This window comes from Trachemys scripta, chromosome 1 (genome assembly GCF_013100865.1).
Source record: "Trachemys scripta elegans isolate TJP31775 chromosome 1, CAS_Tse_1.0, whole genome shotgun sequence".
NCBI classification, from domain to species: Eukaryota; Metazoa; Chordata; order Testudines; family Emydidae; genus Trachemys; species Trachemys scripta.
Window position 1 is genome coordinate 23,242,606 of NC_048298.1, and position 144,179 is coordinate 23,386,784.

The following is a 144,179-nucleotide window of genomic DNA, read 5'->3' on the forward strand; positions in this document are numbered from 1 at the left end:
TACTGATAAAAATCTAATTCTTCTAAACCTATTTAGAATACATTCCACCTTCGGGAATGAGGAAAGAAGGAATGACCGTTGCTTTCCAGCGACCCCTGCCAGCCAGTACAGGAGCCAAACAATGCTATTCCAAGAGCTGCTCAACCCTGCTGGCTGTGTAGGAATAAACTCTCTTGCTCCATCAAAATGAAAGAGGTATCTTAATTCAACAACACTATATATCCATGCCCAATATCATTAGTATTTCCTTGTTTCCCCATGCATTTATGAATTTATTAAAACACTTCAACTATTCTAGCACTGGGCCTTTTTCTAAAGTAGAAATAGCTTATAATGTTACATTACTGGAATAACTTTTTTAAAAGTTATGTACAGTATAATTCATTTTTCCTACAAACCCACATTGAGTAAGTCTTTCATGAATGCAAAGTTGTTACTCAGATGACTCAAACTCACATTTTATTAGTAGTAACGTTTATATTTAGAGTAATAAATATATTGGTACCAAAAATACACTGCAACAAAAACCCTAATTACATGGAAATTCCATTTCAAATATGAATCAGGATCTTAAAATGTATCATTTCCAAACAGTATCCTTTGTTTTCCCTTTTAGCACTGAAAATAGTTTGCAAAGACTGTATAGGAGATATAAAAATAAACCAAAACTTAAAATTAAAATAAATGTTTTATATTTTACACACATCGGTTCCTGAACACTTTACAGAAACAAAAATAAAAAGTGTTGAGAAAAGGATAATCCTTTCCAGGGAGCTACAAATTAAGAAGCAAAACAAGGCAGATCACTAGAGCCCACCAAAGCTGCAGAAAAAGTCAAATGCATACAACTCCTCACAAAGAGAAACATACATATACTGGAAACCAAAAACAGCAAATAAAGAGCATTAATGAATTCTAATACATAATGAGAATATAACCTGCCATTTAGTAATTGCACTAAATGTAGCTAAAAATGGTGGCCTTTCACATACTGGGATTAACAGATTATATCAATAGGAGATACCCTAGTTGAAACAAAAGATGCAGCCATCTGGTTTCTTGAATCAATATAAAGTAGTAAATTGGGGAGATTACTGAGGACACATTCCAAACCATGTAGTTGTATCACTCTTAGGAGAGTGGAGACCCAAAAAAGCTATGCCATGTCAAAATAAAAACACTAATACTTAACATAATCTTCAACCAGTTTTTAATCAAAAGGACCTCAGAACACTTTACAAACATTACTTAAACCTCACAATGCTCTTCGGAGATAAATCATATTACAAATGGGTATCTAACAATCAGAGAGATTAAGCGACTTACTCAAGGTCACATAGCAAGATGCTGGCAGAGCTTGGAATAAAAACCAGAATTCTCAACTCCCCATTATTTTTCAAGCACCCAAAAGTATACTAGGCACCTGATAAAACAAGTGAAAAGAGAGTCTTTAGTCTAAAGAGCATACAGACTAAAATGTACAAAATGTAGTCAGTGAGGGTCATAGACAAAGGGGGAAGAGGGACAACAAAAGTAAGGTAGGTACACAACTTGACAGTTTTATTATTCTGCTCGTTTTAGCTGCTAGCTATTTCCCCTCCACTTCTCACAGAAGAAAGGTCAGAAGGCGTTTTAGAGAGAACTTCTAATTTGGGAAGGAGGTGGCCTGGCAAACAAACAGTTTCTGAGAGGAAGATCCAAGCATAAGGGCAGCTTGGAATAGAGGAGCTGTCAGTGTTGGGGTGAGGAAGATACAGAAGTGGGGATGCAAAAAAAAAAAAAACACAACAGGCAAATGAGTGGAAGGGATGCAATGTATGAAGGAGAGAATATGAAAGGAGACGAGATCAGAGATGAAAGCAGAGATTGCATGATACAGGGCCTTGAAGGCAAGAAAAAGAGTCAATGTGATTCCCATCATCTGCTCCACCTACTGAACCAAACTCATCCTCTCCCAAGAAAATGAGGGTTATTCACAGCAGCCCCAAAATTAGGCTTTTCACATAGCACCCCATGAAGAAGGAACCAGTAGTTCAGGGCTTGAAAAATTAAGAGTACGTCTATTAGCCTGAAGACTAAACCAACTATTATAGCCCAATAAAAAGGACCAGTGAAGTCCAATGACAACAGCTCCAGCCCCTCAGTCCCCCCCCCCCCCCCCGGGCCGCCCGCCCCCCTTCCCCTCCCTCCCCCCGGCTGCCAGCCCCTCAGTCCCGCTCCCTCGCTCCCTCCCCCCGGCTGCCAGCCCCTCAGTCCCCCCTTTCCTCACCCACTCCTTCCTCGTGTGTGGAAGCTGCTCTACACCCGCCGCTCATCCTCGTCCCTTCCCCTTCCCCATAGAGCCTAAGCCCCCCTCCCCACTCACTATCACCTTATCCCTTCCCCAGTATGCGGAGGAGCCAGAGCCAGCCTGGCTCCCCCCACCCGGGTGCGTAGGCTCCTCTGCCCCCTCTCCTCCCGTGTGTAAGGAGATTTTTCCTCTGCTCCCGACCCCGGTAACCGTTGGGGTTCGAATCTTACCGGTAACCCGGCGCCGCGATGAGGCGGCAGCGGGGAGAGCGCGCGCCGCAGACAACAGCAGCTGTGCGGGGGTAACGAAAGGCAACAGCTGTGGGGAAGCGCGAGCTCGAGAAGGAGGCAGAGCCGCGGCGGCAGCAACAGCGCGCGGCCGGGATAGAGAGAAGGGAACAATGCGCGGCCAGGATAGAAGAGAGGAAAAAGGGGCCGGGCTTTAAACGACGCTCCGCCCTTGCCCGAGAAAAGACATACGGAGCTTCGTCATCACATGAGTTACCATCTTCCGTGAGATTTAAGGGGGCGCCCCCTCACTAGACTACATGAAGAGGGGCGGGCACTACATTTGATGGATGGGTATTTTATCCAATGGGAAAGGAGGTGAGGCGGGATTACGTTAGATGGACAAGTCTCTACCACAATAGGAGCTGCTGACTTTATGCTGTCCTGTTTGATTGACGTCCCTGTCCCTGAATTGGAAGAAGGGAAAACGTGGGCGGGCTGAGTGTGAATTGAGCTTCTTTTATACCCAATGGCTATGGTGCGAAGGCTGGGCTCAGTTTGATGGGCATCTGGCCTACCTAATAGTTGTGGCACATAGACGGCATCAACTTGATCGGCTCCTCTGCTGCCCAATGGGCATGTGGCAGAGTCTGTTGATCGCGTGATGGGCTGGCCAATGGGCGCGCTGTAGAGACGGTCTAAGCGTCTCTCGTGCTCTGTCTTTTCCCGAATGAGGGGGCCCCTCCTCTCCACCTGAGACCCGCTTGCTGGCTGGGCCCCTCGCAACGCGTGTGGGGGCCGGGGGCTGTAACGTGATGAGCCGAGACCCTGCGAAGGGAGAGGGAAGGCTCTGGCCTCGGTCGCGGGGTGAGGCGGCAGCGGCTACTGCGCAGGGCGGCCCGGGCCTGCCTGGTAGGTACAGGGAGAAGCGGGGCCTCTCGTCTCCTGGGGCCGGGGACGGGTTCCCAACCGGGGCTAGCTGCTGTAGCGGGGGCTGAACCCTCTGGCCGTGCCGAGTGCGGGCCGCAGAGGGGGCGGGCCGGACTCAGCCCTGCGGCCGCGGGAGGGAGGGAGGGCGGGAGCTGGGGCACGGAGAGGACCCCGCCCCCGGGCCTGTCGGAGCTGCCGGTTGGCTGAGGCGTCCCGCTGCACCAGGGACCAGAGCAGAGGGGCGAGTGAGGCGCAGAGGGCAGCGCCAAGCCTCCCCTTCGACCCACGGGAGCTGCGAGTCCGGCCAGGGCGGAGATGAACGGCCAGGGCAGGGGCGCCAGTTCGGGGGTGGGCAACTTTTACCATGTTTCCTGGAGCTACTTAAGTACTTGAAAAAACTCGGTTTTTTTGACAGGAGCCCTGTCTCTACTTCCTTTATGAAAGAAATGTAAATAAATATTAGACCCACTCAGCTCTAATAACATTTCTGACATCTTGTGGCAAGTCACTTAAGGGACACTGATTAGGTTTGAAATTTTAATATTCTTATTTTATTACTAACTCTGTGGAGAGAGAGAGAGACCCTATCAGGCCCCCTCACCTCTGGATGGGGAGGGGGGAAACACATACATCTGGGTTCTATATAAGAACATCAGCGGCTATACTGGGTCAGACCAATGGTCCATCTAGCCCAGTATCCTGTCTTCCAACAGTGGCCAATGCCAGGTGCCACAGGGGGAATGAACAGCACAGGCACCAAGCAATCATCGAGTTACCCTGTTACCCACTCCCAGCTTCTGGCAAACAGCGAGGAACATGCAGAACATGGTGTTGGATCCCTGCCCATCCTGGCTAATAGCCATTGCTGGACCTATCCTCCATGAACTTAACTAGTTCTTATTGGAACCATTCTAGTTTTGGCCTTCACAACATCCCCTAGCAAAGAGTTCCACGTGTTGACTGTGAAGAAATATTTTTGTTTGTTTTAAATCTACTGCCTACTAATTTCATTTGGTGACTCCTAGTTCTTGTGTTATGAGGAGTAAATAACAATTCCTTATTATTCTGTTAGCTTTTTTAATTGCCATTGTACATTGAGCAGGTGTTTTCAGAGAACTATCCGCAATGACTCCAAGATTTCTTTATTGACAGGTTCAGCTAATTTAGATCCCATCATTTTATATGTATAGTTGGAATTGTATTTTGCCAAGTGCATTTCTTTGCATTTATCAACATTGAATTTCTTCTGGCATTGTTGCCCACTTTTGAGAGATCCCTTTGTAACTCTTCGCAGTCTGCTTTGGACTTAACTATCTTGAATAATTTTGTACTAACTATCTACACATTTTACCACCTCACTGCTTACCCCTTTTTCCAGATCATTTATGAATATGTTGAATAGGACTGGTCCCAGTACAGACCCTTGAGGGACACCACTATTTACCTCTCTCCATTTTCACCTTTTAGTTCTACCCTTTTGTTTCCTATCTTTTAACTGAAGTGTCTGGCAGTGCTTTTAGGATCATCTAATGATCCTTAATTTACTTTAATGATAAGCCTTTTGTTATCGTAATCACCCTGCCTCTGTTTATAAACAAACTCCCTGCCACAAAGGTTATGCTGCTTCCAGCTTCAGAACTTACACATATCACGCTCAAGTTGTTGCAGTTAGGAGCTCTGTCTGGGGATACAGTGAGTAGACCTCCCCTAGGAAACTCAGGGGTGGAGGGGCTAGAGCTCTCTCCTCCCTCCCCCCCCCCAATGGCGCCCCTGGGCCAGGGGTGGAGACTCACGCACTTCAGGGAACATCAGTGACTCACAAGCACCTTCTGCCTTGGCGGAACCCTGCTGACACAGAGGACAGGAATACAGCTGCTGCCTGCTCCAAGTAATTGCTCTGGGTGGGGAACAGACCTCAGCAGTGCAGGGAGAGCCCTGAGGCATTCATGATATCAGAAGTCAGCTATGAATTCCAGAACCCTGCTCCTCCTAATTGGCCGGGCCTAACCGCAGGAAATGCTCCTCTAGATTCAGGCTTGGTTGGCCTACACGTGATGCTTATAGCGGCATAGCTTGTCACAGGGGTGTGGGGGGAAAAAAACACTGACATAACCCTCACTTTTGATGTATCCATCAGCAGATGTATTTGTCCATCAACGTAGCCAACATCATTCAGGGAGTGAATGTTCCTACCTTGACAGAAGAAAACACTCCTATCAGTGTAGGCCAGTGGTTTTCAAACTTTTTTTTCTGGTGACCCAGTTGATGAAAATTGTTGATGCCCATGACCCCAATGGAGCTGGGGATGAGCGGTTTGGGGTATGGGAGGGGCTCTAGGCTGGGGCAGAGGGTTGGAGTGTGGGGGTGGGGCTGGGAATGAGGGATTCAGGGTGCGGGAGGGGGCTCTGGGGTGAGGCCAGGGTTGGGGGGGGGTCAGGGCTGTAGCAGGGGATTGGGGTGCGGGAGGGGCTTTGGGCTGGGGGTGCAGGCTCTGGGGTGGGGCTGGGGATGAGAAGTTTGGGGTACAGGAGGAGGCTCAGGGCTGTGGCAGGGGATTGCGGTGTGGGAGGGGGTCTGGGCTGGGGGGTGGGGATGAGGGGGTTGGGCGCAGGAAGCGGCTCCAGGTTTGGGGGTCTCAGGGCTGGGGCATGGGCTTACCTCTGGCAGCTCCCGGTCAGCAGCACAGCCAGGGTGCAGAGGCAGGCTTCCTGCCTGTCCTGGTACTGCGGACCGCGCCTCACGCCAGAAGTGGCCAGCAGCAGGTCTGGCTCCTAGGCGGCAGTGTGCAAGCAGCTCTGCATGGCCTTCGCCCGTAGGCACACACACCCCCAGCTCCCATTGGCCGGTCCTGCTACTGGCCACTTCTGGGGCATAGCGCGGTGTCGGAACAGGTAGGGACTAGCCTGCCTTAGCCGGGCAACACCGCTGATGGGACTTTTAACGGCCTGGTTGGCGGTGCTGACCAGAGGCGCCGCAACCCAGTCCCTTCTATTCTGTGACCCAATTCTGGGTTACGACCCATGGTTTGAAAACCACTGGTGTAGGCTATGTCTACTCTCCAGCGTATAGCCATAGAGTAAGGGTTTATTGACTTAGGGAGTTATTCTGGATTAAACAAATTTGGAATATGCCATTTATGAGGGAGTAAGAGCATCCACTAAAACAGTTAATCTACTTTAAATTAACACCCTATTTTATTCCCGATCAGTTTTCAGGGACAGACAAGTCCTAATATCCCAAAATAAAAGGGATGTCCATGATTCTTGCTGTTGGTGCCTTTAAGCCAGCAAAAGGAGGCTATGAATATGAAATGTCCCAAATAACGAGGCAACTGACAATAACTTGTTCCCCAAGAGCAGAGAATAACAACTGTACACTATATGCCAGAAACACAACAGAAGATGGCATTTCTTTCCATCTGGATAATTAGTTGGAGCTAGTGAATGTCAGTAGTTTTCTTTCCCTAAAAAATGTAAATATTCATTTTTAACGCAAGAGAAATAAAATGCTTTAGCCTAGTAAGATAGATTTGTGATTAAAGCCATTCAATAAGGTAAAATGACCATGGATTAGTTGAAGAAAATTGGTCAGGACAATCACTCTTAACAGTCAGTGCTACATGAATTAGGTTGTTCCTTAAACTGGAACATTGTTTTAGGATATCCTTATCCTTTTAAAGGTGAGTATAACAGTTTTTAAAAAAACTGTTTGAGTCCAAATCATTAATATACTATTACCAAAACATTAACCTTTTCTTACCTGCCGAGCTCTACGGTCAGGTTCTCCTCTTGTTCCGTGCATCAATATTTCCACTTTAATAAATGTGAGTTGCGCACGCACACATCCTCCAAGAGCAAAATTTTGACTTCAAGAAACCTAAAAGAGCAGACAAGATTTCTGCATTCCTTGGACCATATCATGCTCCCTACATCCCTGTGTGGAGAGGAGCCTCCATGCTTAGTTTTCAACTCCTCATTCAGAGTGTGTTGCCTTTTTCTGTGGTGCATTCTCTGCAAGAGGATATTTCCTCATAGCACAGTTCCATTGGTGCCATCCTGCCTGAGTGCTGGGGGCCAGTGGTGGTGCAGTGATGGAGGCTTCTACAAGATCTCCTGGGATCTGACAAATTTGTCTCACTTAGGTAAAGGATCGACCCCAAACTGCCCTTTACAGGATACAATGAGGAAACCTCTAAGGAATTCTAGGTGAGATTTCTATACAAAAGCCCCTCTTCCATAATTTAACATGTTTTGGAGGAGGGGGAAAGGAGAGGAGATGGATGATCTAATCCCTTGTTATTGGGTCACTATTTTTATGGAAGGAAGCTGTCCGTTTGGTATATGTAAGTGTTTTGGCTATACATCTCTTGTTAAGTATTCCTTCTTTGAAGAACATATTTAAACTGCTGGTTTTTATTCACCTTTTTACATCTAATTTTTCTTTCCAATACGTTTCTCTCATAATTTTTCTCAACTGGGGGAAATTTAGCCCCTTTGAAGCACCAAATATATACATTATTAGTTGGGACTGTTATTGTCTATATTGAATATAATCAGGTCAAGATCATTGGTCAATGGGCAACTTCCAGTCCAATGATTAACTCATCTTTATCCATCATAATGTGGTCCAAAACAGTTCTTGTGTTGGGTGCAGTATCTTTTTGTGTTAGAAAATAGTCATTTATAAGTTTATAAACTCCATTGTTTTACTACCAGCTTCACAAAACCTCCATTTCATGCCTCTCAAATCAAAGTCCTCCATAACAACCATTTTTTCCCCCCATACATTAAACAGGTACAAAAGGAGTAACTTAGGGTACATCTACACTACAGGGGGGAGTCGATTTAAGATACGCAAATTCAGCTACGTGAATAGCGTAGCTGAATTCGACGTATCGCAGCCGACTTACCCCGCTGTGAGGACGGCGGCAAAATCGACTTCTGCGGCTTTCTGTCGGCGGCGCTTACTCCCACCTCCGCTGGTGGAGTAAGAGCGCCGATTCGGGGATCGATTGTCACGTCCCGACGGGACGTGATAAATCGATCCCCGAGAGGTCGATTTCTACCCGCCGATTCAGGCGGGTAGTGTAGACCTAGCCTTAGAGGACAGTTTAAGAACAGCCTATTTCGATTTGGTGGTCTATAACAGATCTCCCCAGTAATTAGCACAGTCATCTATATGCAGTCAAGATCCTATAGTTTTGCATTAATCAGAACTCTAAAACAGGTAATGGTGTCACTATCCTTCCTAAACAGGTTATAACTAATGATATTTGACATTCCAGACTGTCCCACCTGTTTCATTAAGGTCACTATCCATTTTCTATTCATTTCTATTCATTGAGAATTTTCAGTTCCTCTTGCTTGTTACCCATACTTCTAGCATTGTTAAACAATTTCTTCTCTTCGCATACTTTCCCACATCTGTTCAATGTGTTCGGAACATGTTGAATTTGAGTTCTTACCACATTTGCCTTCTCCACTCTCACCTTTCTTTGTTAGGTTAATGCTTTCCAGGCTGCTTCTGCTAGTCTCCAGCTGAGAAATTTAGCCTCCGTTACCCCCAGTCTGTGAGATGCAGGCCATCTCGTTCATAGTGCTCCCTCTCCCACTGGAATGTGGCCTACTGTTCCACAAAACATCCACTAGTAGTGCAGCCAGCAATTCATCTCCTTCAACTTTCTATTCATGGGACCAGAAGGATCTATGAGAATATCACTTGGTCTTTTATCTTCTTCAGCTCCTTTTCAAAATCTAAGTCTCTTGTAATTTGTATAGTTCCATGTGATGCCAAGTCATTGGTTCTAATGTTTCATCAGCAGTGGAGATTTGCCAAATTACTTCATAATCCTGTCCAATCATGCAATTACATGTCAAATATTTGCTCCTGGGAGACAACGCACCATCCTGTTATCCTTCTGTCCCTTGCTGAGTTCTCTCTCCGCTCTTCTTAATATGGAATCACTAATGACAATTGTTTGCATTTTCAGGATGATTGAATAACCTGTCACAAGGCAAACAGCTACCAAACTGCAAGGATGCCCATCAGCTATGTCCCTTATAGCTTTCTGTTCCATTCCTCCAGAAAGAGAGTTCCTCGATAGTTGACTTACTGGTTATCTGATTGATAACTATTTGATCATTCTAGCCAGGCTGAATGCTCCTAGCTCTGTGTCACAAGTGGTTAGTTTGTTTCTTGGGTTTCTACTCTTTCTAGTTCCCTTATTTCCAATCCTTCCCCTTGTGGTGTCTGTGGCAACAGTTGCTGAATCTGGTTATCCAAGAAGTAGTCACCTTTTTGGATGATGTGTGTTTATGAAACTATCATTTCCAGACCACATTTCCTTGATAGTACCCCCACCAGCCAGGCAGTATTCTTGTTTTATCTTGTTTGACAGCAGCTTGTGGTGTTTATCCCTTTCTATGAGAATTCGGAATCAGACCATGTGGGAGAAGTACATTCAGAAAACAATGGGTCTCTGCACTCGAATAGATAGGAATAGCTTTTTCTGTTTCCTGGGCAAAGCTTCTTGCCTCTTAAAGATTAAATCAGAAGAAAGTTGTACCAATCTGAATATGTGCTGTTAGGCAGCTGAGGTCCTCTTTGGAAAAATGTCTATAGGGTTTGACTTCCTGAAATCACCACCTGATAGAGAGTGAGAGAGAAATAGTGGAAGCAGAAAAATCTGTGTAACCATGGATCTAAAATACATTTCTGAGGATGTGGGTAGGAGGGGTTTGGTATTTGTGAAATCACTTGTCTGTCTTTTCTGCTTTGAAATTTGCTCTCTAATATTGTAGAAGCAGGTCATATATAGGGCTGTATGCAGGAGCCCTCAGAACTCCAGCTCTTGTGACACCAAGCTAAAATCATGAGCAACTGGAGCTGTGAATAGGGAACAAAATAAACTTAGATTGTAATTGGAGTCTGTGCATACACACCATATGCAGTTCAGTGGGGCATTGATCCCTGACTGCCCTCTAAGCATTACTGTAATACAACTGATGTCAGAGCCAACACTAACTGTGCAAAGGGCTGGGTGCCTATTGGCTAAGTTATCACAAAAATTGTCCTTAACCTTTATTAAGTTTCCCTTAGATCATTCCGTCAGAGCAGCAGTTTGCAGGACATTTCAATGAGTGTCTGCTATCTACAAGAGCAGCATCCATTTTAGAGAAATTTGCACACTATTTGTGCTTTGGCAGCAACTAAGTAACATAACACCTCTGTGTATGTCATAGTACTGGAGAAAGTGTTGATAATGTGTTCAGCCTTGTACAAACCAACAAATACAGTTTCTGCTTTGGAGACCACAGTCTAGAGAGATTCACAAAGATGACAGACAGGCTGCACAGAGAAGTCCAAAGTTAAGGATAATTTAGGATTAAGGCTTCTATAGTTTAACTGTAAATAGCTGTATTTGCTCTGCAGAATATGTTTTGTTAGGGACATGAGTGGTTGGGGGCTTGGCTAATTGGCTTACAAAAGCATTCAGGTTTGAGTGGCGAATTCGTTTGGGAAGAGGACCAGGATTAAAATGCTCAGTGTTAAGACTTGTATCATTGGAAGAACAGAGTCATAAACAGGAAGTGAGAAATATGGTCTACTATCTAGGTAAGGTGGGATTGTGGTGGGTTCTGAAAGCAAGAACAAAAAGTGAAACTTTTGCATGTGAAACTTCAAGATATATTCCATATGTTCTTGATGTGCCATTTGACTGTTTTTTTTTTTTTTTTCCCCCCCTTGTCTTAGGTTGTTGCTGGCAGTTGGGGGAAAAAGACTCCCTATCAAAGCTGTTTAAATGAGAATGTCCCTGGCGCAGAGAGTGCTGCTCACATGGCTTTTCACATTACTCTTCCTGATCATGTTGGTGTTAAAATTGGATGATAAAGCACCATGGAACTGGTTTCTTATCTTTATTCCAGTTTGGATATTTGATACTATCCTACTCGTTATGCTAATTGTAAAAATGGCTGGGCGATGTAAATCTGGCTATGACCCTCGCAATGGTTCTCAAAATGTAAAGAAAAAGGCCTGGTACCTCATCGCAATGCTGCTTAAATTAGCTTTCTGCCTTGCCCTCTGTGCTAAACTGCAACAATTTACTGAAATGAAACTAGTGTATGTCTTTATCCCCTTATGGGCCTTACTCATGGGGGGAATGATTGAGCTTGGATATAACATCTTCTACGTACGAAGAGACTAAGTTGTAACAAAACTTTTTCAAGTTGACCAGTATCAAATTACTGGATCATCCTATCTTGGTACAAGCTTAAACTTCACACAGCAACTACAAATGTCAGTCTGAAAATTTTATTTAAGACAGGCTGGTATTAAAGTGGATTTGTTCAGTTCTTATTTTAGAACGGTCACAAATATCGTCATGTAAATAAAGTATGTTTGACTTCAGCTGTGTTTCTAAACATGACTTAATTTGTTAAAACAGAATTCATGTATTTTTGTGACACACAGCTTCACCGCCTCATAAAACTACTAGACCTTCCATTCTAAAGAGTGCAACCTGTTTAAATTCTGGGAGGAGGATTTAGTTTTCCACTACATATTGAACTATAAGTTCCAGGGAGCTACTTACAATAGTTCTAATACAATTTTCTATAATGTACTAAATTTCCTTTTGAGCATTGATAACACCTGAAAGTAATTAAAATGGGGCTAATAGCCCTGCCTATTACAATTGCCTGACACTTCACATAAGATGCTGTTTTTCTGTAATTTACAACTATGCCAGACTAACAGTTCAGGCTGAAATCTTCCAGGGGGTTTCTGCCTCAGAATGATTTTTTTTAGTTAATTATTTTGGGCTAATATGGTTCAGTCATTTCTGAAACAGGTTCTCTTTCAAAAACTCTAGCACTCCTGGATTTTGGATCAAGGAATTTGAAATGGGGGAGGGAGTCACTTTGTGTCAGGGATGTGCGTTTTTCATTCTTCGTGACCATCTGCACAAATTTGGACAAGTTATAAGCCTTTGGGCAAAAAATGTTTGCACATGTTTAGTAGAGGCTTGAGATAAAAATCTCAGAAGATTCAGTTCTCACTCAGACCTCTCACAGCTCCTAGTGCTGACCAGAGTGTTCGTGTAGCATCCCCACAAAGCCCAGGGCAACAAGGGTGAAGTCAAACTCCAAGTAATAGGTGCTCTGGGGCTAACGACTGAAAATAATACCTGGGAGCTTCTCTCTTCTGTGCTGACAGTGACCTCCTTGCTGACATCAAAGCAGCCTAGTGGAAGCTATGTGATGCAAGTGGAGAAAGGACAAGACCCAGACCTAGAAAATTGTGGAGTAGATTAGTAGAAAGAGTCTGGGGGTGGGAAGTGGGCCTGTCCAGCTAAGGAGACTAGGTCTGTAACCTAGCAGGCGCCTGGGGGAAGGAGAGACATCAGGCAAGCTAGGGGAGATGAGGATGCTGAAATTAGATGAGACAGCCAGGGAGGGAGACTGACTGGGAGCCAGTGGGGATGGGAACGTGTGTGTCCAGGGGTTAAGGGAGTGTGTAGCTGGAGGCTATGAGAAGGAAGAAAGAGATAAGGGAGTGGGAGAGAGAACTGGGAATGGGCAAGGAGATGGATAAGAATTCTGAACAGTGGAGAAGACTGACTAGGTTAGAAAACTGGGACAAAAGGCCAGTGGTGTGGTAGACACCGGACAAGTTAGGGGAGAGAGGCAAAAAAAAAATCAAGCTTAGGGGGAAATGGGTAGTATATTTTATGCCTAGTAGACACACTGCTCCAGTGCCTGGAATGGAACCCAAGATCCAAATTTCACTATTCTTTGTCAGCAAACATTTGAGACCACCACTGGTAAAATATCCATCCTCTTTTAGATGTAATCCACCTATATAATGATTTCCTACTACTGCTATCAGTTACTTAGTTCTACTAGTAGAGGTTTGTATGGTGGATGTAAAGATCTCAGTCCCTGATGCTGAGCCCTGTAGTTTTCACTATTATGCCTCGAGGGGATTTGTTTTCTCAGTTTACTTTAACTATTTAGAAAATTACTTGCAAAGGTACAAAGTCAAGCAGTCAAAAATTAGGAAGGGCTGGACTTAAGATTGCCTGTGAAACCTTATTTCAGCCCCTTTTTGCATGAGTGTCAGGTCCAGTTGAGAAGATAAAGCCACTAGGTTCCATGTGTTTTAAGCCTCTGGCATCTGAACCAGTGACTTTAGGCACAGCCCTGTCTTAGGACCACGCAACACACTCAGGTTTCTGATCTATCCGAAGAGCTGCAACCACGCAGCCTGCTGCACCCTCCCAGGAAACAGGTCTAAGGCCCCAAACTCCCCTTGACAGAACTCTACCTGAAGGTGTGAGCTTTTTCGTTTACCTCTTCAAAGGGCAGATGACAGCTGTAGCATATAAGAGCATTTCTGTACTACAAACTTTGGTTAAGGCAAGTTACACTGGCATATAGCCAGTGAAATGTATATCATTTGGGCATATTTGGTTGCTTGTAGCATCATTGTGCTTACCAGGAGCACTTCTGTTGATGTAAAGGGTGGTGCACCATGGGTAGGTATTCTAGTGTGCCATGTATTGCTGTCCAGTAAATGCCTTTTGAGTTATATTTGCAATGTTTATGGGATAGTAATGACTCATCCAGGTATCTCCAGGAGCTAGCGTTCAGGTTCCCAGCATGCAACTGTCTCCATCCCATAATGTCATTCATATCCCATAATATTTTCAGCTTTTTTAAAAAAATCTCTCAAACGCATGCAGAACTTTTCAGTTTCTGCCACTCGGAAAGAAGTATGGAGCACCCAGAGCTTTGCACTATTCTCATCAATGTTGCAAATACATGCCATGATTCTCCTGTATCTGCAGATTCTAGGAAGTACCACAACAATCAGGGACGTGACAATTTCTTTGAGGGCAATTTGCTGAGGGACATAACAGAAAACATTTCAAGGTTGTTTGGTGGCATTCGTGGACCAGCTGCAGACAGTGGAGTGCTGCGTCTGGGCCTGGCAATAAGCACTCTTTAAAGTTACTTTAGTTCAGGCACAAGAACATCTTTGGAATCTCACATATCATCTTTGGCAGTTCCAGAGGGTAAATCTTACCAAGTTTTTCCTCTGTATGGGTACTTTAGGATTTTGAACCTAGATCTGACAGGTTCTTTGTCTTCAACTCTCTCTCTTAATAGATGTACATGGCTCCAGAATTCAGGTATTTCTATAAAATAGAGTCAATAGATGAACTTACAAAGGTAGGTGATCTTTAGTTTTAAAACTGTTGAGCTCTTGGAGAAACTAAAGGCCACCAGATCTCCAGTTGAGTCAATCAGTTCCTCACAAAATTCTCTTTCAGAAGTCAGCAGGTGTGATTTCAGTAGAAATCTTCTGTATGTCTATGTAGAGAGACCCAGACAGTCTAGGAAATATTTTTGCCATATCAAAAAAGGTAAAGTTTGTTCTTCCCTCGCCTCTGCTCCCTCAGCAGCAGATGCTACAACATCCAGCATTCTCAGACTTGCTACCTAGAGGATCCCAAACCAATTGTAAGATTTAAATCCTCACTTTCTTTTCCTCCTCCTTTTTGGAGACAATTTGTCCCCAATTGTTTCAGGTATGACAAGCTATCTAGTCAAACTGCTCTGTACTAGAAATCAGACAGAACAGACACTTCAAGATCATACCAAAATCCAGTCCTTCCTCACTCCCAGGGGTCTTTTCATGAAAAACTGATGCAAAAAGTGGTCTTGAGCTTACTGAAAATTGAAATCTGGAGACAGAAGTAGTACAAGAGCCTTGGAGGGGAGAAAGAATTATTTTATTCCTAGCAATGTCTTATTTCTAATAAAAAACTGTCTTACACATTCTACTGCATCTCTGCAAATTGAAAAAATGCCTATGCAAAAATTCTGCTCATTGGAGAAACCATGCACAATATCTCTTTTCGGCTTTTAGGACTGGTTTGCCCCAGATTCTTGAGAGGACTACTTCCATAGTGTTGTAAGGACAAGACAAAGTTCCTCCAGTTCATAGTAGACAAACACCCTTGCAAACCTCATAATATTCATTAAGTGCTCAAATGTTCTCTGACTCATCTGCATTACCCGAATCTGCAGGTGTAACCAGATCTGGATGAATGGCTCGCAACAGATTCCCACCATGGAGAGGTCTTATCCACCTGGTGCCAAGGCAGGAAAGACTGGTCAGGAGAAAAATCTTACATGAAGTCTGATGGATTCCAACAGGTTGTAGTTAGAGTTCATATTCCTGGGGGAATTCTGCGCCACCGCGCAATCTAGAATTTTGCAGAAAGTAATGCTGTGCACGCAGAATTTCCTTTCCTCCACAAAAATTGGCTGGGGGGCTGCTGGACCCAGCAGAGCCCAGCTCACACATAGAAGACACTGTTGGGGGGGGAGGTAAGGGGGACCTAGAGGGTTCCTGGCAGCTGCAGTTCCCTGCATGCCCTGAGGGAAAGAAACAGCAGTGTGCAGGAAACTCCACACAAGTCTGGAACCCAGCATCAGGCTGTTTCTTCCTCTGGATCCCTGGGCTCTGAGGGGTAGGGGGTGTGTGGGTTGGGGGGGGCAAAGCTGGGCTCTGGGGGAGCCTATGGCTGGGCTTTTGTGGGGAAGAGGTGTGGGTATCTGGGCAAGGAGGTGCATGGCTGCCCTCTGGAGGGTGTATGTGTGGGTATCTGGCCAGGGGCCTCCATGGCTAGGCTCTGTGGGGAGAGGTTGTGGTTATTTGGGCTGGGGGCCCTGCAGCTAGGCTCCAGGAGGGGGAGTGTGCAGGTATCTGGGCTTGCAGGGGCCCTGCAGCTGGGCTCAGGAGTGGGAGGGGACAGAGAAACAGGAACTGGGTTGTCATAGGGGTTTCTTTAACTCTCTACTCCCAGGAAAATTATTTTTGTGTGTCTGCATTGTCAGAGACATACTTGTGACAGGTATTTTGAAATAAACTACCAAAATAATTGAAACTGGTCTGATTATGTAGTGTTATTATGATAAATAATATTTGCAGAATTTTAAAATATTGCACACAGAATTTTTAATTTTGTGGTGCAGAATTCCCCCAGGATTAAGTTCAGCGCAACAGATGACAGTTCTTTGTCCTCCAATGTCTCTTCCACCAGAGCCTTTCAAGGCTCCTGGTGCTTTGGGCAAGATGGACTATGTGGGCACCTCACTGCAGATAACCAGTGTAACCATCCCAGATCTGAGGAAGCTCTTTCTGGGATCCTAGGAAACTAGGTACAGTGGTGATACTCTTGTCAGAGGTCTATTACCATGCAGTTTCTTGGAACCACTAGCACTTAAGAGGTACTTTCCTTGTTTTCATCTAAAGTTTTGCAGAGTCCTGGTCCTTGTGCTTCCTTAGGATACAAGGATACCATTCCCCAAGACAGAGACATGAAAAGTGGTTTTTATTTGAAGCACAAAACTTTGCAGGGAATGGGAAATACCTCAAACCATTTTTAGATGAATCCATATCTTGAGAGACTTGAAACTACCACATATTCAATTAAAGTAAAAAACTAAATAAAACCAAAACCTTTCAGCCTAAACTCGAAATTCCAACTCTTCTTTCTTCTCCTCTACGCTGCTGTCATCTACTGTCTGCCCAACTCCTCCCTGTCAGCTGTTCTCTCTGATTTTGACTCCTGACTTCTTCTGTTCCTCTCCTCACTGTGACATTCTATACCTTGGGGGGACACCCTGTAACCCCCATACTCATTTATATACAATTGTGATCTTGCATATAAAGCATGCCATGTAAGGTATCAGGAAAGTTTATGATCTGGTGAAAGTAACGGTTCTCTCTAAATATGTATATTATTAATGCATATGAAGTTATAAGACTGTGTTGTATGGTTGTCACTAAAATATGCTGTGGGTTTGGGAACCGCCCAGATAGTAGCTCTCCAGAGACAATGACAAGGGAGGTAATCAGTGCCTGGGTGGGTGCTGAACAGCAGACTTCACCAGTCATTGTCCAGCAGAGGAGTTACAATTCAATGACTCACCTGCATAAGGCCACACCAGGGGAATTGCTCAACCTTGCCTGGGGACACAGCAATGTCCCGGCCCATGCCCCTTCCCGCAGCCCCCATTGGCCTGGAACAGTGGGAGCTGCGATCGGTCAAACCTGTGGACACTGCAGGTAAACAAACCGTCCCAGCCTGCCAGCGGATTTCCCTGACGGGCCACAGGTTGCCAATCCCTGCTCTAGAACCTCACATCCAAACTTTGTCTGGAGTTTTGCAGATTATTTCTGTGTAACATCTCTAAAATGTGACCTTTTCTGTCCACCCACACAGCTAAAACTCTCATCCAAGCTCTCATCTCACTTTGATTAGTTTTCTCTCTGGCCTTGCCCATATCCATTCAGATTGCAGAGATCATTTTCCTAGCTCATCACTTTGACTATGTCACCCTCCTCTCTTTGAATCCCTTCACTGACTTCCCATTCTCTATCTGATCAAACATAAGCCGCTTTCATTTTCAAGGTTCTGCAGTCAGTTCCTACCCTACCTATCATCTTATTCTCTATCAAGACCTTGGTGCTTGCCTCTGATCAGCCTTCCCTGCCCACTTACTACATTTTCAAACACCTTCATGCTTTCTCCCATGCTGCCCCACATGCTTAGGAGGTGCTCCCCATAAACATCCATAAAGCTATCTCATCCACCTTCAGATCCCTCCTCAAAACTCTCCTCTGCCATGCCTCACAGTGGTTAGGCTGCTGCTGTGCAGAGACCACTGCCTACACCATGCTTACCAATATTATCTGATTACTTGCATTCCCCCATTTGCCTGTATCCATCATTTGCCTCTTGTTTTACTTAGATTTTTTGTTCTTTGTCTGTACCATACCGAGCACAATGAGGTACCCCGTGGCTAGGGCTCCAAGGCACCATGGTAATACAAATAATAATAATAAGCTAACAATGTAAACCACTTTTACAATTATTTACAAGTATATTTGATTATCATAGAAGAGGAGAGGTTAGTTCCATGACGGCTCAAACTGGTGGAAAGAGAGAGAGGGGAGAACAGAAGTCAGTCTGTAGAAAGTGGTGTTTAAGGGAATTGTATGCACTGCCTTACTCCCAACTAAGGCTCAGCAAGATTATGTGGCTTAAACTTTCATCTACAGAATTGTTTTCTAAATGTAACTCTGAACCTGTTTGGAAAATGGAAAGAAATTAGCCCCAGAATTTTCAAATGGAGGAGTTGTTGTTTTTTAAAGTGTATGGAATAAACATCTTAATTTTTAGTGCAACTTTTTTTTACACTCATCTCTCAAGTGGTCATACATATGTTTCTCAACATTTCCAAAAATTATCATTTTTGGGTTCAAAACTTGCGAAACTTCAGTTCAAAGTTAGAATGAGCATATGAAAGTAAGGATTTATGATTATATTCCCATAAATTTAACTGCAACCCTTTTAATAATCACTGCACTCGAGTCCAAGGAAAAGCAATAATTTTCCAGTTAGAAAACAGTTTTAGAGTTGCTGAAAATAAGCTAACAGTTACATTATGAAAACATTTTACCTTCTGAGATAATCTCAGACTGGAGCCCCCTCATTCCCAAGTACCATCATAATAGACTGGAGGAAATCAAATCATCCAAATGGCTGCTGCACATCTTGTCACATCATGGCCATCAGCTTGGTTGTCTTGAGACTAAGGGTACAGCTATGCAGAAAAAAAAAACCAAAAAAACCCCCAAACACTGCAGCAAGGCTCAGAGCCCAGGTCAACTGACTTGAGATCATGGGGCTTGTGCTACAGGGCTAAAAATAGCAGTGTATATGCTTGGGCTGGAGCCTGGACTCTGAGACCCTTCCTCCTTGCCAGGATTCAGAGCCTAGGTTCCAGCCTGAGCCCAAATGTCTACACTACTAGTTTTAGCCTCATAGCGCAAGCCCGAGTCTGCTGGCCCAGGCTCTAAGATTCGCTATCAGGGGAGTTTTTTTGCTGTGTAGATGTATCCAGAGGTGGAAATCACGCAGCTAAGTTTTACAGTTGAACTACACACAAAATGTGTGTTCTCTTCATGGCATCTTTGTGATGTAGGACTTTTTTAAAAACTAAGCCCATCTTACGTTTGACCACTTTAGGGTTATCCAGACCTGAACTTCCAATTTTGCTGAAGAAGAAGAATAGTGACAATATCAGAAACCTGAGCTACATCTTTCCAAGTCTCAGGCAGTCTGAGCAGGTACCACTACGTGACCATTAGAATAATCACAACACAAATTATCTAAGTCAACACCCTGCTTAGTTCATGTCTGAGAAAGCTGCAGCTCAGTGTTCAGACTATTTTGATGTCACTGTCCACCTCCAGCAAAAACAGAAGTCAAGTGCAGATCATCTTACATTTAAAGAAGTATGTTGTGTAGGGTGGGGCAATTGAGACAGTGTCATAAAAGAGCAAGAAACACATTTTTAAAAGCAGGAAGGAAATGAGTGCTACAGCATAACTAAATATAAAAATAAACAATGCATTTTATAAAGAAACCATTACTACAGGATGTATATCCTATCCCCTAGATCTGGAAGGGACCTTGAAAGGTCATTGAGTCCAGCCCCCTGCCTTCACTAGCAGCACTAGTACTGATTTTTGCCCCAGATTCCTAAATTGCCCCCTCAAGGATTGAACTCACAACCCCTGGGTTTAGCAGGCCAATGCTCAAACCACTGAGCTATCCTTCCTCCCCAGTCTAATATAACATTTCTTAGGTGATGGAAGCACTCGACTGCAACTTATTACAACAGAGGCATGTCTTTTGTAAGCATTATTGCTTAAGGACATGACTTTAGGAATCTTGACCCAAATTTTCTTGTCAGTGTCTAATGCCCAAGTCTAAAGCTAATCTATTTTGTTTCTTAGGATTTACCACATAATTTCAGGGCAGCTTCCTCAGCTAGTAAAAGTCACTCCACTTTGTCATAATGCTACCTGAGAAAAGCAATACTTTCCTTAAAACGTATGGCCTTTAGAACACAGACAGACCTGCCCCGCCCCCCCATACACACACACACACAATTCCAGACACTGGCATTTTCATCCACATGGATTGTAATCCATCAAACAATTAAGTACTTAAATCACTTCCTTCAAAATCCCTAAAAAGTGTTAGAACAAATTAGGATACTTGCATTTAAAATGAGAGGTGATATTATCCGATTGATTAAAACCTAATGCTGTCCTGGGCAACACAGTATGGGAAGAGGTGAGCAGCCCTCAGTGGTGAAAGAATAGGTTAAGGACTATTTAGAAAAGTTGGACATGCACAAGTCCATGGGTCCAGATCTAATGCATCCAAAGGTGCTGAGGGAATTAGCTGGTGTGATTGCAGAGCCATTGGACATTATCTTTGAAAACTTGTGGCAATTGGGGAAGGTCCCAGACAATTGGAAAAAGGCAAATATAGTGCCCATCTTTAAAAAGGGGAAGAAGGAGAACCCGGGGGACTACAGACCGGTCAGCCTCAGCCCTGGAAAAAACATGGAGCAGGTCTTCAAGGAAACCATTTTGAAGCACTTGGAGAGGAAGATGACCAGGAACAGTCAACACAGATTCACCAAGGGCAAGTCATGCCTGACCAACCTGATTGCCTTCTATCATGAGATAACTGGCTCTGTGGATATGGGGAAAGCAGTGGACGTGATATATCTTGACTTTAGCAAAGCTTTTGATACCATCTCCCACAGTATTTTTACCAGCAAGTTTCAAAAGTATGGATTGGATGAATGGACTGTAAGGTGGATAGAAAGCTGGCTAGATTGTCGGGCTCAACGGGTAACAATCAACGGCTTGATGTCTAGTTGGCAGCATGGATCAAGCAGAGTGCCCCAGGGGTCAGTCCTGGGGCCGGTTTTGTTCAACATCTTCATTAATGATCTGGATGATGGGATGAATTGCACCCTCAGCAAGTTCACAGATGACACTAAACTTGAGGGAGAGGTAGATATGCTGGAGGGTAGGGATAGGGTCCAGAGTGACCTAGACAAATTGGAGGATTGGGCCAAAAGAAATCTGATGAGATTGAACAAGGACAAGTGCAGAGTCCTGCACTTAGGACAGAAGAATCCCATGCACCGCTACAGGCTGGGGACCGACTGGCTAAGCAGCAGTTCTGCAGAAAAGGACCTGGGGATTACAGTGGACGAGAAGCTGGATATGAGTCAGCAGTGTGCCCTTGTTGCCAAGAAGGCTAACGGCATATTGGGCTGCATTAGTAGGAGCATTGCGAGCAGATTGATGGAAGTGATTATTCCCCTCTATTTGGCACTGGTGAGGTCACATCTGGAGTATTCCCCCACTACAGAAAGGATGTGGACAAATTGGAGAGAGTCCAGTGGAGGGCAACGAAAATCATCAGGGCGCTGGGGCACATGACTTACGAGGAGAGGCTGAGGGAACTGGGCTTGTTTAGTCTGCAGAAGAGAAGAGTGAGGGGGAATTTGATAGCAGCCTTCAACTACCTGAAGGGGGGGTTCCAAAGAGGATGGAGCTCAGCTGTTCCTAGTGGCGGCAGATGACAGAACAAGGAGCAATGGTCTCAAGTTGCAGTGGGGGAGGTCTAGGATGGATATTAGGAAACACTGTTTCACTAGGAGGGTGGTGAAACACTGGAATGGGTTATCTAGGGAGGTGGTGGAATCTCCATCCTTAGAGGTTCTTAAGGCTCAGCTTGACAACACCCTGGCTGAGATGATTTAGTTGGTGTTGGTCCTGCTGTGAGCAGAGGATTGGATTAGATGACCTCCTGTGGTCTCTTCCAACCCTAATCTTTTTGATTCTATGACAGAATTAGGCTGATTAATTAATCGGCTAATTTTAATGACAATAAAATAACTAGCAAGGGTCTTACACCACCATCAAAAGAGTTCAGAATATTAAAACTGAACTCTTCCCATGTTCAGCAAGTAGGACACACTACTCAATTTTAGATCTTTAAAGCTAATTAAATTGTATATTTTTGTTTTCCAATCTCAAATATTTTGTGGAACATGCATGTACAGTCCTTTGTTTTCATAAATGCTTGTCTTTTTAGGCTAGATGTGCATACCTAGCAAATGTTTAAATTAATCTGTTTGGACTAATGAGCTCATCAGTGGATTCCTGTAATTTTGTGACCAGAATGTGAGAACGTCATTGTTTAACTGACATTCAAGTACAATACACTCCAAAGCAAAGCAGGGCAGAGCAAAGAGGAGTAGAGCAAAAGCTAGATTACGCGGTTTTGAAATCCAGATCCCAGATATATCTCAAGCATGTTAAACAGAAGCTACTAGAACTGAGACATTTTAAAATCAGCAGATCCAGATAACTTGCATACAAGAGTTTTAAAACAGTTGGCTGAGGTGCTCGGTGTTCTATTAATGTTGATTTTCAATAGGTCTTGGAGCACTGGGGAAGTTTCATAAAACTGAAAGAAAGCTAATGTGCCAAATTTTAAAAAAGGTAAATGGAATGACCTGAGTAATTATAGGCTTGTCAGACTGACATCGATCCTGGGCAAGATAATGGAGCAGCTGATATAGGACTTGATTAATAACTAAAAGAAGATAATGTAATTAAATGCAAATCAACAGGTGTTTATGGAAAATAGATCCTGTCAATATAACTTGACTTTTTTTTAACGAACTTACAAGTTTGGTCAATAAAGGTAATAGTGTTGATGTAATATATTTAGATTTCTGCAAGTGTTTTACTTGGTACTGCATGGCATTTTGATTAAAAAACTAGAATATTAAATTAACCTGGCACACATTAAAGAAAAACTGGCTAACTGATAGGTCTCAATGTATCTGCAAATGGTGAATTGTCATTGAGTGGGTCTGTTTCCAGTGGGATCCTGCAGGGATTGGTTCTTGGCCCTATCATATTTAACATTTTTATCCATGGCCTGGAAGGGGATAGGTCACTGATTCAGAGCAATTTAGATTGCTTGGTAAATTGGACACGTGTTTTAACTGTAAATGTATACATCTGGGAACAAAGAATGTAGGCCATAGAATCATAGAACTATAAGGTTAGAAGGGACTAGAAGGGTCATCTAGTCTAACCCCCTGCCAAGATGCAGGATTTGTTGCATCTACTTGAAATAAGTGGCGGACCGGCTTTGAGAACCACTGCTCTAAACCATCCAAGACAGGTTGCTATCCAGCCTCTTTTTGGAAACCTCCAGCAAAGGAGATTCCATGACTTTCCTAGGCAACCTGTTCCATTGTCCTACTGTTCTTACAGGAAGTTTGTTTTTTTTTTTGGAAGTTTTTCTTGATATTTAATCTAAATCTGCTATAGATTTATAAATCTAAACATGCTGTAATTTGAACCCACTGCCTCTTGTGCTATTCTCTGTGGCAAGAAAGACCATTTCCCCCTATCTTTCTGATGGAAGCATTTCAAGTATCCAAAGACCACTATTGTGTCCCCCCTTAATCTCCTTTTTTCCAAACTAAACATAACCAGTTCCTTCAGCCTTTGCTCATATGGCTTGCATTCTACCCCTTTGATCATTTTTGTCACTCACATCTGGATCTTTTCCAGTTTATCTACATCCTTTCTATACAGTTGTGACCAAAACTGGACACATTACTCCAGCTGAGGCCTAACCAGTGCTGAGTAGAGTGCTACTACTGCTTCCTGTGACTTACATGCTATACCTCTGTTAATGGCATTTGCTCTTTTGGGGGGGTGGGGGCAGTATTGTATTGTTGACTCATGTTGAGGTTGTGATCCGCCACAACTCCCAGATCCTGCTCAGAAGTGCTGATATCAAGTCCATTATCCCCCATTCTCTATTTGTGCATTTGGTTTTTCTTTCCCAAGTGTAGCACCTTACATTTGTTTTGTTGTTATTTTTGTATAGCCCAATTCTCCAATTTATTAAGATTCCTTTGAATTTTAGTTCTATTCTCCAAAGTGTGCAATCCCTCCTCTCCTCCTCTGTGTGTCATATACAAATTTGAGCAATATGCTCTCTATTCCTACATCCGGGTAATTAATAAAAATGTTAAATAACATTGGACCCAGAACAGGGGACCCAGAACTGTGGAATCCCACTTGAGACCTCCCTCTAATCTGACATTCCATTAATAGTTACCCTTTGTTTGTGGCTGTTTAACCAAATATGTATCCACTTAATGGTAGTTCTGTCAAGCCCACATCTCTCCAGTTTACTTATGAGAATGTCATGTGGGACTGTGTCAAAAACCTTGCTAAAGTCCAAGTATCTTATGGCCACTGCATTCCCCATATCCACCAAACCAGTTACCTTGGTTTGGCATGATTTGTTCTTGGTAAATCCATCCTAGCTGCTAGTGATCATCCCTTCCCCTTGTCTTCATTACTTAAGCCTAGATGCGCAGTGTCCGGATTTTTGTCACCATCTGCCCCATAAGACTAGTTTCAAGCTCTCCTTATCAGGTTAGCCAGACAATGACCAAACATGTTTTTCCCAATATTTGATTGATAAAGCCAATCCCAGCACAGTAATCTTCCTTCCTGGAACATCATCTCATTGTCAAAGAAGCCAAAGCCTTCTACTCGACACCAACTGCATAGCCAGGCATTTACTCCCATGATTCAATGCGCCTTGCCTAAGCCTTTTCCTTCAACAGGGAGGATGGACGAGACCACCACTTACGTCCCAAACTCTTTTACCCTTCTTCCCAGAATCACATAGTCTGCACTGGTCATTCTTGGCACTATCCTTGGTGCCCACATAGAAAAGTATTAAGGCTTGATGAGTCTCAGTAGACTCTATGTCACATTCTGAATTTGGGCTCCAGGCAAGCAGCACATTGCTCCGGATTCACGGTTCAGATGGCAGATGAAGGTCTTCCTTCCCCTTAGGAAGGAGTCCCCGACCACATTTCTCCTCCTGGGAGTGGTGTTCGTGGAACCCCCATCCCTAGGACAATGCATTCCATGCTTTCCAGTCAACAGGGTCTCCTTCTGATCCCTTCCCTCAGATGACTCCTCCAAGGCATTCTCAGAAGTAGTATCTGTGCTGAGAGCCTGAACACTGTTGCTTACCTCTATCTGTGTTGGGGGATCCCGTTTCTCCTCCTCCTCTTGGAGGTCACACACTGCCAATTTTCTTCCTTGTTCTTTAGTGCCCCCTGCACCGCCCTCTCAGATTCTTCAGCATGCTGTGCCTGCAGTACCAAATCCTGACGTCTCTCCAGAAACTCTTCATTTTCTCTGATACAATGATACTTTGGGCTCCACTCCTTTAATCTTTTCTTCCAGTACGGAGACCAGCTTGCTCTTCATTCAGACAAAGTCACTTCTATCCTCTGGGAGAAAGAAACATGGAACCTCCTATGCAGGTCACAACAGGTGATCCCTCACAATCCATATTTTCTTCCATTCTTACAGGATGGAGGACTCTATCCCCGGAAGCAGTGACTTTGAAAAAGATTTAGGAGTGGTGGTGTATATTCAGCTGAACTTGAGCTCCCAATATGACAGTGGTCAAAAGAGCGAATGCAATCCTGGGATGCATAAACATGGGAGTCTCAAGTAGAAGTAGAGGCTATTTTACCTCTGTACTTGACAGGGGTGTGTCCATTGCTGGAATAGTGTGCAGTTCTGGGGTGCCCACAAGTCAAGAAGGATGTTGATCAACTGGAGAGGGTTCAGAGAAGAGTCATATGACTGATTAAAGGATTAGAAAACATGTCTTACAGTGATAGCTTCAAGGAGTGGAATTTATGTAACTTAAAGAGAAGGTTAAGGGGTGACTTGGTAACAGTCTCCAAGTACCTACATTGGTAACAAATATTGAACAATGGGCTTTGCAATGTAGCAGAGAAAGGTATAACACAATCCAATGGCTGGATGCTGAAGCTAGACAAATTCAGATTGGAAATAAGGTGAACATTTGTAATGGTGAGAGTAATTAACCATTGGAACAATTTACCAAGGGTCATGAATGGATTCTCCATTATTGACTATGTTTAAATCAATACTGGATATTTTCTAGGAATTATTTTTGGGGAAGTTCTGTGGCTTGTGCTATATAGAAGATAAAACTGGATGATCACAATTGTCCCTTCTGGGCTCAGAATCAATGAATATCTTGGTGATAGGCACAATATAAATACCTAAACAGTTGTAGTTTACTGCTAGCTAGAATGAAAGTCAACCTTCACTTCTGGATTGGCATATAGTGAGTGCATAGAATAAATTAATTTGATAATTCCTGAAGAAAAAATGTGTGGCCAGCAGGAATCAGCATAATGAAGGATTTTACAAAGTTTTCCTTCCTTTCCTGTAAAGCCTGTTGTATACCCAGTGGAATCTGCACAAAGTTGACTAGTTTCAATAAATTGGAAGGCATGAAAAGATTTATTAAATTCTAAATATGAAACAGAGTGGCAGGAGTAAAAGGTTACTAGTGTGGGATTACTGAAAACCAAAGTCAGCAGATGCTTGTCAGAGGACAAGCAAATGGCTGGAGAGCAAAATAAAATTTTCAGAAAAGGTACTCTTAAAGAACCACCATCATGTCCCAATAAATACACCATAGGCAGGGGACAAACTATAGTTTTGCAAACAAACTGATAAAGTATATATATTAGTAAGTCACTCAAGTCAGATTGTTTCGCTTCAGAATATGAAGGAAGCTCTGATAGTGGTCGGTAATCTCACTATCATTCATATTCAATCTGTGAGGGATTGGAAGGTGGCTGGCTACAATAATCTTTAAAACAAAGGATATATTAAAAAGCAGGAACCAGAAGACTTCTAACTTTAAAAAAGGTCAAAATGCTAAAATGGAAAGATTGGGTTGAAGATTCAGGAGTTTAAATGAGAACCCCAAAATTATTTAACAAAAATATACCAACAGACTGAAGTCTTATGAATCAATTGTGACCAGTGAACGTTTTTAATGGTGTTAAACTGTCTACACTAGTTGCAAAGTCATGGTTTAGTGAATAAGATTTTAAACATTTTCAAAGAGGACCTATTCTTCTAGTCTAGACAGGGCCTAAAATCAGGCAGGTTATTTATTGTCAAGGGGAATGTGTTTAATTTTAGTAAAACTTTTGACAACAAACCAAAAACACCTAACTAATCCACATATGGATCATAGGCATAGAAAGGAGATAGAAATATGATTAAATAGCATCAACAAAAAGGGCAGAGGAAGTCAAGTCGGGTTTAAGTAAACCTAGAGCCTTCAGCTAAGCCATTTGAAAAGTCTTATTCGTTGCTTGGCCTAAAATACCATTTGTAACTTTCTTCATCCTGCCCCAAATTCATATTCCCTTCCAGCAGGTGTATAGTAGGGGACTATAATGGGACATGTTGATGAAGTTAAAAGAATTGTGTGTGGAGGTTTCCTGGTAAATGCAAAAAACAGGGAGGTAAGTTTGGATTGTATTTCAGTCAAGAATTCCTAGGTCTTCAATTATCACATTAGCCAGATGATAGTCCAGCACAATGTAGTTTGAAGTATGAGTTGTTAGTATCACACTGCTGCTTGAATCTCTCTTCTGGTAGGGTGGATCCCCTGAGGCTGCATGTTTGGCAGCACCATCTGAACCAGCTTTAATGGAAATAGCAATAGGTCCTACAGAAATCACAAGTGACTCCACATGAAAGATTCATATGGTGGCTGTTGCCTTTTTTTTTTAATGTATTTATTATAAAAAGGTCATGTTTAATGACCTAATACAGAATTATGACTATCTAAGGGTAAAGTTTATGATGACACCAGCATTTGAATTATTAATACTTTGATAGAACTATTTCAGAAATATTTAAACCACTTAGCACACTGGTCTATGAAATGGTTAATGGATTTCAGTGTATGCAAGTGTCAAGTAAAGTAATAAAAGCAAACTAAGTTTGAGTAAACAAATGGAAATTTAATGACAATAAAAGGGCCTTAAGTAGGATTAGCAACATGGGGGCGGGAGTGGGAAGGAACACATTGTTCTATTGCAGGGGTTCTCAAACTGGGGGTCAGGACCCCTCACGAGGTTATTACATGGGGGGCTCATGAGCTGTCAGCCTCCACCCCAAACCCCGCTTTGCCTCCAGCATTTATAAATTGTATTAATATACAAAAAAGTGTTTTTAATTTATAAGGGGGGGGTCGCACTCAGTACAAAAGTTTGAGAACCACTGTTCTATTGCAACAAATGTGGTCAATGTGCTCCTAAGATATTTCAAAGAAGCCTGTAAGTCAGACATGGACAACAGTTCAAGGCCTTGGTGAGGCTACCTGGTGTATTACATCCAGTTTCGGGTATCTGTAGGGATGTCCAAATTTTGTAAAGTCCAGGGGAAAAGACACTTAAAATTGATCAAAAGGTAAGGAGGAGTCTTAGAAAGCAAGACAGGCTTGGGATCTTACGCAGTTGATAGAATGGGAAGCTGAGAAATTTACTGCTTTATATAAGTAGCTGAAAGGGGAGTGCGGAGTTTGGATCTGTTGGGACTAAACAGCAACACATGCCCACACAATTTAAAAAAAAATTAGTTTAAAGGACAGAGTTTACCATTACCCCATCAGATAGTAATTAGCGTTTGGAATTGTCTTCTCTCAAAGGTATTGACCCAATTCACCTTACAACTATTCAACAACTCGGTACTGGAAGGAGAAAGAAGTGGACAGTTAACCTGGACCGATATTACCTGGTAAACAATGATTCTTGTTCATATACAAATTGGGGTTGGTAAGGAATTCTCTCCAGGACAGATTGGCTGGTACCTTTTTCCTACTTTACCCTAGAGCATGGAGTATCTGTTTCTATCAATTTACAAAACACTTCAAGTCCAAATTTGTGCATCAGTGAATTATTTTGTATCAGTGCCAAAGATTCCCAGGTCTTAATGCCCCAATTAGTAATTGTCTTAAATCAGCGGTTCTCAAATTGTGGGTCGGGATCCCAAAGTGGGCTCGCTTAGACTTGCTGGGGTTTGGAGCTGAAGCCTGAACCCCACCGCCCAGGGCCGAAACTGAAGCTTGAGAGCTTCAGCCCTGGGCGGTGGGGCTCAGGTTACAGGCCCCCGGCCTAGGGCTGAAGCCCTTGGGTTTCAGCTTTGGCCCCTCTACCTGGAGTGGTATGGCTTGGGCTTAGCCCCCCCCCCCACCTAAGTTCCCTGTAAGCTGTGCGGCCGCGCAGCAACCTATTTAGCGTCATGCAGGTGCTCAGGGAACCCGCCCAGGCATTTGCTGCGGTTGGGGGAAGGGCGCTGTTCCTCCAGCCCCAACCTAGCCCGGCCCCCAACCTGACACGGCAGAGGACCCCGGCCCCACCTATGCTATGGCCCAGACCTGCTGGTGTGGCGTGGTGCTTTGTGGCCCGGCCCCAGCCCTGTCACGGTCGGGGTGCCCCTCCCTGAACCTAGCCCCAGCTGGACCTGCAGGGGCTGGGAGAGGGGTTCCTATCCTGTGGCCCCAGCGCTGCTGCGGTGGGGAGAGGCGCCCTGTGGCCCCAGCCCAGGTGCTTCTGTGGGGCGAGTTCTCTCTCCCCACTGTAGTCCTGGAGCACCCTCCTGCACCCCAAATCCCTCATCCCCAGCCCCACCCCAGAGCCCACAACCCCTGCACACAGTCCTCTGCCCCAGCCCTGAGCCCCTTATCCCTGGCCTCACCCCAGAGTCTGCACCCCCAGTCACAGTCCTCACCCCCTGCACCCAACCCTCTGCCTCAGCCCATCCCCACCCCAGAGCCCACACCCTCAGCCAGAGCCCTCACACCCCTGCACCCTAACCCTCTGCCCCAGCCCTGAGCCCCTCATCCCCATCCCACCCCAGAGCCTGCACTTCCAGCCAGAGTCCTCACACACCAACCCTCTGCCTCAGCCCTTAGCCCATCCCCACCCCAGAGCCTGCACCCCCAGCCCTGAGCCCCCTTCCACATTCCAAACCTCTCGGCCCCACCCGCACTACATGAATTTTGTTACATGAACCGATATGAAGGTGATGTGTCACACATCACCTCCATATTGGTGCACATAAAATTCATTCCGTACATGAGTGGGGAATATTAGAAGGAACACTGCCCCACACCCAGGGCAGTGCCCCCCCCCCCCCCTCCTGGGGTCATGTAGTAATTTTTGTTGTCAGAAGGGGGTCACGGTACAATGAAGTTTGAGAAAGCCTGTCTTAAATGATGTAAAAATAAAACAAACCTTTGTAAAATATTTCTGCTCTGATTTTGTCAGAAACTAGATTTAGGAAAAGTTCCAGTCTACATGTTAAGATAAAGGGCTAAATTCTGGCTAAGCATGTGAGGTGCATGGGGAGAGAAAATGAATGCAGAAGGAAGCCTTAAAATTCCCTATTCTCAGCACACCTGCAGAGATATACAATGTTGCAGACAGTACTCCTGGAGCACACAGGACACCTACTTGTATTCCAGACACTAAAGGACGGTGTATAACAGGGGTAGGCAACCTATGGCACATGTGCCGAAGGCGGCACACGAGCTGATTTTCAGTGGCACTCACACTGCCTGGGTCCTGGCCATCGATCTGGGGGGGGCTCAGCATTTTAATTTAATTTTAAATGAAGCTTCTTAAACATTTAAAAACCCTTATTTACTTTACATACAACAATAGCTTAGTTATATATTATAGACTTATAGAAAGAGACCTTCTAAAAACGTTAAAATGTATGACTAGCACAAGAAACCTTAAAGTAGAGTGAATAAACGAAGACTCAGCACACCACTTCTGAAAGGTTGCCTACCCCTGGTGTATAAGGCTGTGCCTCTCCTGTTCATCTGCCAGCAGGCACTAAGGAGTGCATGGTACACTTTTAACAAGCAGCTGCAAGTAGTCCTGTAGAGGGCATTAGACTGATCTTTCGTTACGAACACAGAATGCCCCATGCTATCTGTCTGACCGCTGAAGCTCCTCATTCCAGAAACAAGCAAGGGCGCAACTGGGTCTTTCAGCAAGTACAGCACAAGTAGATACACAACAGTTTAAAGAGGCAGTTTAACTGAGTTGTTCTTTTTTGCTGACCCAAAAATAAAACCAATTTGTTATTCTGAACCTTTATTAAGCGGCTCACATTTCAGTATAAATCACACTAAAAAGATTTTTTAAAAAAGCTATTTACACTACAGTGCTGACACATTTAAAATGAAAAAAATTGGTATAAATAAGCTCTATGGAAAAGCCTGGAATTGTCAAAAAGAATTCTGGCTCATCTTACAAAAAATATATATGTTAAATGTCAGCTCTACTCTAAAACCTACAACTCAAATTATTTAAAGACTTCTTTATGTTAAACCTGCAGTGTTTACAGTGCATCTGGCCCTAAGTGCTTTGATACTTCACAGTTATGGACAGGCACTGAGGAATGTTACAAAGCTACATAAACTATTTTCTGTAACAGATGTGAGGGCAAGTCACAAGCTTGCCTCACAGAATTTATGAATCTTTACATTATTACGTCATTCAGTTTAAAAAGGAATTTAAAACGATATGTACAAACTTAGCACAAAAAGTCATCTTCTCTGTGTCCATGCAGATTTGGATATGTTGAACCCTGTTGTCTTGTATCATACAGACTTATGTGACTTCCAGAGCACAACTTATCCTGTAAGTCGTTGTTGCCAGGTTCAAATTTAGAGTCCACTTCACACTTAAATCCTGTCAATTCAACATTATCAAATTTTCCTTTAACATTCTGACATTCCATATCATTAGGTGCCAATGTCTTCTCAGGAAGATTAACATTCATGGATTCCTCTTTAATTCGGTGAGATGCAATAAGTTCATGTTTTATCTGTGTGAATTCCTGCTGTACATATTTAGTTTGCAGCGTATCTGAAAATTTGGTGTCTTCGGAGGTATTTTTGCTTATTGTACAGATTATGTTGTCAGTCTGAAGTCCAATAACCGAAGACATGGGGTCTGCAGATGTGCCTGCTTCATAGGTGCTTGCATTTTGAGAAACATCTCCCTCTGAGTGATATAGCTTGAGCCGAATGTGCCAAGCCAAACTGCAAACAGCCGAAACTGTCTTGAACTGGTGCACAACATTCCTTGGAATAAAATAAATGTCATTATCATATAATTGAATCCTAGCATATCGAATGCCTTCCCTTCGCAGTTGGTTAAGTTTTGCATCATCAACCCACTGGACACACTGAAGGAGGAAAAATGAGAATAAAGATGAAAAATCTATTCTAAAACAGGAGAAATATTCATGATTAATAATTCACAATAAGCTTACCTGTGAGAGTGGAGGCTCATGCAAATCTAATTGCATTCGCTGAACTACCTCTAAGAAATCTTCAGCATGAAAACAAATTACATCTTTGGTTATACGAGGTTGCTCAGGCCTACAAAAAAAAAAAAATAATAATAATAATAATAAGCAGAGTCAGGGCCACAATTTAAATTGCTACAGACTTTGTTAGTCTCTGTAGCAAGAACAAAGCAAACAGAATCTAAAAATGAATTTCACAACACAAGTTTGAAAAGAAATTTGAAAAAGCCTGTTAGTAACTAGCTCTTCAGCTACCACACACTAACCACACTCAGGAATATAATTCAGTTAACCAGTTTCTACCAGTGCCACCAACAGTGACTGTCTTTCATCATGAAGAAAGGCAGAGGTTAGATGTTCCAGTATATTCTTCTAACAGACTGTCAAGCTAGAGAATGGTACAGACAGTGCACTTGTTGCTCTGATAAAGGACTTCCTACAATGACAAGGGAATATCACCAAATACTTGTGTCCCACCTTTAAAGTTGCCATAGGTATGGAGAGAAATATTCTGACATGCTTCTGGCCAAACACAGAGACACTTATTTATGGGCAACTATTCATCTCAAAAGCTGTCCCCTATGGAATCCTACAAGGTTCAATCATCTCCCCTATATTGTTTAGCCTCTGGGAGAACTGCAGAGATAACATGGGCTGAGATACTAAAAGTTGATGGTTAAATCCAGCTCCATATTTCCTTTATGCCAAATGTGACCAGCATCATCTCCCAGCTTTCTCAAAGCCTAGGTGGATCATCACCTGGATGAAAGTAGCAGGACAAAACAATCTATGCAAGACTGAGGTAATGCTGAAAAGAGGGAAGAATTTATCTCCTTTATAACATGCCCCCCTCGGGGGGGAGGGAAAGATAACCCCAGATTAAGTCAGTCTGCAGCTGTAGGGTCCTTTGGTCACACACAGCAGAGTCCAAACAGCCAACCCTGCAAAAATCCACTCATTTCTATTGGCATCTGGCCAGAAGATTGTACATCAGGCACAGACCTGGCCACAGTGATCCATGCATTAGTGACCTCTAGGATTTGATTACTCTAACTCATAAATAGAATGAAGGCACACAATGAATACAGCAGACTGTCTGATTAGCTCAAGTTGTGGTGAGTGCCTTGCTCTGCCCTTTCCTTCTGCTCCCTATTGAATTCAGAGTCCAGTTCCTCATTTCTGTCTTAATATTCAAAACCCTCCATGAAAGTTCACCTCTCATCCCACAACCATGACTTCCCACAATAGCTGCATCATTCAATTAAACCATGAAACTGTCAACCATAGGGAAGAGGCTCAAGAACACAGGAGAGAATTTTCACAGAAGCTGGACTCCAGATAATGGAACCCACTCTCATAAAAAGCAAGACTTATGTTCCTTATTACTTTCACATCTGAATCCAAAACTCAGCTCTCCTTCAACAGCATACATACACACACACAACCCCACAAACTACTCATGCTATTTCTCCTAAAGGGTAGAAAGGATGAGAGAAATTGGATGCTATTCAAATATTACACTGATGGGGAGGGAGGAGATTTAGTAGAGGTTTTTAGGTATATATTGAAGACAAAAGTAATTGTTGAAGTATCTGTCTGTTCTATTCTGTAATAACATGAATAACACTGGTTGTGGAAATATGTATAGCAGGGATCGGCAACCTTTGGCACGCAATCCGTCAGGGAGATCCGTTGGCGGGCCGGGATGGTTTGTTTACCTGCAGCATCCGCAGGTTTGGCCGATCGTGGCTCCCACTGGCCACCGTTCGCCGTTCCAGGACAATGGGGGCTGCAGGAAGTGGCGGCCAGCACATCCAGCCTGCCTGATGTATAGGAACAATGTCTACCTGAAAATAATTTCTGGTGTAAAATGTTGTGCATACTGGAGTTGCAATTAACAGGATTACTGTAACTAAGTTACTGAAAACATCTTCCCTGTGCGACGGGAAATGCTGCATTAAGTATTGTCAAAAACACAAACTGCAACTCCCTTGCAGGATTGCAAGGCACTTTCTGTGGAAGGGGGCAGACAAAGATATGGAACAGTGTCAGTTCAAGTTTCCCCTCTAATGCCCTGCTAACGTGGCATAGTTGAAGAGGGGCATAACTGGTTTCTGAATGAGGGCTCAACTTTCAAAAGTCTAAGAAACAGCAACCTAACAGTTAATTTAATTGTTTCTCTCTTGGTGTAAAGACTATTGAAGAATAGGGGAGGCAAAAACACCTTCTATAAAAAAGTTTTTGTTTTTAATTCAGGATGTATTTAATAGGTGCTGAAACACCTTGGACTTTAAAAAAAAAAGTCAATTTAAAAAAAAAAAAAAGCTGATTGTGTCCCTTTAACTGATCTTTGTTTCTAATTACTTGGTGACTAACACATGGAGCTACTCTAAGTTCTAAAGAGTTGGCAGACTAAAATTTACAATTAATTTAAAACTGAGATAACAAATGTTTAGGCCATGTGCTGTTTTTCTTCAATAACTTGCAATCTCAGCTATGAAACAGCTAATCTGAACATTTATATCAAGTTGGTTTTGTTTGTTTTATTTAACAGAATAGTGAATTAGTCAGGTATGTAACCTACATCATTACATTAAAACACCAAATTACAAATACTGTGCTAAACTAGGATGTTCCCTTATGAAATTTAGACACTGACAGTACTGTAATGAGAATTTCCAAAGCTTACAACACAAATTGGATGACAGGAGAGGTCCCAGATGACCGGAGAAGGGCTAATGTAGTCATCTTTAAAAAGGGGGAAAAGGAGAAGCCAGGAAACTAAAGACCAGTCGGTTTGACCTTGATACCTGGGAAGCTACTTGGATAAAATATTCCATTTGCAAATACCTGGAGGATGAAGGGGTGATCTCTAGCAGCCAGGATTTACCAAGAACAAATTATGCCAAACCAAACTGATTTCCACCTTTGACAAGGTTATTGGTTTGGTGGACAGAGGGAATGTGGTGGCCATAAGATACCTGGATTTTAGCAAGGCTTCTGACACAGTCCCACATGACATTCTCATAAGTAAGCTGGAGAAACGTGGGCTTGGTAGAATTACCATTAAGGGGATACATAATTGGTTAAACAACCACAAAGAGTGGCTATTAATGGAATGATGTCAGATTAGAAAGAGGTCTCAAGTGGGGTTCCACGGGGATCTGTTCTGGGCCCGGTGTTATTTAACATCTTTATTAATGATCTGGCTGTAGGAAAAGAGAGCATACTGATCAAATTTGTACATGGTGGGGGAGGGTGTTGTGGGGGGATGCAAATAGTTGGAGGACAGAATTAAAATTCAACAGGATCTTGATAAATTGGACTATAGACACCAGAATGAACTTCAACAAAAGCAAATGTGAGGTGCTACACTTAAGGAAGAAAAAAAACAAATGCACAGATATAGAATGGGGGATAACAGGCTTGACATCAGCACTGCTGAGCAGGATCTGGGAGTTGTGGTGGATCACAAACTCAATATGAATCAACAATACGATGTTATTCCAAAAAAGCAAATGCAATTTTAGGTTGCATTAACAGAGGTATAGCATGCAAGTCATAGGAGGTGACAGTACCACTCAGCCCTAGTTAGGCTTCAGCTGGAGTACTGTGTCCAATTTTGGTCACCAACGTATAGAAAGGATGTAGAGAAACTGGAAAAGATCCAGAGGTGAGTGACAAAAATGATCAAAGGGATGGAATGCAAGCCATATGAGCAAAAGCTGCAAGAAATGGATATGTTTAGTTTGGAAAAGAGGAGATTAAGGGGGAACATGATAGTGGTCTTTGGATAACCTGAAAGGCTTCCATAAGAAAGATGGAGAAAAACTGTTCTCTTGTCACAGAGGGCAGGACTAAAGGGGCAATAGCATATTTAGAGTAAATCTCAGGAAAAACTTCCTAACTCTATGAACAGTAGGACTATGAAACAAACTGCCTAGAGAACTCATGGAATCTCCTTCACTGGAGGTTTTCAAAAAGAGACTGGGTAGCCATCTGTCTTCGATGGTTTAGACACAACAAATCCTGAATCTTGGTAGGGGGTTAGACTAGATGACAACTGTAGCCCCTTCTAATCCTCTGGTTCTATGATTCTAATTTGAAAGATATGTGATCATATACATACATTAAAAATAAAAAGAGCAACTGCCTGTGGCTCTGACACTTTAGACAACTTTTTAAATATACAAGAAGTGAAAAGCACCTACAAGCATCCTTCAATCAAAACAGCCCAATTACAACAACTAACCTATTAATATTTTAGAACTGAGTTATGTTCTGACCCCTTGGAAACCTCTAATTATTACAAGTTAGTCAGTCAAAATGAAGAAGCGTCATCTCCATTTTCAGATACAAATGAAGTCTCATTTTTATCCCTCACTCCTGAGCATCATAAACTTCAGAGTGAAATGAAAAAAGTGACACTATTTTTACACGATTTAAAAATTCAGACAACTCAATGCTAAGGTTCCCATAGTGGCCTTAACTTTATCTTGTTGCTTTATGCATTTACATGATCTCATTATACAACTACTCAAACTGGACAATCTGCAATTCAAAGCATCAACTGTTTCTCTTTCTAAAGCCTTTCAAAATGCTCTGTAGATTTATTTATTACTAAATAAGCTTTGTGTTCATGTAATGAGACATCTCTTACAATGTGGATGTGTGCACACGCCCCCACACATGAAACAGGGCAGAATTAATTTTAGTGTGAATTTTAACTCCATTTTCTGACTTGTGATTTAGCTCAACTTTAATGTTTCATCAAAAAGATTGATGTTTTCTTTTACAAAGTATAAAAATTATTAAAAACACATATCTAAGTAATTTATTAGAGAAAAGTATAAAAAGATTTAAAAGAAGAGAATGCTTTATAGAAAGCTCATTTCAGTCTTTAATCATTTTTCTAATAATGTTGTAATTTCTATAGGCCATGACACCTGTAGTTAAGGGGTCTGCAAATGTTGAAAGGTTGAAAATCACTGCTCTAGAGTCAGAGAGGTGCTTTTGGTGTATATATACACTGCAACATAAGCCAGTGCTTCAGCTCAGGCTCAAGCCTAACCCACTTGCATCTACACTGCTAACCCAGGACTTGGACCCCGCAGAGCTGGAAGTTCTGAGCTCGAGTTAAGCCAGGACCCAGGGTCCGAGCCCTGTTGCTTTGCAGTGTAGATGCAGCCCCGCTTGACTTAGGTCCCAGGAATCAGTCAGAAGTATCCCACAATTCCATGGGACAACTTCCTTAGTCCTTTCTATCTGAACAAATTTACTGAAAATGGAAGTCCCCTTCCTCCCCCCACCCCTCATTTCCAAAAGGCAGCAGCTCAGGTCAGCGTTAATCCATTATTTTCTGATCACTGATCTGCAAGCGCACTATCAGAGAGCCTCCTGGGTTTGCAATGGAGAGCAAACTGATCAAGCCTTTTGCAAAGCGAGCTGCTTCCTGGTAACATGCAGGGTGGGCAGTAAAGTTTTCCCACAATGTACTACAGTCCTATGGCTAGAGCAGCCACATTTTGGGAGGGGGAGGGAGAGTGAGGGTGGAGGTGGGGGAGAGGGAAATGCTAGGGATTCAGATGTGGTTACTTTGACTGAGGTCTGTGCACTGCAGTGTGGACGCTAGAGCCCTAGGTTCGAGCAAGGGTTAGCAAACTCTTAACATAGGGTTAAAATACAATATAGACGCTCAAATCCAGGGTTCCCTAACATAGGTCCCACTAATCCTGGGTTTACACTGCAGTGTAGACATACCCTTACTGTCCCCGTGAAAAATCCATCCAAGGCCATAAACTTTGAAAATCCCACAGGCAACCTCAATTCTGGCATTTCCTAATCTTTGAGTGCTTGACTTTGCAATATTAACATTCTTTAATGCATTTTTTTGTGTATGTAATTATTTTGTTGTTTCTGGGTTAATATATCTGGGAAAAATGACAAGTCTATTTATTTATTTGTGAGTTTTAAAAAGTTTGTCAAGGTTGCCTAGATGGGTGCTTATTAATAATTTGTGTATATCCAAGTAAATAAGCCAAACAATGGAATAAATCTAAAAACGTTATAGATGGCTTGCAAAAGAAAAAAATAGGATTTTTGTCCTTTTTTTTGTTCATAATGATGTATAATGAAGCTATGGAAGTTTAATGTTCTGTCTCTCTCCCCCCTCCACAAAAAGTATTTTTTTGCTGCCGCTTCAGAAATTCTGATCTTGTCTACCCTGAAAGACACTACAGTGGCTGAATAACTAGTGAAATCTCAAGACTGAAAGCTGAGTAACTCAAAGGCAAAGAAATGTGTTGGGCTATTTTAAGTTATTTTTATTAACATTTACAATTCTAATACCTAATGAACACCTGGGAGAAAGGATATCTTTGTTAAAGATTCAAATACTCCCACCATTTCAGTTAAATATGAAGAGTTCACAAATTCCAAGAAATCCTTTCACAAAACTAGGGAAGCCATGGCACAACATAATATTCCTGATCTTTCTAAAAGAAAGAAAGACAAGCTGATTTTTTAAAATGAAAAATCATACAAAACAAGAAGGCAAACTAGATAATCATAATAATCACTTCTGGTCTTAAAAATCCATAAATGAATATTCTTTTATTATCTTATCAAGCAGTCAACTCCATTGCCATCTTGCCACCTGAACATTACCAATTGTTGTATAAGGATAATTTAGAAATAAGTCAATACAGCTAATACCCAAGTTCCCTCTGGCAAAAAATGCATAGCTTGAGATGTACTGGACAGGAAGCAGAAAGGTATCAAAGACAACAGTGGATGAAGGGTTATTCTTTTTGATCGTTCTATTTCAGAAAAAAATTACACTAAGGACATTGGAATCCCAAGACAGTATATTACCTAGGATATTTAGACACTCTGGGTAAAGGTACGTTTCTTCCCCTCCCACAAAGTTGCATACATGCTTGCCTTCTTTCCCTGATAAAAGCTTAAAGATGACCTGCAAAATGATTTTAAATAAATAGGAATTGTAAGTTTGTTCTTTTGTTTCATAACACATTAAGGTGGCCGGAAGAATATTTTTCTTTATTTTTTTTTGTTTAAACATTAGAAAAGCAGGAACATAAAATTTAGACTTCTGCTGAACAATCACTGGGCAGCATACATGTCAACATGGAATAGAAGCAACTTATGTACAACACAAAGGACCAAAACTGTGAAATGCCTGTCACACCATAACTGACAAATAATGCTTTTTAGCTATAAAAACAGTCATTAAGGATGTTTATTCACTGGGAATAAACAATTTAAAAAGAAAACTGGAAGAACAAGTTCCATCACTGTGTTCAATGTACAGATGACCAGGATTCCTGGCTGCACAGCAGCCTCTCTGGCTTCCAAGTTCCAGAGGCAGCAGGATAGATAAAGACTGATGGTTAATAAACAAATCTATTTAAAATTAAATTTGAAATCATGACAACCTATGTCAGGGCCTAAACTTACTATAATTATTAAAATCATTTTAAGTAAATAAAAAATATGCTACATCAATGACCCCTACTCAAAAGTTTAAGAAGTTAAAGGGTGCTGCTTTTTAAACTATATACAGAGCTTGGGGAAAACATCTTCTGAGGTCAACTCAAGCTCTCTGCCGATTGAAGTCACTAAAACACAGGATTGGGGACTTCAACAGCAGAGTCCAGGGAAGGGTCTTGTGGCCTGCAGCATGCAGGGGGTCAGACCAGATGATCATAATGGTCCCTTCTGACCTTAAAGTCTATGAGTCTATGAGTTTATAAACGTATTACAATGTCATGTACTGTATTAAGTTACTAAATCATATTCAGTGTTCATAATGAAGGAATGGGTGGTATTTACATTTTGTCAAGTGTCTGTACTTTCAGTTTCTGTTGTGGAGAAAAGCTTTAGCCTTAATTATTTTTGGTTTCAGCTTATCCAGCAGATGTAGAGAGAATATTTTCTTTATTTGGACTAGCTATTCAAAGCTGAGAAACCAACAGGGAGTTGAAAAAGCAAGAAAGCTAGTTTTACTCTTCCATCTATTAATAAAAACAGGTGTACTGTAACTGTTGTTCTTTGAGATGTAGGTGCAGACATGTATTACATTCTGATATGTGCATGCCCAGCACACTGAAGCCTTGGAGAACTTTGCTTAACTGTACCCCTGGGAACTGGACTCGCCCCCTCTGGTCCTCATAGCCCCTTCCACGGCTATTTAAGGGTGGCACCACCCCGACTCCCCTCAGTTTCTTCGCACCAGAATCTTAAAATGGGAGACTCCAATGCAGAGAAGATGGGTCCTGGAATAAACCTCTGCACCCATATCTTGAACAATTGTTACAGTACACGTAAACCATTTTTTTTCAAGTGGTTGCAGATGTGTATTCCACTCAGATGACTCAAGTAATTAATGCAAGTGTAGCTCAGAGTCTTCTTAAATAACTGCAAGAACTGCCTGTCCAAATTCTGTGTCTGATCTAGATGCCGTCGTAATAGCATAATGCTTGGTAAAAATGTGTGTGGAAGACCAGGTAGTGGCCCTGTGGAAGTCCAATATAGAAAAGTCACTGAGAAGCACAACAAAAGGTGCTTGATCCCCTGTCAAATGAGCCACCAGTCTCTGTGGTCATGGAGGTGTGGCCTGAGTTACCCCATATGCTGTGGTAATCCATCTGGAAACAGTGTGCGCAGAAACCACCAAGGAATGAGGTCACTGTTCATCTGCATTTGAGACAGGCTTAGGAAAAAATACAGGTAACTATATGGTTTGGTTAAGGTGAAATTGTGACACCACTTCAGACAAAAACTTAGGCCACCTGGCCTTAGAAAAACTGATCATATACAGACGCTGTGCCATGAAGGCCTACAGATCAGTAGCTCTCCTTGTAGAAGTTATGGCAACAAGAAAAGCTGTCTTTTGGTACATAGAGACACAGCAAGTGGCTAGGGGCTCAAACAGAGGACCCATGAGGGCAGCCAGTACAGTATCAAGGTCCCACAAAAGACTCTTCTTTTACAAGTGGAAAGAGGTGGACAACACCTTTCAGAAATCTAACTACAATGCAATTGAAAAATACCAACTTCCCTTGGATCAGAGGATGAAATGTTAAGTTCATTGCTAAGTGGACCCTCACCAAGCGGAGCGACGGACTTGAGAACTTAAGATGCAACAGGTAATCCAAAATGTCTTGAATACATACTAGCATTGGCTGAATTCCCCAAGCCAATGATCAAACCAAAAAACACTTCCCACTTAGACAAATAGGTAGCCCTAGGAGAAAGTTTTCTACTATTAAGCAGGACTTGCTGCACTGCTTGCGAATATTGTTCTTCCTGCTCATTTAACCATGCAGCATACATGCCATCAGATACAGACTGCTCGGCATTGGATACCATATCTGACTGTGGCATTGTGTCAGCAGGTCAGGAATGAGGACAATAGATCTGGGAAGTCAGACTGTGAAGGTTGGAAAACTAACACTGTCTTGGTCAAGCTGGCGCAATGAGTATCATCTTGGCATGATCCAGCTTCAGCATGAGAATCATCTAGGAAATGAGTGGGAGGGGCAAGTGTGGGGAGGAAGGCATCCATCAGTGCCAATCTCCAATTCAAATGGAAGGGGTCAGTTAATAAGGCTGGACTGAAACCTGCTCAGGAGCAAAAACTGACTGCACTTCTTGTCTTTCATTGCAAATAAGTCAATCATTGGAATGCCCCATTCCTTCAAAATGGACCTCAGCACGCCACTCTTTTGAGATTCTGGGAAAAGTTCCTGCTGAGGTGATCAGCCAAGTGACACTGAGCACCTGGCAAGTGAGCAGCTGTAAGAATGATATCTTCCCTGATACACAACTGCCAAAACTTCACTGCTTCCTGACAAAGATGGCTGGAGTGGGATTCTCCATGCTTGTTCACATAATATATTGCGGTGGTATTGTCAGTGAGGATATGAACCACTGTGCCATTGATCTATATCCAAAAGGCATAGCACGCATTGCAAATGGCTTGAAGCTCCAGGAGTTTATATGAAGAGATGCTTCCTGTTCTATCCACAAACCTCAAAGTTTCAATGTTTCCAGATGTTCTTGCCAACCTATTGAGTAGGATGGTCAAAGGGAACACCTTCACAAACATTGATTGTATTTGTCCACCATTGCAGGGTCTCCAGAGTTGCTGGTGGCACTCACACAAGGCTGTCCAAAGACTGACAATTCAGGTGATAGGCAACTTCAATCAAAATTGAAGAGGACAAAGGCACAATCTTGCATGCTGGAGTACGTAACTGCATGGAGCCACATGGCCTAGTAATACACTTGCCAACCCCCCAGGATTGTCCTGGAGTCTCCAGGAATTAAAGATTAATCTTTAATTAGATTATATCATATGATGAAATCAAAGTTGGCAACCCTACCTACTAACCTCAGGCACACATGGACCGTAGCTGAAGCGTGAGATTGAAGGTAGAGATAGGTGATGAACTGTTCTGAATCGCTCTTGAAGGAGAGTATCAAAGGGGTAGCCGTGACAGTCTGGATCTGTAAAAGCAGCAAAGAGTCCTGTGGCACCTTATAGACTAACAGACGTATTGGAGCATGAGCTTTCGTGGGTGAATACCCACTTCTTCAGATGCCCTTCGGAGAAAGGCCCTCACACTCGTAGAGTTTAGTAGGGCCCAATGAACTTGATTTTTTGTGTTGGAATTAAACAACTTTTCTTTAATCAAAATCAGCCCAGATCTAACGTGAGCTGGACATGATGGAGGACGTGATCTTCTGATTTGCCCCCCATTAGCCAATCGTCTAGGTACAGGAAGACATGGGCTTGGGGATCAAAAGTAGCAGTAGAATCCCTAGCCTCAGTGCTGACGGGGAACTTCCTCTATGGCTTCCGAATGAACAGGGACTCACAAGAGTTGCCCCTGAAGAGGCACAAGATAGGTGGGTGGGAAAGAGGTATGGACAGTGCATAGGACCAACTTGTGATTAGTTATTGCTTCCCAATCACTGAAAAAGCAGGAGAGGCTGTCCCCAAACAGAGGAGATATGGTCGAGAAGATCTCACCTAGAATGATGTCCTCACTAGGAGAGTCAAATTAACTGCTTGCCCAAAGCTGATGGAGGATGGTCTGGTTGGTTGAAATTAGAATGAGAAGGCCTTCTCCTTTGCGACTTACGTCTCTTTCTGGAGAAGTCCTGCTCCCTATCTCGATAAACCAACTGCTGGAAATACCATTGGGAATGTAGTCGGTAATGTTGCTACTATTGTTGCTGACCCCTGAGTGACATCTTTATCGCTGGGATATACACTCCCAATGAACCTAAAGTAGTTTAAGGGTGTAATGTCTCTCCAATTTTCTCTGAAAACAAAAACTAATCCATCAATTGGTAAATCCTCCATGCTTTGTTGGGCCTCAGGGGCTATGTCAGAGTTCCATAACCACAAAGCTCTTCTCATTATTACAGCTGAGGCCATAACACTGGAGGCATCCGCGATATCTAGTGCTGACTGTAGAGATGTCTTAGTGATTAAACGACCTTCCTCGACGAAAACATTAAGCTCGTCTCTGGAAGATTCTGGTAATTTATCTGTAAATTTGTACATAGCCTCCCAATTTACAAATCATACTTTGATAGTGCCTGCCAATTATTGATGAACATTCATAAAGTGAGGTTGAATAAATTTTTCTTCCGATTAAATCCAACCTTTTAGACTGTGTCTTTCAGCACTGACTTAAATCTCCCTTCACTATCTGTCATTTACAGCCATTACAACCAGAGAGTTAAGAGCTGGATGTGAGAAGCAGCACTCAAAACCCTGCATAGGGACATAATACCATTTGTCAGCGCACTTCGCTGTGGGCAGTAAGAAAACTAAGTATGCCAAAGTGCTTCATTTATAGGAAGAACTACCCTCTGGAACTAAACACTGGAGAATATCTACTCATGTATGGGTATTGTCCTGAAAAAAACTGTGCCTGAATGCCCAAAGTTGTATTCATTCACCTTAGAAGATCCTGATACGATTTAAAATCCTCAGGCACAGGAGGGGAGGAACCTGGTAGAGCGGAACTGACCTATGAACAAGATGAAGAGGAAAGCAGGGGCCAATGGAATCTGCTGCGATCCTGCTTACTCCTGCTCAGATGAATCAGCTCAGAGAGCACAATCTCAGGGTATGTCTTCACTACCCGCCGTATTGGCAGGTAGCAATCGATTTATCCGGGATCGATATATCGCGTCTCGTTAAGACGCGATATATTGATCCCCGAACGTGCTCACCGTCGACTCCGGAACTCCACCAGAGCGAGCGGTGGTAGCGCAGTCGACGGAGGAGCCGTGGCCGTCGATCCCGCGCCGTGTGGACCCCAGGTAATTCGATCTAAGATACTTCAACATGCATATCTTAGATTGATCCCCCCGCCGCGCCCCCCCCCCCAGTGTAGACCAGCTCTAAGTATGCATCTCCAGCCTAGTTGAGTCAGGAGGTGAGACAGAAAGAGGGTTTGATGATCATGCCCTGGAATGAGTGCATGAATGCCATGGAGGAAATAGACATGGCACTGGGAGCCAGTAGGAACTAGGCTATGAACCCCTATCTCTATTGCAAGAATGGTACCGATCCTGGTACCAATGATGATCCCCCAAAGATCTTGAAGACTTTTGAGCTTGGTATCTGGATGAAAAAAAAGTGGAAGCTGACTCTGAACTTGAACGCAAGGAACCCTCCAAACAATCCAAAGGGAATGGAAGAGCCATGCCTGGTGGAACCATCACATGTCCCGACTGACTCATCGGCACAGTATATGGGCACAGAAGAAGGCAGAGCAGTCAGTGCCTTGAATATTGGCAGTGTCATTAAGGCACTAACACTCAATACCAGAATAGACATCAGTATCAAAGTAGAGGCCTGTACTGCATTCGTAGCTCCAGCCCATATCAGACCTGAAAAGCCAACATTGTTTCTGAGGGTCGAAGATGGAATCAGTATACAAGAATTCCCTCAGTGCCAACAAGGAGAGTAGTCTTGTCTCTTCAGCCTGATTTTTAAATGGTGCCAGAGACAACACTTGCAACAGCCTGTATTCTGAGGCAACCAACCCAGATGGTCCAAGGATCACAGAAGATACCGCCACGGCTGAAGACTCCTGTATCACAGATAAGTCTAGCACAGAGAGGCAGAGTAAATCTGCAGGTGCTTGAAAAGCCTGTGGAGTCAGGACGGTCAGTGTCAAGACCCATGTTGTTGGTAACAGATTCAAGAGCTGCTCTACTAATGGCACCGAGTCGACAATGCGGTGCTGGAACGATCTCACCATGACACAGGAGAGTGGGTAAAGTGCCCTGCTCTATCCTGTGTACTCAAGGAAACCTGGTTGTGTCCAGCACCCCACTTAGACAAGGATGAAGAATCTCCCCGAACCTTAGCGTGACTATGGTCAGTTTTCTAAGTCTTCTTTCTCAGGTGATGAGAGGAAGGATAAAGAGTCTCTTCTTCTCCTTGGAGAAGAGTCAGAGCCTCAGCAGCACCAAAGGCCTCGGAGAGGCCAGACAATCTGATCCTGGAAACGTAGTGGGCTTGCTCTATCAGGGGCTGCTTTAGGCGCAAGTCTCTAGTTACCGTGTCCTCTTTGTGAACGACTTGCATATGGAGTATTTAAACATGCCCCTTCCTCAGGCACAATAAGCAATGAGTATGGGGACCATTATTGGGTATGGCTACCCCACGAGACATGCTTCTTGCAACTTGGAGAAGGCACTGCACCAGGCAAAAACAAAACTATTAATCTAACTAATTGAACACTAAGGGTATTACTACTAACTATACAAAAAACCCCAGAAAAAACGGAGTTAACACAACAAGTGAGAGGTAAATACCACACAGAATGCTCCAACTCAAGCCAGGAAGGAACTCAGTGGGGTCGATATGGCATTGGACTTAAAATAGTCTTGGGAAGGGCTACAAGGGCCAAAGGGTGCAAGCACCACCCCAATGTGTACTGCTAAACAAAGTTCTCTGGCTTTGGTTTGCTGGGCATGTGCACACGAGTGGAATAGATGTCTGCAGACACATGAAGAAGAGGAGGATACCTACTAATTCTAAAAACATGAAAGATCGAGAGTCAGACTTTAAAAGGTATATAGGTGCCTACAGATATAAATAGGTGCTTAGAGTGATTTTCAACCCCCACCCGGGAGTTAGCTTCCTAACTTGCTTAGGCACTTTTAAAAATTGCATCTGTTTAAATAAAATAAAATAAAATAAAATAAAATAAATAAATAAATAAATGGAGATATCTCATCTCCTAGAACTGGAAGGGACCTTGAAAGGTCATTGAGTCCAGCCCCCTGCCTTCACTAGCAGGACCAAGTACTGATTTTGCCCCAGATCCCTAAGTGGCCCCCTCAAGGATTGAAATCATAACCCTGGGTTTAGCAGGCCAATGCTCAAACCACTGAGCTATCCCTCCCCCCAGGCAACTTTAGGCATCTATATACCTTTGAAAATTTGGCACATGCTATCCAGAAAAATTCACTGGCTAGAGTTAAATTTCCTTTATTTAATTAATCAGTTTTAAATGCAAAATGTTTTCATGAACTTAAATGTATTGGATACATGAGAAAAAAATTAAGGCAATTTTACTTAACCAATAAAAACGATTTTAAAATGCTGTGCATTTAATTGAATTCCAATTTCATCCAAATGCAGCTTGACACAAATCACGAGTAAAAAATTATCATCTAGTAAACAAGAAATGTGTCATTCACCATTTTCTAACAAAAAATGTAAAATTAAGAATCTTAATAAATGTATGTTGAGATTTATTTAAGCAGTTATATATGTAAATAGACACTGTGAATCCTTGGTTTAGCAAAAAGTAGTATTGTAAACGCTGCAAATCATCATGTTTAATGATTATACCAACCAAAGAAAATGAATTTTTCTTTAGGAAAATAACTACAAATGCAAAACATGATTAAAATCAATAATTTAAATTAAGGTTTAGTTATTTCAATTATCACAAAAATTGATAATTTAAATCAGTCCACTCTGTCTTGTGGCTTAGCTCACTGAACTCCTCCAGCATGGCATGACTCTCCAGATCCCCTGGATAGTGGGCTTGCTTGGGCAGCCCAAAGGAGCCAGTAGCCCAGTGAGCAAACAAAGAGTTTCCATGTTGGTTCTCCCAAAATTAACATTTTTTCCCCCTGCTGAAAAAAATTCAAAATTTTTGATCTTTCTTTCCAATTCATGCCAATTTTTTTTACACTTTACATTTTTCAAGAGGAAAAGGCAGTTTTCCAGCCAGTTCTAGTAAGGACCCCCTGCCGCATGGGTCAGCATAAGAGTTCAAATTCTTGTCCTTCAGATTCAGAGCACAGACTATTACTTGAGCTAGAGGAACAAGTGTTATCCTCTATGTCAGGGGTCTCAAACACACGGCTTGCGGGGCTCTTGCTTGTGGCCCGCCAAGCTCCCCGTGGGCCCCCCCCCGCCCCTCTGCTACCCGCGGGATTGCCCCCTGAAGTTGCGAGCCCCACACCGCTGTCTGAAGTAGCTGCCAGCACGCCACTTCGGGCCGGGGGAAGGGGAAGGAGGCAGAGGGCTCCTGCATTGCCTCCTTCCAGGTACCGCCTGCCGCAGCTCCCATTGGCCGGGAACAGGGAACCAATGGGAGCTTCGTGTGAGGTACCTAGAGGAGAGGCAAGAGCAGCGTACGCACGGAACCCTGAGCTCCCCACTCTTCCCCCTCCGCCAGGGGCTGCAGGGACAAGGTTCCAGCTGCTTCCTGGAACGGGAGCCTGCCCTGGCCCCGATGCGCGCCGCCGCCACCACGGAGCTCGCACCCTGCGCCCCAACTCCCTGCCCTGAGCCCCCTGCCACATCCCACACCCCTCCTGCACCCCAACCCCCTGCCTTGAGCCCCCTGCACCCAACCCCCTGCCCTGAGTCTCCTGCCACATCCCACACCCCTCCTGCACCCCAACCCCCTGCCCTGAGCCCCCTGCCACTTCCCAGGCCCCTCCTGCACCCCAACTCCCTGCCCTGAGCCCCCTGCCGCATCCTGCACCCCTCCTGCACTCCCTGCCCTGAGCCACCTGCCGCACCCCTCACCCTCTTGCACCCCACCCACCAACGCCCTGCCCTGAGCCCCCTGCCGTACCCTGCACACCACCTGCACCTCAACTCCCTGCCCTGAGCCCCTGTCGCACCCTGCACCCTTTCTGCGCCCCCTGGGGGCAGCGTTGGGGTGTGGATTTTGGGGAAGGGGTTGGATTGGGGCAGGGAAGGGGTGGGAAGAGGTGGGCAGGGGCGGGGCCTAATGGAAGGAGTGGAGTGGGGGTGGGGCCAGAGGCAGCGAGAGGGGGTGTCAGTGATGCGGCCCTCAGTTCAATGCACTAGTCCTCATGTGGCCCTCGGTCATTTGAGTTTGAGACCCCTACAATATGTGGACCACTAGTTTGGGTGTGCAGCACATTTTTCCAGTTACATAACTATATGTTACACAGCACTAGAAAAGTGGGGGTCAGGATTTCTAGGTTTTATTCCTGCCCTTAGGAGAGAAAAAATTATTTAGTGGTAAGAGCAATGGGTCCAAATACATAGATTTAGCACATTCTGAGGTAATGTGGTTGAAAGGATGAGAGCCTTGGTATACATAAAGGTTTCATTCCCAATTCTGCCTCAAGTGACATTGTGCCACCTCTCAGTTAACGTGAGGGGAATGATACTTGCCTCCCTCAGAGGGAAGGGATATGAGACTGCATCTGGAGCCGTCCTGCACTCAGAACCCCTGCCTCCGGACCCCCCCCCCCGCACCCCCACTGAGCTCCCTGCACTCAATCCATGGCCCTAATGCCTCATCCCCTGCACCATCCTGAGCCCCTACATCTAGACCCCCACGCCACTGACTCCCAACTAGCTGCACTCAGACCCCCCACCCCAGCACCCAGACCTCCTCCTCCCCCGCTGAGCCCCAACCACCTTCACCTGGAAGTCCCTGCAGAGTCTCATTGCCCCTGCACCTGGAACCCCTGCAACGGACCTCTGTGCATCCAGATCCTCCCACACCTAGACCCCCCACTGAGCTGCCTGCACCCAGATTGTCCCACATAGAACCCTCTCACCCCACAACTGGATCCCCCCCACACTGAGCCCCTCCACACTTGGATCCTGCCTAGTTGAGCTTGCCTGCCCCACACCTGGTGCAGAGGGGCAGAGCCCCAGGGTGTTTCCTTGTGCTGTGTCAGGGTCGGGTGCAGCCTCATCGCTGAGTCCGTGTCCTGGGGGTGGGGGAGCTTCAGGGTGATCTCCCACCTTTGTGCAGCCAGTGGCCTGTGCTCCCCACTGCCATGCTGGAGCCTCTACATTTATTTATTGACAAATAAAACTTGCAGAATTTTAAAATATAGTGCATAGAATTTTTAATTTTTTGGTGAAAAATGCCTTTAGGAGTACTACAGTAGTCAGTGATGAAAGGATGACTTTAGATCCCATGGTCTCTTGGCTTTCTGCCCTGCATAACTTCCCTTGAGTTGAAAGGTATTCTACAGGGCAGGACCTCTTTCTCTCTCCATTCACATTCCAGCTTGGCTGTACTACAGAATAGAGGATAAGCATGTACACCTAAAAAAATAGATTATTTCTACTAAAAATGGCTGTAGATAGCATTATAATGCATCCAAGCGGTAGAGGCAAGCTGCAATATGTTTAAATAAAAAAAGAAAAACTCATGCAATTTACATATCATTTTGTACTTTGGACTAGCATAACTATGTATTTTACTGTTCATATTCCCCTGTCCTTGCCAGATAGATGCAAGTTGAGATTTATGTGCACATAGATTTTTGCCCTTTGGGACACAATTTTTTAAAAGCATAGTAATGAGATGGCAGAAGCTGTCATCAGGACATTCAAAATCTCATGATCCCATGACTTCAGAGTGGTTTTCCTGGACCACATGAAGTAGATTTTTTCAATTGCACCAAATGTGTATTTTTGTGCGTTTGAAGAAGGGGTGGCAAAAGGTCATCGTAAGAACAAACATTAGTCCTATGCCTTTAAAACTTTCTTTGCTTCCACAATCACCAACTGCCTATGCATGATTTGTATAAATCAAGATAAATATTTTTTAACTACAACAAAAAAAGAGCATCCATCTAATGCTCTGGGTGCCCTTGACAGTTTTTTAAAAATACACTAAAATAAACATTCTAAATTCCCAAATCAACTCAAAGACATAGTGACAGCAAATATAACTAAAATTAATAACTCACCACACACAACCCCCGTCACCACTGCCTAGCTCTACCCCACACTTAATTCTTCACAGGCAAAGGAGAAAAGGTGGGCCTTTCAGCACACCCTGAAGTCTAACAAACTCATACTTCCTCCAGGGAGGAAGCAAATTCCAAAATGCTCTGCCAGTAACCCCTCTCCCTACTATCTAAGGGTACTGTCTGCACATACTGTTGGAGCAAGCCTCCAGCCCAAACAGATTTGGAATAGCAGGACTGACACTAGTGCTCTCAAAAAAATCGCTATATAGATAGTGCTTTGAAGTTGCAATTCAGGCTCTGAAGTGTAGGGAGGAGGAGGGCTTCAGAGCCCAAGTTCCAGACAGAGCTGTAACTCAAAGCACTGTCTATCCAGCAAATCCTGCCAGCCCAAGTCTATTGACCTGGTCTGGAAGACACACTTCAAAATGCTATGTAGATCAACCCAAAGGGCTTCAGCTCAGGTACCTCCACTAATCCTGCCACTGAGGCATTATGTTATAGGGAAAGAGGCAAGGTCTTACACAGGTAGATCCCAGGCCTTTTAGGGCTTATAGGTAAAAAAAAAAAAATCAACATCTTAAAATTAATCCGGAAACCAGATGCACAGTGCGGAGCATAGGTTTAATAGGCTCAAGGAAAGAAACATTGCTTCATAAAGGCACTGCTGAATTCTGCATCAGTTGCAGTTTTTTTTAATAGATTAAAGCTGGCCAACAACTCTTATATTAAAAAAAAAAAAAAAAAAAAAAAAGTACTGTCATTCTAAAGTGTTCCTAAGACTTCACAGCCCACAAGATACTATGCTTTAAAAATCACTTGTTTCTAGGCATTTCACTCCAGCTGTGATATCTGATCATTAGCAAGCACCTCAAAGCTGGCTACTGCATATATCAGGAAGCTAATGTTGATATTAAAAATGTTCAGACAGTATAAAAAGTGGGTTTCTAGCTCTGGCAGATGACTATCTACCACTAAAATGTTTAAACTGAACAAAATAAACAAAAATAATAGAATGACATTTTATGGTTTAATCCAGGGGTACGCAACCTACTGATTTTCAGTGGCACTCACACTGCCCGGGTCCTGGCCACCGGTCCGGGGAGCTCTGCATTTTAATTTTAAATGAAGCTTCTTAAACATTTTAAAAACCTTATTTACTTTACATACAACAATAGTTTAGTTATATATTATAGACTTATAGAAAGAGACCTTTTAAAAATGTTAAAATGTATTACTGGCACACGAAACCTTAAATTAGAGTGAATAAATGAAGACTCGGCACACCACTTCTGAAAGGTTGCTGACCCCTGGGTCTAATCTTTTGTCTTTCTAGGGTTATAAATCCATGTTTTATACCAATGGAATGAGGAGATTCCAAACTTTTCAACAGTATATTCATGATCAGTTTTCATTGTGCAGATGCTATTTCATCTAACAATCATCACTGATCCCTGAACCAAGCAGTGCTTTTTTGGAACTGGTCCAGGACTGACGATAGAAAATTACATTGGTCCATAATTTATTCTATCTGTTTGCCTTTGACAATATGTAAAGAACAAAACTCAGAGTTTAGAGAGTGGTCAAAAACTAAAAAATGAAAGATAGAAAATTTTTTGCATTCAACTTTGAATATGAAAGTACACATATTCTGCCTGATATAAGAGTTTGCCATAAGTGAAATCCAACCTTTTGACCACAGAAATCCAACTTCACTAAATGCCAACTTCTAAGTGACCAATAAAGGAGACTACCACAACAATGAATGAGTTAATAATGTGCCAACATTTCCAAGTCAAACGTGGAACGGTCCTGAATTTGCAGGAACTAGACTACAGGCCTTGAAGCTTAAAAAAAAAAAATGTTCACATTTGAATGACCCAGTTCCCTCCCATGGGGAATTTCTTTATTACAGACCTACAGACAAGTTCTGGTTCATGCACTGTTACACATATTTGCACCATTTCACTCAAAGAGGGATTAAGTCTGGGCTCTGATGCAATATCAGAATTCTTGTCTCCGTAACCATGCCAGTCAAGCTATAAAAAGCGTGCGTGTTCTCAATAACTGAGCAGGGGCATTGGAACAATTTTTATAGTAGGGGTGCTGAGAGCCATTGAACCAAACTGTAAACCATGTATATAATGGAAACCACTTCAAGCCAGATGGTGCAGCAGCACCCCCCAGAACCCCTAGTTCCAGCACCTATGTAACTGAGTGGGAATTACTGAAGGTAATGTACTACAGCACCACATGCCAGTCTCAGAGACAGAAGTTAAGAGGACCAAAAAAAATCCCCCAAATTATCACTTTTCCAGCTCAGTGAAAGAGCCCAGCTAAAATGTACTCTTCTCTTTCTGTTAAAAGAAGCAAAAATGGATTCTGCTGAGCTGGGCTGATCCCCTGGATCACATATGAGAGTTTCAGACTATTGGGACACTAAAGAAATGCCATGCAACTTCCACCAGGCTTAAAACAACCACCACTCCCTCGAATCAGAATTGTGATGTTTGTTTTTATCCAAAGACAGAGCAAAATGTTCCCAGAAGATTCTATGTGCAGTTCAGATAAAAATGTAGGCAAGCCACTACTGTACTGGTTCACAAACATCAAAACAAAAATCTAGACAAGTTTGAGTGCAACAATTTAAACAACTGTATTTATGAAGCTGTTATTGAGACGGGAGGCCTTTCTCTAGTTTCCACCAGACTGCAAAGTTGTATCTACATTAGAATGTACCCAGCATACCTAGCTCCTCAAGACAAAAGAAAAAAAATATAGTTTATTCAATAGTTATGGCTTATTTCCAAAACATACTAGTAACTGGATTAACATATTAGCTAATGATCCTTCTAGAAGCTATAAATGGAAATTCACGCAAGTATTTTTCAAAGGTCTAACAAGACTAAACCAATTGACACATACCACTCTCCACAGTGCACAGCCTTTAACACTCCTACAGCAGCTGTAGTCTGTCGTTCAAAACCTTGTCCTATGTGATCTGCATGGGCTCGTGTCCTGTCTTCAAAGAGCATTTCACGGGGCTCACTAGTTCGAGGTAGGTATTGCAGGTTTTTTATTTCATTGGTAGTTCTGTTTAAAAAACAAAACAAAACAAAAACTAAAAATCTAACACTCCCCCCCACTCAAGTTTATAGTTTTCTACATTCAACAGGATCCATTTCTTCCTTCAGCACGCACATATATTAGAAGAAGAACATCTTGGACAGATTACAGGATGATTAGCAGTACAAAAGTCATTTAGGGAACATTTATGAAATGCTAAAAGTAATCATATGTGCATTCACATTCATTTGTCTACATTTCTACTGAACAATTTGAGTGTTGTGTATTATAGCTCTGTTCCACATTTCATCACTGGGAAGGAAAAGGTTTGCAAGACTACTTGTCAGAGATGTTAGAGTAAAAAGAGAAAACACCACTGAGGTGGAACAGATCCTCTATGATCATTCAATTGCTAATCTAAAGCTGATAGTGAGAGACCATATCACATTAGGTGGACATCTGAGATTCTACAAACTAGGAGTCCCACCTGGAAAATATTTGGATGGGAAATCCACAAGGAAAATCTACATGCTAAAAGAAGTTATGTTTGATTCTGTAGGTGGCACTCTTCATTTTGAGTCATTATCTAAATCAGTACCCCAATATGATGTTATAGTGACTTTGTACTGTTAGAGGTCCCATCTCTCAGATGAGACAGAAGTCTTTGTCACTTGTAGTTTTTAAAGGTCCAATGGCACTTAAAGGTCCATAAGCACTTAAGAATAGGGGAGTTAATACCAGTATCCTAGTCAAATTCAAATTTGAGTAACCGTGTGCTGCCTACTTAAAATTTCCCCTCCAGTATTCATATAGATATAGCATTCTTCACTTTTTCCCCAAAACACGTTTCATTTTGCTTTATGCTGTTACCTCAAGGGAGTTTAGGGAGAGTGAAGAAAAGATGACCTGCTTTGTAAAATTACTGTTTTAGTATTCATTACAGAAGCCCAGAGGCTGCAATCAGGATTGGCACATCATTATGCTAGGTGGTGTACAAATGCTTACAAAAAACACATTTCCTTCCTTGAAGAACTTAGAAACTAAGAAGTGATTTTGTTTCTTCTTTTGGGTAAAAAGCTACATAAACATAAGAATTATGCTATAATATAGCTACAGCCATTGGGATGAGTGGAAAAGGGATAGGTTAAAACAACTAACCCGATAACTCACCAAGCTAAGAATCTTAACATACCTTTTCCTTTTGAAAGGTGACTTTGGCATGTCAGCCACAGGGATCATCTGTTCTCCTGGACGTACCCACATGATGGGACCATCATCGCTATCTTTACGACTTTCTAATTTTAGACTAGAGAGTGTCCCCCACGGCAATGTACACTAATGGGAAATATAACAATCCACATTTTGATGTGAGTTATTTTCAAATACATTTAAAAAATGGTTATTTGGTAAAATGAAAAAAAGTTAACATCTGGTAAATAAGTGAATGTAGGCAAGTGTGATGACTTGAGGAAACAGTCTGTACAATTCAGGAGATTACAAACTCTATCTATCTTTACCAAGATGAAAACTCCATCCTGAATACAGGGGCTAAGCAGTCTTCTTTGTTGTCCCTCTACCTCCATGTTGGACAGAAGTTCCAACGGGTAGTGGCACAGGACTGACAATAGAGGGTCATTAACTCGAAATGGTCCTCTAGTCTAATACAAGCATCCTAGGTAACAGATTGGCTTCCACTTAGAAGAACTGGTTTCTCAGCAAACAGAATGCCTGGCAATGAAGTCACTTGGCAAAGAGGTCCATGATCACCTGTTGAGGTCGATCCAGAAGTCACCCGATTAAGGGACTGAAAGGTGATAAAAAGGATTCACAAGGGGAAGGCTGAGGGAGACCAACAGGAAGTTTGGTCAGGAAAGGGGACAGTCTGGACAAGGTCACAGGAAGCAAGCTGGGGGGCGGGGAGGGGGAGGTGCAAGAGAGCTCCATGGTTCAGAACCCAAGCCATGCATTGCAAACAGAAGGACTCTGGATGGCCCCAGACAACCCTGACTCTAGCCCAAAGAATGCTCTGGAAGGGGCAGGTAACTGAGGCAACGAATGCATGTAGGGTTTTGTTTTGTTTTAAAAATAGATATGTATATTTCTTGTATTATTAAAGAAAGAGCAGTGGTAGTTCAAAATCTTGTGCAATCTTGTCTGTGTGTATTAAACATGTGTCCCCTTGAAGAGAGAAACCAGAAGGCCAAACCTTCAGGTGTAGTTCAGGGAAAGGGTGTGTTTAAATTCTGAGGAAGCCTGAAGAGCCAGCACTGGTTCCAGGGACTGGGCAGTGGTCCACATGGTCAAAGTTCTCAGGAGTGGGTGCCAGAGAGAAGATCTGCACCCTGAGTATGTGCCAAGGACAGCAACTGGACTCTGTTCAGATCTGAGGCGTAAAAACCCTGGAGACTCAATGGCTGAATGCCTTCACAGGAGCCTGGTGAATGGCCAACATGGGTGCTCAACCAGACCTGTGAGATAATAAGTATTACAGTTCTTTTACTTTAATATAGAACAGTGGTTTTCAACCTCTTTTTTAATTTGTGGACCCCTAAAAAATTTCAAATGGAGGTACAGACCCCTTTGAAAATTTTAGACGTAGCAGATCCCCAGGGGTCTGTGGACCACATGTTGAAAACCACTGATATAGAGTATTTGGAAGAATATTTCCCCTTTCCCATCTTCCCCTTACTTTTAAGAAAGGTGAATCTTCCAACATATCAAGGAACTCTGGAAAGTAATCCCCCACTTCCTCATCCACTGCTCCAACCAAGCTGATCTGTCTCATTGGGCCAGCTCTATATGTACCATGGGAGTATGTTCTTTTTACCTAAAAGAAGAATATGAAAGTCAATTACGAGTTACATTGAGTTCATTAGGACTCAACAAAAGTTTACAAATCAATGCCATGTGCACATCCTGTCTTACTGTCTTCTCTAAAACATGTGACTAACATTAATACTGTATACAGTCCTTATTAAACAGTATTAACAACTGTATTATATACTATCAATTATAAAACCATTATTTTGAAACACCAACTGGCTGAAGTAGCAGGTAGCTTGAATGTAAAACACATTTACTATATCTGAAAACACGTATTTAAAATACAAAAGATTAAAGATAGAAGATATTTCTGGCAAGTTGCAAGATTCACCGTTATGTCAGGTTAAGGTGGAATTTAACAGGGTGTTAAATATTTATTACTATGCATATCCAAACAAGCAGCAAGATGTTTTGAGTGATGTTCCTTTTACAGAAAGGGGATGGAATGTTGAAGTTATGGTTCCATGACAGCTGGCTAGAAAGAGGCCTACAAAAAAGTAGAACAGGAGGACAGAAACAGGTAATAGAGGTAAAATCAATAGGAAGCAGGGGAAAGCTAGAGAGAGTAACTGTATAAAGGAGGTGAACCTATTGAAAGTAAGAAGATGAAACAAACCATCTTAAAACTTGGAAAAAGGGCAAAGAACTGAGACCAAGGCCATGTCTACATGGAGACCGTCAAGAAAGTTAAGGCAAATCAGCCAAATGTATGCAAGTTAAAGCACATTAAACCCCCAGGTGGATTTTCTCATTCAGGAGTAAAGTGACCTAAGGCATGTCTACACTTGAAACTTACCATGGATTTTGTGTATCTGTGTTATGTGATCTGCAACAAGTGTTTCACAAGCAGTGCATACACATTACATTGGTATCCTGTGATTAAGGTACTTCTGCCTCATATCATTGCACCCACACAGCACTTTTGAAATCAGCAACCAGCATTCTGGGCAGACATCCCAGGTCCACTGCTCTGCCACTGTGCTCTATGCATTCTGGGATTTTTCATGCTGAGCACTCAGATACTTATTGGAAGGCAATGGAATTCTGGAGTTTACTGTCAAATTAAATTCCCATGATTCCTCAATTCATCCTATCACGCATTAGGATTTTTAGAGCCATCCAGTGCCATTTTCAAAGCACTGTCACGCAACATGCAACACACATTGTGATCGCTACAATCCACACTGTGATGAACATAAACAAGCTGCTGTTAACATCTGAAGTTGGGCAGTGACTTCAGAACTGGGATAAGGCGACCAGAGGAGGAGATAGCTGAAATCAAGCAGACACTTCCATAACTTTTCCTGAAGCAGCTTCCCTTGGTGGAGCACCACTTTGGAGCGTGGCCAACAAGTACTGACTGGTGGGAAAGTACAGCACTGCACATTGGGTATGAACACGAGTGGCAGCAGTCAGGATGTCAAAAGCCACTTTCTTAGAAAGCTGTGCAGAGTTCGCACAGGGGCTACAGCAGCAGAATATCTATGTAAGAACTGCCCTCAGCATAGAGAGGACTGTGGCCATAACCATCTGAAAACTTGCCAACCCTACTACCTACAACCAGCCAGTAGCTAGCCAGTTCGTTGTTGGTAGATCAACTATCTGGGCTGTTGAAATAGAGGTATGCAATGTTATCAAGGCGGCTCTATCCCACTGTATCTTAAGACTGGGTAATGCACAGGCAATTAATTGGTTTGCATTGTTGGGGTTCCCAACTTATACTGGAGCCACTGATAGGTCCCAGATGCCTATTCTTAACCCTCCGTATCAGGCCTTAGAGTCCATCAACAGAAAAGGTTTTTCCCCTTTCCCCCATGGTGCTGCAAGGCCTGTTTGATCACCATGGAAAGTTCACAAGTATTTATGTGAGATGGTCTACGAAGTTCCAGGACACCAGGATCTTCAGGTCTTCAAGTCTAGAATGTTTTCTCCACTGGTCAGTGGAACTTTTGCATCAATAGTATCAATGTACCTTGGTGGCAATACCATTCCATCACTCATTCTGGGAGACTCAGCTTACCCTTTGCTTGCCTGGCTTAACAACAGGTGGCCAGACTTGGCAAATGTTTTGAACAGCCAGACTGGAGGCCCCTACAAAAGGATGTAACTACTCTGGGGCACAGAGCAAGAGATGCATTGTGTTCATACTTCAAGTTTAGGTGCCATTTGTAAAGAATGCATATACTTTTGCATAAGGCACTGATCAGCATTACTGAATATGTCTTCTTGTGTATGTGTACTGGTGCAAGGATTTAATCATACTTGGTGTGTATATCACATTTCTTGTTGCATTTTTAAGATACTGTGAGAATTGTTGTATTATAATGCTGGAAATGTAGATGGGGTTTATGTTTTTATTGTGCATGCGTAGATACTGTGACCATGATGCTGCACATCTGAATGAATGATGCAAGACTCAATCATGAATGTAAATACATTTTCAATATTTCAAAAGGAATGAATACACCAAATTGAACATTGTGAGCAGTAAAAATAATATATTCAAATTCATAAAGCTGTGCAGATTCAGGTTTGAAGACCATGTGCTCCAGGAGGTTTCTTTACCTCTCCATCACCTGTGTCTGATGTGCTATCCATTTCTCTGACCTTCCCACCCACTCACCCCCCCGTTCCCGTGGGTGCTATGGGGAAAGAGAGGACAATGGACAAAATATTGTCCAAATTGTAGTCTCCATGCCAACATAGATAAAATGTTGCTTTTTCATTAATTTTGAAATTCCTTTCCCATAGGCTCTTCCCAGTCCTCAGTGAGCTTGGAGATGGTAAGACGTTTGCAGTCTTCCCCCTTTCACAGGGTCCCCTGAGCCTGTGGTGTGAGAGGATAGCTAGGGGAGGTATCTATTCTGTCAATTTGGGATTCAGCATAGTATATTCCAGGTGGACTATGACTGCTTGCTAAAGGGAGTGCTTGCTAATAACTGAATGTGTTCCTCTGCAGCTTGCTGATAGAATAGCAGTAGGTTTGGGAGTGTGGGGGAGCAGTGGCAGACTAGTAATTGAACATGTGCTTCTGCAGGCTGTTCTTACTTTGGAGGAGGTTACCCTGATACACATCCCCAAAAGACAGAAAAGGATTTGTTTAAGAAGGTATTGAACAAATTTGAAAGATATGCTGTGCTGGTGTTTGCTAGGATAATTCCCCTAGATTTGGTGCAGGAGCGGAAGGGAAACAAGCTCTGTGGGCAGTGCAGAGATAGTTGCATCACTCTGCAATCTCCCTGCCAAATTAGATCACTGTTCACGCCTTAAGTTGATATCTAACATCCACGATCAGCATAAACTGCACTGAAAAATTAACAGAATTCTGAAACAAAATAATTCATGTCCCTTTTAGTTAAATGTTTTAAAATCTCTATGAAAATGTCTGTAGCATGATTTGGGCAAGGTTGATTCACTTAAAAATGAGGGCATTCACAAAACTGTGTACCATGACTTTGTTTCTTCTTTGTATTAGATGCCTTTCTTCATATAGTCTCATGGGTCAACTAGGCAGTGCTGCCATTATGTGAGAGAAAAGTGGTTGGGGAGGCAAGAGAGACACCAATAAACACCATCATAAGGGGGTGTGGAACAGTACATGGCAAGCTTAAGCGGCACTTGTGTTTTTGTTCATAGAAAAAAGGCATGGAGAGTTTGTACAGTCTCTGGTATAGCCATCACTAACTAGAAGGTGTGGGTGAGACAGAGGAGGCAGAGAGAAGACAGATCAACATTGTGGTACCCTTTACAGTACCTGGAAATAAGTTATCCAAACCCCTCACCCTCCTGGCTTAGTGTTATTGTAATATGTCATTCCACACTCACTAGAATTGGTCCCCTACAGTTTGGATCTGTGCCTGTGGTTTAGATTGATCCTCCAGCTGTGATTTGAGATGCTCCTGAATCTCTGCAACTGTGTCTGCCCTAGAGTTCACTAGATGAATGAGATCCTAGTTTGGAGGCTCAATCAGAAAGTCCACAACATGCTATGGCTGAGTGGTGCAATCTCTAGCAAACATATGGTCCAGCTCCTAATAGTACCAGTAGACTGTGCTAGCTTTTCCTGAGGTCCCATAGTACTTAGCAGTTCTATACTCCAGCTGGAGCTCCTTTGCCTTGATGATGATGATGATGGAGTCTCACATCAATGATGATGTCTGAAGAGTCACCAAACACTATAGGTGAACATGTGCCTTACTGCAACACTGGAGAGTGTCACAGTTGTGCTCCCATCTTGCATTTGTCAGGATAGCCACTTTCACACCTGTGCTGAGCAACTGGTGTTCAGATGTGCCTGATCACATGCCTCTCTCTAGAGGGCAATCAAGTCCACAATCTCAGCACAGGACCACAGTAAAGAATGAGGATGACTGATCAATAATCAAGAGCACGACAGAGGTTTGTGAACTCCACAGCAGCTGGAATTACGAAAGACAGAACCTGGTTGTGTGCCAGCATTTAAAACAGGGAGGTGACTGCTGGTTAGGATGTCCCTTGAGCAGTGGCGGGCACACAAGTAAACAGAGAGGATGAGCAGATAGCCAGTCAAGTGTGGTATACCAGTAGGATGACTTAGCAGATGTGCAACCATTTTTTTGGGGATGAAGATGCACCCACACATACTTTGCTGAAAGTAAACTCCTCCCGCATCTCAGTGAACCCATCTTCAAAGTGGGTTTAACAATACACATTAAAACGCTAGATGATTTGTAACAACAAGAAACAACGTTTAGGATGCAAGGCATTTAACAAAAAATAAATTAATCCACAACAAATTTCAAGTACAGACAAGCCCTTAGTTCACTGTAGCTTAATCCTCCGCCAAGGAAAATTAAGCTACAGCAAACTAAGGCTACTTTACTCTTGAATGACAGAATTCACAAGGGGGTTTAATGCACTTTGACCAATGTGCATTAATGTCACACCTTTAGTTGATTTATATTAACTTCCTGAGTGTCCCCATATAGACAAACCCCACTACTGGGGCAGATAGAAACCAGAACATGAGATTCTACCTTGGGTAGAAAGCAACAGAGGGTCCTGTGGCACCTTTGATACCTTGAGTAGGGAGAAGCTTTCAGATCCAGAACGTTTGGGTGACTGATTGGTTGGGAGTTTATTTGTTACAAGTTTTTTTTTTTAACTGATACATTTCCTACAAATCAAAAATACGCAATTAGAAGTGATGACGCCAGTAAATTAGCTTCCCAAAGAGATTTATACTTTTATATTTTAAAGATTTACATTTTAGTCAATAGTTTTCAATAATTCTCTTTTCCTCTCTGCTTTCTATCATAAAAGCATAACTTATTCATAAGAACATAAGAATGGCCGTACTGGGTCAGACCAAAGGTCCATCCAGCCCAGTATCCTGTCTACTGACAGTGGCCAAGAGAGAGTGAATCTAACAGGTAACGATCAAGTGATCTCACTCCTGCCATCCATCACCAACCTCTGACAAACAGAGGCTAGGGACACCATTCCTTACTCATCCTGACTAATAGCCATTAATGGATTTAACCTCCATGAATTTATCCAGTTCTCTTTTAAACTCTGTTATAGTCCTATCCTTCACAACCTCCTCAGGCAAGGAATTCCACAAGTTGACTGTGTGCTGTGTGAAGAACAACTTCCTTTTATTTGTTTTAAACCTGCTGCCCATTAATTTCATTTGGTGGCCCCTAGTTCTTATTTTATGGGAACAAATAAATAACTTTTCCTTATTCACTTTCTTCACATCACTCATGATTTTATGTACCTCTATCATCTACCCCCTTAGTCTCCTCTTTTCCAAGCTGAAAAGTCCTAGCCTCATATGGGACCCGTTCCAAACCCCTAATCATTTTAGTTGCCCTTCTCTGAACCTTTTCTAATGCCATTTTGAGATGAGGAGACCACATCTGTATGCAGTATTCAAGATGTGGGCATACCATGGATTTATATAAGGGCAATAAGATATTCTCCGTCTTATTTTCTATCCCCTTTTTAATGATTCCTAACATCCTGTTTGCTTTTTTGCCTTCCGCTGCACACTGCATGGACGTCTTCAGAGACCTATCCCGGATGACTCCAAGATCTTTTTCCTGATTAGTTGTAGCTTAATTAGCCCCCATCATATTGTATGTATAGTTGGGATTATTTTTCCCAATGTGCATTACTTTACATTTATCCAAATGAAATTTCATTTGCCATTTTGTTGCCCAATCACTTAGTTTTGTGAGATCTTTTTGAAGTTTCACAGTCTGCTTTGTTCTTAACTATCTTGAGCAGTTTAGTATCATCTGCAAACTTTGCTACCTCACTTTTAACCCCTTTCTCCAGATCACTTATGAATAAGTTGAACAGGATTGGTCCTATTCAAATTCAATTCAATTCAAATTCCAACTAACATTCAGAAGGTATTAATGAGGTTTCTAGTTTTTACTTTATAGGTAAGCATTGACAGACTATACTTTTATAGAAGTTATGCATAGGAAAGGAAATACACCTCGACCCCGATATAATGTGACCGATATAACACGAATTCGGATATAACATGGTAAAGCAGCGCTCCGGCGGGAGGCAGGGCTGCGCACTCCGGTGGATCAAAGCAAGTTCGATATAACGCGGTTTCACGTATAACGCGGTAAGATTTTTTGGCTCCCGAGGATAGTGTTATATCAGGGTAGAGGTGTCACAAGTACTGGACTTTGAAGGGGAGATAATTTAAAGAATCAACACTAAGAGAAAAAAGTCTTCATTAGCTCAATAATTAAACAATAAATAAGAAAAACTCATAATGAAAGCAGACTAACCAGTAAGAACAGTATTCAAAGGGGCATAAAAGGTTAGCATGACACTTAAAAGGAACCAGAAAAAGACATCGCATTCATGAACGCTTAATTTTATTGCATACATGCACAAACTCACACACAATGTTGCCGCATGTTATATGAACAAACAATACTTAGGCACAGAACAAGACAAAGACTGAGGAGCACTGTTAAGTAGGGAACCGGAACCACAAACTTTAAGAGGAACCAAATCCTGGATTGAAAGACCTACTGGTATTAAACAAAACATGATCACATCAAAACAAATGAGAAAGCAGATGGATTAGAACACGAAGTAGCCAAAGAGGGACACCTCATGGAGCATCATCTACCATGATCCTGCATTCAGAGCAACAAGAAAAAGGGGAAAAAAAGAGCAGAAAATAGTTAATTATACACAACTCACTCACATCTAACAGACTATCAGATTTATAAGAAAAAGAACAGAAGAGAACCAGCTGAAGCAATTCCATAAAATATAACTAAATAAGCCATACTGCAGAGTTGAATACCTCGTCCTTTATATAAATTAGACTTGCCTAACAAGTGTGTTCCAGACCGGTAGGAAGAACTTAGTCTTCAGAACATCTGCTGATCACTAAGTGACAAATGAGTGGAGGCTTAAGTGAGACCTTTGAATCGCCAAATGTTTATATAAACCGAAAATTTATGCTACTAAAGTCAGAAGCAAGGAGGTGGACTCAAAAGTTTTTTTAGGATGTACCCAAAGTAATCCACAGCTTTAACTAAATGGTACAGTCTCACACATCAGGGAGAACAGATTTTTCAAGCACTGGGTTGAAAGAGGGGTAAATGGGCATAGTGGACAACACAGATGATGCGGGAGAGTTTGTCAAGGTTTATTAAAATAAATAAATAAATCTGGCAAATGTTCCTTTATTGGGAATATATGCCACTAAATATCTACAGAAACATAACATTTGAAAGTTTAATACCGGATTCATTTTAATCCTTGAATGAAAAAGTTGAATGTAAGATTCAATCTACAAAGGGAAAACAATCAGAAATTCTGAGGAAACAATAAGGAAGTTGTTATTGTTACAAGCGTGGATGATAGGGAGAACAGATGGAGAGGTTAACTGATTTTTGGAGAGAGGGGTGGATAGAGGACAGAATCAACCGTCACTGGATACTGAAGGGAACAAGTGAAGTTGTGAAGTGTAAATGGACTTAGTTGCCAGAAACTAGACATTTCTGGAAGGTGAGTAGGGATCCAATAATAGTTCTATATAAAGCTGGCTAACTCATCATATTCTTCTGTCTTCACCCAGTGTTGTATTAACTGAGTGGTTAATGCCTCATTCTAATTGTAATAAATGTGAAAGCTGCTGACTGTAGATCTGGCTTGACATGAGTAACTGGACAAGGTAAATTAAAAAAAAAAATCCTAAAAGGTCAAAAAAGCCAATGTCTTTTTGCACAAAACCAAAGCAAAAGTATGCCACCCTTCAAGGACTATATTTAGTAAATACAGCGCTGCAGGCAAAATAAATGCCAAAAAAAACCAAACACCACCTTAAAGCCACTAAAAAAGTTAGCTTCTATGGAGATATACCTATCTCATAGAACTGGAAGGGACGTCAAAAGATCATCAAGTCCAGCCCCCTGCCTTCACTAGCAGGACCAAGTACTGATTTTTGCCCCAGATCCCTAACTGGCCCCCTCAAGGATTCAACTCACAACCCTGGGTTTAGCAGGCCAATGCTTGAACCACTGAGCTATCCCTCCCCCGTAAAATGTATCACTTCAAAACAGTTTTTGAACAAATAAACACTGCAAAGTTCAGAGGGAATTAAAGATTGAGGAATGTGACAATGTTAAAGTAAAAGCATTAAAGAGGACATTAAATTGTTAAAGAGGAGAATTCTTGGTTTAAATAATGAAACCCAGTTATAGTAGTATAACTCAGTGCAGTCACTTCCAGGGAAACCCTTAGTAATAAAACAAATTGTGCAAAGGGGAGATCAGGTGATGACAATTAGCACCACTGTTTCCCCCCCCCCACCCCATTAGAAGTGTTCATAGCCATTCTGGAGGAAATGGGCCCTTCCTGATGGAATGTGTCTATAAATAATCAATTGTAAATGACACTGCACGTACACAGTGACAATTTTATTTGTATTTCTAGACTATGGACAGTACAGTTGAGACACTGGGATACTGGTAAAGTAAGAACTGCCTATGCTAATAAAAAGTATTGTGTGGTGGCTAAAAACGACCACTTCTGGCATATTTTTAAATAGTTATAGCAATTTTTAAAATGTAATAAAAGCAAAATTAAAATTAAAAAAATGCTTTGAAGACAAAGCAAGCTTGTAATGTAAAATTACACCCTATTGGACTATACCAGAGGAGATGAGCTTGCACCCCCGGATAGTACTTTAAAGACTACTATACTATTAATAGTAATTCAAATAACTACAACTACTATAATCTTCAAAATGTGTTGCTAAATAGTATACACTTTAAAAAACAAAACAAAAAAATACAAATAAAACAAATGCTAATATTAAAAAGAAAAACAAAAGCAGTGGAATGTAACCCTGGCTTGACACGAGTTACTGGACATGTGTGAGGCCTCTTTTCTTGGGAGACAGGATTAGGGAAGTAAATGGATCAGCAGGCTGGAAACAGAATGTCTGTACTAGCTAAGTCCTGGTCTACACCAGATATTTAGGTCATCATAACTATGTGGCTCACGGATGTGAAAAATCCACACCCCTGAGCGGCATAGTTAAGCAGACCCAATTTTCTAATATAGACAGTGCTAAGTTGATAGAGGAACTCTTCTGTCAACCTAGCTACCGCCTCTTGGAGAACAGGCTGCCCCAACACTGAGCAATATTGCAAATGAATGATTACCAAATACCAGCATGAATTTCTGACTCAATATATCCAAAAGTTGAAAAAACAAGTGACTGGACTTAAGGAATGAAAACCAATAGCCATTCCAAGTAAAATATAAACAAATATTGTCAGGAGTTAAGCAGCAAGATAAAGGATTCATGTTCATCGAGAAATGAAGAAAATCAGTTTATCTGGATTCTTTTTTAAGATCACATGTGCCACTGAGTAAAGTGTTGTCTAGTGAAATGTAAGAGAACCGGAGTGAGACGTTTTCTGTAACTGAATGGCATCAAAATGAAACTGATAACAGAAGGCCCTATTCCACATCTTCCAGAAGAACTCTTCAACCAGGTCTGTTCATAATTCTGTTAGCTTACAATGACCAGCAAATAGCAAAGATCAATCGGCAATTATGCCATAAAAACCAAATTAAAAAGAAAAAGGAAACTAGATAAGAAAATCATGAATTTTTACACTTTCAGTGTAGTACAAGAGGAGAAATTTAAAGGAATGACTGCACCACTTAAACCTGGATATACTCCTCCAGACCGATTTAAAAATGTATAGGTCCACTATTAGTCATTGCAAGTGAAGTAGTGGAGAAAAACTTAAAATAAACAAAACTAAAAAGAATCAACAACATTACTAAAAGACAATTGGTCAAACAAGATAAATGACTGGATAACAGCTATAAGCATCCATACAAGGGAAGAATGAATTCCTTCCTAATTTTATTTATTCTAGTCAGAAAGGAAATCAGCAAAATATTTTGTCCTGATCAAAGTAGCTGAAGATGTCATTCAAGAATGCAGATAAAAGTATGACAAGATCTTTGTCAATTACTCAGACAACAAAATAAAGTGAAACCTTATTGAGAAGGTAGCGATAGCAAACAGTTTTCATACACACTGTGCAATTTTGAAAAATTATTTTCACTATCTCCCTCATTTAACATGATGGTTGGTATTGAAAAAGAAGGATTAATGCCTAAATTTCTGACGATATTGTGAACTCTTAAATACCATAATGATGAATGCAGTCTCAAGAACCTAAACAGAATTATGTATCTACATTTGCTATAAATTACCCTATATTTCAAATCTGCACTGAGTACAAGTATAGTAACTGATCAAAATATAGCATGCTGTTTAAGGGACTAAGCACAAAGGTAATCAGCTTACAAAAACAATGAAAGGCCGTTTCTGAGAGACTTGACAGATCACAGGCTGACACTCCACTGTCACAGTGCCAGTGAAAATCTTGCTTGTTACAATTCAACAGAGAACTGGAACCATACAAGCACAAAAATCAAGAAAATATTCAAAGCAGCTAGGGAATCTTTCCATTATATAGTCTGCATGACTGAATCCAAATTCACAAGACATAGGCAGAGTCCAGCAGAAGTAGTGACATAATGTCTACTATTTAAAATTGAAGATACAAATGTCTACCCCAAATCTGGCTTTAAAGAAAGTTGTGTCAGAGTTTACTGCATGGAAGTGATGTAAAATTGTGGAAGTAAAATCATCAGACAGGATAGTTGAAATCAAAATTGTCAGTTTTTCACTAACATCCATTTCTGTGGTCAGCGTAGTACCAATCAAGTGTGTTTTTAGCACAGTCTGATTAGTTTAATAAAGACTTCAGAACAGTCCCAGGCTTTAAAAAGCAAATTAATTTGGTAAAACTGTACTGGTATCTAACAGGGAAACACTAAAGCGTTATTGTGGGGGCTCAATACAGAATTACAAGGTTCATTTTGGACAACGTGGACTTTATTTGTAAGCATTTTTAAAGTGAATCACATAGTGTATATTTTAATAAACTAAATACTTTTGTGCTTTCCTTTTCCAAATTGGGGGCGGATAGGTGATATAAGCTAATTTTGCATTAGGGCAAGTCACAACCACACTTTGGGTTTAGTTTAGCAGGTTCAGTCCTCTGGCATTCATTTGATACATTTTTCAAGCCCTAAACTACAGTGAGCTTGTCTACATGATGCCAGCAGAGCACTAGAGGAGTGTGATTTGTAAAGCACCCAGACTGGCACATTGGAGATCCTGCTGGTGCACTTTAAAAGGGTACCACATTGCATTAACAGTCTGTGTGAAACAAGACTTCATTAACACAAACTAGGTTCCTTTTAGAGCATGCCACCTGGGTCTAACGTAGGGCAGTCAGAACACAGCACATCAGTGTGCTTTACAAATCACACCCAACCCCAGTATGTTGCTGTGAGAACTTCATATTTTCAAATCCTGGATTTTTCTGTTTTAAGATTTCAACTTTAAAACCAGGAAGTCAAAACACAAAAGGAGGAGGAAAGTGGTGCAGACAGACTACTTTAGGCTGCAGACACAATTTAATGCAGAAGCTGAACTGGAATTAAGTACTTCTGGAAAATCCAGACCTCTATTTGAACTCTAGTTCGACTTGTGTAAAATGTGTTAGGAGACCAAAGAGTTGCAGGAATGTAGCTTTGCATTTCAGTGCACAACGGCATAAGCCATGCGCTTACACTTGTTACTGCCTATCTTCTGGACTTCCTGCTTCCTCACCTAAAACTTACAACTGGCTGCTGTAATGGCCCTGTTCAGGAAGTGGTGGGGTAAGGAGTGCAGCAGGCGTCAGGTCTTCGCTGCCACCTCTTTAAGCTCTGCAGAGCTGACTCGGTAACAACTCATCTCCCTTAGTCTTCATGGAGATCTTGGCTCTCACCCTCATCTAGCTCTTATACTTTTCAGAGTAACCCTCCTACTGCACCCTTTCACTTCATTTGATAGCTGGTCAATATGCTACACAGTTAATGGTTTACCCAACCCACAAGATTTTAAGATTTTGAACATTTTTCCCCATCGCGTACCGGGATGAAAAGAAAAGAAGAAGAAGAAGAGAAAAAAAAAAAGCTGAGACTTTTGCAAATCAAAAATTAAAAAAAAAAAAAAATCAGATTAACAATCAAAACATTTTGTTTTATAATTTTAAAATGTTTACTTTTATTTCAGGTTTTTAAATTTTGTTTTACTTTTTTACTATAAATTAACTTACATTTCAAGCAGAAAAGTAATTTCAAACCAAAAAAAAAAATATTTTTATTTCTAAAATATGTCCAAATTGAATTTTTGACAACTGGAAAATGTTTCAAAAACAGAAAATTGACTGAAACCAACTCTTTCCTGTGAAAAGTTTTGGTTTTTGACAATTTGGCAATTTCTGATAAACACATTTTGTCAAAAAATATCCAACCAGCTCTACTACACAGCACAGCTCCCTTTGTTTCCCTCTACCATTGCTGCTTACCTCTGTGGTAAGAGCACTGCCTGGCTAGCCGCTGCTGGGGAAGACAGAGCATGAATGCACCAGACTTTCTAGAGCATGCTAACCTGCAACTCCACATGTGAATTGGGAATGGCAGGAAGAGAAGGGGAAAGAAAGCCAGTGGATGAACAAGATGATCCAAGTAATTATATGCCTGTTATCTTACCTGGGATAGATTTTTAAAAATAATGTAACTACTACTAAGGGACTCAACAATAAAAAAAAAATTCCAATCTTTAATGCCAATCAACATGCTTGCATAGAAAATATATCTCGTCAAATCAACTTCACAAGTTTATGGAGTCTAGTTGAGAAATGTAGCCAGCTGTGTTGACATAATATATTTAGACTTCTAGAAGGCATTTGAATTGATATTACTAAAAATTAGTATTATACAAAAATCAACATGGCATACATTAAATGGATTAAAACTAGCTCAAGAGATCTCAAAATATAATTGTCACTGAGAAAATCAACAGGAGTCTGCATGTGGTTGCTTCTAGTATAGTTTCATGTAGACTGATTCTCTGCCCAATGCTATTCAATATTTGTATCAATAATCTGGGAAACAAAATCACTGCTTTGAGTTAAACTTTGCAGATGACAGATTGGTGGAATAGTAAATGAGATGTCATACAGTATCATCTAGATTGCTTGGTAAAATAGGATGCAAACAAGCGAAGTTCATTTTAGTACAGCTAAATGCAATCATAAATCAAGGAACAAAAGTATAGGCCACACTTACAGGATGGGGAATTTGAACAAGAGAAAGCAGTAACTGCAAAAAGGATTTCAGGGTTATAGTCTATAACCAAGTTAACATGAGCCTCCAATGCAACACTGTCTAAAACAGCTAAGGTGACCCTTGGATGTATAAACTAGGGAATATGAAGTAGGAGTAGGAAGGTAATAATACCTCCGTATATGGCATTAGTGAGACCACTACTAGAATACTTTGTCCAGTTTTGATGTACACATTTTTTTAAAGAATGTTGTAAAACTGGAGAGGGTGTTCAAAAAAGCTGATTCACAGTATATAAAATATGCCTGACAATGAGAAACTTAAGGAACTATTAGCTTATCAAAGAGAGGGTTAAGAGGCAATTTGATCATGGTCTATGAGACCATTAAATTTTAGAAGGCTCTTCAATACAGTAAACAAATGCATAGCAAGAACCAATGTTTGCAGGTAGAAACTGAAAAAAATTCTTTAGAAATAAGACAAATCTTTCATGAGATTAATTATTGGAAAACCCTACCAAGGGATGAGGTTAGAATTTCCATCACAGAGAATCTTTCAATTAAAATTGGATGTTGCTCTCTCTATATATTTTAGTTCAACCACAAGTAGGCTTACCAACTTTCTTGAATTGCCCTGGAGTCTCCAGGAATTAAAGATTAATCTTTAATTAAAGATTATGTCATGTGATTAAACCTCTAGGAATACGTCCAACCTAATTGGCAATCCTAACCACAAGTAATTGTGTTTGATCTAGAAACTACTGAGTAAAAATTCTATGGCCAGTGTTATGTAGGCAGTCAACCTAAAATGGCCATGACCAGGGCCCTGAGGTACCGCACAGCACAATGAGAACAGAACCCTTAAATTCCATGGCAGTGCTAATTTATTCTGCTGCCATGACGGTAATCCTTTGATATTTAAAATAAAAGGTCAAATTCTAAAGTAAGACTCTGTAGCAGGAGCTGAATTCTGCAGAAGTTTGCTACATCACAGAATATCCAAGGCCCTAATAATAAGGTCCCTTATGGACTTAAAATCTATGAAATGAGCAGATGAAAAGAACTAGGTATTTGTGTAAAGGCCAAGAGATGAGGAAACAAGGTAGGTCGGAGATGAGTATTTATTCGCAAATATGCTGCAATATTCCTCTTCACACATCAAAAGAAATAGAACGCTGGCATGGCAGCTGAATTTGACAAATTAGAGAAGGAGTAGACTGAAGAGTAAGTAGCTCCTGTACAAAGGGGACTACTACAAACCCACCAAGGAGGGTAGCATTAATTGGAGGCAGGGGACAATGAAGAGAGAACAGCATAAGCTAGGTAAAAATGAGTTGAGAAAGAGAAAATGGCTGGAGAAACAAAAAGCCAAATCCAAACGTTTCAAAAAGAATGACCTGAAAAGTGATACAGGGAGAACCAGGGGCATGAGCATGTGAAGAACCAGAATCACTGCCCGGCCACGTTTGCTTAAAAAACAGAACTACGCTTATCACCAATTTACCCCTCTAGGACAGGAGTAAAGCATGGCAAATTGATTCAGGAAGTAAAATTGTTAGTAGTGAAGTATTTGTTGTGCACTGTGAGGATCTGGGGCCACAACAAGGGATTACCTGTCATCCAATGCTAGGGGCATCTGGCTGTAGTCAACGGTAAGGGGCTGTTTGAGGCATTTACCTTGAGTTAATGAATAGCTTAGACAAAAATGGGATGACTGCAAGGCATAGGTTACTCCTGGGGGAATTCTGCGCAGAATACATACTGTTCGCAGATTTCTTTGCTCCCCCATGGAACAGAAATCCGTGGGGAACACACGCCCCTTCCCTGTTCACTGCGGGGGGCAGGGAAGGTAAGACTGGATGTGCGTGCGTATGTAGAGAGATGTTAAGAGGGCAGGGCTGGCAGATGCCTGCCTACGAATGAGCAAGAAAGACTCACTTTGTCCCTCTCGCTCACTGTTGTAGTGCCCCCAGCTTGGAGGAGTAAGGCTTTGTAAGGCAGGTTCTGTCCCTGAAGCAGAGCAGAAATGTAACAACTAAGCAGGCAGGCTGCTAATGTTCCTATTGTCAGTTAACTGTTCTCATTCTTAGTCAATTCCCCCAGGAGCCTAAAATGTGTAAAAGTTTTAAGGCTCTTTTACATTGCCAGAGTGGTGTAAAGGAGTCTTACTGTAAAAGACAGTAAGGGAATCCTCAGCTAGAAAGATCTATGGGCTTTCTTGCCTTTTTCCTGTGCCAGAGTGGCACAATGCGGTTAGATTACAGTTCAGGATCTATTTTACTTACCCATTTTAAAAAAAATGCAGCACAATGATTAACAAAACTGTATGACTTTCATATGTGAAAGTCTGAGCAATTTAAAGTGACATTCTACTTTATTTTTATTTTGGTGTTTGGTATTCTGTAATGTAATTTAAATGAAAATCCAGGATTATAACTGGAATGCAGGGTATTGGTTACCAAGTATTTGCAACTTAACTTTCATGTGTTTAGGAAATGCTGATCAGTTATTGTGATATTTTTTTCTGTATGGTAGTTTAAATAAATTACCAAAATAAGTGAAACTGATGTGATTATATTGCATTATTTTGACAAATACAATATGTAGAATTTTGCAGAATTTTTAATGTTTTGGTGCAGAATTCCCCCAAGAGTAATAGGTGGTGTTCAAATGTTTCAGTGATGGGGCTATATATGGAAAAAGTGTACAAAAAGGAAAAGGTTCTGTTTTGGAATTGGCTTCCTTGTGGATGACCGATTTTGAGAGACAAACTGCAGACAACTGAAACATATATGCAAAAAGAACAGGAGTACTTGTGGCACCTTAGAGACTAACAAATTTATTAGAGCATAAGCTTTCGTGGACTACAGCCCACTTCATTTAGCCATATGGAGTGGAAATCCATCAACCTCATGAAGGTATGCATCCGAAGAAGTGGGCTGTAGTCCACGAAAGCTTATGCTCTAATAAATTTGTTAGTCTCTAAGGTGCCACAAGTACTCCTGTTCTTTTTGCGGACACAGACTAACATGGCTGCTACTTTGAAACATATATGGCGGTAGAAGAGAGAGTGAGCATGGAGCACTGGGTCTGGTGTAAGACCTGAGATCTGAATCATAGTCAGCAAAGTCAGACCATGCCGTGAATCAAGGTCAGGCAATGTATTAAAGCAGATGCTTACTAGTTCACTGTCCGATACATGAACTTGGCAAGGGTACTGCTAGCGTTGCTAAAACACAGGCACGCCCTAAGAAGCAACAGATGCTGGGTTGTTGTGTGTATGTATGTTTGTATGTGAATACGTTCCAAAAGATTAACACAGGTGCATCCTGACCTAACACAAGAAAAAAGGGCTTAAATAGAAGTGATGTATAGGGATGTTTTGCTCGAGACATCTGGAGCAAGGTACAAGGGAGATAGATAACAAGCAGATGTCATGAAATACATAAGGTGGTAAGCAAATTATTTGTCTCAGTCTATAAATATCAGGGTACCACACTGTAACCTTTTGTGTGGCCAAGGGGACAGCAGAAATTCCCGCTGCTGACTGAATCATTCCCGGGCAATCATGTTAGTGTACCTGTAGCTACTATGGGATGCTAGTACTGAGCCTTGAGGGCAATAAACTTGTCTGAGTGCCTTTTGTCACCAAACCATTCCTGTGGTCTCTCTTTATGAGTAACGTCAAGGTCTGCTGAATTAGCAAGCTGCATTCTCTTCTACAGTGTTCCCTCTAAGCTGCATCTGCGTGGCTGCACAACAGTCCATCAAGTGCCACACACTTGATTATTACAGCCATGCACATCCTCAGCGACTTGTGTTCAATGCCCCACCTCTACTGCCACACTGCTCCTGTCCTCTGCGTTAGAGTCGCCCCGGCCAGCTGCACCCAGGAGCCTCCTGCTTGCTCCCGGGAGCCTCCTACTTGTATGTATGTGCAGAGGAGGGGGGTGCTGATGTCAGGGTGTCCCCCTCCCTCCCACCCATGTACCCCATCCCCACAGAGCGGGGGGGGGGTGAGAAGAGGGTCATGGCTTGGGAGCAAGATGGAGCTGCTGGCAACTGCTGCTATGTCAGAACAAGCCTTCAGACTGGTGAATGCTGCTGTGCTTAAAGTGATAGTACACAGTTTCTCATACACTTTCCCAGCACACAGTCTCCATCTCTCTTACACACACTGTCTCTCACACGGTCTGTCTCTCTTTCACACTGTCTCTCACTCTTACACACACACACACGATCTCTTTCACACTCACCTCCCAACACATACTTTTATTGTTGGTGTTGTTACTTCTTAGTACTTCCTGCAATACACATATATTGTCTGTAATTTTATTATTTCAAAGTGCTGTTACTTTAGTTTTTTGACTGGTCTATGCATTTCATAATTTTATCTCTCTCATGCTTAAATTTAATTTTTTGAGTAGTGAGTTCTAAAATGCCTAACCTGTCCTGGCTGGAGTAATTATCATTATTACTTTTATTATCGTATTGTGCTTTGTCATTCAGTATTTAAAGTGGTACAATCAAATAATAGTACCCTTCTAGAATGTAACTTTAACTTGAAACCTTAGCTGTGCCAGTTTAAAAAACATTAACTAAACACATAACTTTAGACACTGTGCAGATGTACGCTGCTTATTTTCAAATTGTATTTTTAATTATATCTGTAAAATAACTTAAAATTTGCATGAAAATAAATGTAGTAAATCTAGGTTTTTTGTTTCTACTAGTGATGAACATCCACATATTACCTCAATATTGGTGCACATAACAAAATTGATTCCACACATGAATGGAAAAAAATTAGAAGGAACAATGCTCTTTTAGTGCCAATAACACTGGCGCTCCAAGAACAGAAGCACTGAGCACCTGTATCAACCTGGTAACAGTAACAACATTCTTAAGCAACATACTTAACAACAATGGCCACCTACAACACTGAGGCAGATGGTCTAAGGGAGAAGATCATAGATTTTATCTAGGTCACCTGCCAACAGAATTACACTGCCACATGAACTCACATATCTTAAATTCCGTTATGGGTGTCTTCCAATGAGAATTAAAGACAAATATCTGGATCCTGACCCAGCACCCTGAGGAAGCACAAAGCAGTAACAAGTATGCGAGAAACAAATGTCTAGAAATCACTAAGGAGAAAATGAGCATTTGGGAATACATATATAGCTCAACTATATTTCCAAGACTGAATCATAGACCTCATAGATCTGAGGGTATATACTACTATTAATGAAGGATTCATCTGCCAAATGCAGAAGGGACGGCCTTATTACCAGGTATTGAAAAAACTAACCTGAGAAATACAGAAGTTCAGAAACAGCCAATATGACAAGGAAAGGGGTAACAACAAAAAAACATGAAAGCATAGTGGAATCTTCTCTCAGATTTTGCTGGAAACTGAATCCAGATGCTAAAATGAGGCCTTGAGAATGAAAAAGACATACTGAAGGGAACCTCAAGTCTGCATTTCAGCTAACCAAAATTAACAGGATGTCAGTTGAGGTTCTGAAGCAAGTCCTTCACAGTCTTGCAGAGCCATTCAAAACCAACTGTTGTCTGGCCCAGTAAAAACTTAAATTACAACTACACCTCTACCTCGATATAACACTGTCCTCGGAAGCCAAAAAATCTTACCGCGTTATAGATGAAACCGAGTTATATTGAACTTGCTTTGATCTGCCAGAGTGTGCAGCCCCCCCGGAGCACTGCTTTACCGTGTTATATCAGAATTCATGTTCTATCGGGTCACGTAATATCGGGGTAGAGGTGTACATTGTATACAGCAGCAAGTTGAAATAGTCTATTTAAGGCTGAATTGGAAGAGCTAATAAGAAGGCTGCAAGTTTGTGGAGATCAGGAAGAAGATACAACTGCTTCCCACCCACAACATGAGTCTGATTCACCAAAAGAGTAAGATTCAGTGATGATAATACTAATACATCATACTTTATATGCAAGGGTCATCAGAGGATCTTAAAGTGGTTTATAAAATGGGAATATTTCTCCCATCTATCAAGGAGAGCAAACAGTACAATTAAGTAGTTTTTCATGATTACACTAGAAACAGTATTTAAGTCTCCCAACTCATACTCTAGCATCCTATCCACTGGACTATATGCAGGCAGAGTGCTCACAGATGGGAGTTATGCTGGAGGTAGAAGCCTAGGACTTCTATAATGTAGAGCTAAAGGCAGATTTGAAAAGTGAAAATTCTTTAAGATGTACTGCAATAGAAGCAGAAGGCGTAAGAATCCCTTGGGTAACCAGGGAATATTCAGAAAAATGTTGCAGCTCGAGGAAGCAGCTATGAAACTCGTATCCAACGGCTGCAGGAATCTTAGTTTAACTTTGTAGTCCTAAAATCTGCCTAAGAGTCAAAATGAGAAACAGGAGAAGATGGATATGAATTACAAGCAAGGAGACAGATTGGGGAGGCTTAGCAGCATTAGTCCTTTATGACCAGTCATCCAAGATCTTGATTCCACTGTTTTCTGGAGACATTAAACCAAAGATGGTAATGAGAATTTTCCCAATATATATATAGTGTGCCTATTAAGTTAGCAAATACACAAGAAGCAAAGCATTAGCTGTCATGCAGCCAAATTCTGACAAGCCAGCATATGAAGAGAGGTCAGTGATCAGACAACAGAGAATGCACACCAAATCTACTGAAAACTTGACAGAAAGCACAGAGAAGAAAAAACACAGGATACAAAGCTTTCATTCCAAATAAAATGCAGACAATGAAAAAGAAAGAAGAGAGAATCTTGGATGCATTAATGCATGGATCTTTTGCCTCCTCAATCCCTATCACTGCATGTCTCCAACTAAAATTTTAAATTTAAGCACAGAAAATTTTAAAAGTTCTTAAAACCAACAGTCACAGAACTGCTGTAATTATGAACAAGGAATGGAGACTCTTATAATATGGCATTAATTAGTAGTTTTAATAGGATGTTTGGTTTACCATTTATATGAACACATGTAGGTACAATTACAAAGCAGAACAAAAAGTAGTAGTTCTTCTCTGTAACTTGAGATAGAACAACAAATTCTGAGGAATGTAAAAGGATACACAGAGTAATATTCTTTTCCTCCCTACTGCTAGTCAAACAGCCATCAAATGGCTCTTTAAGAGAAAAGATGGAATATTGAATTAAACGTTCCATAGCTGTTGGCTACAAAAAATAAAATAAAAAAAGGTCAGTGCAAAGTATAGGGACAGCAACAAGTTCCCTTTGAGAAAGAAAGGCTGAAAAGATTATAGGAAGCAGTGTACAGTGGGAGAAATAGCATAAGGGAGGTGAGTGAGTTGAAAATAAGGAGGCTGGAGTGAGAAGAGCCAACATAACCAGACAGAGAGAGAACAAGGATAAATGAGATGTGCTCCTAATTGTGCTACGAGAATTCAAAGGGTTTATTATTGCCTGAACTGCCTCAGTACAAGAGACAAGCTACCTAACATAATTTATCAGAGAGAAAAAAAAGTATGAGACCACTAGATGTTGTGGTGAATGGTAATTTTGCTCAGAGGGCAATACTACTAGTACTGAGGCAGTTAATGGAACGTGGTACTGTGATTCAGATTCAAAGAGTTATCAAACTAAGTGACTTTGGGTCATTCAACTCTAGTTACACTGCACTGGAAGGAAGAATTATTATATCTCTAACAATTTCAGACCTAATGACAGTCCACAGAGGAGCTATATTAATCTTTCTTTATCCAAAAAGAGGCTGCTGAAATGCAAGGCTTTTGTGAGGGCTTAAGAGTAGATCACAGATGACACCTATTGAGGAGACAATAGCAGAAGTGAAAAAACAGAAGGAGGGAATGGCAGAAAAATTGTATGGGAAGGAGGGAACAATTGGATTGGAATATTTTGGCCACAAGTTCAGTCAGTATATGACAGAATTAGATTAAAGAAACTGGAAGAATCTCTCCACTTGAGAGAATCTGGGAAGGTCTTCACTTGAAACTGTTGCTGAGTGACTCTCTAGGAATGTAACTAAACATAATTAGTTTTCCTTACAGCTAACCTAACTATAAGGATAGTTAAGCTCAGGAATAGGCTTCCAGGCGAGGCTCTGGCATCCCCATCATTAGAGTTTTTTTTAAGAACAGACGGGACAAACACCTGTCAGGATGGTCTAAGTTTACTTCGTCCTGGTACAGTGAACAGGGCTGGACTTGATGACTTCTCATGGTCCCTTCCAGTCCTACATTTCTATGATTCTACAATAAATACAAGAAAATCAGTTGTATTTAAAGCTCTCTTATTATGATTTCTTATTTAAACATATGATTCTATTGTAAAATGCAACTAACATAACACAGAGGTGGTCCACATGTCTCAAATTTCCAGATCCAATTTGCTCAATTTACAAGATATTTTATTTAACTGATAATACTACAAACTGAGCTGGGACCTAAAGTCAAGTTGTGGTCTGACTTATGCTACAACAGCAGCTACTGCAACTGAAATTTTGCTATACTGATTCACAAGACAGAAAAGAAATCTAGTTCACTCTCCCAGAGCTATGTATCTCTCCGTAGTGCTAAAAAAAGCAGAAGCTTATATGTGTCACTTGAAACAGGCAGATAAGATCCAGAATATACACAGAGAAAAATTCAGCTGTAAGTGCCATCTTCACATACATTTCTTGCCATAACCATACAGGCAATCAACCCATAGCTTCAGGGTAGTTTATCTATATAAAAACTCACTTCTAATGCATACATCACCACAGTATCTAGGTACAGAATTAAAGACCACAGTTGGATCTATCTTGACTACTTTAAGTTGTCTCATGAAGTGAGAACATTTTTGGTGATTATTCCATAATTCTAGAAGTCTTATTTAAGACAGGGAGTAAAGCTTTGGTACAGATATTTGTGGCAGTACTGAATATAGGTGTTCTGTAGCAAAAGAGGATGCTTGTCTGTTAACCACAAGAGTTTTCACAGCAACATGTCTTAATTCTGGGTATTCCTTGTGGGCAGTTCTTTTCTGTACATTACGCACGTTTTAGCAAAAGGTTATTTTGCAAAGTTTTACATACAAAGTAAGATGTATAGTACACTATTCACATTTGAACACAAATTTTTATGATTACATTTATATAGGCGAAAGTTATATGTGATGTTTTTAAATGATATATGAACATTCTTTAAAAACTACATAGTAACTAGTTTCTTCTGGCAAACAGAGTTAAATGTAAATATTATCCAGATTTGATGTTATCAAAAATAGAATTCTTCAGCTTCTTCATTAGTTCTTTCGTGAACATCTATATAGGTGTTTATACAGCATTCATCATGGTAATCTAATGAAACTAAAAATAATTGATCTCCTGAAGTTATGCAAACTGAAATGATTTTTGTTCCTCTAAGAAATAATAGCTCTTAAAGAGAGTTAAGAAATATCTAGCAAACAGCAGCTATTGTTAGAGATTATACAATAATTTTCCCCAGATAAAACCTAATTCAGGAAATTGACCCACCATTTTGCCCCATGATTTAGTAACTTTCAAGGGAACATAGTTAACTGAAAGGATTCAGACTAGCTGTATGTCAGTGCCACTATATGAATGCATTTAGAAGCATCAATATACATCTTAATATACAATAAAATGTGCATTAGATGGGCTCTATGTATAAAATGTTACTATTTTGTGAAATAAGAACTGTTGTAGCTTTATGATTCGTGTCCAGATATCTAAATGAAGCCAGCACCAGGCAGAAAATTCATTCTCATGCTCCAAACACGACAGCTATTTTTCAGCCAAGGAAAACCAATCTCCAGAAGTGCATACACGTACACACACTTCAACTGATCATAAAAAATGCAATGTAATGTTTGAATGCAAACAAAGCTTCCTTATCTAGATTTTAAGAATAAATAGTTGATTACTCAAATATTCTTCGGTTATTAATCTTCTGTTTTATCTATACACTCTAGCTGATAGCAACTACATTAAAAAAATCATTTACAGTTTATTTGAAACCATTAGATGTTTTTAGAAAATAAAATGTGTAACCTCTTACCTGAGCATGGAAATTTGACATAGTTGTTGTCTCTATATCCTTCTTTCCCAAAATCTCCATTTTCACTGGTGAATTGGGAAAATTAAATGAAAAGTAGTCTAAAAAGTCAGGTAAATAAGTAGCTGCCCCATGAACAATACCCATTACATAGTAAGCTGCACAGTTTTCATTTTCACTAAAAACCAGACCCACAAACTCTTCTGCAAACCTCTCCATCTCCACAGGAGACAAGTGAGAGAGTTCATTACTGTAGGCATGGATAACTGATGCACCTCCATTAGGCTGGTGCTCAATATGAATGAGCTGTTTGAACTCCAATGTGTCCAACCTTTTGAGTTTATTCTGAACCCGTGGCTCCTTTAACGAGACAAATGGAAACTCACTGTTCTCGGGTATCTTGGACCCACAGTCCTTCTTGGGATCCATATTCTTCTCACTGAAATCCTTAAGATGATCATCTGTGATGCCTTTGGCTTCTTGATCCTCAACATCAGAAACCAATCCTGAGCAGATGGTCTGAATAGATTTGCTGTACATTTTTGGACGCTTCCTTTTCTCACATTCTTTGTGTTTCTTTTTCTTTTTCTTCTTTACCTTCTTAATTAGTAATTCTTCTGCATTGGTTTTTAATTTCTCCTTCCCACCTGTAAAGAGGAAAGAGATTTCTGAAATATCTTTATTTCCCCATTTAAGTAACACCATTAGAAGTTACCCATACATACCCCCATAAGAGGCATGCTGAGTGAGACTTAAGACTACAATTAAAGTATCAAACAACTTTAGAGGCATTTTACTGAAGCCAAATAGAAACTAGAGCAATGTTATACAGTCACGTTATGTCTGACCACTTATTCTAGCAGGATATTGACCATACCACCAGTCATCTTCAGAACCCCAAAATTTACCATTAGCTATAATTCTATCAAATGTATTTTATCTTCATATTATGCATTATGAAATAAGTACTCTGGAATACTGTAGATAGAATTACTATTTATGATTAGAAACATGGCCCAATTGTTAAAAAACGGAGTTTTCAGCTTTTTTAAAAAAAAAAAATTTTTCAGCAGACTCATGCACGCTGAAAAAGTTAATAACCCTACTCTGAATATTGTTTTTTTGCTTATACTACTGAATCAGATAAGATGTGTGTGGGTGCAGGAGATGGCAAAGAAAGGCACACCAAAAAAACCCAGATTGGCCATGAAAGGAAAGTTTTGTACAATCACAATCTTACCTATGCTGTGTAATCAGTAGTGCAACCGCATCAGCAATTATGCCAGTAGGTTAAATGATTTAAATGCAGACGGCAGTGTTGTAACCATGTTGGTCCCAGGGTATTAGAGAGACAAAGTGGGTGAGGTAATCTATTTTATTTACTCCTGGAAGAATTCTGTGCCCCTGCACAATGCAGAATTTGCACTGAATTAATGTTCTGTGCAGAATTTCCTTTTTCCCCCATAGAATTGGCGCTGTACAGCTGCTGGTCGCCCCTAGGAGCCGCTGGATCTGGCAGAGCCCAACACCCCAGCTCGCAAATAGAAGACTGTTGGGGGGAGGGGGAAGGAGGAGCTGGAGAGTTCCTGGCAGCTGCAGTTCCTGGCACACTCTGAAGGAAGAAGGCAGTGTGCAGGAAACTCCATACAAGCCTGGGACCCAGCATCAGGCTGTTTCTCTCTCTCTAGATCCCTGTACTCTAGAGGGTGCCCTGAAGCTAGGCTCTGTGGGGAAGAGGTTGTGGGTGTCTGGGCTGGGGGGCTCCCATGCCTGGGTTCTATGGGGGCTGGGTGAGCACCCCAAGGCTGGGCTCTGAGGGGGAAGGTGGTGTGGGTGTCTGCACCGGGAAGGGGCACCCTGCAGCTAAGCTCTGGGGAAAGAATGTGTGGGTGTTTGGGGTATTTGGTGGGGTTTCTTTAACTCTCTACTCCTGGGGGAATTTTTTTTTTTGTCATCTGTATTGTTACAGAGAGTTGCTGACAGATATTTTGAAATAAAATTACCAAAATAATTGAATCTGGTGTGATTATATAGTGTTATTTTGACAAATAAAATATGCAGAATTTGAAAATATTGTGCACTGAATTTTTAATTTTTTGGTGCAGCATTCCCCCAGGAATATTAATTGGACCAACTTCCGTTGGTGAAAGAGACAAGCTTTCAAGCTACACTGAGCAATTCTTGAGGTCTAGGAAAGGTACTAAGAAGTGACACAGCTAAATGAGGGTTACCATTCGTCCGGATTTACCCGGACATATCCTCCTTTTTGTGTTAAAAATAGCATCCGGGGGGGAATTTGTAAATCACTAAAAATGTCCGGGATTTCCCCCCCATGCTGAGCGAGGCACGGCTGGGAGGGCTGCAGGAAAGTCAGCCGCTTGCATGGGGCTCTGGCAGCCAGAGCCCTTCCCCCTGCAGCTTGCCGGACTGGACTCCGGAGCAGCTGTAGAGCTCCTCCTCCCTCCCTGCATTCTGAGCCAGCCGGCCTGCTGGGCCGTTTGCATCGGGCCTCGGCAGCTCCTCCTCCCCTGCAGCCCAGCAACCTGCTCCGGCAGCACTGTGCGGGGGCAGGGACCGGGTTGTGTGTTGCGCTGGGGAGCGCAGCCATGTGTCCGGCTCCGCACAGAGCCCAACACCATGTTCTGAGCGGCGGGGTAAGGGGGCCAGGGGGCAGGAGAAGGGGCAGGGAGATTTTGGAGGGGGCAGTCAAGAGACAGGGGGGGTCGGGAGTTCAGGGGGGGCTTTTTGAGGGTGGAGAAGGTTTTGGGCAGTCAGGATACAGGTAGGGGATAGGGTCCTGGGGGGCAGTTTGGGGGGGTCTTAGGAGGGGGCAGTTAGGGGACAAGGAACAGGGAGGCTTAGGTAGGGGGTGCGGTTCTGGAGGACAGTTAGGAGCAGGGGTCCCAGGCAGGGACAAGGAGCGGGGGGGGGGGGGGTTGGGGGTTCTAGGGGGGGCTGGCGGGGGGAGGGGGGGGGGGGGATGGGGCGGGGGAGTCCCAGGGCTCTGTCTGGGGGTGGGGGTGTGGATAAGGGTTGGGGCAATCAGGGTACAGGTAGGGGTAGGCTCCTAGGGGGCCAGTTAGGATGGGGGGAGGGTCTCAGGAGGGGGCAGTCAGGGGACAAGAGGCAGGGAGGCTTAGGTAGGGGGTGGAGTCCTGGGGACAGTTAGGGGCAGGGGTCCCAGGAGGGGGCAGTCAGGAGACAAGGAACGGGGAAGGGTTGGGGGTTCTGAGGGGGGTGGGAAGTGGGAGGGGCAGGGCCAGGGCTAGGGCAGGACGGGGCCGGGGCTCCTCCCATCCTTTTTTTTTGCTTGCTGAAATATGGTAAGCCTAGCTAAATACAAGGTGGAACAGATTGTTTAGAATAAGTAGTTAACACATATTCTAGGAGACTATTCAAGATAAAATGGCCCATTAACCCCTCTGCAGTCATAGAATAAAAAAGGAAGGTGGTGCATTACAGATTGTTGTAATAAGCCATAAATCCAATGTCTTTATTAAGACCATGATTTTTCATGTCCAGCAAAGTTATGAATTTAAGCTCCCAGGCTCATCTTTTGAAGGTGTTGCACAGGTTTCCTCTGACAATGAAGACTGATAGGTCAGATATGGAGTGATCGTTTTGTCAAAAATGTTCACCACATGAATGTTTTTGTCTTTTATCATGTTTCTATGAGAGTTCATTCAAGAGAGTTGAGATTGTCCGGTTTCGTCCACATTGTATTTTTTGGGGCATTTAGTGCAGTCGATGAGGTACAGCACATGTTGCAATAGACATGTGTAGGTAGGGTTACAATATGTCCAAGTTTTCACGAACATTGCCTCTTTTTTGAGGTTCTAGCCTCTGTCCAGGTGGTTTTTCCAAACAGGAAATATCCTGGATTTCTACAGAGCAGACACTGCAGCTCAGAAAGAGTCCCAATTGGGCCATTCACCAGCAGCCACAGCTGCCACATCCCACCCACCCAGGCCCCGGATATCAGCCCGGGGAGGAGGTCCTGCAGGGAGGCACTGACTGACGGCTGTTGCTGTGCCCTAGGCTTGCACCAGCTATGCTGCCACTCTGACAGGGAGCAACACTACTCCCCCATCTCTAGTGAGTGTCTCCGCCACCTGTACCCCCTCCAGCTCCCCCAACTCCCCACCTACAGCAGTGTCCTCTGTTTGGGAACTTGAAATATAGTAACCCTATGTGTAGGACCCACAGATCTTGAAAGGTAGCGTTATGGGGGGTACTGAGATATGTCTGCAGATTTTTCATCTGTGGTTATGGCTGGTTCTGGTGCTGCTTTGTGTTGGTGTCCTGGTCTGTGGGGAGCCTGCTTCCACTTATGAGCTTGGCAAGATTGGGATATTGTCTGAAGGCCAGAAAAGGGGGTCAAGAAAGATTTCTTTCAGGATATGGTCCCCACTGAGTAGGGACTGTAATTGTTTAATGATACTCCATATGGGGTCCAGTTATGTGGCAGGTGCGTTATTACTTAGAATGTGTCTTTACTGCTTATGCTAAAGAAGCTGTTCCACCTGAGTGCCATTCCCAGATCTGAAGAGTTCTCTAGGGCAGCATTTCTCAAATGCTGCCACCGTGACATGTGGCCACCAGGGTCTTTTCTTGTGGCCACAGCCTGCTGGCCTGTGACTTGAGGGGGGGGAGGGGGATGTCTGGCATGCAATATAGTGGGCCCTCCCCCTCACTCCTGCATGCACCACCTTGGTGTTGATTCCTAGGGCTGCCAACAGGGATTGGGCCCTACCCCCCTCTGGAGACACCTGGGGCACAATGCTGGAGGAGCAGGCAGCCAGTGAATTCTCCATCTTCCCAAGGGCAGTGGGGAGCTCAGGCTTAGGGCTTCAGCCTTGTGGGGGTGGTGGGATAGCAGGTTCCAGCCAGTGGGCTTCAGGCCCCTGCTGCCTCCCCAGCCCCTCTCCCACCCATCAACCCCCATTGCTCCTGGCCTCCACTGCCTCCCCCCGACTTCCTATCCCGGGCTTAATTTGGCCCCAGGCTTGATAGGGCTGAGTAAGTCTTCTGTGAAAAGTGATACTTGTATGCTTATTAATATCATCACTTTCAACAGACTTACTAGCTAGCAATAAATAAATTACAATGATTTGGCTGTGTATATGTAGATATTTATGTGTTTTTCCTAAAGCAAATTAAGTATTTTAGGAAAAAGTGAGAGAGAGCAGCCACCTGCAAGAGTTGGTGGCTGCACTCTGAGGCTACCAAAAAACCATGTCCTGAGAACCCCTGCTCTAGGCCTATGTCTACACTTAAAATGCTACCACAGCACAGCTGCAACACTGCAATTATGCCGCTGGAGCGCTTCACTGTAGCGAATCGCTAAACTGGTGGGAGGAGTTCTGTCACTGTAGTTAATCCATCTGCTTGAGAAGCAGTAGCTAAATAGTGCTGTCTGTACCAGGTGGTTAGGTCAGTATAGCTACAGCCAGAGTTAGGTAGACAGAAGCTGCTTTATATTGACAAAACTCTATAAGTGCCCCACTACACTGACCTAATAACTCCACCTCCACAAGAAGTATAGCATTTGGGTTGATGTAGTTAGGGTGACATGGTATCTGTGTAGACGCTGCACTACTGACGTCACCCCAGCTGGGAGTCCTGCACCCAACTTCCTGCTGGGAGCTTAGCGCAGAGCCAGCAGCCCGAGCTGTCAGCCTGCCACGCTGCCCTACTTAAGTCTGTTCAAGTGCTCTTGGTGAGGACACACCCCACCAGCAGAATGAAGGTAGCGTGGACGTGGAAATCTGCAGTAATTACTGCAGTGGCTATGACTTAATTGTGTAGTGTAGACAGGCCTATGTCTCGGAGGGGTGGATTTTTCACATCCAAAAAAGATATAGCTATGTAAGTTTTTGGTGCAGACCAGTCATAGCTCAACAGGTCAACTCTTTCACCAACAGAAGTTCTCTTTTATTGGAGCATTATCTCACCTCTTTAAATGCTGTCAGCCAGGTTGCTAAACAAAAGATCTGAAAATTGCCATTGAGCATCCATCCAGCTAGTTGCCTGAGCTCATGCTGCTGTCAGAGTCCTCTCCTCTCTTGTCATGTAAATTATGGAGTAGTCCTGCCAGCACCACATACAGTTGAGCAGGACTTTTCAGATAGAGCAAGTTTTTCCAAAGTGTCTTAAAATCTGCATGTATACTGAAGTTGGCCTGAAAATTGCTAAACGGACTTGAGTAGAGTTAGTGATAGAAGTTTGGGATCATTTGCTAAAGGGGCTCCCAAGCATAACTCTCTCCAGATCATCTCATTTTAAAATTTGCTGTTTCTTACAGCACTTTTCTTCCAACTTTTTTTTTGGGGGGGAGGGAGCAGAAAGAGGGACACCATAGGGGTACATATGGGCAAAAAACTTTTCCCCCAAAAAAACTTCTATCATGGGACGACCCTGAGCTTAGAGTCTGGCTCCACAAGCCAGCTTGAGAATTTAATAATTGAAGTTTTAGGCTCTCTTACTGGGTCTACAGAATGGTGCACATGACTAACTGAAGCTAAAATTAGCCACATGCCAGAGGCTCCCCTTAGATACAGTGAGAAAGGCTTGGAGCAACATTACTGTGCCACATATAATCTCTAAAAATTCTCAAATTCCAAAAACTGGTATGCCACACCAAGGGTTGGGTGTAGACATTGCAGTACAAATTTGGGGTCCTTGAGCCAAGAAGTTCCAAAGATGCAGTTCTCCAAAAGTGACACATTTTAAAAAATGCTGGCTTAGTGCATAGCACTGTCCACATCAAGCTGAGAACTAGGAGGTTTGGGGTATGACAAGCATATAGTGCGGAGATTAGCAGGGAGGAGAGAACCACAAGTTGATGAATGAGTTAGGTCACACCTCTGCCAGGCTACTGAGGTGTGAAGCTACCACTACAAAGCTCCTGGTATTTCTAGAAGGGGGGGGGGGGGGACAAAAAAAAAACCCCCCACAACACGTTTTCCCCCGCTTCTGTGTGGGGAGGAGGAACTCTGAACCCTTTTCCCCCCCCTTTACCCCCCCCCCCCCCCCAAAAAACAAGGAAATGGGCTCTGGGATTCCCCATCACCCACCCTTCATGACAACACCCCCTCCGGTCACCAGTTTCTTAAAAAATAGGGCACATGATGAAACAAATTAATCGCAATTAATTACACTGTTAAACAATAGAATACCATTTATTTTAAATATTTTTGGATGTTTACTACATTTTCAAATATATTGATTTCAATTACAACACAGAATACGAAGGGTACATTGCTCACTTAATATTTATTTATTACAAATTTGCACTGTAAAAAACAAAAAAGTGTATTTTTCAATTCACCTCACACAAGTACTCAAGTGCAATCTCTATCATGAAAGTTGATCTTACAAATGTAGAATTATGTACAAAAAAACTGCATTCAAAATAGAACAAACTAAAACTTTAGAGCCTACAAGTCCACCCAGTCCTACTTCTTGTCTGTCTGAGTGATTGTAACCAACCTTGGTCAGCCAATTTGCAGGAGATAATGCAGCCTGCTTCTTGTTTACAATGTCACCTGAAAGCGCGAACAGGCGTTCACATGGCACTGTTGTAGCTGGTATTGCAAGGCATTTATGTGCCAGATGTGCTAAAGTTTCATATGTCCCTTCATGCTTCAACCACCGTTCCAGAGGATGTGCTTCCATACTGATGATGGGTTCTGCTGGATAACCATTCAAAGCAGTGCGGACTGACGCATGTTCATTTCCATCATTTGAGCCAGATGCTACCAGCAGAAGGTTGATTTTCTTTTTTGGTGGTTCGGGTTCTGTAGTTTCTGCATCAGAGTGTTGCTCTTTTAAGACTACTTCTAAGAGCATGCTCCACATCTTGTCCCTCTCAGATTTTGGAAGGCACTTCAGATTCTTAAACCTTGGGTTGAGTGCTGTAGCTATTTTTAGAAACCTCACAATGGTACCTTCTTTGCGTTTTGTTAAAACTGCTGTGAAAGTATTCTTAAAATGAACATGTGCTGGGTCATCATCCGAGACTGCTTAAGGTGAAATATATGTAGAATGAGGGTAAAACAGAGGAGGAGACATACAATTCCCCCCCCCCCCCCCAAGGAGTACAGTTACAAATTTAATTGATGCATTTTTTTTTAAACGAGCATCAGCAGCATGGAAGCATGTCCTCTGGAATGGTGGCCAAAGCATGAAAGGGCATACGAATGTTTAGCATATCTGGCATGTAAATACCTTGCAACGCTGGCTACAAAAGTGTCATGCAAAGGCTTATTCTAACTTTCAGGTGACAATGTAAATAAGAAGCAGGAAGCAGCATTTCCTGTCAATGTAAACAAACTTGTTTGTCCTAGCAACGGACAGAATAAGAAGTAGGACTGAGTGGACTTGTAGGCTCCAAAGTTTTACACGGTTTTGTTTTTGAGTGCAGTTATGTAACCAAAAAAAATTTAAAAATCTGCATTTGTAAATTACACTTTCACAATAAAGAGATTGCACTTCAGTACTTGTAAGAGATGAATTGAAAAATACTATTTCTTTTATCATTTTTACAGTGCATATATTTGTAATCAAAATAATATAAAGTGAGCACTGTGCACTTTGTATTGCATTGAAATTGAAATCAATATTGAAAATGTAGAAAAACATCCAAAAATATTTAATAAATTTCAATTAGTATTCTATAGTTATAAGTGCGATTAATCGCGATTAATTTTTTGTAGTTAATTGCGTGAGTTGACTGTGATTAATTGACAGCCTTATTAAAAACAAGGGAAATTCACTAATAAAAAGCTTTGTTAAAGGGGTGTTAAGGCTGCTTAGCAGTGCCTCATATCCTTCCAGAATGTGGAAGTTGGAAGCCAAAGAAAGGCTCTAAGAATCAGGAACAGCATGCAACCAGACAAAATACAAGTTCTAAAACCAACTATTGTCATGCTTCCTATACCACAATGGACCCAAACTTCAGACAGAGGAAGTAAAAAAATCCAAAAATATGGCATAGGGAAGTAGGTATGTGTCTTATACACCCACATGTGGCTCGTAGCAACAGAAGAGAGGGGGGGGTTGGTTTTTGTATTTTCTTAGTTAAATAAAGCAAATTATAGATTAGCAGGGAGCTTGAAGGCAGGTGTAATACCCGAAACCACTTAGCTCTTTAAATTGTCTAGATTTAATGTTGGTGTCCCTGCAGGTACCATTTTAAAAATTACTATACATTTCCAGACTGCCCTATGCTGAAAACTACTTTGGCAACCATGAGTGAGATCAAGGGATTCATTTATCTGTCAGGGTAGGGACAACCTTCCCTCCACTTTCAAGGTGGCAAAGAAGGGAATGGAGGTTTCTTTTTGGGAGGTACTATCAGTAGTATCGAGAATGGTAGCCAAACCCTTTAACACAAGTATGGAATTACATCTGATTTTTGATTGTTTAAACATACCATGAAGTACTAGCAGGTTCCTACACTTTATTTTTAAACAGATGCTTGTTTCCCCTTACCCCAAAATGACACAGAAGAGTACTGAATGTTTCACTGTCTATCTTGGGTACTTTGTATAATGGCCCCCATTACTGTAGTATCTGAGCATATCACAATCTAATCTATTTGTGCAAGACAGTATCTCAGAAACTAAGGTAAGAGAAAGGTTCTTTGATTGGTCTTCTATGGGGGATTATGCCCAGCTCTGGCTGTTCAGTGAAGCCCAAACAGCAAATGCTATCAATATATTTCACTCTACCTCTCCTGCTAAGGAAGATGCAAGAGTGGCAAACACACTTGTGCAATTTTCCACTTCTGCTGTACATGCTTTGTAGAGATAGTGGTGAGAAAGAGACGTTATTTCTCTTATATGCAGTTTTTAAACCGTCACAGATGATTCTTAGCCACACTTGGGTGTGCTTAATTGTATACATTGTATAGTGTACAATGCAAACATAGACCCCTTGCAGTTTAAGGCTATGTCTTCACTACCGACTATGTTGACAAAATTTATGTCGCTCAGGTGTGAATATTCCACTCCCCGACCACCACAAATTACGCCAACATAGCACTAATATGCATAGCGCTAGGTCAGCAAGAGAGCTTCTCCCGCTGACATAGCTTATGCCGCTCACATGGGTGGTTTTTTTATGCTGACAGGAGAATGCTCTCCTGTTGGCATAGAGCGTCTTCACCACGTGCCCTATAAGCATAGGCCTACCTTAAGGCAGAAGTACTCAGTAAGTGGACAGCGGGCCAAATCCAGATTGCCACATGATTTTAAACAGACCATGAAATCTTTTTTATTTACTTATTATCATTACTGTTATTGCAGTGTGAAAAATGTCTCTCTGGAGTCTGGACCTGGACTATACCTTGACCAAGACCCTGACAAAAAATAATTGACTTCCCCTGATCTACGGTCTTGTCTACACAAGAAACTTGCACACGTTTAAACTGATTCTGAAATAGATTTTAGTTAAACCAGTGCAAACCCATCTCACACGTCTCATAATGCTTCCCCAGTCCTGTTGTCCCCCTGAAGTCCATGACCTTATCTTCACTAGGAAAAATAATGGTGTATTTAACACATTGGCTAACGAATGTGAAAATATCCCCCCCCCACCCCCGCCCAATACAGAACTGGTTCATCAGGTTAGTTAATCCTTCACCAATCACTAGAAAGAACTATCTGTTCAGTTTTGGAAGCAACAAGTATACATACATACATATAAAATCCCTAAGATTACTAAAACTGAAATATACTAGCAATAATCCCCATTTCTTTCATTAGAAATACAAGCATGACAGGAGGTGAAAGTGACTGTATACAAAGTTTTAATCACATGCTGGAGTGATTATATCATTTATGCATATAGCTGCAGTTATCTCAGAACTATATTTGCCCCCAGGCCCTACAAGAAGGCATAAGGCTACTGTTATGTGAGGTTTAGGGTCAAGGAAGCACCTGCTGGCAGCATGACCCTCAACAGGACCAGAGAGAGAGGTCCTCTCATCTTAACAAGACTCAAAAAAAGTACTGGAACAGCCAAGCAGGGTAGGAATTAGTCTACTTTCTCTGACCTCCACACCTGTGGGCAGGAGCAGGACAGACAAAAGAGAAGCAAAGTGCTGGATGAAATTCCTCACCAGATCTTGAATGGAAAGCAGTGGAGATCCCCACATACCATCTCCCATCTACAGAAAATAGCAAGGAGAAGCAGCAGGCCTGGAAATCAGAGTCATCCCGTGATCTCTCCTTGGGGCAAGGAGGGTGGGAACACCTCCAAACAGAGAATATGAGCTGAGCAAAGAGGAAGTAGCACAGACAGGAAGGGAAACTGAAAACAGCTCATCTTCCTCTGCTGAAAGACCCTTAAAATACACCAACTAGAGTGCAGAAGTAGTTTTCTTATTTTTTAAAAGGCATTAAAGTTTCTGGGCTTTACTGAGAGGCTGCACAATTAAAGAACTGGGTACTTTAAAGTTAGTCTTCTTTAATCTTTCACATTGACAGCCTCCCTTTAAGAAAGGAAGATTTTCTTAAAGCTCCCTGCATTCTTACACTGGTCTTATTCTTCACTAAAGTTACCTTTAGAAACAGCTTAACAATGCAGAACAAGTTTTTTGTTTGTTTTTTACACTACATACATGTTAGTTTTAATCAAGCATTGTGCTTCACTTTTACTCTGAAAGCAAATCTTGCACTTTACTTAATAGCCCAAATTCCTGTATGGAAGATCCATGAATCCCACTATAATCATATGGGTCACTATCTTACTATATATAAAAAAGCAACATTAAAAAGAAAGTTATTTAGGTTGCAAAATCAAATTTTTGAAATTTAGAAATGCCAAATTTAAGATTGTGTTCCGGATTAATCCTGGCCCTCTTGTGTGCCCTTCCAATGCACTGAATGAGACAGGGATCCCGTGGTAAAAAGTAGCGTATGATCATGCAACTAAAGACTGCATTGTAATGCATATTATGCACAATGGGGCCAAATCAATGTTGCACAGAATCTTAAATCAGGCATTTCTTAAAGAACACTTAAGTTGAAAAGTTAAGTTGATTTTTACTTCCCCAAGAGAGCAAGTAAGAGTGCTTCTAGGGCATAGTGCATAAGCAGTTTGATGAAGAGATTACACAGCAATCTAAAGCAAATTACATTCCGATATCAATTCTGTTTTACTATTCTGAATCAAAGCAAGATGAACAGTTAAACTATAAAAGGCTTAAATTCCAAGTTAAACTTGATTTTTATTTAAAAAATTCAAATTTCAAACATGGAAAATGTAGGGCCCACTCAAGGATATGCCACTGGCATTCACACTCACTGAACACACATCAAAAAGCTAAAGGTATGTGTTCACTGCAGAGTCAACTTGGATGACCAGCACCCAGGTTAGCATAGCTCAGGTATGAGTAGACACGCTGCAAACCATTCCCATGTTAGTGTCCTCACTGGTGCTGCATTCAATGATGTGTGTTGCTAGGACTCCTGAGGGCGTCTCATTGTTCTTTACACTGTAGAAAAAAGTCAGCCACTCTATGCTTCCTTCCCAGTGAGTTGTGGGAAAACTTGTACGTCATTCCTGGCACACGGAAAGGGGAGGGGGAAATTGTGGAAAGGTTCTGGAGGACTATCAGTGCCCAAGTCATGTAGCCTGTGTCCTCACAACATATGGGATAAGCTACCAATCAGACTGAAAGCAGCACTGAGCTCTATCCTATGCCCCCAGCTAGCCTGGCCTGAAAGCACCACTAAAGTGCTCCCCACTGAAGTTCAATGCCCTGTAACACACACTGTAGCTGACAGTCATTGTAGGACCCTATCTATTCTTCGCTGCATATTCTCAGTCTTAAGCTCTGAGATATCTCCTCTGCAGACATGGAGAAATAACTCTATTTTGTTTTGCACATTAAGAATAGCCACATGCTCAAGCCACCCATATAGCTTGCAAGCTCCTTCCACTCCTACAGCGCTTTTGTGGGGTTGGGGGGGAAATCATCCTGGTAAATAACTTCACAGCATATCTTGCTGGTCTGCCCTTTGCCTTTCTGAATAAAACCACTTTCTACCTCCTAGTCATCCACCTCAGCATAATGTCATTGAGAATGAGGACAGCCTAGATGTGGAGGGAATTACAATCCAGCTCACCTCCCAAGAACCCCATAACCCCTCTCTTTACACCTATGACATCATAACAGCACTTCCAGCACACAAACATAAACCTGGAGCCACCCTCACCCCTAACAGCATGGAAGCAGACAGCACACTGAAATCCAATTACATGCTGACCACTTAGATCTCTGAATTTCTTCCAAGAATGGGAAGTGTCGCAGTAAGATCACAGACATGCTTAAATCATGGTGCTTGTTGTTCATATCCCAAACAAAGTAAGCTAAGGTTCCCCCCCCCCCACCCCCCCCCCCCCACTCCCAAAGCCATAGCACCTGCAACAGCCAGACAATCAAAGGACAAAGTCCCTATATACTACTGACAGGCTGGCCAATCTGAGGGGGAGAAAGACGGCGATTAGGGACAACATGTTTGCAGAATTCATTCCACAGTCACAGAGGAAAGCCAGGCTGCCGAGAGGCGGAGGCTTTACATGAAGAATCAGAAGGACAGAGAAATGCACTTATTTCAGGAGATCATGGCAGCGGCTAAGGACAGAATCACCATGCTCAAAGAGAGCATGGAAAAGACAGATGCAGAGGCAACTCATGGACACTATCCTGAGCCAGAATGCCCTCCTGCAAAACGTGCTCCTGATAGGGCAGCAGGCCCTGCATTCCCGTAATTTGGGACCCAGCCATGTCCTTCAGCACTTGGACACTGCTTTCCATTGGGACCAGCAGCAACTCCTAACCTCTTCATCCCCACAGCAGTGCTCCCAGCAGCTGTGATCATTCACCACAGATCCAACTTTTGGGCACAAAGAACACTTGCACCTGGAAGTCCAGCTCTTAAGCCTTGCAGCAACCCTGAAAATTTTGAGCAGAGGCACTCAGTCCCAGAATGCAAGCCAACAAGAGCCAGAGGCAAGGCTTACAGTCACTTATCTCCCTCACCAAACTGTGGTATTTGAAATGTCCTTACTGTTGCACTTTGAATTCTGTTTGCATTGTTGCGGTAATTAAACACTTATGTACAGTTGGTTAATATTGTATTTAGAAACATTTAACTAACCAAAGATATTATTTTTCCATTGGTTTCATTAAAATTTTATAATTTTTATTGTTTCATAATAAAACCATTTACAATACAGGCAGAGTCATCACTGCATTTAAAATAAAGAATCCTTGAAATAAAACTGAAATAATTCACAACGTTTTACAACGGCACATAAGGAACATTAAACTTCAAAACATGCACACAATGTTCCCTCGTGTTCATGTCTGCATCTCACCACCCACCCCATCCCCCCAGGCTAACATGTTCAGGCATGTGACTAAAATACAAACAGTAGGGTGTTTATGTTCTCTGTGGAACCCCTGCTGTCTGCTTAGACCTCAGAGCAAGTCTTCACACCTCAGTCTCCCATCCATCAGTAAGGCTTTCCTCTGGCTCTCTCAAATATTGTCCAAAAACAAAACATGCAATTACAATGGTTAGAAAATCTTTTTCTGCTGCTTCCAACCTATTCCACAAACAATACCATCTGCCTTTCAAATGGCCAAATGCACACTTGACTACCAACCAGCAACTACTCAGGTGATAATTAAAATGTTCCTTCCTTCTGTCCAAGCAACTTACGTATGGCTTCATTAGCCAAGGCTTCCGGGGATAAGCCAGATCTCCCAGATTAACCAGACCAACCTCCACACCATTAGTGTCCACATTACTCCTGGGGGGCAAATAGTTCTGAAAGATCCAAGCATCGTGGACTCTTTTAGATCACCCTGCATTTATGTCTGTAAACCTACCATGGTGGTCCACCAGTTCCTGAAGTGCCATGAAGAAATAATCCTCTGTTTATAAATGCTGCACCATGGCAGACGGGAGGGAAGGGATTGGGGGGAAATGATGGGGCAATTGATGGAACCATGTGCCCAATTCAGTTTAGGAACTTCATGCATGCAAAGCATCAATAATCTCTGAGCATTACTAAGCTTCCTGAACTGGTTAGACAGCATCTTAATGGCTTAGCAAACCTGCATGAGAACAGTCCCAACAGTTGATTTCCCCTCACTGAATTGGTTGGCTACAGACCGGTAACATTCTGAAGTGGTCAACTGCCAGATGCCAATGCCAACCTGTCTCTTCACAGATAATATGGGGCAGCGCACCTTGGTATGCTGTCCCTGAAGCTCCTGGGTCAGTTCTATACTGGTCTCAAAAAAGGTAACCCTCCCTGCTCTAAAATTTTCTTGTCACTGCTGGTCATTCGAGCACTGCAGAACCATCTTCTCCCACCAATCCACACTGGATTTCCTGTCCCAGAAATGACACAAAATACTAGGTAGATGATCCAGGAACTGGTCCTCTTATTCCAACATCTTGGCATCCTCCAGTTCTTCTACCTTGTCCTGCTGCCACCACTGCAGAATATCTTCCTGCTGCTAGAGGAGCTGCTGCTGCCATAGAATATTTTCCTGCTCCCACATCAGCTTGGTGGTGTGACACACAAAGTCCAATACAGAATTAATCTGGCTCCAAGTGCTGTAATACAACTGAAGCAGCCTGTGCATATTCACAGTTGTCACCATAGAGGTACAGAGCAAGTTGGGTCCAGGCTGACGACAAACAGAAAAATGGCATGAGCCAGCCCAGAAAGGAAGTATGGGACGGTTTTGGTGTTTTTTTAAATTGGTACTTTCCACATTTACAGCAAAAACAATCTTAGGATGCACACTGCTCAGCAGCAAAGCAACAGACCATAGGATATCCTTAGAGAACACTACATACACTATGTGCATATTACGTGTAACATCTTAGTTGAAACATTTTCTAATGAGATTATTCCAGTGTACAAAGGAAATAGCTTGCAACCTCAGATATTAGAGGCATCTATCAGGGAGAATGCTGGTCAACACACTGGGAAAAAAAATCTTAATACTTTTTTTTTTTTTTTAAATTGAGATTAAGAGAAATCTAATTTCCATCCAGACAAATAGCAGAAAGCAACAGACTACCCTCTAAAATAGATCATTTCCATCTCTGGCTGCTCTAATCCATATTTATATGATCAGAGTCAAGAGTATATACACAAAACCCTCCCACATTGGGGGGCCCAGAAATATGAAGCAGAGAGATGTGAAAATTCACCTGTGTATTAAAATAGCCCTCTATGGAGTTGTATGGGCCAAAGGACTCATTCAGAATTCCTAGAACAATCAATGAACAAGATTGTCACACATTATATATAATATGGTCTAGGAGGGTCCACAATGCCTGAATCTTTCATAACTCAATCCTATTTAAATAAATGGAGAAAACTGTTTGCCCTCAGGAGTACTGTGGACACTAATAGTGTGGAGGTTGGTCCGGTTATTCTGGGAGACCTGGCTTATCCCTTTTTTCACCAAAAAGTTTAGTAGCGATTTGATGTCTAACACAGTGAACACCAATGAAAATGAAATAGGATCTAAGGCTAAAACAGGGAAAGAAAAAGTTAAAAAATTACTTGGACAAGTAAGATGTCTTCAAGTCACCAGGGCCTGATGAAATACATCCCAGCCTACAAGGACCTGACTGAGGAGATAGTAATTATCTTCAAGAAGTCATGACAGACGGGACAGATTCCAGAAGACTGGAAAAGGGCAAACAGAGCCAATCTATAAAAAGGGGAATCAGGACAACTGGGGAATTATAGACCAGTCAGTTTATCATCAGTACCCAAAAAGATAATGGGGCAAAAAAATTTAGCAATCAATTTGCAAGCACCTAGACGATAATAAGGTGAAAGTAACAGTCAGCATGGATATGTCAAGAACAAATCATGTCAAACCAACCTAATAGCTTTCTTTGACAGGTTAACAAGCTTTGTGGATAGGGGAGAAGCAATAAATATGTTGCATCTTGACTTTAGTAAGGCTTTTGATACTATCTTGCATGACCTTCTCATAAACAAAGTAGGCAAATACAACCTAGATGGTGGCTGCATAACTGGTTGGAAAACCGTTGGGGTCCCACAGTGATCGGTCCTAGATCCTCTCTTGTTCAATATCTTCATCAATGATTTAGATAATGTCAGAAAGACTACACTTATAAAGTTTGCGGACAATACCAAGCTGGGAGTGGTTGCAAGAGCTCTGGAGGACAGGATTAAAATTCAAAATGATGTGGACAAACTGGAGAAATGATCTGAAGTAAATAGGATGAAACTCAATAAGGACAAATGCAAAGTACTCCACTTAGGAAGGAACAATCAGTTGCATACATGCAAAATGGAAAATGACTGCCTTGGAAGGAATACTACAGAAAGGGATCTGAGGGTCATAGTGGATAACAAGGTAAATATGACTCAACAGTGTAACACTGTTTGGGGGGGGGGGGGGGGGAGAAAGGCAGCAAACATCTGCTAATATATCCCAGCATGAAGTGCTGTAAGCAAGACAGGAGGAGTAACTCTCCACTCTACTCCATTCTGATTAGGCCTCAGCTGGAGTAGTGTATCTAGTTCTGGCACCACATTTCAGGAAATATGTGGACAAACTGGAGAAAGTACAGAGGAGAGCAACAAAATTATTAAAGGTCTACAAAATGTGACCTATGAGGAAAGACTGAAAAAAAAATTGGTTTTGTTTAGTCTGGAGAAGAGTAGAGAGTGTGAGTGTGAGTACATGACAGTTTTCAAGTACTTTAGAAGGTTCTTACAAGGAGGAGAGAGAAAAATTGTTCTCCTTAACCTCTGAGGCTGAGACAAGAAGCAATGGGCTTAAATTGGAGCAATGGAGGTTTAGGTTGGGCATTCGGAAAAACATCAGGGTAGTTAAACACTGGAATAAACTGCCTTGGAGGTTGTGGGATCTCCATCACTGGAAGTTTTTACAAGCAGGTTAGACAGTCATCTGTCAGGGATGGTCTAGATAATACTTAGTCCTGCCTTGAGTGCCGAGGACGGGACTAGAAGACCTCTCAAGGTCCCTTTCAGTCCTACAATTTTCTGATATTTCCATCCGTAAGTATGCAAAATTGCAGCTACAAAGAAAGCTTGAATTCACATTTCAATGTGGAACAGGAACAAGGTAGGGCAAGATTATAATTTTGCTTCCATTATTTGGCTGGAAATATATCATTACAAGAATGAGTTATCAGGGAAGCAGCATATTAACACAGGAACATTAAAAAATATAATTTGCATTTAATCTGTGTATACATACATGTATGTGTTCAGTGAGAAAAGGCTCCTCTCTCTGCACTACAACTTTTAACATGCCTTCTCTACCTTCAGTTAAAATTATTTGCAACCATAGCAGCTAACAGTTTTTGCCACTGCCTGAACCCTAAAATGGCACATGGATTCCTTCCAGCAACTAGTTCAGTACTCTTTGCAGTGCTGACAGAACCCTTGCTATGGCCACTCGACCAGTCCTCCCTCCTTTCTTCCAATTCTCTGTACAGCAGGATCTCTCAGCTTGTACTGCTCCCCATGCTGCACACAGAGCTGCACTAGCATGTCCATACCTGTTAAGGTTGGAGATTCAAAATTCCTGCAGTTTTATGCAAATAACCCAGTACCCTAATCTGCATGCTTGGTGAATATACATATCCTTAGATACATAAATGGCAGCATATTCCCTTAACACCAGATCTTAAGACTGACAAAGCTGCAACATGGAGGAACAAACTTTAGGAACTGCAACACTCCCGGGTGGTTTTGGCATCTTACCAGAGTTAACATCCAAGAGAGATGGGGGAGGGATAGTTCAGTGGTTTGAGCATTGGCCTCCTAAACCCAGGGTTATGATTTCCAATCCTTGAGGGGGCCACTTAGGGATCTGGGGCAAAATCAGTACTTGGTCCTTCTAGTGAAGGCTGGGGGCTGGACTCAATGACCTTTCAAGGTCCCTTCCAGTTCTAGGAGATAGGATATCTTTTAAAATTAAATAAAAGGAAACTCTGGTGGGTCTACCTGGCTGCTTTTGGTCCTCGACCCTATGGAAGGTTTCGGTTGGGTTGCTAGCCTGGTGCTGCTTGCTCTGGATCAGGAGGCAGATCTGTCTACGTACTGTAATCAGCTGTGAGATACTCTGCTTGGGCATGTGGCTCCTACCTGGGTGTCTAGTTCTGGCTACACCTTGCAGGGGAGGCTATAGATACCTCTGCACACTGCTCCCTGGTTGGGGGAGGGAAGAGGAGAATGGAAAGGAAGTAGCTTTTGGCTGCTATTCGGTTACTTCACAATCCCACATAGCCAGGGTCTGGAAAACATTTTTTTTTAAGCCCTATAAAAATCCACCCACCACCTGCTCATTTTTAAGCTTACACCACTCAAATATTTACAGGACTATAACAAGTGAAAGTTTAATACTAGAAGTTAAACTCTAATTTTAATCCATTAGTGAAGAAGTTTATTCTATAAAAAGAAAATGATGAGAATGCTAGAGTTTCTATTATGCCTACTAGAGAATAATAAGTGTCTAGAAATTCTAGATGGATGGGAATATGTACAGTCATTGGTAAACAACAAGAGGGGTAAAGCGAGCGTGCCGAATCCCCTGTCGCTGGATAGCCTATTAGTTTTTCAGCCTATGTGTTGCAAAAACCAAAAATTTCTTAGACAGTGTACCAATACCTACAGTCAGATACAAAAGCGTAGCAGGCCTAATCAGATTGGGAACTATCAGCGATTTTAACTTGTAGAATTGCAAGCTTTTATTATGGGAAGCATATATAGCTTTTTGCCTGAGGAATAAATATGCTTAAAACAAAAAACAAAAAAACACCACAGTAATAGTGTAATTCACTCTTTATTTCATGACCTTTGTCGTGTTTGGAATTCCCTCTCCCTCCTGGTTGAAGAAAGTAACAACCAATATGGGAAAAGCTGACCAAATTTTCCAAGAATGCACCAACACAAAACATGAAAACAGGATTTAAGAATAGCTGCTACAAGGCTACAAAAACTGAACCACACCATGTTGAACCACGTGGCTTCATAAAAAGAGCAGAACTTCATTAAGCTCTGCAAACCTGCTAGAAAAGCATGATTAGAATTTCTTAATTATACTTAAAAAAAAAAAAAAAAAAATCCACCCCCTTCCCCAGTGCCAAATCTAATCCTCAAAGGAGAACTATTTGTATGCAACTACGGGAGTTCCGTCAGTTCCCTGAGTTACTAAGGAGCAAAAAAGGTTTCGCTGGCTGGCAGAGCATTCTTTCCGCACGATTAGAACCTCATGCCACTCTCCAAAAACAGAAACATCACAATGAAACTCACAGCTAGGTTTTAATAAGCTAATTTCCATATAACCACCAATTTCATCTTAAAGAAAATGATTCAATGATGGAGAAAGATATCAGAGGACTTCATTTATCAGGGTTGTCATGCTGTTCATTTACAAGACTCAAGCACGGCAAGCTTCCCACTGACATTGCCCTCCCAGCATGCTTCATTCTGATATGGAAGAAATTAGGAACTTTTAGGAGTAACAGAGAAGTTTAGTCTCTATGGCCCATGCAGATCTCTGCTTATGTTGAATCTGCTAATTAGTGCAAATCTGTTAGTGAATTTGTCATGTCGGGGCTGGAACTGAGACCCACCAAACTCATCTTGTATAGAGATCACAAAACAGCCATTAAATGGGAGCAACTTTTAATCCAGGGGTCAGCAACCTCTGGCACGCGGCTGGCCAAGGTAAGCACCCTGGCGGGCCGGGCCAGTTTATTTACCTGCTGACGCGGCAGGTTCAGCCAATCATGGTCCCCATTGGCCGCAGTTCACAGTCCCAGGCCAATAGGGGCGGTGGGAAGCGGCGCGGGCAAGGGATGTGCTGGCCGCGGCTTCCTGCCGCCCCTATTGGCCTGGGATGGCAAACCGCGGCTAATGGGGGCCGCAATTGGCCGAACCTGCCGCGTCAGCAGGTAAATAAACTGGCCCGGCCCGCCAGGGTGCTTACCTTGGCCAGCCGCGTGTCAGAGGTTGCTGACCCCTGTTTTAATCCCTACTGAGGTAGGCTGGATTCATCTGATGATTTACCTGTGAAAGGCTTTGTAGCTCACTAGCAATGCCCTGAGGTATCCAGTCCCTCTAAAAGGAACCGCTCCCATTAACCACAATACAAAACACTAAAAATGCAACAAATATTTACGCAGCATCTAAGTTTGTATCTAAATATGATGGCTTTACACTTTAATTGTAACTTTTGAAATTATTTTAATTTCAAAGTCATCAAAACAATTTAGAAAGAACGCCGCCCTCTCCCCTCCCTCCCCCAAATGGGTCATAAGGAGGCTTTGAACCCAGTCTTCAGATCACCATTAGAAATCTCTTCTACATTATCAGAAATAACTGGAAGAAAACAGCCTTTTACCTCTATATGAAGCCCATGGAGGGAAACAAATGTAATCCAATGGCAAGTAAGAGTCAGTTATTTGTGAGACTGCATAAGATGTTGCAAAGTATGATGTATGGGGCATCTAAACTATGATAGCAGGGAGAAAATACTTGTTTCCTATTTAATAACACATGACAAAAGCAGATTTTCAGTTTTCAATTTGCAACATTTACACTGCCTCATTACAAACATCTGGAAAATGGGCTTTTAATTAAAATATGAAAAGTGCCACTAAAATTCAGCATTCACTAGAAATGTACAATTATTTTAGATATTAACACATTACTGATGAACACTGCTATTTCGTTTGAACCTACCTTTCTGCAATAATGTGACCTCACCATTCTCTTTCTTGATCTCATTCATTATTTTATGTTTCTTCTTTTCTTTCTGCTTCTCTCTGTCCCTCTCTTTAATTTTGTCTTTGATTTGATCTGAAAGGGAAACATTTTAAGACTGAGCAGGAACAGAAGAGTTTCACATGAAATTGTCACACATATATTCCATACTACACAAAGGGTCTAATCAGTTTGGGGAGGGAGTGTGAAAGGAAGAGATATTTAAATCACAGGACTTGGACAATCAAACATTTACAAGTATCTCATATCTGTTGTACAATATTGAACGTTTGTCCAGTTATGCTGAACTTCTGTTTTCTGGTTCTGTTGAACCAACTGTACACAACCTTTTATACACTCTGGTACTGTATCAGTGGTTAAAACAGTTTATGCATATTCATCACAAGTCAGTACTTCTGGCTATGTTTATTTTCATTGCAAGTAGATTTGATTTCTTGAAGTTCACAGGTTCATTAAATATTTTGTCTATTTCTTATCCTCCAAAGAAATCCGAAAGAAAAATTGGAATTTGCATTTTCCTACAGGCATGTCCACAACAGCAACTCTGCACCAAAACATCCTCTAAATATCCTAAACCTGAATACGCCGTGTTGCAAATGAAACTTCAAAGGATACTGGAAAGATTCGAGTTGGTTTTACATTTGTCACTACTGCTGACCTGTTTGAAACTAACACTCCAGCCAAATCTGGAGATGCAAGATCTTTTACATGGAATGCCCTGGTTGCAGTGTAGCATAATCAGCAATTAGAATTAGATATTAGTTTCAGATGGAAATGGAAGAGAAATATCAGGGCAGCTAGGCCTCTCCTTTTGCAATATTGTATTGGCACAACAAGAATTCTTTTTAAATTTTAAGCGTCCCAAGCATTAGGGCTTCCACCACTTTTCCACAACCTAATAATGCTTACCTGGAAGATTGTCTCAATATTCAGTTTTAGTTTTCCCTCTTTTAAATTCAGTCTGGGTTTTATCACCATTTGCCATGGCTCTGACTTCTGAAGACTGAGCCATATAAGTAAGTTTTTGCACTTCATTACATGGAACAGTAAGTACTGGATCCATAGGTGTATGCTCTTGAGGACTGGCTCTTTCAGCAGAGGCCAACTCTCAGGGCTAAGCATTTACGCTCAGTCAAATGCAATCTTTATTCCTCGAGGAATTCTGCATCACTGTGCATGTGCAGAATTCTCCCCCCGCAGAAAAGACAGACATTCTGCCCAAGAAGTGCTGCAGTTCCACCTTTTACCCACCAGAGTCTGCTGTGGTACCAGAACCACCGGCAGCATGAACGCAGCTGGCGGTTCTGGTACCACAGCGGACTCTGGTGGGAAAAGTTGGAACTGCCGTACCTCTTGGGCAGAATGTATTTTCAGGGGAAGGGAGGGAAAATGGGGAATTCTGTGCTTGTGCACAGAATTCCCTCAGGAGAAGTTGTTCATCACAGCACCCTGCCCACAGAGCCAGGTTAGGACAGACAGAGTGGGGCACACAGAGCTGCTGGGGATCACAGACTGGGGTTCAGAATGGCTGGGGTGGACAGACTGGGGTACAGGCTCAGGTGCTAGTGGGGTGACAGCATTGAGCCAGGGGTTGAATGGGAGTGGGGATGCAAGGCCACATGGGGATGGGGGGGGGAGGAGGAGGCTGCAGAGACCCCTGAGGATGGTGGGGGGGTTTGGAGACAGGGTAGATGTGTCTGATTGAATGGGAGAGGCTTGGGGTCAGCCAGGTACTGCATGGGGGAGGCTCCCCAACTCCTTAACAATACCGCCCATCCCCCCAAGAAACCTGTTCCGTACTTCTCAAACCCACATCCAACAACCCTTCAAGTTCACTCCAAGCTCCTTCCCTCTACCTCAGCTCCTCTGCTTCCCCTGACCCCCCCCCACCCAAGCCTCTGCATGGTTTCTGATGAGTGCAGGAAATACAGTTCTGTATTGTAATTTAAATGAATTACACAGTTCTATATTAATATGCCTAGTAAGGAATCTATTTGTCAAAAAAAAAAAAAAAAAAATTACCAGAATTTTTTTTGGTCTGTATTGTTACAGACATACTTGCTGACAGGTATTTTGAAATAAATGACCAAAATAATTGAAACTGGTATGATTATATTGTGTTATTTTGATAAATAAAATATGCTGAATTTTAAAATATTGTGCACAGAGTTTTTTGGTGCAGAATTTCCCCAGGAGTAAATCTTTGTGGATTCATAGTGACTGACACCATACCAGGCTTTTTAACCCCCTCAGTGAGGTCAGAGCTGAAGCTGCTGTCACCGCACTTAAGGAACCATGCATTTCAAAGCCAGAAGGTTTAGCCACTAATACTTCCTCAACAGCATAGCAAGGAGGCAATTCTAATAGTCCTTTCTGAGGGTGAGGGTAATGCACACAGAGCAAGTGAAAAAGTTACTTTCCATTAATACTCCTGAGGGTGTGCTGTGCCAAAAAATTAAAAATTCTGCACCAAAATATTTGTAAAAATTCCACAAATTTTATTTGTGAAATAAATGTGGAGGTTCTAGCCTAGCACTGGGGAGCATAGGCCACTGGCTGCACAGAGGTGGGAGATCACTGTGCAGCTCCCCCTGGGACACAGAGTCAGCAGTGAGCTGAACCAAACCCTGACAGTGCAAGAACTGGGCCTGCCCCAGAAACACCCCAGGGCCCTGCCTCTCTGTGCCAGGTGCATCAGGTGTGGGCAGGCAGGCTCAGCATGATAGGACCCAAGAGTGGAGGGGATTAGCGTGGGGGGATTCAGGTGGGAGTTGAGAGGGTTTTGTGTGGGGCAATCTGGGTGTAGGCAGCTCAGTGGGGGGGATCCAGGTGCGGGGGGAGGAGGTGAATCTGGATGCACAGGGGCTTGTTGGGGAGGGGTTCTTGGTGCAATGGTAATAGGAATCTGAAGGGGGTCCAGGTGAAGGTGGTTGGGGTTCAGTAGGAAACGCATCAGACCCTGAGCCTAAAAAAGAAAAAAAACTAATGCCTAATTAAAGACGTCAGCAGCACTGGAAGTGATCTAGTCCAGTAAATCCAATTCCAAGGACCTGGCAAGGTTCCTGATCCACCTGCTATCACAGTTGTAAGGAAATGAGGTAGTCTGTGTGCAATGTCCCTTTTACAGATGCACCCTTCAAATGTTCAGAACCACAAAGGTAGGGGCAGGGGACATGAAAGCACCAGTCCAAGTCCTCTGGCACATCAAGAATGGGTATGTGAAGAGGCCCCTTGAAAAAGTACCACATTTTAAAGTGGACTCACATGGAAACTAGTTTTGGAGATATTTTAGGCTGCATTCCATATTCAACATATTGAATTCAACAAATATGAAATTCAAAGGAATTTTGAGACTATGCCAAAATTGAGATATGGCCCACAGTTCACAATATTGTTATTTAAGTTGATTTAAAACTTTTAGAGAAACAAACTCAAGCACCATAGTACTTATGTAAAACAGCTATTAATCAAGACATGCATAACTCCTTCACCAAGATAAGACCCAATACACAGCAAATGACGTTTAAAAAAATAAAAGTAGAGCCATTAAATCTAAGATTATATTTAGTGGGTGCCCTCCTTTAAGCTTTTTTTTTTTTTTTTTTTTTTTTAAAAACCCTTTTGAAAAACAGAGCACTAGAGAACTGCTGAGATTATGTGGTTCCACTCAGAAAAAGAAAAAGAATAAAGGTTCTTGCTTATTCTTCCAAATTATAAAGAAATATAAGCTAATCATAAGAATCTTCTAGGATATATTTCAACCACATGTTGATAGGGTAATCTAAAAATATATTGGCATAAGTGGATCAAATTCTGGCTGAAAAATTCAAGGCCAACAGCAGGAACCCAAGAAAGACGTTAGCCAACCTTCTTCTGATTCACCTGGAAATCAGTGGAGACTGTTCTAGAAATCTTAAAAGTAGCCACAGATGGGTATTCTACCCTGAACTCAGAGGGTTCACAAACTGTGTTCCACAAACACATATGATTCATACTTTGCAAATGTATATGAAGTGAGGGTGCAGGGGGCTGACAGCAGTCTGTATATAGATTGTTGTCTGCATCTATAAAACCAGTGTTAGGAGCCTTTTGGTGCAGCTACATAACTTGACCTCTAATGTCAAAATAAACTTTCAATCATTTATTAAGCACCACAGATGTACACTATATACAGCATAGTTTAGCAGCAGAGAGATTACAGTCTGAAAGGATTTAAAATGTAAAAAATAGGACACAAATAAAAACCTATACCCAATCTTCTTTTAAGCAGTTTCTTGAAGGTGGAGATTGAGGGGGGTTGATATGTTAGTGAAGTAATATTAAGCAAGATATTTACAAGTTTTTTTGTTTTGTTTTAAAAGACATGCACCATACATTAAGGCTCAGAGTACATACTGTATAATCAACTCTCACACACACACACAACATAATTACATCTTGCAAAGGACAAACACCATTGTCCACAAAACCACCAAATCACCCTCTCCCCTCCCTACTTGAGAAAATAGCACTTGGACCATCCTGAATATCAGTAAGCTAGTGATTCATTAAATCTGAAGAGGGAGCAATCTCCAGAGCCAAAAACCCAACACCAGAAGTGTCCTGCCCCCACAATGCCATGAGTGAGTTAACACCTGAAGATTTAGTTCAAGCACCTGGGCTAACCTCAGCTGATCACAAAGAGAAAGTTTCAGATCGCAAATAACCTAACCAGGGTGGATTTAAAAAATAATGATTTTTTTGATAAAATCCTTTTTGAGGGAAAAGAACATTTATCTAAAGATAGTTTTAATTAAGATATCTTTGAGCTATAATGTATCTCATCATGGAATAGGGATTATAAAAATTCTATAGTATGAGACAATATATTCATGTAATGTTTAAGAAAAGTTTTGTAAATGAGTTACAATAGTTCATGGATTAGGGACCCAATCTTATGGTGTTTCAGGGCTTCTGTATAGATTAATCTTTCTATCTACGCAATGGGACTCAGTGCTCAGTCTAGAAGATACTATCAGAGATGCTTAGTTTTGCAGTTCTTAAACTGTGAATTTGTGTCTCCAGAGAGAATATGCTTGTTAACAGCAAAAATGTGTTTCAATAAATATATAGAGGTGAGAAATAACAGACCTCAACCCTATTGTCCCTCTGCAAATTTGTGTACACAGAGTCAATCCCTTACCTCTTACTAAAAGTGCAAATTTTCAAAAAGTTCAATGAATATAAATTGTTGTGGGCGGAATAGATCTCTCCAGACTTCTTCTCCTTGTCCAGAAATGTGAGAAGGGAGGGACAGGCAGTAGAAACAAAAATGAAATTGTTTAAGCAGCATATTCCAGAAGTCTTGACGTCTTTCTGAGTGTAGCCTTCATTGATTTGAGATCTACCATACTATTCTCTCACTAGAAGGGAAAACCTATAATGGCAGCAGGCCATAAGAGAGACCCAATTTGGGAATATTTTGATGAAGTTCCTCTACCTGTGGGTAAGACAGGCATGCATGCAAAATGCAAACAGTGCAACAAAGAAATGCAAGGCCTGGTTGCCCGAATGAAACATCACCACAAGAAGTGTTCCTTCTCAGGAGGAAGCTGCGTTGAAGATGATGAAAGGCACATGTCTGAACATGCAGGATCTTCAGATTGGCAAACTTTATTTCATACTTCTTTCTTAAGGACTGCTGGTCTTCCTTTTGGATTATTCTTGAATTCTCATGTTTCAGCAAAAAATATAGTTGTTACTCTATGGTACTATCATTTCAGATGCAGTTGTGATAAAAAATAAATAGCTGAAATAAGCTGATCTTCATTTTACAATTTCCCCTTTAAAACAGTACCGAGTGTCAGTGAATGGAAGGAATAATACTAAATGAGCAGTATGGTAATAATAATTAATAACTGCATTGACTTTTGTTTAGGAGAATCCATCCTCAACCTACAGCATTCTGAAGACTATCCACCTTCAAGATCACCACCATTTTCTATAGTTTCAAAGTTATCTGCCAATGATAGTGTTTCAGGTCACATCATGTATGTCACATGACCACAGTATATCACCTGAAGCAAAAAGAAGAAAAAAAATCTCCATCATCCAGAAACAACCATACATAAATTTGGGATAAGAACCAGCAGATTACAAAGAGAGGTAATTGATGAAAAAATTGCCCGGTTTGCTTATGCAACAAACTCTCCTTTCTGTATGATTGAGAACCCACACTTCATTAACATGGTTCAGTTATTAAGACCAGGATACTGTCCACCCAACAGAGCAGATGTCACAGGCAAATTGCTGGATAAAGTGTATGAAAGAGAAATTAAGCAGTGTGCAAGATGTCTAGAGGGTGAAATTGTTAACCCGAGTCTTGATGGGTGGAGCAAGGTCAACAATTATCCTGTTATATGTGCTTGTGCGACAACAGAAGAGAATGTCTTCCTTACAGAAACAATTGATACATCATAAAATGCACACACAGCAGCATACTTACAAGAAGTAGCAGTAAAAGCTATAACAAACTGAAAAAAAAAATTTAAATGTCTAGCACACAACTTGGTCACAGACAATGCTGCAAATGTATCCAAGATGAGAAGAAATTTAGAAGCGAGTCCCAAGCTAATGACATATGGTTGAGGTGCATCAAATGAGCACTTCCTAGCCAAAGACTTCAGTGGGGCTTAGAGAGACTATTTTTGAACATTTAAAAAAAAAAAAAAAAAAATGTAAAATATGCATCTCGTATATGCCACAACACCCTGGCTATAAAGGTTTCAGTTGTATTAGTTTGGAGGAGCTGCATAACACTTGCACGATCACCACTTTTGAAGAATGCAGGCGTTTCAAATTCATGTTGATACAGGCTTCATACTATGTTTAACATTCTCTATTTTATATACTATCTAAACACTACACCTACCACTGAAATCCAATCAACTAGAACAAGAAATGATGACTGTTTAACAGCATACTCTGCTGTTAGATCAACACAAAGAATCCCACTGCAAGGAAATCTTCATTCCCACCCCAAGATACAAACCGAGGAATATTTACTGAACTCAGAATGAAATGAGAAATGCAGAGTCCCTCTCCAAATCAGACAGGCTTGCTTTTATTTCAAGGGGTGGGGAGAGGGAAGGGAAGAGATGGGTGTGGGCTTTGTGTTTTTTTCTTTTGTTTGTTTGTTTGTTAAGATAGGGAATGGGTAAGTCTCATTTGTACAATAAACAGCCTTTCGAATTTAATTACTGCATTTTCCAGTATTAATATCTACTAACCAGGTATATCTTGCTGTTATCAACAATTTTCTAATTTTGCCTTCCAGCAACGTGAAATCTGAGGGAAGGACAATCCTGTTCAGAATTACCAAATTTAGCCTAAGGTCTATTGGGGGCTTTCTATACATATAGTGTTTTAAAATGAATGATCATAAAACAAGTCAGTCAGATTATTCCCAGTTTTGGAAGCAGAATACATGCAATGGTAGCAGCCACATTTTGAATATCGTATCCCTAAGCCTATGAAGATGCAAGAGAGGTTTAACCAGTCTGGTTTAGAACTGGAAGCAACAAGCTTTAGGACCTTGTAGAATGTCAAAGGCTGTAGCTCAGGGGTTCTCAAACTGGGGGTCAGAACCCCTCAGGGGATTGTGAGGTTATTACATGGGGGGATCACGAGCTGTCAGCCTCCACCCCAAACCCCGCTTTGCCTCCTGCATTTATAATAGTGTTATAAATTAAAAACACTTTTAAATATATTTAAGGGGGTTCACACTGAGGCTTGCTATGTGAAAGGGGTCAACTGTACAAAAGTTTGAGAACCACTGCTGTAGCTGCTTTGCATTAGATTTCCAGATAGTAACCCACATCAGTAGTCAATCACAAATGACATTCCAAGTGTTCTTCCTCTGCCTCCTCCCTTTGATTTAAAAAGAACTGTCATAAGGCAAAAAATATTTACAAATTACTGTTAAAGGATAGTCAATGTTGCTAATACTGACTGTGCTACACTTAGAAAAAAATTAAGAAGAGTGAATGTAGAATATTGGTCTTCGTCTGCCCCTCCTCATTTTAATACTAATACTTTTTAAAAGTGAAATCTCAACCAAATAAGTGGATTTCAAATGGATATTTATGTAGATACAGAGGAATGTTTAACAGTTTATGAACACTACTTCATAGGTTGTGACACCTGCATATCTGAAGTGCAGGCAAACACACAAGAGCAGGCCTCCTAGACTTGTGTGCAAACAAAACACAGCATTTCTGGAATACAGAAAGAGTTATTTTCTTCTTATTCAAACAGCCAGAAAGATTTGGCTGGTGTCCCTTTAAGCAGGGAAGAACAAAATCCTGAAAGAACAGAACTTGGAATCGGAAACGTTATTCCAGAAATCTCCTTTCCAATGGAGAGAAGGAAATTTTCCCTCGTGAACGGCAAAGAAAGACTTCCTTACATTTCTGTAAGTTTCTGAAGAATTTAAGTTTTCATCTAAAAGATATTAGGGTTTAGTCTTCATGGTTCCAAAGAAGGCCTTCTAAACATATTCAAAAAACCAAAACTGCATTTGTATATGCAGGAAACAGCCTAAAGAGAGGTATGAATTTACAAATGTAAGGCCCCAAACCCAGCCTGAGCACTAGGGAGTTCTGCCAAGGATTGGAAGAGGAGGAAAACAGGACATTGCATCAGCACAGCAAACAAGGCCACCAACTCCAGTTTTGGGGCTAAGGACTATGCCACTTGTATCTTAACTATGTGCAGAAGAATGATCAGTTATTCTGTAGAGCAGCAATCAACCTCAGCCCAAGTTTCTGCTGCACAATAGCATGCAGAGCTGGATTCTAATGTGCATTTCTATATATGCTCTCCATGTCCTGTCCCCTCACAAAATAAAACCTGTAAGAATATTCTGTGGGAACAAAATAGGAACAGGATTTGCCCTCAAGAGAAGTATAAACTCCCTCAATTTTTCTCAGCAAGTGAAGCTTCTCTCAGTTTTAGTTTTATAGTTCAAAACTAAACTTCTGTATGTCTGGAACTTCCAAGAGAATTCCACCATCTCCACCACTGCCCTCACACTTCATGTGCACTTAAATATATCCTATTGATCACTACTGCTCAATCTAATGAGATACTGGATGACTTGTAAGAAAGCTGATCAGAAGCTTCCAAAAAGTTTATAATGATAGCTGGAATGGAAAAGTCTGAGGAAGTTCCTACTGTCTATGTTCTGAAAGTGAAATAAGACCACCAATTCCTACTTCACTGAAGAAAGAAAAGGGGAGTGAGGAAGTGTTCACATGAAGCATCATATAGAATATGAAGGAAACGAAAGCAAACCGAATAAAGGGAAAGGGTTAAATTAAAAAAAAAAAAGTAGAAGAGAGGCATGCTCCCAATTCCACTAAGTGTGAAAAAGATAAAGATATATTTTCCTAAAGTCAGTGGGAAAGTCTGAATATCAAGCAGGATCCCCAGCAGATGTAAAGTGAAGTAATGCAACTCCAACAATTTCCATTTTTCTATTTCTGTTGGGGAAGCCCACTAAAAAAGTTAAGCCTACCAAAAATTCTGAGAGAGCTGGAATAGCAGAAGTAGGGAATGAAGAACTGCCACATGACCAAGGAAGTGCTGTGGAAGGACTCCACCTACCCTGCCGGGGACAGCAGAAGCAGACGGTCTCTTTCCACTACAAAAACAAAAACAGAGTTGGTTCTTTATTTACCTGCTGTCTTCTAATGGATCCTAATTAGTTTCTTTATAATGTTTTGCCAATTTGCAGCAAAAAAGAAAAATTACTTCACTGGACTCCTGTAACAGTGATTCAGTACCTTTACTATAATTCTGAACAGTAACCCTGCCTATCAAAAGTTATTAAATTTCTCTTTTTAGAATTATGTCAGGTAATGTCAGCCCTGTCATGCTTACTTAAACCAACAGAGGGCTGCTAGAACCCTAAACTTTAAATTTAAAACATTATTCCCTAGCCCTTTTCCTCAGAGACTGATCAGAATGTAGCCCAGTCATTAAGAGGTGCACAACTGGAATTTTTTTCTCCATAAAGAGACTTCAGAACTTCATAAGGCTCATCTTGAGAACCAAGAGGCCACCTAAAACTTGTTGGAGGTTCTCCCATCCTGTGGGCTTAAAGAAATCTTTAAACAAAAATCCAACCCCTCATAGCACGCACATGTAGTGCGCATACTGCCAAAGGCCTTGTTATCCCATGTATTTTATAGTTCCGCTGCCGCTCCTTGGTTTTGCTCTGGCACGGAGATATGTCCTAGGAGTAACCCACTTCCTTCATTTAGTACACCTTAGCATTCCACTAAGAAGTGGGCTGTAGTCCACGAAAGCTTATGCTCTAATAAATTTGTTAGTCTCTAAGGTGCCACAAGTACTCCTGTTCTTCTCTTAGCATTCCAGTGACCGTTGGGGAGATGAGATTGGATGTGCCCTCTCTCCACATGGCAAAACTCAGTCCAAGGACCTCTTTACAGGACCATGTGGAAGCAGCGGGGACTACAACTGCCTCAGACCTTGCAATGAGTCTGAATCACAAAGAGACAACATGGGCATATGCCAGAACAACAAATTTGAGGGTGTGGGTAGGAGGCAAAGACACAGGATATCTTATCTAGGGGACCCTGACTCTGGAGCTGTGGCGTGTGCATAATTAACCAGACAAGTCATTTCAGCAGTGACCAATTGCAGCATGGGATAGCCATTGGAAAAAAATAATTGAATTGAACTACTTATATCAGAATGACAATGCATCCACATGGAGCTTACACCAACTGAATTCCAACAAAACTGAGTTAAGTCAATTCTGAAGTGGCTTAATAATTTAGTTAGCAAGATAAGCAGACAGAAGCTCATCTGTGTGTGAACACAAGGCAGATTGTGCTGGAAAAAGAAAAGTGCAACTTCCTTGTGTGCACAAATCTCAAAGACGGGAACAGTGCCCATCTACCTCTTTCCTCCACTTCCTTGTTCTGACTGTCTCCCCCTCAAAGGTTATAGAAGCAGGGATCCCCTTCCTATGACATTAGGAGATCTGTAGAAGGGAAGGGAGAGAAGGAGGCCTATTGGAGGGTGAAGAAATCATTTTCTTTTCTGTGGATTTAAGAACCACCACACTCACACTAGGTTCAGCAGTAGAGGAATAGGTATAGGAAGGAAAAGTGTTTTATGCATGTCACTTGCTATTTTTGAAGAGTTCAGATACCATTTTCTACTCTAAGGTTAAAAAAACTTAAAAAAAAACCAAGACAAATGTATTCCCACTTTTATTCACCCAATTAATAACTCAAATAGCTTAGTGCAACATAATATGGTCAGTGCTAGTAGAACAGAAGACCAGGACTTATTTTACATTTTCATTTTATAGTCCCTTACTTTGCTGCCTCTAATTTCCCCAATTTTATGCAACAGTCTTGGACAAATTAATACGCAATTTAACAGTTCATTCAACAGGAGGATCTCAAAAAAAAAAAAAAAAAATCAATTAAGCCTCATATCAAGGTGCTGAGGAAATACTATCCCCGTTTCAAGAATGAGGAAACGGACAGATTAAAAGATTTGCCCAAGATAACACAGAGCCCCTTGTATATCTGGATACAGAATCTGAATCTCCTAATTCCCAGACCTGTGATTTAGACACATCACAATCCATCTCCTTAAAATACATTCTTTTGCTGCATATTCACATTGTCAGTCTTGTTATTACTGACCCAAGACTTGTTAATGACGACCTCTGTGTTTGGAAATTGATATACTTATCGAGTGACACACACTCAGCTTTATATACTGGCCCTGCGTTATATAAATCGTTTAAAAATGTTTAACAGCTATAATCAGTAGGGGTATGCTACAGGCCCCAGCTGCCTTAAAGAACAAAGAACATAAGAAAGAAATATCCAAATTGTAAAACCATATTACACCACTTACTGTAACCTTGTAATCCGCTCTTCCTACCGCCTAAGGATGAAATGGAGAGAGAGTGAAGGGAAATTCAATTGAGAACGAATGTATGTCACTTGCACAGTAAGCAAACATTTCATATAATATGTTACAAAAAAAAAAAAAAAAAAAGAATGGATTGATAGCAGCCAGGGTCACAGGGAAACAGAAAGCAGTAGAAAGTAGTGTATTAGAGAAGACAACATTCAGAAGAAAAGGTAGGCTGCTTTTCTTAACTGTAGAAGGAAGTCTACTGTAAATCTGAATAAAGCTACAGAAAAATGCATGTGTCTTCTGAAGGTAACCTTTTCTGCTACAGGTCTCAATTTTTTTTTTAAATGAAAGACAGTTGCATCATTTTGACATCTTGTTTATGTTTAATAACATGGCATTCTGCTGCAGAATCCTGTGCTCTTTAGCTACTACAAGATTTTCTGAATGAGAATCATGTCATGCTTGGTCATGGAATTTAATCATCTAAATTTTATCTCTATACCTGTGTTATATTGCTTTAGGTTGATAAGTTTTCAGTTTTGTTCAGAAGAAACTGAGGATGGTCATTCTATGCTTTTACGCAGCAATACATTACTTACCACAGGGTGCATGACATAATTCTAATCCTGGGGGAATTCTGCACAAAAAAAACTGCACAGTATTTTTGAGTTCTGCAAAATTATGCATATTTTATTTATCAAAAAACACTATATAATCATACCAGTTTCAATTATTTTGGTAGTTTATTTCAAAATATCTGTCAGCAACTATGTCTATAACAAAACAAACAACAAAAATCACCCCAGAGTAAAGAGTTAATTAAATAAAACCCTACGACAACCCAGTTTCTGTTCCTCTAACCCCTCTCCTCTCCCCGTGAGCCCAGCTGCTGGCCCCCCTCAGCCCAGACATCCATACCAGCCCCCCCGCCCAGAAACCTGCGACCCATCCTCCCCAGAGCCCAGCTGGGGAGGCGCCTTCCAGAGCCCAGGAATCCAGAGGGAAAAACAACCTGGGTCTCAGGCTTGTACAGAGTTTCCTGCAAGCCAACTCCTTCCTTCAGAGTCTGCTGGGAACTGCAGCTCCTCAGAACTTTCAGCTCTTCCTTCCCCTCCCCCAGGCTGCATCTTCTATTTGCGAGCTAGGAAGCTGGACTCTGTCGGGACCAGTAGCCCCTAGTGGCAGCCAGCAGCTCTGCAGCACCAATTCTGTGGGGGGAAAGGAAGTTCTGTACACAACATGAATTCTGCACAAATTGTGCAGTGGCACAGATTTCCCCCAGGGGTATGTACTCCGATTATGTGGAATCTAAGCTCTTTAAAAAAAAAAAAAAAAAAGTTTCTCACTCTCATGGCTGCAGAGAACCTTCCAAAAAATGAACAGAGTTTAAATCGAAGTTATGATGTTCAAGTGTCAACATTAGAGACCATCATGTTGATGGCACTGCCAAGTCAACATTATCCAATCATTCTGGTGGACGGAACAGGTTAGGAGGGAGAAAAGCCCTCAAGGAGCAGGAACTGGGAGCTGCTGCAGAAAAGAAAATACAGAAATAAGAGTTTAGATACTACATAAATACTCGATAGTCCCCTTGATGTCTGTGGGAATTGCCTACTATCATTAGTGTCATTGTGGAAGGAAGGAAGGATGCCATTTTGAATTTATACCTGGGCACTCAGACCATAATTAAACATGGGATCTGCCCCTCTCATCCAAATGAGCTTCACATCCTTGGTCTACAAGATTTAATTTCTTTGCATTACTCAGGAAGAGAAGGTTCCTCAGTAATGAGCTCAACTACCAAAGGAGGATACCCAGTAAGTGAACAAAAATCAACCGCCCTGACCGATTAAAGATTTAAGTACAATCATCTGAAACAGAAGGAGAAAACCCCACTTCCTTTCTCCCCTCCAAAACATTATTCTCTAGCCATCAAACAACAAATTAGGACTATGGAGATGCCACTGCAAATCATTCTCCCTGTCTGTTGGCAAAGACAACTTTTCTTGACAATTGCGACAAGGTGAAGTTTTTTCACATGCTCCTAAACTCATGCCAATTATAAAGATCGGAAGACTTGCTTCTGAAATGTATTTGAGACATTTAGATTGTTAGTACTGCACTAAATTACATTAATAATATTTTTATAAAAACAAAGCCCAAGGACTCTATTTGTCTGTTTCTCAGCCAACTGCTATTTCTCATTTCAGCAACACAACAGCTGAAAGCAGAGTTCAGTACCATTAACAAAAAGACTAGCTGATACACAGACCTGTTTAAAAAGTGCTGGAAATGGGAAGAGACTAAGGTATCTTCTATTACCCTGCCAGTTCAGGATTATTCCCTAAGGTACATTCCCTAAGGTGCCTTTTCCAACCTAATTTTAAGCATCTAAAAACAGGACCATCACAATGTGTCTCAGAAGACTGTTTCCACAGCCTACTATGTATGTCAGGACTTAATTATATACAACAGTGGTTCTCAACCAGGGGTACGCATACCCTTGAGGATACACAGAGGTCTTCCAGGGGATACATCAACTCATCTAGATATTTGCCTAGTTTTATAACAGGCTACATAAAAATCATTAACCAAGTCAGTATGAACTAAAATTTCATACAATGGCTTGTTTATACTGCTCTATATACACACTATACACTGAAATGCAAGTACAATATTTATATTCCAATTGATTTTATAATTATATGCTAAAAATGAGAATGTAACCAATTTTTAGTAATAGAGTGCTGTGATGCTTATAAAATCAGACATAAAAATACAAAGTAAGTAGTTAAGTGAGATGAAACCTGGGGTACACAAGACAAATCAGACTCCTGAAAGGGTACAGTAGTCTGGAAATGTTGGGAACCACTGGTATACAGGTAACAGTTTCCCCTTTTTAAATTTAGTTTCATGATTCCTAGTTATAATAGGAATTTGCTACGACACCCAGAAAACTCAAGACTTGGAAAGCATGGTAGACATCCCACCAGGAAGAGTTTATCCCCATCCCTAAAACAACCAGGGCATGAAGAATATCTCTCTACCACTATATCATTCCCCCTCAGTCTCTTCTAGGATCTCCTCTCCCTTGAATAATTCCAGGACATACCTCTGCTAATTCTCATAGCTTTCCTCAAGCAAATGTGAAATTTATTGTTTCAATACTGCCTGTGTTCTGAATACCAATTATGAAAAAGTGACCGACCTTGTAAATTTCATGATGCTGCTCATCATTTTCCCAGCAGTAAAAGCAGGGGGACTGTCTGGCTGCAGACTCAGGATGATGATGATACTGCATCAGCTTATGTTAAGTTCACATTTAGAAAGTTATAATTACAGTCAAAAGAGCAAGATTAAAAACCACCACAGAATGCTATGGAAAATTGATGTTGTGTGGCCCTCATTTGCTTTGAAAAGTTTTACCCATTAGGGTGCATGGATTTTTCAAGCAGTAATTGAAAGTTTAGGACAAAATGTTCACAAGGCTTTACAGCTAAAATCTCAAGTACTTTTGCCTGTCCATATACTATCTCTGTTTGTCATTTCCCAGAGAAAAGCCTGTTGTAGAACCTTTAATAAAAGGGCCAACCACTATTTTCAAGAGGGCCCAGCTTCATGTGACAATCATTTTTATCACACAGTATCTTTTAAAGATTTAGAGACATTTTATCTAGCTATTGTAACATTGTTTGCACAGATGCATTTATATGTTTGGGACACATTGAGACAATATAACACTCAATGAAGAAGAGATTTTTTCCAGAACTTTGTAGCAAACATACTGCTGGGTAGCTCTTAGTACCCATTTTCCTAGCAGGCAGGAAGACTTCATCCCTATTAGACAGATATATGGAGAATTACCTTTAAAAAAGATAAGTATTTTTAGTGAGACTTGTGGAAGAAAATATTTTCATAATTAGTCTTAAGTATTTTACTTGTTCAACTATTGTGTCTCTGGCTTGTCGATTTAAATACCAGAAACGTCTAGTGGGATTGGGGTCTTAAATACAAAGACATATGCACGTATTTAACTTTAAGCTTGCGAATAATATACAGAACTATTCATAACACAAAGCATGTCCTTAAAGTCTTTACTGGATCAAGGTTTAACATTAATGACTAAAAATATGAATAGAAAGAACCTAATTATTAAAACAAGCTAAGTTTTAACTAAAATGGCCACTAGCCTAAGATAGTTCTAAGCATCAGGAATTGTTTTAAGTTCTTCTCATCGTACATAGGAAGAGGGGCTTGTAGACCCTAAAGTTGCGTGATGATTTTGGTCAAACATAAAAAAGCCAACACATTATCTACCACTCCTCCAGGGGAAAGTACAAGCTCTCTGTAGTTAGGTTCACCCACTTAAGTCAGCCCAAAACACCTTCAGTTTCTTCTGAGCCCTCCTAAGTACTTCTCAGAAGTTTTACCCTGATGATCCTCAGGAAAGGATTCTGAATAGACACTCAGATGGGGTGTTCAGTGGCCACCTCGCTAGAGTCTAGAAGCATGTTGTTCTCTGCCACTGCATGGCACACCCCATCAAAAATTAATAGCCTGGAAAAAAAAAAAAAAAAAACACCAGGGTCTCATATCTGTTACAGGAAAGCGTTTGCAGCTTACACTTTCTCGGAATATTAATTATTTCCACAGCAATGGCAAGAAGAGTTTCATTTGATGAACTGAATCAGACCACTAGCCATCCTTATTTCCCTAATAGGTATGAAAACCTAAGGCCTCTGGCAGCTTCCAGCTGACGCCATCGCTAATTCCACACCCCCTTTTTTGACAGGATCCGCCAGACCGAGCTGTTGCTGCCGCCTTCTCTAGGAAACCTACACAACAGCAACTGTCTCTCCCAACGTGCACTCCAAGCCTAGGTATCCCCGGCCCCTTCCGTTGTCGGGGTGGACGCGGGCACACTCCCTTAGAAACACCCTTCATACACCAACGTATTCACTGGGGGGAGGGGGAGGAAGAGAGGCAGCCATTCCGATCAAAGAGTAACTCAACATTACAACCATTTCCTGCTCCCAGCCCAGCAGCTTCAGGGAGACCCAAAGCCCCGTACCCGTGAAACCCCCACCTGCCAGCCACGCCCTCCCCCCCGCGGTGCTGCCCCCTTCCTGTCTCCTCCAGGCCCTGCCACATCCCCCCTCTGATTGCTCCCCCAGCCCCTCCCATCACCTCCTCCTCAGCCACCCTCCCTCCAAGGCCTCCATTGAAACCGGCGGCTGCTCAGGTGTCCCAGCCCGGGGCGAGGGGGAGGGGGGATTGAGGGTTCAGTCACCCGGCGCCACGGAGCGCAGCCCCGGGCACCCACCTTTCTGCAACAGCAGCTTCACCTCGCCGTTCTCCTCCCGGCCGGCCGCGCTCAGCCCGCCTCCCGCCGCCAGGGCCCCGTGCTTCCGCTTCTCCTTGTCCCGCTTCTCCTTGGGCCTCTTGGGTTTGCTGCTGCCACCGCCACCCGCGCGGGCGGCCGGGTCCAGGCGATGCCTGTGGTGGCGGTGCTGGTGCTGCTGGTGGGAGGGGGCCGGCAGCAACACGGCGGGCGGCAACAGCTTGCCGTGCAGTTGCGAGGGGAAAGCGAAGCCTCCGCCGCCCCCGGGTGGGCCGGCAGGGAGCGCCGCGAAGCCCCAGGCGGTGGGGCCGCCGTAGCCCGACGCTGGTGGTGGTGGTGGCGGCGGCTGCCTATTACTCCCGCCACCACCGCCCCCTTCGCCGTTGACGCGCTTGGGGCCCTTCAGGCCCTTCTCGTCAGCTCCCTTCAGCCTCTTGGCGGCCGGCTGGGGCCCCCGGGAAGCCTTAGTGGCCGGAGGCGGCCTGGCGCCGAACGCCTCCTGCTCCGGCGGCGCCGCGCCGCGAACGGGACTGGGAGACTCCGCCATTTTGCGCTCCTGCTTCTATTTACTCTCCGCTCGGATCAACCGATAGCACCGGGAGGGGCGGGGAGCAGGGCCGCGGCGCCATGGTCTCGCCCAATGGGAGGGGGAGGCGCCGGAGAGACAACGCGCCCAGCCAATCGCAGGGGAGAGGGGCGAGCTCAGAGGGGGCTAGGGAAGGCGGGCTCGGCTGAGTGCGCAGTTGGTGGGTGAGGGGTGGCAGGGCTGCTGTCATGGGCAGCTCAGCTGCTCCGGGGGCGGAGACACTTGAAGCGGGAGTAGGCAGGAAGGGGAGCGCGCGGCAGCCTGAGGGGCAGGCAGGGCGCGGGAGGTGGCTGGGCCACGCCTGTCATTTTACCACGCGGGGACGCTGGGAGCTGGAGCACCGCGCCTCTCCCTGGCGCAGGGCTGGGGCCCCTAGAGCACCACAGACGCCGGCCTCGGGTGCAACCAGAGTGCACGGGCACACGGTGGGAGGCCGGCCGCGGCAGCAGCGTCCCAGACTGCACTGACTGGATCACTAAAGTATAGAGAAAATAAGCTTTTGTGGAACTCTGAATGTTAAAATAAACTAACAATATGCCTGGTCTCCTGATATCTTTGCAGAGTACAGTACTACCTCTAAGAGCTGGCTGGAGGGCCGAAGAAGGAAACTATGTGCTGTGATCACAGGTCTAGTCCTTGTGTCCACACATAAAACTTGCACCAGTTTATCTAAAAGTGTGGGTTTCTTTTACACCACTTCATGTACAATGGAGCAAGCCTGTTGGTAGACCATCTTATTTCAATTTCAGACCTGCTAAGTTTCCTACTTTAGCAAGGTTTCAGAGTAGCAGCCGTGTTAGTCTGTATCCGCAAATAGAACAGGAGTACTTGTGGCACCTTAGAGACTAACAAATTTATTAGAGCATAAGCTTTCGTGGACTACAGCCCACTTCTTCGGATGCATAGAATGGAACATATATTGAGGATATATATATATACACACACATACAGAGAGCATGAACAGGTGGGAGTTGTCTTACCAACTCTGAGAGGCCAATTAATTAAGAGAAAAAAACTTTTGAAGTGATAATCAAGATAGCCCAGTACAGACAGTTTGATAAGAAGTGTGAAAATACTTACAAGGGGAGAAAGATTCAAAATACCAGGAGTTGGTAGGAGGGGGGATGGTTAATTTCTCCTTGTTTTAAGATCCAAGGGGTTTGGATCTGTATTCACCAGGGAATTGGTGAAGAGTCTCTCAAGGCTACGCAGGGAAGGGAATTAGCATTTCGGGAGTGGTGGCAGCGGACCAGATCTAAGCTGGTAGTTAAGCTTAGAAGTTTTCATGCAGGCCCCCACATTTGTACCCTAAAGTTCAAAGTGGGGAAGCAGCCTTGACAAGTTTGCCAATAATTACCTTGCCAAAAAATAGCCAATAATTATCTTGCAACAAGAGGGATCCATACTAGCTACTTAACTTAAGAAAACTTCTAAGCTTAACTACCAGCTTAGATCTGGTCCGCTGCCACTACTATGTTCCACTCTATATGCATCCGAAGAAGTGGGCTGTAGTCCACGAAAGCTTATGCTCTAATAAATGTGTTAGTCTCTAAGGTGCTACAAGTACTTTAGCAAGGAGACTCCTGCTTTTAAACTGCTCTTTGAACCACTCTTGCCTGCAGCTTAGATCTCGTGACTTGGAGCGCTGAGGATTTATTTTAATTGTTTAACCAGATGTAAAAACATAAAGATGCCTATACAAGTCTCTAGTCTCTCTAACAATTAATCCTACAATAAATACATTTAAATTATGTCTCAGCGGCATTAACATCAGTTCCACGTGAACTTGGCTAGCCAGCCACATACTTCCTTCATCATCTAGGAAGCATACAGAATGTGTACACTGCACTGTTAACTTGGGTGATTAGCACCTAGTGAGGTACTTGGGGGTTTCTTCCCAGTCAGTTGTGGGAAAATTTGTCTGTCCTTTGGAAGGAAATTATGAGAAGGGCACTATCAGCCCTTGAGTGAGTTAGGCTTCATCCTCACTGCAAAGTTAAAGTGGAGCTTGGGTTCTAACCCACAGACCTACAAAATAAGCTAGTCCAGGCTTAAAGTGCCTCAAAACCTGGGTCAGAGATTTGTTTGTGTGGATAGTAAGGGAGATAAGAATAAAACTGAGGTAACAGCCTGGGTTAACTGTGCTGTGTAGATATAACTATACCCTCAGCCATCTCCAGAAACCCTTTTTCAGCTTGCCCCAAAAGTCACCAAATTTGGGCTCACTCAAGCCAATTTCCGGAGTCTCAGAAACCTCAAAGAATGTCCTGACAGGCCCCCCTTCCCACCTCCCCAGCCATTATACTAAGGATTCAGCTCAAGTATCCCAGCTGATCACAGCTGTGGCCTTATGGCATGAGGAAAGAGGAAGTCCTTTCAGTAGGCTGGTCTCATGCTATTTAGTTACAACCTATAAAGCCCTAACAACCTAAACTCCATCTGAAGGATGTAGATTCCAGAATACTGGTGTCATGTGTGCTCATTGAGATGCCCATTCTAAGAGAGCATCTGCATTCTCCATGGCTTCAGTCTCCAAATGGAGAGTGCATTGCATTAGTCCAATATTGAGGTGACCAAAGCATGGATAATACTGTAGTGGCAAAGTTAGAATCTGAAGGAAAAAGGTCCTAACCTGCTAGCCACACACAGATAGTAAAAGCCTAAGTGGACTACTGCTGTAATAAGATTATCAAACAGCAATTGGGAGGTAAAATCAGCCCTAAATTTCAAACACTATTAACTATTATTCAGTCAAAGGAGCTAATGTTACCTCTGCCATCTCCCTGCAGTATCCTATGTTAAAGCTCATCAGGAAGAGGAGCAATTGCCCACAATACTTATTGAGCTATATCCAAGAGAAAAGAACAAAGCCACTGCAGAGCAAGCCTAACCATTCTCACTAGGGTCTGCAGGTAAGTCAGCAATATCTCAGGATCAACTGAGATCTAATACCATCTGCCTAGACACCTGGTCTTCACCACTAAGACAAAATCATAGAATCTTGGGGTTGGAAGGGCCCTCAGGAGGTCATCTAGTCCAACCCTCTGCTCAAAGCAGGACTAATCCCCAGACAGATTTTTGCCTCAGATTCCTAAATGGCCCCCTCCAGGATTGAACTCACAACCCTAGGTTTAGCAGGCCAATGCTCAAACCACTGAGCTATCCCTTCCCTCATTAGCTAGTGCAGTCTGTGCCATAGCCAGGTCTATGCCCAGACTGACAAGGGTCAAGAAGACCAAAGGAATTTAAATACTGTGATTATCTCACAACAGCCTTCTCCACAATCATACACAAAAAGGGAAGCTGATGGTAATTAGCAAGATTGTCAAAGTTCAGCAATGACTTTTTGAACAGAGGCCACACTCTTGCTTCCTTTCAAGCAATAGGCAGCCTGCCCTTTTAAAGAGCAGTGTTAATAATCTCCACAAGTAAGTGACCCAATACTCGCCCACTGGCTTTCACCATCTAGGAAGGATCTGAATCCAAAGCACATGTCGTGGGATCAAGTTCTCCCAAGCAAGTCTAGTATATCAAGAAGCATAGTTGTCTGAAACTCTAGCAGCAAAGATGAGGCCCATGTTTCCTCAAGACCTTGTTCTGCCACTACAGAAATAAACAGCCCCCTTAATCTGATCAATTTTGTCTGCAAAATAGCCAATAATTACCTTGCAACAGGAGGGATCCATATTAGCTACTTAACTGAGACAGTCTGGATTTACCAGACTACCACCTGAAACAAATCTGTTGCCCAAGACTTTGTAGGTGCTAGGGTAGTGGAAAGGAACTTTTTTTTTTGGCCATTCTCACAACCACAATTTAAAACAATCTTTATGCTACAATCAAACAGCCTTAGCAAGAAACTTCTGCCACTGGTGCTTTAGCCATCTCCTTCCCACACCCCAACCTCAATTTTGTGAGCATTCATGGCCTGCCATACGATTTCTATTCCAAGATGTGGCCTTTGGGCCAAAAGGTTTGCCCACCCCTGGCTTAAGAGGTACCCAAATTCAATTGTAGTACTCACCCTAAATAATCAAGTGAGATTAACTTGACTCCTAATCTTAGGATCTTTAGAGCCACATGAGGGAGCTTAAAACTTCAGAGAGTGACTGAATCTGCAATAGCTGTAATTGTAACTTGTTTAATTTTGCCATTTTAAATGGCTAAACCTTTCCTAACATGACAATCGCTATTACATCTTTATATGACTGAACTTATTTTTTCTAACTTGGCTTTTTTGTTCATGTGAAATGTTTTGGATCAGATTTTTTCTTCTATTGAGAAGTTGTAAGAATAGATCTATAATCACAGGGATGGAGAAAACTTGAGAAATATTAATACACACACAATTTATCTCATATTTCAAAGGTAATCTTCTTGGCTATAGTCTTTTGTTAACATCCAGGGGAATTTAGAGACAAGTTGAGAAGTCGTCAATATTTTTCCATTAATATAATAGAAAATGTTGAGTGACTAAATTGTTAATATAAATTTGAATACAGGATAAGCACAATGAATTTCTTACTTCATACTAAGATCTCTGTACATACCTAAATTGTAAGCTGCTTGGATCAGGCACCATCTTGTTCTGTGTTTGTACAGTGTCTAGCACAACAGGGTCCTGGTTCATGATGAAGGCTCCTAGACACTATGGTAATACAAAAGAAAAGAATCAGACTATTTACTGTGTCTTTTGCATCAACAGAGAAAACCCCACTAGATTTGGAGATTAGTGTTCAGTAAATACTCTCCTATTACAATTATTTTTTATGTATTATGTTGGAACTGTTTTGGGAAGCTTAATACAAATCTCATTCTAACATTTCGTACTGTCAAGATGGTACCCTAGATTTCTCTTTTAGTCAGTCCTGTAGAGACATGCATACATAGTAACTGCAGTCGTAATCTTCTAACTTGTCTTAGAATCAAAACCATGACACTCAGTTCCACCTAAAATTCTTTCAAGATCTCACTTTTTTAGGATTTATTCATTTTCATGGGTTTTATATGTGACAGATTCAAACAATTTTGCACTATTTATAGTTAACCTGGTAGAATCATAGATTAGGGATGGAGGAGACCTCCAGAGGTCATCTAGTCCAACCCCTTGCTCAAAGCAGGACCAACACCAACTAAATTATCCCAGCCAGGGCTTTGTCAAGCCAGGCCTCAAAAACCTCTAAGAATGGAGAGTCCACCACCTCCCTAGGTAACCAATTCCAGTGCTTCACCACCCTCCTAGTGAAATAGTGTTTCCTAATATCCAACCTAGACCTCCCCCACTGCAACTTGAAACCATTGCTCCTTGTTCTGTCATCTGCCACCACTGAGAACAGCCTAGCTCCATCCTCTTTGGAACCCCCCTTCAGGTAGTTGAAGGCTGCTATCAAATCCCCCCTTACTCTTCTCTTCTGCAGATTAAACAAGCCCAGTACCCTCAGCCTCGCCTCATAAGAGCTAGACTTGTGGTTAGCCCTGTGCTGTTGCACAAGAGGAAAAGCCACATTGCATACTGTCAGTGCTAGCCACCTCAAAAGGGGAAAAAACATCTGTGACCTGCCCCCTCCAAAACTTGCATAAAGAGAAACATAAGTGTCACCCTGTACCCAAGTGGTACAGTGGCTGTGCTTCCAGGAACTCCAAGAGGAACTGTGCCTGCTCAAGGAGCCACAATTGAGTTTAAAGTAGCCAGTCTTCTATACAGTACCATCATGTAGGTTCTAAGCTGATATTGAACTGAAAACTTTCATGAAGTTCACAAATTCTGTCATCTGGGATTTGTTATTTTGAGTTTTTAATGAGTTTTCTTAAGCATAGCCTGTCTCTCTTTGATAAATCAACATTGACTACAATTTTATGAACTCCATAACTATGCAGGGGGAAACTCAACAACATAGCATCACCATAGCCTAGTAGCATCCAGCTACCAGCACAAGGGGGATAGCTGTGTGCAAGGGGGATACACAAGGTTCGCCTACATCCTGGCAATTTCTGGATATCAAGGCAGACACTTGCCAGCCGATGTATGTTAAAGCAGCCTTTGGGGACAGTGGGCTCAGGATCAAGTGAGTCAGTGCAAAGGGCATTTTTTGCATTCCCACTTTTAAAATGCACTAATTGTGTCTCAGCCACATCTGAAGAGCTGGTCCAAAGATTAAACTGAACTTAGAGCCTTGGGAGACAGGAAAATAGTGGAGTGAGAGTGGGGGAACGTCAGTGGAAAGAAGTGAGGAAATTGAGGAGGCATTAAGGGATACACTGAAGGTTCGATTAGCAAGGAAGAAAGAAATCACAGTTGAAGAATCAAGGAGAAAGATGAAGTGGAGGAGGAAAGTGATCAGCAGCATTATGGAAGGCAGACAGATCAAGTACTCCCCATTTAGATTTAGCGAGCAGTAAGCAACTGTTTAAGCCTAAGTGAGGACAATTCTGGGGAAGCAAAGAGGATTGAATCCAGAGTGGAGGAATAAATTGAGGATGAAGTCAAAGCTATGAGAGCTCCATAATTTTACAGGCAAAATGGAAGAGAGACACATGGCAGAATTGAGGGAATTTCCCTCCCCCTCACTCCCCACAAAATAGAAGAAAGTGTATGCTTGAGGCATGGATGTGAGGGAAATGTTCCAAAAAAAGAGAGCGTGGTCAAAGAAAAATAATTTTAAATAACTTGAACTTTCCTTCTTTCTTTTAATTCCTCCTCCAGAATATTGGAATGGAGCCTGTTTAGTTCTGGTGCATTATCCACCTTCAATAATTTCTATTTTACTTTTTATTTTTAACTGAGTTCTTCCAGTATTTAGTTTTTCTTCTAGAGAAAATGTATTTCTGTGCTTGTCTTCAGTCTATGCATATTCTTTTGTGAACATTTAAAATTAAGAATTCATTTAGCAATTCTGCAATATCTGCTTATCCTATCATTAAGTTACCTAAACTCCTCTTAATGTTGTACTGATTTATTCTGTTCCTTATTTGAAAAATGACTTGTCTTCTGCAATCTTCATTGTTAATTTCCCCATCTTTTTGTACAGTATACCTAAGTTTTGCATTTGTTATGTCCATTTCCTTATCTGTGATTATTGCTTGTATATCCACATTTGCCTTCTGCTTATGTCATACAGTGAGCCCAATTCTCCTGTTACACTAGTCAGCTAAGGAGCAATTCCATTAAATTATTCAAGTTTTACATTGTTCTATTACAGCAAAGTCACAAGTTGAGAATTCGAAAGGTTCAATTACTCTCTCAGGACTACCTGACATTAGAAGCAGCAGCAGATGACAAGTGCTGAGATGGTGTCCTCTGGGGAATTGGACTGAATCTTGTGTAATACCTCAAGGCCCAAAATGATATTAAGTTATTCAGAAAGTCATTCAATGCCTTTTTCCACTGTCCAAGGAAAAATAAGGAAAGGTCACAAGCTGTTGGATGTCCTGCAGCCACAGGACAAAGTCAGAGTGGCCTTTTCTAGAAACATCCGTCTTCTTGACCCAGCTAAGGATGTATAATCTCAAACTCCCATCAGTTGCTTGAAGTTCTGACAAATTTTCTCAGATTGCTTGGCAGTTTTTATTTTCCCCTTCCTCCCCTCCCCCCAATGTATGATAACCACTTCCTTGGTGACCTCTGATCAATTCAAGGGCAGAAAGACATTATGAAGGGTCCACAAAAATAGCAGGGAGGTTTAATCAGCTCTATAGGAAAACTTTTTTGGCCAGACTCTGTGTATTCTGTGGCAAAACTAGAACTAAATTCTGTGGCAAGGGCCCTGGTATCTGTAGCACTCTGGGACTACAGATCAGAAATTCTCCGGCAGCTATAGGTAAATTTTTAAATGGATGTTTTGATTTACAAATAAAATAAATAAATAAATAAGCAGTATAGTATTCCTTGTGCTATTTGTTTTTATATTCAATTTAATTTGGTTTATTCCATATTTTCAGTATGTAACAGTTTTGTATTAATACATAACTGTACTTAAAAGTTGTCTCAGGTGGGAGAATGAACTGTAGACTTTGGTAGCTGTGTGGGTGACATGGGAGGCTTTTTGGCACCCAAAAAGACATAGGAAGTGATCCGAGATCAAGATAAGCATCTTAGCATAAACTTTCTGCTAAAATTATCAGCTGTCAAATAGTTAACAATGCTGGCATTTGAAGTTGTCATTTGGTTTCAGTCTTCAAAACTCCATTGGAGAGGGTGGATCAATTGTTGCAGGCTGTCCAGAGACTCAAAAGGATAAAACTACATGGAGTTTATACTCTGTTCACTTTTAGGATATTTTCTTGGAAGCCAAAATAACTAAAACTGCATCTTTTTACAAAACAAAAAACTTAGATTTTGGAACATACATATATAAGAGGTGAATTCTGATCAAATTTTTGTGATGGCAGAATACAAAGCCTGAGAGTATGATTGTCTCTGTATTGACCAATTTCCATTTACTAAGAGGTAGACCCTTAAAGCCATAAAGGGTGTAAATACAAGGCAGATTGCCAAGGCCTTGCACCATATCTAAATATGATCTTAGCCCTTTGACCTATTAAAATCAATTCTCATGCATGGTCATTAGGCATTTCCCATGCAACATAAGGACTACAGCACTTACAATGAGACTTGATGTGATAGGACCCTTTGGTTCATGTGCTTTTTGACAAAACCTCCAAGGGTGTAGGTTCCACCTACCCTTCCTTCCCCACCTGTTCTTGGAGATTATATGTTATTCCACCTCTTCAGGATGGCCTGCATGAAATTCCCTAACAGTCTAGATCCATAGAGTTTGTAATAAAACAAAACGTATTATGGCTCAAAGGAAATCATTTACACAAAAAAGTGGTGTGCATAGTCTGTTGTTTTGGAACATATTAATGAAAATCCTACTCTTGGGTGCTTTGTTTTCAAAACAAGATCAGCCCAAACTCCCCAAACTTTTAAAGTTTTAGTGTTCAGATACTATAATCATGGGAGATATATAAACTGTGTGGAGCTAAGATTATCTTTCTGATGCTTATACAGGGCATAGCACAACGAACCCTTTTGTCCTACTGTAACACAAATATTAAATGAGGACATACATAGAGTTTTGGGCACTGCTGATTCCCCTTCCCCCCATACCAGAGAGTGGTACATTCTATCCCTTAACAGTAGGCTCAGCAGTCCCTTGCGTCTTTAATCTGTTAGCTCCTTTTTCTCTGCAAATGGTGAAGAAGTTTCCAACCAATTGCTGTGTAAAGTCCGAGGCCTTTTTCTGCAGTCATACTAGGAGTGCAGCAGCCATGAGCCAAGAAGCAGAAAGTCACATCCTCACCTTCCTTCTAAATTATATCAAAACAATGTAATATCGGGCTGTTAAGGCAGCCCTCCTAATAGTACCCACCATCCCCAGATAAGTAAGGAATCTCTTAAGATGTTCAAAGAAAACTTTGCTTGATAGCATCCTGTTGGGCACGGGATCACTTAACAGTTGTGACTGTAAAATCTATACTTCTATTGTTTTGCCTTTATGGTCCCTACTTCTCTATTGTTTTATCAATATGATCTCTGTCTGGTTCTTTGATTGTTTCTGTCTGTTGGATAACTAATTTTGTAAGATTTAAATCAACTAAGGTGGTGTGGGGTATGATTGGGTGAAGAATTGTTTCACAATATGTTAAGATTGGTCAAAGACTTATTTTATAGTATCTTAGTTTAAAATGATAGGTTAAGGTATAGCTAAGCAGGACTCAAGTGTAACTATATAAATTGGGGTCCAAAAGGAAGTTCCTTGGAACTTAACTCCAGGACACAGCCCCAAGATCAGACCTACCAGCCTCAACACCCTGCTAATCACACCGTGCAGAAGCTGGAGTCCCCAAATGACCTGATCTTGACTGGCCATTAAGAAAAGTTCCTCTCCCTTATTGGGAGTGAGAATGGCACTAGAACACTTTTTAGAGTGGGGCTGCTGTGCCCCCCTTACTTCTGTCCACACCCCTCACCATCCCCTGGAGCTGGGGCCAGGAGCTGGGCCGTGGCTGTGAGATGCAGACAGGGGCAAGGGGCCGAGGCTGGGGCCACAGCTGGGGGTAGGTGTGGAGCCCTTGCGTAGGACCGACTGCCAGGACCACAGGCATGGAGCCAGGAGCCGGCAGCTGGGACTGGAGCCAGCGGCCAGGACTGGAGCTAGGCATGGAGCCGGGACCAGGACAGGGCATGGGGCCCCAGGGCTATGTGCAGAGCCCCCAGTGCGGGGCCAGTAGCTGGAGCCAGGAACCTGCGTAAAACGTGGGGCTGCTGCAGCACCTCCCACACCCCTAGTTCCCATGCCTATGGTATGTAGTGAGCATTCATTGTATGTTTAGCATGTTCATTCTGGTTTGATGATTGTTAATAAATAGAGGTTAAGGATATTACTGTGTAAGGCTCTTTCACTGGTAAAAGACCCTGTAAACCTGCAGAAAATTATGCCCTAAGCCCTCGATGTGGGTGGCCCGGAGTCCTAGGAACGGGGTAAGGGTGGGGATGCCTAAATCAACAGGGTTACACCTTGAGCCCTGGGAACTGGGTAAAGGTGGGTACATTCTATCCCTTAACTGTAGGCTCAGCAGTCCCTTCTGTCTTTAACCTGTTTAGCCCCTTTTTCTTGGCACATGGTGAAGAAGTTTCCAAGCAGGTGCTGAACCTTCAGTTTAAAATGCCAAGAAATCCCCACGAATGTCATGGAGTGGCTCCCCTCCCCTGAAAACATCCCCCATTGTCATTTACAAATTTGCCTTTTAAAAAAAAAAAAAAAAAAACAGACAGTGATGTTGAGGTGATTGTGGTGAGAGACACACTTTTGCCTCAGAAGGCCTCAGATCACTTCTCTGTCTCATTTTCAGTTTTCTGGGGTGTTTTTAATATTTCACCTGTTCTTTATTTTAGCAACTTCCTGTTCTGTCCTGAAGTGAAGTTTAAAAAACTGATTCCAACTATGACGTATGTTCCAAAAAATACTATGTGGGTGGTAGAATCCTTGGTGCAGGGGAAAGCTTACCTCCAAAAAAGTTACACCTGTAAATGTTCAAGGCCAATAGGAGGCAAGAGGCAGTTCCAGGGACTATGGGCCAGCTCTTCAAAGGTTTCCAGGTAGCTAAAGATTTAGGTAAATGCTTACGGGCTTTTGAAAATCCTATTAAGCAGGTTAGGTGTCTAACTCCCATAGAAATCAATAGAAAAGTTAGGCACCAAACATGTTAGGAGCCTGTCTAAATCTTCTGCCACCTAAATATCTTTGAAAATCTGGCCCTCTGTCTCACAGGATCCTGACCACTTGTTGCATTAAGGTCAGAGCTGGCTATGCAGTTTGAAGTTTTCTCCATGACGTCTTCAGAGTGTAAATACTTTTTGAACTTAGTGCATCAACGAGCTCAGACCATCACAATGCACCATTAGAGCTGGTGCAATAACAGTCATGCGACTCTCTAGGTACCTATATGATACCCAAAGCATCTGAGCATTTCCAGAGAAAGTAGGCAGGGCCGGCTCTAACTTTTTTGCTGCCCCAAGCAGCAAAAAAAAAAAGTGCCGCCCCGCCGAGCTGCCCCCGCCTAGCCGCCGGAGCCCGCCCCCCCGCCAAGCACCACGCCCTCGGAGCCCGCCCCCCCCAAGTACCACGCCCCCGGACCTCCCCCGAGCGCTGCGCCCCCCGCCCCCGCTCCGCCGATCGCCGCGTTGCCGGAGCCCGCCCCCCCCCCCCCCAAGCGCCGCACCGTCGGAATCCCTCCCTGAGCGCCGCGCCGCCCCACAGCCGAGCGCCGCGTGTCAGAGTGCCCCCGCCGAGCGCCGCGCCACCGGAGCACCCCTCCCCCCAGCAGAATGCCGCGCCGCGCTGCCCCCCGCCACCCCAAGATTGGCCACCCCTTACCAGGTGCAGCCCCGAGCATGTGCTTCGTTGCCTGGTGCCGACCCTGAAAGTAGGGTTGAAATCTTGGTCCCATTGAAATCAATGGCAAATTACCATTGGCTTCAATAGGGCCATGATTTCACCTTAAGTATTTGAGGAGGAATAATCTATTTCTTCCTTCTTTGTCTGTAGGAGGAAAAGTGTAGGGGAAGAAATGAGTTTTGCATTCAGTCTGTTCTCATCTCTTATGAAAATAATTTCCATAGTCTAGGTTGAGCTCCTGTGACAGTTCTGTTTCCTGCATTAATGAGCAACTCTCTCTATTGACAACTGACAGTTTAATTATTCTCATGGAATGTCACTGTTGTGGGAGGCTATGGTAGTGGAAAGAAAGGCAATCTTTTACGCAGTTGGTGACACTTCCAGGAAGAGCTTTGAATATCAGGACAGAACCTGAACTGGACTCTATTCACTGGGGAGCCAGTAACGAGGATTAGGATCTAAAATCTCTCTTAAATGAGTCAACTAGAAAACACATTAGTCCTCTTTTGAGAGCTCTAGGCAGTTTGATTGGCTTTAAACTAAGCTAATATCTTAAAGACCAACATTTTCTTTACAATCTGGAATTTTGCTCTGAATAACATTCCTGTTTCCACTCCTGACTCTTCATATACCTGTTTAAAAGGCAAAAACGTTTTCTGATGTGCTCATATGAAGGGGATAAGTAATGACCCCTATGATTTTAATTGCTTTCAGGATTTGCTCCCCAGCCTGTCTATTGGACAAAATAATAAAAAGAATGCTCCCTTCATTGTCTTCATGTTTGATGTAGAATTTCTCTACATATATGGGATCACTGACAGTGTCATGTCTCAGCAGTAAAGATATACCTGTCTCTATGATCTGGGAGTTAGAATCAGTATCTGCTGGTATTCCAAGGACACATATTTCAAATGGACTTGTTCCTCTAGTACTTCTACAATTTTCTCGCCATTCAAGAACTGATTTTAAGAAGTTATTTTAGTAAGGAATTTTTCAAGTATGGACATCTCTTTTTCAGTTCCCTTTTTTTCTTTAAGCTAAGATTCCACATGGAATATTCTCTGTACATCTCTAGAAATTCTTGAATCAAAAGTGACAGAATCCCAGAAACTAACTCCATTATATACTACAAAATTCTCCCTCTTCAGGAGAATCCATCTTAGCACAAAGGTCCAAGGAATTTACTTTAATGATCTATCAGAGTTCCTTCCCACAAAGAGTGGGAAAGATGGCACGAGCATCAAGCCATGCAAAGCCCTGTGGCTTGGAAAAATCTGAGCTGTCCCATTTCCCCAACCTTTTCTCCATTTTCTGGTTACCTCAGTAAAGTGGAGCAGAAAAGTTCCATCTCACTGTGACAAAGCTCTGTCCTTGTCTCCGTGGGTCCTGCGTTTCCTAACGGATTTCACTAGCCTCATAGGCTCACTATGACCCTCCACTTAACCCTTCTCTCTCTAGAGACAAGGGTCACAGTCTACTGAGCCATTTTCATCATAAGCCAGTGAGGAAGGTGAGAAGCTATCCTCCCTTGCACAGTCTCTGTTGTCTCCCAGTCTCAGTGATTAATCAGAGGGGCAAAGGTGGGGAGCCCAGGCCCGCGCTCTACTCCGGGCTCCAGTCCAGGGACCCTAATAGTATCAGCTATGGTAGCTGACCTTTTAGGAACAGGACACGTATGATTCCTTGGGCTACTTCCCCACAGCAGCCCCCACTTCCTCAAGCTCCACTTCACCCTTTCCTCAGAGCCTCCTTCCTTGTGCCTGAAATGGTGTGTACAACGGCACAACTTCTCACGGCTCCTAACATGTGCACCCACCTGACTAACTGGGAGGCTTTTAACTAGTTTCAGCTAGCCCTTGATTGGCTTCAGGTGTCCCAATCAACCTAGCATCCTCCCTGCCTTCTGGAAAGCTCTTAATTGGCCCCAGGTGTCTTAATTGACCTGGAGCAGCTGCCATTTACTTATCCTGATACCAGAGATATATTAGCCCCAGGTTAAACAAATCCATCTCCCACTACTTTTCTATAGCCAGCTGGCCTTGCCCCATCACACTCCCATATCAATTTGAGAGAGCAAAAAGTTCAGGTTTTGGTGTACTTGATCAGCTGTCAGTTGTCCTAGCTAGAACTGTGCCTCCCTGCTTCCTCCCAATTTGACCCTCTCTTTCCCCCCCAAAATGTATTTATTTCCTCTGTGACTGCTACTGAGGCCCTTTCTATCTGCAGAGCTCCCATTTCTTCTAGTACTACTCCATATTAGCCATAGGTGAAACTCTCTGCTGGCAAAAAACCTGCATGACATGCAGTCAACATCTTGGCCCTTTATATCACACCAGTAACTTATGACAATACAACCCATGAGGTATGGGTGTTTAAAAAAAAAAAATTACAAGACCTCTGCATTGGGTTGTAGGAAGTAATTTACTCTTCTCGCCACAATTCCCCAATGGACCACAGCTAATGTCTCCTCACCAGCTCCTGCCAGAAGCTTTTTCTGCCGTGAAATAAGTCATTCCTTTTTAGTGCTCATTTGGCTAAAACTCAAGATTCCAGTTCAGGACAACACACTTTAGACTATCAATATTCCTTAGACTTAAAGCCCCACCAATTATTGTTTACCACTACTTCCTTCCTTATGGGTGCAATACATATTGCATTAGTGTTATACCACTTAACCACACCTTCAAATTATGAGTCTCTTGCAGAGCGGAGTACCTGTTTAACATGTTCTGTACAAGTTATTACCCCGAGGCAACTACAGCTTGTTCTTTACTTGTACTCACTACAATCCAGCTCCTATCTGGTGCACTTTTTCCTGGTCTATTTAGTCCTATTCTTCCTGCTTTTGACATACTCACCTCTTATTGTGAATCATCTAGAAATCTTTAATTCTTCTGTATATGATATTTTTGGAGCAAACAGTCTATCAAGATAAGTTATTTTGCTTTTCAGGTGCTCACAAGATTATTGAGGAGACTAGTTTGTGACTAGAGCTGATGAGTCACTTGGCAATGAAACTTGTTATAAAACCTGAAATTTCGACAAGTGCTTTTTCTAAACAGCATGTGGTGTGTTCTTCATGTCAGTGGGAAGCAAAGAAAGGTTATTTACCTTATTGTAACTGAAATTGGAGATGTGTTCCCTGAGTATTCACTGTGGGTGTGCACACACTCTGGGGGCCCAGAACCAGAAATTCTTCAATAGCAGTATCCATTGGTCTATACCTGTGCTCTTCATCTCTTTCTACTGCCTAGAGAGAGCATGAAGGGTAGTACAGACCAACTGCCTCTCCAGTTCTTTCTCTGGCATAAATCTGAAGACAATCAAGCAGAGGTGAAGGAGGGTGGGATGTAAATACCTGTGAGGACACACGCCTCAAAGAATTCCAGTTACAATAAGGTCACCTTCCATTCTTCAAGTGCTGGTCCCCAGGGGGGGTTCGCTGTGGATGATGCCCAAGCCACGTTTATTAAAGAGACAGGTGAAAGGAAGTGCTCTGCACCACAGTTCACGGAATCGCTGAACTCAAGGAAGCCTCCTCAGCCAAGGCTTGAATCAGAGCACAGTGCCTGGTAAACCTGAATGGAGCCTTAGGTTACCGGTCTATAGACTTTAGAGAGTGGGATTCCATGCAAGGAAACCACTGAGGTCACTTGAGCTCTGGCAGAATAAGTCCTGACAGACTGAGGAGGAGGGGCTCGTGCAAGCTCATAGTGGAGGAAGATGCAGTTGGAAATCCATTTTGAGAGTCTTTGGGAAGGTATTTCCTCTCCTTTCATCTCTCACCATTAGAGATGAATAACCTTAGAGGTCTAAGGGCCTTGTCCTGTCTAGGTAAAAGGCCAGATCTCTGTGTGTGTCAAGGAGTGGAGTTTCCTGTCCTTCCTATTATTGTGAGGTTTCAGATAAAGTACAGGTAGTGAATCATCTGGTTCAAGGGAAAGTCAGGATTCTGGATATTATCCAGTCTACAGCTCCTTCCTAAGTGGCTCTCCCTATTAATTAGGCCATTTTGGAGCCTGCTAAGAACATGCATACACCCATGTCCTGACCTCTAAAAGAGCTGAGCAGAAGTATTTTGTTCCCTCCAAGGAGGCAGAATACCTGTTTTCCCACCCTAACTCAAACTCTCTGGTTGTCCAAGCAGTCATGGAGCAGAATAGGCTACACCAGCTCAGGTCCATTCCTTCCAACAAGGATGCTGAGAAACTTGATTCCTTTGGCAGAAAGAACATTTCATTGGTCAGCCTATTACTCTGTATTGCAAAGTACCAGGCATTAATATCACAATAGGACTGTATTAATTACAATAAGCAATCAGAATTTGTGACTAAGCTACTGGAGAGCCCAATTCTAGGCTATCCTCGATGAAGGGAAGCTGGTGGCCTCAAAACAGCAGACACACCACCTCACTCCATGGCAACCTTTGTGGTTACAAGTCAGGACTCTTGACTGCAGTCATTGGAGTTCTCCATGGAGGTCCAGGCAACAGCTGAAGATCTCCCCTTCAAGAGTAACAATCTCATCTGTGAGAAAACCAATGCATTGCTTCACTCATGTAAGATCTCTCCCACCACCCTCTGCTCCTTGGGAATATACATCCCAGCAGCTTGCAGGAAATAGTCTAAGCTGCTACCGCAAAGATACCAGCCAACCCTTCAGCCATTCTACCACCAGAGGTCCTACAAATCACCAAGAAAATGCCAGAGAGCACAGCAGATCGACCACACTATTGCTATCGGCTCTCTGGGCCCAGCTGCCTACTAAAAAGACATTTTGATGGCATGCTCAAGAGCCCAACCCTTGCATGGCAGGTCTCTCCCACCACTTTCAGTGGATGCCTGGTCCATTTCTTTCTGATGTGGCAACTTGTAGACTGAAGGACTCTTCAATCTATAGATGAAAAGTACTATTAAACTGAGTACTATTATTCTGTTGCATATATAGTACACTGCTGATCTTGACATCTCAACAATCACAGTTCCAATCTGGGAGCATTGTCAGAGAGCTGTGGGTGCTCGAGGCTCTAGTCCTCCCTTCCTCAAGGCTTTATCATAAACTTTGTCAATAATATACTCATAGCATGCAGCTCTACCCAAGGCCTGCAAGAGAGGTAATTATCATCATCTGGTCAGCCAAGGGTTTACCTTTTCTGATTTGCATTATACATTCATCTTTTCTGGCTTCAGTTCAAGCCAGGGGGATTAAAGTTCATGATCCAATTTCTATACGCTTGGTATCAGTTGGTAGCTGCCCTGGGATAAAAACAACAACACCACAGAGCTGCATGTTATTAGCATATTGTTGACATTAAAGTTTATGATAAAGCTTTGAGGAAGTGGGGACTAGAGCTTCTAGCTACACAGCTCTCTGATAACACTCCCAGATTGGAAGAGTGATTGTTGAGATGTCAAGATCAGCAGTGTACTATAGATACATCAGAATAATAGTACTCAGTTTAATAGCACTTTTCATCTATAGATTTCAGAGAGTCCTTCAATCTCTTAATTCATCTAAGTCTATTAACTCATACTACGGCATATATTTAATTTGTGAAAAAAGTTAGTGGTAGAAGAGGTTTCAAAGTGTCTTAAATTAAGCCAGTTACTTAGGGTCCTAAAATCTATATTTAAATGTGTAGAAACCCATTGTTTAAAATCTTGGCCAGAATACATGGAGGCAAAGGAATTAATGTTTCCATTGCAATCATGGAGTATACAAGCCCTCTGCTGGCTAAATATGGTACCTGTAAATTCTCATAGATATTAATCAAAGACTGTGTAGCCTTGTGGATTAAGGATTCCCTTTCAGAAATGATGATTTCAAACACAGTTGGGGTTGTATTTTTAATGTTTCTATAATTATTTTTTCCACAGCACACAGACTAATTCTTTAATCACTTTTCTAATGCAAACTTACTGGGCAAGCTAAAAAACTACATTTAAAACATAGCAGAAAAAGTGTCACATGAAGATATTAGAAAAATGATCTACACTAGGGAAAGTAAGCATTCAGATTTTTCAGTTAAACTAGACATTTATTGCTAGCTTGGTCCTGTCTCCCCATTCAGAGTACTCATTTGTGGGTTGATGAGGGAAACACGAGTAATTTTATATTGGTGGACGGAAAAGGAAAATTAAGTTTTATCAGGTTACAGTTGAAGTAGGACAGAAGTGTTGTCTGCTTCAGTCCTTTACCTCAAATGACTTTTGAGGTACCCTGTAATATGCAAAGAGGATACAAATGAAGGTTCTTTAGGTGTTTATACTGTGATCACCACCATGATTACAATACCATGTACAACAGGGGTTCTCAAACTGGGGGTCAGGACCCCTCAGGGGGTCATGAGGTTATTACATGGGGGGTCGTGAGCTGTCAGTCTCCACCCCAAACTTCGCTTTGCCTCCAGCATTTATAATTGTGTTAAATATATAAAAAAGTGTTTTTAATTTATAAGGGTGGGGGGTTGCACTCAGAGGCTTGCTATGTGAAAGGGGTCACCAATACAAAAATTTGAGAACTACTGATGTAGAACCATCAAAATCTAAAGGCTACGTTTTAGTCATGGGTATTTTTAGTAAAAGTCATGTACAGGTCACAGGTAGTAAACAAAAATTCATGGCCCATGACCTGTCCTTGACTTGTACTATATACCCGACTAAATCTTTGGAGGAGGAGGGGCGTGCAGCCTGGGGGTGCCGGCCCAGGGGGTACCACAGGTGCTGGGGGGCGGCTCGGGACACCAGCTGGTACTGGGGGGCGGGGAGATTGGTGGGGCTGGCAGGCTCCCTACCTGGCTCTGCACATCCCCAGAAGCAGCAACATCCTCCTCCCTCTGCTCCTGGGCGGGGGCATGGCCTGCAGCTCTGCATGCTGCCTCCGCCCAGAGTGCCAGCTTCACAACTCCCATTGGCTCCAATGGGTGCTGTGAGGGTGGTGCCTGCAGGCGGAGAGCGCGCAGAGCCCCTGGGATGCGCCTCTTCCCAGGAGCCAAGGGATGTCGCTGTTTCCAGGGAGCCCCCCCAAGAGATGCCGCCCGCAGGCGGAGAGCGCGCAGAGCCCCTGGGATGCGCCTCTTCCCAGGAGCCAAGGGATGTCGCTGTTTCCAGGGAGCCCCCCCAAGGGAAGTGCCGCCCAGAGCCCTCACCCCCTCCCACACCCCAGCCCTGAGCCACCTCCCACACCCAAACTCCTGCTGCTGCGGGCAGAGAGGGGCATGGTGGTCCAAAACGACCCCAGCAGCGGCTGGTGCAGCTGGCTCAGGGGCAGCCTGAACTGCTCAGGCGGCTCCTGGGCCAGCCACACCGGCTGCTGCAGAAGTCCCGGAAAGTCACGAAATGCGCAGCCTTGGTTCTGGCAAGTCTTCCAAACCTATGGCATCCCTGAGACATTGAAAACATCTACAGAAAGACGACGAGTGTGGTGAGTGGACAAGAAACTCACAGAATGGTTCAGAACGGCTGTAGAGAGACACGAGGATGCATGCTAGTGCTAGATTTGTTCAACTTGGTATTGAAAGCACTAAGGACTGTAGTATTGAAGGATGAAACAAGAAGAGTCATATTACATGTGAAGACAGTGAATTACCTTAGATTCATAGATGATATTGACTTAATAGCATTGACCAATTAGGATTTACAGAGAAAAACAGGCTATGTACAGTACAGGTATTACACATGTAGCTACTTGCCACACTGAAAGGCTCTGGCAGTGCCTTTCACTGCAGTGAGGAAAGGCTCCAGCTGGGAGAAACAAGTTAACCCCCCACCCCTCCAGGGTCTTCAAGGATTGTCATGTGGCACCTGCTCTAATTTTGTTTCTTTAGAGGCTGTGAGGTAGGGCTATTGCCTGCTCTCTGCCCATTAGTTAGTATTAACCCAGAATTAAAGACCACAATTAAGTGGGTTCCAGACAAATGCAATTACGTTAAGTAACCGTTAGATAAACTGTTTCCACAGTAACTGTAATTTTACTCCATTGGAGATATGTAGTAATTTTAGTTACTATAAAAAGCATAGACTTTTATGGGTTAATATGAAAGTGCAATGTCATGTAGTTTAATTTGCTGTGGGAATTACAATTTTGATCATACAGTTTAGTGATCAAATATAAACGTATGAGTGTTTAAATGACAGCACATTCAGTCAAAAGTTAACATGTCCTAGAGCTATATTCCCCAATGGTGACTACTCCAGCAGAACATGGAAACTTTAAAAACTAAGCACATGGAGTCTGAAATATTTAGTGAGCACTCATGAAGCATTTTGGTTGGAGATAAGGCAAAGAACTTTTATTAGCAGCATGATCGCTCCCCAGACAATCTACTTTGGTTTCTAGAAACATCTAGTTTGCACTGGAAATACTCAGAGGTTTAACAGTTATTAGCCTAATTACTCCCATATATTTGTATCCCTAAAGGGACTAGCATAAAAGCCACCAGACCTACTAGGCTCCTTTCCAATGCAGGTCTGGTGGTAGTTGCACTAGCCAAAGGCAATGCCAAAAGTTTCAGAACTTCTGCAACCTCTGTTGAATGCAGCACTGTGCCAAAATGAACAAACTGAAAGTAAGACTTGGGTCTGACTCACAGACTAAGTCCAGAAGGGACCATCATGATCATCTAGTCTGACCTCCTGCACATCCAGAGGCGGATTAAGATTTATAGGGGTCATGGGCACAAAGAACATTTTGGGCCCCCACACCCTGGAGGCCCAGGGACACCAAAACCAGAGAGGACAGGGAGGCCATGTCCCCCACTTTTGGAAGTGGGAGGGCCATGCCTGCCTACTTTTTAACATGGGCTTAATAGCCTCAGGCAGGTGCAGAGTGGTGGTGACCTGGGCATAGTTGGTGTCGCCAAGAGCACAGGGGAATGTTGCCCCCTCCAAACTGCAAGCCTCAGGCCAGAGGTGACAGGAGGAGCAGTGGTTGCTGCCTCGGGCACAAAGCCCAGGTGGGAGTGAGGACAGCCTGTCAGTGGGAGCAGGAAGGACCTAGCGAGGACAGCCTGTCAGTGGGAGCAGGAAGGACCTAGCGAGGACAGCCTGTCAGTGGGAGCAGGAAGGACCTAGCGAGGACAGCCTGTCAGTGGGAGCTGGGCACAGGCACTGAGTGAGCCCAGGTGGAGTGTGGCGGTGACAGAGGCTGGGCCAGGAGCAGCAGCAGCTGCACAGGAGGAGCCCTCCCTGCTCGGCTCCTCATTGCCTGTGACCTTCCCAGGTCTCCCTGCTGCCTCCCAACTGTGGCAGGGCCTCCTCTCCCTGCAGAGCGTGTCTGCAGGCCCCAGGGATGGGGCAGGAGGCCAGATTGGAGCCCTCACCCCTAGGTTCCGCTGGCAGTGGTGTGCCCCAGGCGGCAGGGACACAAGTCGGGGGCTGCTCTTGGGCACCTCAGCCCCCACCCAGGGCAGGTGGAGGGTCCAGGTCTCCACACAGTTGCCTGGGTTCCCTGGGCAGTTATCACTGACTGGCTGCAGCTTCTGGCCCAGCCAAGGGGCAGGGCCCTAGGGGTAAGAGACGTAGGGGTCAGGGCCACAGTTCTGGCGATGCTGGCCCCAACACTTGTACCCAGATTCTGGCACTCCTGCACCCCATCTTCCATTATGCATTTTTCCTTGGGGATTTTAAGCATGCCAACAATGATGCCTAATAATTAATCAGTAGAAGAGGACAGATAAAATTATACCCATCTATAGAACAAATGTTTCAAGAATTTTCACAAATCTGTTAGTTTTACAGAAGGAGAATAAATCCAAAGCTACTTCTAATGAGGGTCATGATCCATTTCTAGGATGAACTGTAGAAAGAAGAACAATGGAGATTATTTACCTAATGCAACAATAGTTCTTTAGTTTTGTCAAGTTATAGCCAAATTCCGCAAAAGCTTTTGATCAGAATGATACAGTAGTTTAACTGTTTGAAGAATGGAATATTTCCTGGTGAAGTGTAGTTTTTATAGCTCAAGTGACAAGTTTAATGGAAAAATATTTCCAAATCTCAGCAAATATTACAACATTCGTATAAACAGAATAATGAAGACAAAATATATGACAGTATCTTAAAATAACTACATTAAGTTGTTGAGGTCCATGTTTAAAAGGTATCAAAGCTTAGCAAAATTACAAGATAAACACACACAGATGTGGAAAGAGTGCAATGAAGCAGACCTAAAATCTGAATACATCTAAAATCTGAAATCTACCTATATCTGATCATATATAAGGGACAGACAAATGTAAAATCCAGAAATCTAATAGACATCTGACATGTAAGCAATTCAAGAAAAACCCTTCACACCCTCTATACAACACAGATAGGATCATTGATTAGGAATCAGGAGACCTGTGATCTAGTCTCAGCTCTGCCACTGACCCACTGTGGGACCTTAGATAAGTTACTTCACTTCTATGAGTCAGCTTCCCATCTGTAAAATGGAGATAATACTCTTCCTTTCCGAAGTTCCTTGAGCTCTATGGATTAAGTGTGCTATGTAAGAGCCAAATACACCTCTACCCCAATATAACGCGACCCGATATAACATGAATTCGGATATAACGCGGTAAAGCAGTGCTCCGGGGGGGGGCGGGGCTGTGCACTCCGGCAGATCAAAGCAAGTTCGCTATAACGCGGTTTCACCTATAATGCAGTACGATTTGTTGGCTCCCAAGGACAGCATTATATCGGGGTAGAGGTGTATTATAATGTCACAGTGTTTTCTAATGCAATATTGTTTGGCACTGCAAGGAACAGTTAGATAGGAGTGCAGGCCCTGAAACCTGGCAAATACAAATGGATCCAATAGAGGCTAAACAATTTTAAGTGTAATTGAGCAAAACATCAAAATAATACAAGAATCTGTGCAGAAAAAAACCCCTGTATGATAAAATACTGTTATATAGCTGCCTGGGGAGCTGTATAAGTGTGATATCTAAAAGAATAAAATGAGAGTATGAAAATAAAGGGGCTGCTAAAAGCAAATATGAAGATTTAACTAAATATTTTTATTTAGATTTATGAAGTGTCTAACCATTACTCTAGGTGTTAAGTTATAATTATAATACACATAATTGGAATAACCCCCAAAATAATTGAAAACAGAAACTGTTAAGCAAATAGCCCATCCAGGAATCTCCACATTAAAATAATTACCCCAGAAATATAATAAAAATCCTAGTCAGTCATCAGCTTTTCACCCATCCTTTGGCAAACACTAAGGAGGAGAAAAGATGTACCTTGCACTGTATTCTGTAGGTTAACAGGTCAAAGTTCTCAAGGGCCAAAGTGGATGTAAATTGCAGGATGCAGGGCTCCTTCATGAAGGACACCTTGCCAGCAGCCCACTCCCATTTAATGTGAGGAAGCATCTCTGCTCAAATACTACCAATTGTAACTACTTTAGTACCATATGGCCTTGTCTACACTACCAAATAAAACTTACTGACACCAATTGTCAGCAATCCGTGTAGCTAAAGTGGTACCAAACACTGTTTGGCACTAAGTGTAAACAAGGACAAACCATATTTTGTACTGTTGCAGCTAACTGACAAACACTGGTCTGAGCAGTAGGCGGGGTAACAAAAGAAGATCCCTGTAATACCCTGCATGAAAGCAGCATCAAAGCAGAAGAGCTATTGCCCAAATCTATACTCACAAACATAGGAGCAGAGCCACTGGAGTGGTTATATCCACTCTTACTAGGTAGCTCTTCTGTACCAAAGGAACCGTATGTCAATGCGGGGGAAGAGGAGAAGTATGGCCGTTGACAGTTCAAAAAAATCTACCTGGACGTATTCTGTTCATTCATCATTAGATACAGACCAACAAAAGGAGGACAGTTTCAGTCCAGTACCCAGGCCAAAATAAAAGTGTGTGTGTGTGTGTGGGGAGATTTGGGCAATAGCTCT

At 42.3% G+C, this 144,179-nt stretch overlaps 3 protein-coding genes across 11 annotated transcripts in view; 1 reads left to right on the forward strand and 2 right to left on the reverse strand.

The window, feature by feature from the left end:
- Nucleotides 1-2,709, reverse strand: part of PHTF2 (putative homeodomain transcription factor 2) — a 145,306-nt gene extending 142,597 nt beyond the window's left edge. For 3 of the 4 annotated variants that reach the window (XM_034765851.1, XM_034765841.1, XM_034765823.1), the window contains exon 1: nt 2,521-2,709. The gene's annotated coding sequence lies outside the window, so the exon portion shown is untranslated. Of the gene's footprint in view, nt 1-1,326; nt 1,424-2,520 lie in introns of all 4 variants that reach the window. The other variant, XM_034765832.1, reaches the window with a different exon arrangement.
- A 460-nt stretch (nt 2,710-3,169) lies between these two features.
- On the forward strand, nt 3,170-11,856 carry TMEM60 (transmembrane protein 60). 3 transcript variants are annotated; one of them, XM_034765870.1, is made up of 3 exons: nt 3,170-3,429; nt 7,589-7,652; nt 11,200-11,856. In XM_034765870.1, the coding sequence occupies exon 3, from the start codon at nt 11,249-11,251 to the stop codon at nt 11,651-11,653; it is 405 nt and encodes a 134-aa protein (XP_034621761.1). In that variant the 5' UTR covers nt 3,170-3,429; nt 7,589-7,652; nt 11,200-11,248; the 3' UTR covers nt 11,654-11,856. The 3 variants fall into 3 exon arrangements, with proteins under 3 accessions (XP_034621761.1, XP_034621752.1, XP_034621772.1); XM_034765861.1 differs by lacking the exon at nt 7,589-7,652 and having other exon boundaries at nt 3,171-3,429; XM_034765881.1 differs by lacking the exons at nt 3,170-3,429; nt 7,589-7,652 and adding an exon at nt 9,957-11,061.
- Nucleotides 11,857-31,150: 19,294 nt separating this feature from the next.
- On the reverse strand, nt 31,151-120,390 carry RSBN1L (round spermatid basic protein 1 like). 4 transcript variants are annotated; one of them, XM_034765911.1, is made up of 9 exons: nt 119,774-120,386; nt 102,460-102,576; nt 81,045-81,305; nt 80,662-80,726; nt 56,723-56,860; nt 55,226-55,368; nt 53,893-54,060; nt 32,662-32,770; nt 31,153-32,574 (listed from the first exon to the last, which is right to left on the reverse strand). In XM_034765911.1, exons 1-9 carry the CDS (start codon nt 120,336-120,338, stop codon nt 31,918-31,920), a joined length of 2,223 nt encoding a protein of 740 aa, XP_034621802.1. In that variant the 5' UTR covers nt 120,339-120,386; the 3' UTR covers nt 31,153-31,917. The 4 variants fall into 4 exon arrangements, 3 of the variants coding, with proteins under 3 accessions (XP_034621793.1, XP_034621802.1, XP_034621784.1); XM_034765893.1 differs by having other exon boundaries at nt 80,662-81,305; XR_004645172.1 differs by lacking the exon at nt 31,153-32,574 and adding an exon at nt 34,416-34,544 and having other exon boundaries at nt 32,680-32,770; nt 80,662-81,305; nt 119,774-120,390.
- Between the last annotated feature and the right edge of the window lie 23,789 nt (nt 120,391-144,179).

Excerpts from the sequence above, each read along its gene's own strand:
- TMEM60 (XM_034765870.1), top strand. The coding sequence starts at position 11,249 with ATGAGAATGTCCCTGGCGCAGAGAGTGCTGCTCACATGGCTTTTCACA.
- RSBN1L (XM_034765893.1), bottom strand. The coding sequence starts at position 120,338 with ATGGCGGAGTCTCCCAGTCCCGTTCGCGGCGCGGCGCCGCCGGAGCAG. Across the intron at positions 55,369-56,722 it reads AAGATTCACCTTTCTTAAAA|TGTACATTGCCGTGGGGGAC; the intron begins GTAAGGGGAAGA and ends ATTTCCCATTAG. Across the intron at positions 54,061-55,225 it reads TCACCTTTCAAAAGGAAAAG|AACTACCAATGAAATAAAAA; the intron begins GTATGTTAAGAT and ends TTTTTTAAACAG.